Source organism: Gopherus evgoodei, chromosome 1, assembly GCF_007399415.2.
Source record: "Gopherus evgoodei ecotype Sinaloan lineage chromosome 1, rGopEvg1_v1.p, whole genome shotgun sequence".
Classification (NCBI taxonomy): Eukaryota; Metazoa; Chordata; order Testudines; family Testudinidae; genus Gopherus; species Gopherus evgoodei.
This window is the reverse complement of record NC_044322.1, coordinates 177,469,890-177,575,138: the sequence shown is the minus strand read 5'-3', so window position 1 is coordinate 177,575,138 and position 105,249 is coordinate 177,469,890. Positions and strand designations below refer to the sequence as shown.

Genomic DNA, 105,249 nt, shown 5'->3' with positions numbered 1-105,249 from the left:
ATCTGCAGTGGCAAAAGTCAAGTATTCAGGAAAATCACTTGACGCTGCATCATGAGTGCACTTTGCAAGCGGATGGCCATATGGTTTTGATACATTTCTCCAGAGTGGACATAAATCAGTCTACCAATCATAAGATATGATTTAAATGCAGCCTTTAATAGCTATACTGAAACTATATTCATTTTTATTTCCTTTGAAAAGACAAAAATTATAACTATCACTGCAGTATGAAGTCTGAGATGTCAGTGAATCTTTTATATTAAAATTATGCTTAAAATGAAAGTCAAAAATATTATAAAAAACAGGAGCGAATAGATTTTGCTAGTAATAATGCATTTTAGAATCACACAAGAAAACACATATTTTAAGTAACATTGATATATTAAAATCGATATTACTAGAAAATTGCTTTCCCCTGATATGCCATGGTGATACTCTGATGGTGTTAGTATCTTTAAATTCTGTACTTTTAGGCATTTTTAATGACATTAATGTCCATTCTTTTTTATTTTGTCCTTGGTTTCACACCAATTATCTTTGTCCCTTGTAAATATGGTGTTGTCTGTTAATTAGAACCAGAATTTAGAAAAAAAAGTTGGGTCATCTGTTAAATTTTGTTTCTTAAAGCTCAGAGGTAAGTTTTCCATTGACTGCTCTTATGATAAAGAAAAACAAAAAAACCCACAATAACCTCACAATACCTTGCTAGTCCATGCATAAAGACATTCAGACACTTGACATCAGAATTAGCATTATTCTATGGGTTGTGCTTACTTCTTTTTCTTGATAACAACCCTCTTTTACAACTCAGATCAGCATTTCCCTTTCTAGCGTTATTTATACATCCTCCCATCTGCTGATGGTCTTCCCCATCTGCTGGAACCTCTCTCCTGGTTTCACCTTCTCCCCATCCATTACTTGACTTTTCTCTTTAATTATTATAACAAAGAAAGCATAATCCTGCATGACTCAGAGTACATACTTCCTACTTACCTGAAAACCATTGAACCCAGCTAATGCAGAAGAAGAGAGAGATGTCTTTCTTGAGGATGCATGTTGTAAACAATATTTAGAAAGACATCCAAGATTTTAAAGAAAAAACAACTTATTGAAGAAAATGAGGTGGTGATGTTGGGGAATGAAAATTTAATAAGTCCCATATGCTCTCACTACTTTGCATTTCTCTCTGCTTGAAATGACCACTTAAGGACACACCAATATATATTGTGATCAACACAATGTCGGTGACAGAGGAGGCGTTTCCACATGGAGGTTTGGAGAATGCAAGTACCTTTTCCCTTCAAGTTCTTTGTCCCACAGGCTAATGAGTAACGGGGAATGTTGGGCAGTTAGCAGCAGCAATCAATCTGTAAAACTGTGTTGAAGAGGCAAGGAGGAGAGGGAATTAACAGGTGACATTATGCTATGTGAAGGCCTTCAGGCCCCTATATCTCAGAAAAAGGATCCCTTAGATGGTGGACTTAGTGGTAACAGGGATATTTTGTCCCAATAGTCACAATCACTTCACTCACATCAAAGTTTGAATTTGGTACAGAATGCACTGTATGTCTCAGGTACTGTTTCATTAGAAAGAAGAAAAGTAGAGTTGGAATGTGGAAAAAAAGTTCCACTATTAGTTGGAAAAGCTGGAGTTTGTGACTTTGACATTAACAATTTTTTTTTCCAGATCATCTTAATGATTGATTCACAACCAAAGGGGACAGCAATGCCTTGTACTTTAGCAATGATAGGAATAAATTGTTCTTTTAAGCGCATTTTTGGCAACTATTCTCTCACAGAGGTGCACGGATTTATGCTGGTAATGTCTGTTGGTGCTAAAGTTCTGAATTTTCTATTGCTGGGAGAAGAGACTCCTTGCCATTACATTCTTTCATATCATGGTTACAGCAATCCATGGTTTTGGAATCCCAAAAATAGATTACTGCCATGTGCTTGGTTTGAGAGTGCCTTTGAAAAGGATTGTGAAACTTCAACCGGCATGGAAATCTGTGGGTCCACTATTGGGTGAGGTGAGCTGTTATAATGCTACTGCTATGCACTGATTATCTATTTGCTTCTTGGTGCAATTCATAGTATTGGTTATGATCTTTCACAATCATTTTGTCCTGGTTTGGGGATAGGGTAGGATCTACTTGGTCACTCTTGTTGGATCACCTTGTACAGCAAGACACTCCAGAGTGGGCCACAGGGCCTTTTCACTGGAGAGCCCACGCCTCTCACACCTCCCTTTTGTGGTCTGCTAGAATCAAACCAGAATGGCAGCACTTCACACTGGCATAAATGATGACATGAGGCGGGGGCAACAGAGAATCAGGTTGATTGTCTGGCAAGATTCCAGGCACAATATAAAGCCAGATTGAGTAAGGCCTGGCATTACTTCATGTTAATAGCAAGAAGTGTAGGAAAGAGGGATGAAGTCTACAAGACTCTTATTCTGAAGATTTCATTGCCCTTGTTCACAGCTGTATTCAATGATGGAAGGAGCCTAGGCAATGGGCATCATTACATGGGTCTATATAAATAATTACAATTATTTTTGGACTTTAATGTAACACCATGGAATTAATTAGATTTTAATTGTTCTATAGCAGGCACTAAGCAAATGGAACATGCGATATTGTACTAGAATGATTACATCATTAGATACAAACATACATAAATTGTGAGTACACAGTTATTTATGTTTACATTTAGAGATAGTTTTATTTGGAGAACCCAAGAAATTAAAGCAATCAGACTATTTCATATTTTACACAATTGAAGTCCTGTAGTGGGTGATTCACCCTAATTGTTAAAACAAAACAATCCAAAACAAAACAATTCAAAATTCTTTTAAAGTCCTTTGTACTGATGACTGAAAGTAAACATGTAATACACCAAGCAGCAACTAGAGTGGCATGTTTATTTTCCTTGCAAAATTGGCTGAGGATGCTTATTGTTAGATGCTTTTAAGATCATTATAGTTTATAACAGAAGAGTTTGGTTTTTATGTGCACAAGCGTCTATCTATAATTAGATAGTTTAGCAGTAATTTCCAGGATTTTTGCCAGAAATAATAATAATAAAAAGGTACTGTGTTCATTCCTGGTGTAACTTCATTATTTCCAAAACAGTGACACCAGGGAAAAAAATTGGCCCCGGGTCAGTTTATCCATTATAAAGCAGCCAGATTGATTTGCATGCCATTTCCAGGTATAAAATTTATTTCAGAAATGTTTGTAATAGAAACAAAGGAGCTCTCATGGTCTCATAAACAGTTAGGGTACAGCCCTATTTTGATGCAGGGGGATTATTAAACAAAATTCCCTATGCATTGAAATGGGAAGGAATGTTGGGAAGGAAAGCATAAAAACCCTGAAAAACTGTTTACATGTTTGGCCTGGGATTAATAATTTATATAGCTGTTACTCAATAAAGAGCATATCCTTTGCAAATCACAGATCTTACTCCTTCTAAATCATTGTGCAGGGTTCCATAATGTACTGGGCATTAGCATTTTTTTAAAAGCTATGTCTGTAAGATGGATAAATAGTAAAACCACATCTCATATAGCTGTCAATGTAAAGTGGTAAGAACCAGTGGCAAAAGAGACAGCTGCTGTTTTGAAATATTGCTTTCTGACATGACAGAGTTTCTTAATATTTAATGTTTTCCTCTCAAAAGTTTGTTTTTGTCTAAATCTCACTTTGAATGACAGGATTTTATTCAGCTTCTCTTACCAATAGTTCTGAATGCTATGTGGTGTATTATAATCTTGCTTAATATTTGTCTTTACAGTCTATTTTTATTTTTTTGTTTGCTTTTTAAGTCAAGCTAATGTATGAATTGTTTTATCCAGTCCACAAATTGGGTGACTCGAACATACACTCCAGGATGCTGGGGCAATGCACATTGATAGCCAAAGGATGTCACACCTGCCAAAAGCCACCTATTATTATCTTGACTCATCAGGGACCCTCCAGAATCTCCCTGCAATATTGAAATTCAAGAGTTAAAAAATGAACTGCTCTCTATCTTAAAGTAACTTTGGATCTTCAAGCTGCTTTGTCTGTGTGTATCTCAGTTTTGGTGCATATGTTCCCGATGTGCCCAGAAGAAGATCCATATGGAGAAATACTCAAAAGAGAACACTGTTTACTGATTTTTTTTTTAACATAAGGTGTGATCTTAAACTCTTAGACACCTGTCAGTCATGAACGGTATCAGCCATGAAGCCCAGTAGAACCCTTTGCATTAATTGTTTTACTTATCAACTTTAAGTTGTATCCTCTTACCTTGCACAAATCCTGATTAAATGGGCTTTGCACAGGGGACTTCTGAAAAATGTCTGGGGGAAATAAAACCTCTCTCTCAAAGCCTGCAGAGCAGCTGCAGAAGCTCTCTCACTCTGTCAGCAACCTACAGGCTATCTGTGCTTGCGGTATCCTTCCTAATTCATGGTTCTTTGGTCATTGATTACAGCACTGATCTCTTGCACTCTATATAATATTAAGGCCTAGCTCTTCCCTCTTTAGTGGGGAATAAGAGGAAGCAAATAAAAAGCAAAACAGGTAGGGAAAGCCTCACAAACTTAAGGAGTTTAGAGTGGAGCCAACGCAGTATGATCTCCTTTTTTCTGAGAGTCTGCTGTAACTCCCTAAAGGCAACTTCATTTGGTCTAGTCTTGCAGTTATGGGGCACAAGTCAGAAGCAGCATAGGGTAGATCCAGTGAGACCCACATTATGTAGCATGCTTCCATTAGAATGTGATGAAAACAGTCAGCAAAAACACAGAGTTCATGCCGCTAGAAGCAGAACTAAGTAACATTCAGTGCTGTCTGCCTCCCCATAGAGAGGGAGTGCATTGTAGGCTGATCTGGGGTGGACAATGGCTCCTTAGGAAGCTATGCTACTAGAGGGCAGGAAGATCATAAGAGAGCAACAGCGTTATCTTGTCACAGAGAAGGGCAGACCCTCCAAGTTATTGGATTTTCCATTTCTTGAGGATCCATGGAATCTAAATGTTTGAAAGTAATGCCCCCTTACTGTTCTCCATCCATCTATCTGAAGTATTTCTTAGGCTTATGTCAGCTTGGTGTTTAAGCCTGGCACCTCACATTTCCACCCACAAACATCTCTTCCTTTTGAAGAGATTGCAGACCAGAAACTGTGTGAAGTTCAATATGTGGCACTTCCAACACCCCATATTGCCCTCTAGTGGTTTTTTTTATGTCAGAAAAGTCCCTTCTGGCCTTAAAGTCTATGAGGTGCAAAATAGCTTGTAATCTTTAAAGCATGTATCTTGTTACAGTGTGAAATATGTAAGGCTCTGAGTAGAAATTATATTCTGACAGTGAGTGGCTAGTTTTTCATGATCAGAGGACCAACCAGTGAGCTGTTCAGTAATTAGAAGGAATATAATATTAGCAATGCAAATGGGTTGTTTTTACTTACCTGACAGGAGTCGACTCCTCCTTCATCATAGCCTGCACACATCATATTCTCTGTAATATTGTATTCTGGCAGCATTTGTTGGCATTTCTCATTTGTTATAAGAGGGACTTCTGCTTCTTGCAATATGTTTGCAGTGGAACCTTATCAAAATACAGAGTATATACAACCAAACTGATCAAAATGCATAGCATAAACAACAGCCATTATTCTTAGTGATTCAAATATTTCACTCTCATTACATAGCACTATGAAGGGCCTGGGTTGCCATGTCATTACTTCAGTTTATACTCTACTAAAATGTAGCTAGGAACTTATAAGGCCCTGGCTCACTATCATTAATGGATTTTATCCTCTGCGAGGTAGAATATATAAACTCTATTTTATAGATGAGGAACTGAGGCAGAGGGTATATTATGAGAGTTGCCCAAGATCACAAAGAGAAATCAGTCTGAGCTAGGATTTGAATACAGGTCTCCTTAATCCAATCCAGTGTGCTGTGCACGAGGCCCATCCTTCCTCCTCAGTCATTGGAGTTATTCTTGAGTAAACATTAGTGAATGAAATCCTGAGCTTTTATAATAGGGATCACAACTAAATTTTGTTTTTCAAATAACTTAATGAAGGCCATTAAAGTCAGGGCCGCCCAGGGGAGGGGGGCAAGAGGAGCAATTTTCCCCACGAGAATATAGTATTTTATAGTATTGCAACTTTTTTTTTGGAAGGGGCCCCCGAAATTGCTTTGCCCCAGGTCCCCTGAGTCCTCTGAGCAACCCTGATTAAAATAAATGAATATTATTATGCATGGATCTAAGGACTAATTAAAAACATGGCTTCGACTATCCAGATTCTTTGAGTATATTGTATGATTTTCAGTTGGTCATTTTAACCCCTTACACTAATGTATGTTATTAATTATTAACCAAATTTTTACAGTGCAATTGTACTCTGAAAGCAGCTCAGCAAAAATGGCAGAGTTGTTCCATGTTTATTGCTCTGTGACACCAGATCAATATGCTTGATTTACAAAATGAAAATGTAAATTCTCAGCCCTGGAAATTCAGCCTAGGCTCTAACAGTCAAGCTGCATTCTTTCCTCTGTATGCATCTTTACCAGTAATAATAATATCCTATGAGCTACATTCTGCCATCAGATTCCCCTGTGCAACCTCCTTTGTCTCAGGACAGAATTTGGCTCCGTCTGCTATAACAATCTCTGAAAAGTAGAAATCTGCTTTTTGTGAAGCAGAATATAAATACATTTCAGGATGTGTTCATTTTTAAATGGCAATTTTTATTTTGGAGAGGTTTATGTAAGGAACGTAAAAATTGGTTGCGGGCTGAAATGTTGGCAAAAAAAATCTCAGGCAGGAGCAGTTGTTCACTACATTTTAAAATAATCATTTGGGACATTTAAAAATGTTTGCCATTGAAAACATGTACACTAGAATTCTCAGTCATTGATGTGGTTGGATACATTAGGGCATGGCAGCATGTATGTGTCATGACCCACAAGTCATAAACGTGGGTTTCCAGGGTTTTTAGGAACAGCTATACTCCAACCCTTCACCTGGCAGCCTGCTAAGGCTTGCTTACCTGGGATCCAAAAAGCTCAGCCCCAGTTTGAAGCTCTGCCCTTTCAGTACTTTTGGTGGAGTCCCGGAGCAGCTGATTAGCTTTCTGGTCCAGCAGCAGGCACAGGAAGCTATCCAAACAACTGGGCTCCAGCCTGTTCTGGACTGTGTGCCATCCTGCTCCTGTTCCTCTGGCTTGATTTCCTGGCATATGATTCATGGTTCTGACCTCCAGTTTGTCTTTTGACCCTAACTTCTCTCCTGTGACTCTGGCTCTGACTACCAGGTCTGGCTACCTACAGCCTAGCCATGACAATATGGGATCTTTGTTAAGAACAGGCAAACGACCCCAGAAATGTTAACACTAGGCCTGAATTTCAGCCTTTTGTCTAAAATAAGCCTAAATATATTTTTAAATTTTTTTAAAAGTTTAGATAAACAGCCTTCCCTCGCTAAAGTCTCTCAACAGCTGACATCCCCTTTTCTTTCTCTCACTTCTGACGAGCTTGTGGTATGGCATATGAACTGCATGGTGCTCATCAAAACTAAATAATCAGATTTGATGAAAATGGCCTCCCTCTAGAGGTCTGGAACCAACTTCTTGCACCCAAATGCTCCTGAAGGCTGGAATGGTCAAAATCTGGATCTGAATTTTATTTCTCTCTGCATCCTATGTTGCAAGATGAAATGGAGTGAAAGGCAGGATTTCAGCCTTACGTGTGCAGAAACAAAGACATGATGGGCATTTTTTTCCTTATGAAGAGTACTCCATTATAGTGAATGGCAAAGAAACAGTCACAGTACTGTATAGGACCTTTTTTAGAGACTTTTAATGTTACAGAAGGTGGCTGAATGAAGAGAGCACTAGACTAGGACTCAGGAACCTTAGTTCTGGCTGTGGCTTTGCCACTCACCTGCTGGGTGATATTGGGCAAGTCACCTCACCACTCCGTGACTCAGTTTCCTCACTTGCAAAATAATTATAATACTTTTGTAAATCACTTTGACAAATACTGATGAAATTCTATTTAAGAGGCAGGTATTACTATTACATACAAATCCAGCCCACAAATATGTATAGGCAGCTCACATTGACTTCTATTGTGTGCACACAATCAGAAACACGATAATGGAAATCTAACTGGAAATAAGACATACTTTGTTAACAGGGAGGGAAATTAGCCTTTGGAACAACTTCCCAAGCGATACGATAGATTTCCTATTACTTCAAGACTTGAACATGTAAAGTAAAAAATACATCTCTGACATCCAACAAAGAGATTTCCTCATTATTTTTTGTGGTATTTTTAAAAGTGTGGTGACTGACCTTGATTTGTAGTTCTTCCCCAGCCAGCAATAGAGCAATTCATTCCTGGCAAAAACTGTTGACTTGCTTCTGGTAAGCAAATAGGCTGTATGTAATCTGTGAAAGAGAAATAATTATTTTCAACTTGTTTCTAGTATTCTGGTGTTTGTTATGTCAGTTACCAAAATGCACATTGATCCAAACCCTCTTTTCCTTGCTCAGGCAAAATTCCTAACAAGCACAGGACTGAGTCTGCTGATTGGTTTTCCCAAGATTATATCTAATTTATAAGGACAAGTCCAAGTATCGCATTAACTCGTCATTACTGAGTAAAGTCAGGTTGACTAATCCACTTGAAGCTAGCTCAAATTCATTCATACAGAGTAAATAAACGTGTAAGAGAAGATCAACAATCCTACCTGTATAATTCACTTTGAACTGAAGATGCATCATAGCAATGTCACTATCTTTTGTGCGCTTGTTATAATGAGGATTTATGACAATTTGATCGATCTTTTCAATTACTGTTTGAGGATATGTCAGATTCAAAGTGGTATGCAAGCCCAGCACTGCTTTCCACTGAGATGGTATTAAATTCCTCCTAGAGATTGCAAGGAATATTCACAATTATTTATGATCAAATGAAGGACTTGAACAATTTGCCATGTATAATTTGCATTAATCTTTAATTCCCTCAAGAATGAATATGTATATATATATATATATATATATATACACACATACACTTTGTATATTTTTTCAGATTAAGTGGAGTAGCATATTCTCATTTTAAACTGCTTACCATTTTCTGACAGCGCTAGAATTATTAGTTAATTTTTAGTATTAAGCCAAAAATACATTTATACAGAATTGCTTGGACAATAGTGCAGTTATGGAAGAATCATTAATTATTATGACCGTTTAAACCGCTGAAATTAAAAATTCCAATGCAATTAATAATCATCCCTCAGATAGAAAATTATGAGCACGAAATACTTTGAGGATGGTAGACTGAGGGTATGTCTAAACTGCAATAGGGAGGTGTGATTGCAGCACATATAGACATACCCAAACTAGCTTTAATTTAGCTAGCTCGAAGATAGCTCAAGTTACAATAGCAGTGAAATCACTGTAGCAGAGGCAGTGGCTTCTGGAGTATGTACTCAGGATTTGGGGTGGACAAGACTAACCCATGCTGCCTCTAGTTCATGGCTACTGTTACTCAAGCTAGCTAGATCAAAGTTAGCTCGGATATGTCTAGACATGCTGCAATCACACCTCCTGACTGCAGAGTAGACATACCATTAGAAATCTTGTTTTTAATTTTGTTTACCCACAGGTGAAAAAAAGATCTAGAAAATCAAGAGTTAAGACTTGAACATAATAGAAAAAGTATTTAAATGAAAAAAAAAATGACAAGTTTGTTCCTCTACAATCTGTATTGATTGCTAAGCTGTGTAGGATGTACTTTAGTTAGAGACCTGCTTTATAGTTGAAGTTGTTTTGAATCATCAGATGTCTACTGAATTAATTGATTTACAAACAATATAAATACTTATGAGCCTGGTTGAAGCTGAACACCCAGATTTCTATCAGTTCTCTATAGCGACTGAAATGCAACAAACATTGGTGTATGTAAAATAAACAGGTTTCAGAGTTGTAACCATGTTAGTCTGTATCAGCAAAAACAATGAAGAGTCCTTGTGGCACCTTAGAGACTAACAAATTTATTTGAACATAAGCTTTCGTGGGCTAAAAACCACTTCATCAGATGCATGGAGTGAAAAATACAGTAGGCGGGTATATATACACAGTACATGAAAAGATGCGAGTTGCTTTACTAAGTGGAGGGGAGGGTCAGTGCTAACAAGATAATTCAATTAAAGTGGAAGTGGGTTATTCTCAACAGTAGAATACCAAGGGAGGAAAAAACACTTTTGTACTGGTAATGAGGCCAACGTAATCAGGGTGGCCCATTTCAAACAGTGGACAAGAAGGTCTGAGTAACAATAGGTGGAAATTAGCATGGGGAAATTAGTTTTTGTAGTGACCTATCCACTCTCAGTCTTTAATTACTAATTATTAATAACTCCCAGTCCCAAAAGAATAAATTGACTCAAATCAGACGTTAAGAATTATAACTTTCATAAACCAGTCGGAAAACACTTCCATCTCCCTGGACACTCAATAACAGACTTAAAAGTGTCAATTCTTCAACAAAAATACTTCAAAACAGACTCCAATGAGAAAGTGCAGAACTGGAATTAATTTGCAAACTGGACACCATCAAATTAGACCTGAATAAAGACTGGGAGTGGATGGGTCACTACAAAAACTAATTTCCACCTATTGTTACTCACATCTTCTTGTCAACTCTTTGAAATGGGCCACCCTGATTATGTTGGCCTCATTACCAGTACAAAAGTGGTTTTTCCTCCCTTGGTATTCTACTGTTGAGAATAGCCCACTCTCACTTTAACTGAATTATCTCATTAGCACTGACCCTCACCCCCACTCAGTAAAGCAAATCCCATCTTTTCATGTATTGTGTATATATAGTCGCCTACTGTATTTTCCACTCCATGCATCTGATGAAGTGGGTTTTAGCCCACGAAAGCTTATGCCCAAATAAATTTGTTAGTCTCTAAGGTGCCACAAGTACTCCTAGTTGTTTTTGTAAAAAACCAGTTACTAATGAATACGGATTATCTCTGAATATGGTGAAAATGAACTTCATGATTAACAAAAACAAGATGCAAGCAAACACCTCGATTAATGCTCAAGATGTAGAGGTAGTAAATGATTTCTGTTATCTGGGGTCATACATATCCAACCAAGGAGGTTTTTTTGAAGAAATATAGGAATGGTTTGCTCCACAATGACCCCCTAAGAAAAATTTGGAAAAAAAATCTTAAAAAATGTGCAAAGTTTCAACTGGTTAAAAACTTAATTTTCTCAATAGCAACCTACGGATGTGAATTATGGGATGTTAAGGCTGCTGACAAGAAGAAAACTGAAGCCCTTGAAATGTGGTGCTGGCAAAGACTTTTGCATATCTCCTGGATAGAAATGATGAGGAATGTTTATGTTAGGAGCATTGCTGGAGAGAAGCAAACTCTGTTGTCAGAAATCAACAAGCACAAACTCATGTACTTTTGTCACATCAGGCACAGAGATGGAAATAACTTTGAGATAGTTATTACAGAAGGAATGGTGGCAAGTCATTGTAATAGAGTATGATCATTGAGGAGATGAATAGATGCTGTATAGCAGATTACTGGGAAGTCATCTGCTAAGTGTTCATAGGTAGCAATGAATAGAGAAGGCTTTAGTAAATTCTGCCATGTCACCAATATTCAGACATAAATAAATGGATTTTACTCTCTTACAATAGTGATAGTTCTTCCATAATTTTTTAAACACTATGTTTTCCTATTCATGGTCCCCTCTACAGCACTTTAATTGTAGACATAATGGTAACATATTGTAGGAAATATTTTAAAATATACCTCATCTCCTCATATTCTGGGTAGTGCACCATAGAGACTACTTGAGGTGATTAAAACATATATTCAGACAAAATGAGATTTATTCCAATTGTGTAGAGTAGTGTAAATCTTGATCAGTCTCTCATAGTGTACAGCAGAGAGTCATAATTACACATGCAACACTAAATTTACCTTTATGAGATATGATGTCATTCTTTACTCTCACACCATTGGGAAAGCTTTGAGTGAGTAATGAAGACACCAAATTAATTACAGATAAAATGCAAATGCTTGATGAGGTATCATATATTTAATGTATACAACCTTCCATTTTCAAAAAAGTGTCTCTTGATTTAAATGACTCCTTACTGAAGTCATTGAAATGGGGGCTGCTAAGAACTCTGTGAGCTGGACTCCATCTCTTATTAGGTGAATGAATAATTCAGTACATAATAATTAAATGATGAGCTGGGTTATTAACTGTACCTATCACTAATTTCAGGTTTTTCCCTAGTCTGGTGCAGACTTCAGCAGTAATGTCATTTTTATAAAACTGGGTCCCTGCGGTACATGAGTTTCCACCACAACATTGTACATCGGGGGATGGGAGAGAGAGAAAGAGAGATTTAGTGTTTGGAAAATCCTACAGAACTGTCTCAAGCCCCCTAAATTAATTTTTCCCTCATACTTTCTATTGACTCTGGCTATTCTCCATTTGAACAGTTTTGTTATTGGGTATGATTTTCAAGTACCTAATGTAAATAATTTATCTGATGGGCCTTTGGACCACTAAAGAATTATTTTTCAACTTTGAAAATAATTAATTTGACAAAACAACATAACTCTAGCATGAAAAAGTCATTTTACTGAGGCAAAAATAACAGAATATTATTAAAAGCATAATTGTAAGCCTTGATTCTGCAGTCAGATCCATCAGAACATAACAATATAGGATTGGAACATACCTCTTGGGTCAATGAGTTCAGTCCCCTGCTATTGAAGGCAACCATATCTATTCCCTTTCATAGGATCCATAAGGGAAGATCCCTGTGAATATGTGGTTCCCATTGACTTCAATGGGAATCTATGGGTCTGTCCACACTACAATAAAAAACCTGCTGTACCAAGTTGCAGAGCCCATGTCTCAGGGCTCAGGCTGAGAATCTAAAAAATTCAGTGCAGGCTTTCAGCCTTGGGCTGGAGCATGGGATCTGAAGTCTTCTCCCCTTGGGAGGTCTCAGTCTGCGCTACAGCCCAAGGCTGAATACCTACACTGAAATTTTATAGCCCCGCAGCCTGAGCTCTGTGAGCCTAAGTGAGCAGACCAGAGCCACCCATGGCCACACCACAGGTCTTTTATCGCAGTGTAGACATACCCTATGTGGCTAGCAGTGTTGCCCTATGCATATCCGATTGACATATCAAGGCCATTCTGTAACCCAGCTTTATGAACAAACATCTTCCCATCAGGGTACATGTACATTTTGGGAGGTTCATCATGGTCTATGTATTAACTTAAGGAGAAAGTAAACATTACCCATATACACAGTGCGCTGCTGAGACCAGCCATTCATCACTGATGAGGGAAGCTCCACATGTAGGTCTTTCATTAAAAAATAGCGAGACTACCCAAGGCCAAGCTCCTTCTTTGGCATCACTTCCACCTACAATCCTTGCACCGATCTCATAAGTTATTAATCGTTTTCCACAAGCTAGAATTAGAAAGGGGAGGGGAAGTCTGAAATTAATTTATGCCGTATTTCAAGATGTGCCCAAGATACAAAATTCCAGTCTGGTACTGGATCTGATCTTTCCTAAAGTTTGGGGATGGGAGTGTGGTGTGGATAACTTCTTTTTATTTGCACCCATTGTATGTTTAAGTCTGAAAACAACTGAAGATTGTAAATGTTCCTGCTTCATTGTTTATATGAAAGTACAGTTTATATTTCACTGCAAAAATCTTTCAAACAATAGACATGAAGTTTATGGAGCCAACAATTTGATTTTTAAAGTGGAAGTTTCTTATGAAATATTTACTTACGTTTATTGTTGCATTGCAGATGAATCACCAGATTACCGAGACACTGTTTGCTGGAATGAAAGCACAGTTGTTAAAAATACAGGTGTCTGCAGGCCAGGTGACATTACATAAGCATGTTTAAGTGCAGTTTAGCATCATTACAAAACTCCTTCTGTACATCAAGTTTCCTTATTCTAAAGGAAAACCACAGTGTTCATGTGCAGTAATTTGGCTGTAGTACCCAATGCTTAAATGTAAGTTTCAATTATAATATACAATACGGATATTGCATATATATAGTCTCCTTTGTTGGACATTTGATTAAAACCAGCATATTATAGAACTAAAAATAGCCCAATCTGTAGGGGAGAATTGTCACTTGCTAAAATTCTGAATCCAATACAAACTGAATTCAATATGGATTTTTTGCTGCCTTCTTGGGTGTATTCAGGAACTTGCCACTAGATATCAGTGTAACCAAAGAATTTTTATATATATATATATATAAAAGTTTGATATCAGTGTGGCTTTAATGGAGATAACACTGCACTGTAGAATATATATATAGACACACATAAAGGCTTAGGAATTATTTAGAAGAGACATAAAGCCAGAAGCCTGAAGAGCACAAGGCCACAGATCAAAATTACTCAAGCATTTCTGACACCCAGAGGTTTTAAGATTATCTTCATAGCTTGTAATGAATCAGAGCACTGGGGACAGTGCCTGTGCCACCAATTAAATCTGATATATACAAAAACATACCAGGAAAGAATATCAACAGAGAACTAGTTTAATACATAGTTTGTTTTTTTAAATGTATACAGAGTAATATAGCATGATTATAGAAGTGTAGCTATCAATATTTCCCTATTATACAATAATATACACTCTCATATTGTAATCCAGCATCACTGTATAGTTTTCACATTGCAAACATCTATTTTCAGTCTTACATATAACTCCAAGGATGTAGTTTAAACCAATAAAGCCAAATTCTTCAGTCTTTACTCAAAATCCCATTGAAAATGCATAAGCCCATGCAAAGCAGCTGTGCACTGGGCCATCTGGAAGGGAGGATGAATAAGCTGGTACAGAAAGGGGTAAGGCAGGGAACACACTTGCTTCCAGCAGGATTGCACAGTAACTGGGAACTTTTGCAAATGAGCTCCATCTCCACCAAACTGCCTTGTATGGATTCCATGGAGCTGCAGAGGGTGCAGGAACTAATGCTGCCCACTCCTTATGCAGGTTCAGTGGGAGGTGGGATAGAACGTTAGCTCATCTTGACAGGGTCCATGCCTTCTATGATGGTGATACAACATCTAGCATCTCCTACTCTTTAATCTATAACAGGGAGCTATGAGTAGGAGTGGCAACTCACTGAGGTATTTCTTATACTGCTGACACCCCCTGATTGCCATGATCAGAGGGACTTCAAACTGGTGGGCCTCCACCTTTATTTCATGTTGGAGCTGTCAGTCTGGAGATTGTTTCTGGGCTGTTCATCCCTATTTGTCATTCCTATGGCCGCCAGTTGGGTAGCTGAGGAGGATCAATTCCCCTTAGAGTCGGATGAAAATTTTCAGTTGAATAGTTTAGTAGCCAAAACATGCAGTTTGGACCAGCCTAAAAGTATTTCTGAATTTGGAACAAATTTGCCAAATACTTTTGGCCAAAACTATGATTTGGGATTAGGAGTGATTTGCAAAATGGACAGAAAGGAAAGCGGTGCCACCACTCTTATAACTTTTACTCTAAACTTTAGTGTTTAGGGCAGTCAGCTGAATCCAGTTGTTCCCTGTACCTGCTATGGAGAAGAGATTTGAACTTGAGTCTCCCATATTGCAGAAAAGTACCCTAACCATTAGAACAGCTTCAACAGGAGAGAGTAAAACACCCCCCACAACAGCCTACCCTATAGTCCAGAGGCTACAGTACACTCTGCAGTGATGGAGACCTGTGTTCAAATCCCTTTTCTACATCTGGCAGAGGGGAGAATTGAATGTGGGTCTCCTACATCCTGCATGAGCGCCCGAATCACTGGATAAAGATTATAAGATAGGCAGTACTACCTCTTTTCCTTCCCCTCATGCCCACATTTGGTGAATTTAGCCATTAATTTCCTTTGTTATTTATTTTTAAAAGCATCTGGAAAGGAAACAATACATTTTATTTTGAGTCAAATGAAATGTTCTGTTCCACACAAAATGAAACTTCTCTTGACTTTTTCAATTTGCCAATTTTTTTCAGAATTTTTTATTTTGGGTTGATTCGACCCAAAGTTGTTTTTCAATGTTTCAGAGCTGCCAATGAACCAGAAAAATCGATTATTTGCCCAGCTCTAATCTCCCTCCTCTCCCATTGAAATGTCAGGGAGGCTTGGTGCGTGCTGACTGCTTCCCCTGCGTTACCTCAAAGGCCCACTTGTCACACTATATATAGGAGTTGGGCTGGCAGCAACTCCTGTGGTGGTGGTGGTAGATGACTTTGATGTCTGCGTCAATATTATCCTTCCCAGTTGCTCTTTGCAGAAATATTTCTTGCTGTGGACAGTGGCAGATTAGACACTGGGACAACGGGGCCCATTTCCAGGGGCCCTGGCCAGTTGAGAGCCCCTCCAAAAAATAGGTGCCCCAGTGCCCCGACCTAATCCACCTGCCTGGCACGCCTGACAGAGAGTGGGGTCAGGGCGAGGGGGCTTGTACTGCTCCTCTTGCTCTCCCGGTGCTCCATCTGGGCTGTGGGGGAAGCCCCTGCTCCCCACCAGGAGTTCCAGGTGGGGGGGTTGGGTGGGACAAGCCTCCACACCACAACCCCATTTCCCTGGCAGGAGCGCCGGGGGAGACTGCTGGAGAAAGGGAATGGAGGGGGGCCTCCACTTGCTCTGGCCGAGGTCCCCACAAATCCCTAATCTGTCTCTGGCTGTGGAGCCTGCCATGCCACAGAGTTGCTTAGTGCATTGCCCCACCATGCCTCTGGCCCAATGCCAATGTTATCCTTCTGCCAGTAAATAAGTTCCCGGTGTGTCCCAGATATGAACAGTGGTTTCATTTCTGGGTCACATTTTACTATCCTCAATCAGTCAAAACTCCTATGATCTTCAAAGAGAGTTTTGACTGAGTAAGGACTAAATGCAGTGTGGGATCTGGACTTCATGTATTGATTATCAATTGACTTTTATTATTATTAGTTTATTTTACTAAAAGAAAAACACTCTAATCCTCCTCTCATTCTGCAACATTACAACTTCTGTGAAAATACATGAGGGTATAATGGTATCACCATAATAAAGTGATCCTTATCAGGAGTCTAGATGATAAACAGAAAAGAAATCTCTTTTTGCAGTAGGAATGCAGTTAAGATAAATGGTCTTCTTCCTTTTCCTCTCACTCTCCTCATTCTTTAGTGTCTAACTGATAGTAATAGAAGATCCCTTTAAATCATAGGCTGCTCTTTAAGATCTCTCATGGCAATGCTTGTTTAGACGTACATTTTATTAAAAAAAGAAAAATAGCTTTCAATGATCCTCCAGTACTCTAAGATGGTTTTTTCCCACCACCAGTGAGACTGATAAATATTTGGTATTAACAGAATAGAATTAGAACAGAAAATGTATCAGTCAGCTTCCAGCAGGGAAAAAGGAACTCTGTAGCAAATTAAATATTCCCTATAGCTTTACTATTGTGTAATATGGCTCATAAGTGAAGCCTACAAGACTATTGATGCATCTCATCTTCAATCCAGTCTAAGCAACTGAGCAATTATATGGTGATTTTCTGTGTCAGCGCATCTATCAATATTCCGGGAAAATGTAACTGTTAATGTGATAGGACTACTAAGTTTTCTTAGCTCCTTTAAGGCACTGCTTTAACTGAAGTGTAAATTGTCTTGCTAGTCAATGGCAAGCACCTCTCCTTTTACAGGTGTGCCTAAAGCACTGCACCTTGTGAACGTAATTCACACCTTGTGAACATAATTCTTTGCAACTATTAAATTCAGGGTCTATAGTCAAGAAAAGCTCCCAATCATTCCAAACCCATAGGAATCCTTGAAAGTCACATCAGATATAATATAGGGTAAAAGAGATTAGGGGCTAGGATATGGTTCTGAACAGCTCTTTGCTTAATGAGCTGATTTCCGTGAGAAAGATATGGAGACAAAGCCAGAAGAACTATACAGGCCTCATTTTATTTTGGTTACTACCACTTGCCTTAAAACATATGCAATCAGGAAGAGAAGGTCTTTTTTTTTTCTAGCCGGCTATTACATTTGTATTGCTCTCTGTTCTTGCTATAGATTGGTCCCAAACTACCAGTTTTCAGTATTTTCCTAACATTTTATATTTAATATGAGAAGCGGTGTGGGCTACAAGATAGAACACTGGACTGGGACTTAAGAGATCTGGGTTCTTCTATTCTTGCCAATCTGAGTGATGACATTGGCCAAGTCACCTCACTTCTCAGGACCCCTTATTTGCCATCTGTAAAATGGGGTTAATGATACTTAGTGTAAAAACTTTGAGATCTATGGATACAAAATGCTATGCAAGAACAGTACTATTTATTATTGAAATCACAGTAGCACACAGATGCCCTAACCAAGATTGTAAAATTCAAACACATAGAGAAAGTCTCTGACCCAAAAACTTACAATACACAACACATGGCAGGGGAAACAGAGACATGAAATGACTTGCCCAAGGTCACACAGAAAGTGAGTGGCAGAGGTGGAATAGAATCTAGGTCTCCTGGCTCCCAGTGCAGTGCCTTATATACTAGACCACACTGGCTCTCAACTAAAGTAAAGTAGAACAAGGCATTTATTACTATATTTATTTTTATTTACCACTGTCATCAATTTGATCCTTAATATGAGAAAGATCCATTGATGCCTACCTTGGTATAAGTATTAGGCTCTGGTTAGCTGCTTTGGTGATTTTTACAAATGGTCCATTTCCAGTGGATAACATCGCTGATGATGTATTCATATTTCTAGGAGGAAAAAAAGTGAGACATTTTTAAGATACTCATTGTGCTTCTCTGACTGGATAACAGTTTAAAAATGATTGTGTCTGGTAGTACTGGTTCCTAGAATAGTGGGTATTTATTCAAAGATTTTTGAGGTTTGAAATCTAAAGGAAAAAGAACAGAAACACACGCACACACACACACACAAAACAAAAAAACCCCTCCCACAAAAACCAGGTACTACCTTCACTCTGACACACACTTCTTGAAATATTTCATTTAAGATGCCTGAATAGCATTGAAAGGTCAGGATTAATGATTTTAATGACAGTGAGTTATCAGATTTCTGTTTTTCAACGCCACCACTCAAAAGTATTGCACTACCATTTTTAACAGACAGAGAATTAAATTTTATTATGCAGTGTTCAACAATAGTCAATTGAAACTTGTGTAGCACGGTTCTGTACTCTGGGGGGAAATAACAGTATTATATACACTGGACTTTACAGAACAAATAGAGGTAAATTCTCTATACAGAAGAGTTTAAAGTGAAAGGACTTGATGGAGCTATTTGTGAAATAAGATATTACTTAATGTGAAAATGGCTCTAAATTAAGAACGGAAGAGACAACAACCCAGAGGGACAGGAATGGATAAGAACAAGTACAATATGATTACCCAGTTACTTGGGAGGCTAGTGTGTATGTCTTAGTGGTTAGAATTTTTTTTTCTAAAAAAACCTCAGTGTTTTTAAACCTTACTATAGAATAGCATACAAAAACCTAGCCAGCTTGAGAATTTCAGCTGAGCAGAAAAGCGTGAATTTATTCTCCATTGATTTACACTTTGTGTAATTATCACATCTGTGCAATGTCAGGATAATATACTGCCATTCTAATATGAGAGAATCTTACATGCACTTTGCATTGAGGTAAATGGCTACACAAGATGTAAGGCAGTGGTGAAGCAATTCTGCAGTACTTATGCATGCAATTGGGAGAGAACTATAACTCTGGATGCGAAACTCAACTCCTCCAAAACTGATGGTAAATTCTGATCTGAATGTCTGTGTCCTGAGTCAGTTTCTTTAATGAGCTGAACCAGAACCCAGTGGGTGTGATTCTCCACTATCACATCAGTTCCATGCCAGTTGCACTTTATTGAATTTAATGGAGCCAAGCTAGTGTAAAAGTGGACTAGAGCATTGGGCCATAAACATTAACCCCCCTATGTTTGGGAGAAGGTTAACTCTGGATTCAATTCACGATGAAATCTTAGTAACATGGGTCTGTCCCTAGTTACAAGTCCGTTCAAACCAACTTGCTTAAAAAGCAATCTGGAAAGGGAATACACCCTTATTACACATCCAATTTTCAATACAGTAAAGTATCATTGTTTCATATTGTTCTAGTGTAATGACAAATTCATGTACTTGAAAAATTCCATCCTATCAGTTACTTGGCCTCACAGGCATTTGCAGGAACATAATAATGAATTATACCAAAAATACAGTCAGAATTCTGTTCTGATTTACACTCTGTGCAACCTCCCTGACATCTTCAGCTTTCTCAAGGACTGGGGAACTTCTCTAATGGCTAGTAACAGGGGAGGGATAAGCTTGTTCCAGTAGCAAAGATCTTCTGGCAGAAACCTCAATATCATCTCTGTAAGGGTTCGATTAAACTGCCCTACAAACCCATCAGTCTGTGGGTGATAAATTAATTCGTTACAGGTCACAGATCTATTGGAACAGTTGTGAGGTGAAATTGATACCTTAGTCTGACAGGACTTCCTTGGGGAGAGACACCTGGGGAAAGGTTCTAAAGAGCTCTGCAGCCACAGTTTTCACCATGACATTCTGGAGGGGGATTGCCTCCAGGAACTGGGTGGTGTAGTTGAGAATGGTCAGGATATATTGGAACCCCTTGACTTTCTTCAAGAGGGGTCCTACCAGGTCCATTGCGACTCTCTTGAAGGGGGAGTCCATCACCGGCAGGGGGACAAGGGAAACTTTCAGTACCCCTTGCGGGGCTGTGAGTTGACACTCTGGACAGAAGTCACAAAAATCCTTTACCTCCTGGTGTCAGGATCTGGGCTAAGGTCTTCTCATGCTCCAGATGTCCCGTCACGGGAATAGTGTGGGCAAGCTGCAAGATGGCCCATTGGTGGCAATGGAGGATTACCAGCTGGGTCTGGATGTCCTGGGTCCAGGAGTCACGATCGACTCACTAGAGGCAGTTGCCTGTCAACTAGAAGTGGGGATACTGCATTGTCTAGGGGTGGGCGGTGTTCCATGATCTTCCCATCACATGAGTCAACTGCTCATAGGCCTGTCCCAGGGTGAGGTCCTCCCACTAATCACGGTTAAAGTCTGAGCCTAAACCAGGGGGTTTCCCATGAGTGAGAGGCCCACAATCATTCCCTTCATCAAGAAGGTCCTGGTTGGACTTGAGGTATTGCTGGTTGCTTGGGTTGAGGTTCCTGTGTGCCCAGTCTGTCCCTTCCAGGACCTCTCCCTCAACGACACCCTGGGGCTGTTGGGACTCGAGGCTCACGGTGCACAGGACCCCCAAGAAGCTGCTCCACTCTCGACCTAAGATGATGGGCTAGGCTAGACTTGGTGCCAGGCCCACTGTCATCATCCTCATATCCCCTCTCACAGTCAAGGTGATCCAGGCCTGAGGGTAGGGCTTCATATCCCCATGATACACTGCAGCCACGACCAGCTACGGGTCTGGGGGCTTAACAAGGCCCTGACATACCAGAGTCTGTCTACAGCTAGAGCTGACAAGGGTGGAGATCCAAATTCCATCCATGTCTAACAGGGTCGTCACTTCGCCCTGGGGGCTGCTTACATGCCCAAGATTCCCTGGTCCAGACTCAGCTGAAAGTGAGGAAGGCTTCCAGGTCACCTTTGGGACCCATATTTGTCAGGCTCACAGGCACCATGGGGATAGTTGGGGTCACTGCTCCCCCAGGACTGGAGCTGCTGGTGTTGGTACCAACACGACCAACTGCTGCAAGCACTGCCATTCTTTGTGCTAGCGTTGGGTCCCTGGCTCTTGAATCAGCTGCTGTTGCTGATTCCTGAGCTGTTGCAGGCATTGCTGCTGCTGCTCAAGCTGCACTGTATGCCGCTGCTGTTGGCACTTGGTGAGCTTCTTGACCTTCAGCCTTTCTGGTTGGGAGGTTCACTGTTCTATCATCCAACAGATGGCAGGGATTTTATATGCTGCTTCTCCGGGCTTGTCCCCTTGTTTCAGGAGTGGGATGATGCCTGAATTCCCCATCAATTGTAGTGGTCTCTCACTCTTGAGTGGTGAGGGAGGTCAACCTGCCTCACTACAGGAAGACAGTAATCAGTAGTCTATGGGGGAAGCTCTTGCCCTCTTGGAAGCACAAACAGTCTTTAGCCCACTGCCTCCTGGCTGGGGCAGACTGCAAGTAACAGTTTACAAGGGGGCTCTGGTCCTCTGGCCATGGTAGAGCACAGTCTTTGGTGCAGGCCTCTCGGTCTAGAATGAGTTTGCAGCCACCCCAGGTGTGAGATGGCAGAGCCTCATATCATGATCCTTTAATTGAATATACATTTTAAATTTGATTAGTTGAAAGAGATCCTGTAATAGGGCAAAAACCTATGATCCTTTCTAACTCAAGTCAAAGCTCTCACTGACCTCTGACTATCTACTCAGTGCTTTTCTTCTCCTACATTTCTTGCTCTTTTTTCAGCCAAGTTAGAACTGACTATTTCTCCCTCTTGCTCCTCTATTTGACTAGTGCTATGCTGTCTGGATTACTGTTCTGGATTTCTCTGAATTTTCTTCTAGTCTTTGACACCTCCTCAAGATAATAGCTCCCTCACCTCCTGAAAGCAAGTTTAAAGTGCTTCTCTGAGTTAATCCTCAAGTGTTTCTCTTGATTTATCAGATTACAGCAAGTTAGTTGACTACAGGTTTCTTAGATTATTTTGTTGGAACACATAAAACTGTAAATTCCAAAAACATGTACTGGATTCTAATCTGTTGAATGAAATACCACCTCATTAAAAATCAGTGAAATGTCTTCTCTATTCTTTCTTCCTTTTCGGTAAAGATAAAAAGAAATAAAGTGCCTTTATTGGAAAGCTATTATTGTAATAACTTTTATTTCATTCAGTAGAGCCAGGATTTCAGTTATACAGCATCATTATCTCCATTATGCAAGAGAACATACACATGGTGATGCAGGCCGTGTGTGCCCTGAAAGGTTTCAGGCAACTGTTCTGATGAGATTCTTCTATTGTTCTGTCAAGTACTGATCAGCAGTTGGAAACAACAGAGAATAAATATGATTTAAAATGAAGGAAAAAGCCATATGCATTTACAAATATGTCCACTCTTACCTTTGCTAATCCATACTCCTTTCTTGTATGATTTAATTTATTAACGTAAAGGGCTGAATCTTAAAGTCTGGATTGGGGAATTTAATATTGGAACCTAAATTGATGAAAACAATCCATTGGAAGTTTCCCAAACTGTGATTAAATGCTTACAGTTAAAGAAAGGAAGGTCCAGGATCCTTACTGGAATTTGGGAGATCCTGGTACAATGCCCAGTTTTTGCACAGACTTTCTGTGTAACCCTGCAAGTTACCTTAGTTCCCCACCTTTAAAATGGGGAAAATAGCACATACCTATCTCATAGGGCTCCCCAAATTCCCTGCACTTATTAATAGTGGAGACTCTGGCTCAGAAGATATTATCAGGTCCCTAGGGATCTGAATTCTTGCAGTACTGACAGTATCAAGGATTGGGACAGGTGGGAACCTGTGGATGATGGCTTTAGTACCAATGCAGCTGGCACCAAGCACTTGGTATAGGATTCCCTTCGTACCATAGACAGGTGAGCAGTCTTTCTGGTTATTGGTAATGAGTGTTGTTCAGGGATGGGCTTGGTCTTTTCAAGCCTATCTCTGCTGCTCTGGGTATGGGTACCTGAACTTTGTACTGAGTTTGTCTTTGCTATACTGGCCTCACTCAGATCCGACACAGACACCTTTTAGGACCTGAGGTCTCCGTAGTCTTTTTGTGAGCTGGTGACTGATAACTTCTTGGAGATTTCCTCATCACATACTTTTGCTTAGAGGCAGATGTAGATGAGGACTTCGGCACCATAAATGTATTTGGTGTCATGGTACTGCTTACCTCTCTGCTGGTCTCCAGTGACTGAGATATCAATGCGGATGGGGCACTAGCTGTACTGGGAGGTCTATGTACGGGGGGGAGGGCTCTCTCCAAAATCTAAAGTTGGGTGTAAATCTTGCTCCATCATAAGGAGTTTAAACTTAATTTCTCTGTTTTGAGGGGATTTCCCCTTGAAGGAAGTGCAGATCTTGCACTTGCTGGGGGTATGAGACAGAAAAGGTACTGGGAGAGTCTGTCACTTATTGGAATAACCTCACAACAGGAGAGGCACTTCTTGAATCCTGGGAAAATTCTAGGCATTCTCAAGCAAAACTAATGAAAATTTAACCCCTAGAAGGGAAAATCTCCTAGCTATGTAATTATCTCTAAAAATAAAAAGATTTTTTTAAGAAAGAAAAGAAAAATAAAAAGGAACAGTTGTTCTAGCAGTTGACTCTATCTTGGGCCAAAGGAGGTTGAGAAGGAACTGAGGGCTGTTCGCCTATGTGGGGCATGAGGATGTGTGAGGTGCATGAGTGAAACAAATTGGCATGGCTACCAAAAATCTCTGATCAAAGGGACAGGGCACAAGTGCAATGAAGTGGAGCATCTGCAGAGGCGCTATTCGAAGAAGAACTAACATAAGAATCTTAACATAATGGGGTTTGTTTTAAGATAAGTTTGCTGTGAAACTGCATTCCTAATAGGCATATACAGTTATTATATTTGCATGCATCAATCAGGTAATTGTACATGCAAATTGCCATCATGATTTGTACGTGCAAATACCTGATGTGTGCACAAATGCAGTGATTGTTCAGGCAAAAACAACACACATTTCCTAAGCTAATGATGAAAAATAAGACCCTGAATATTTTCCTGAAGGGCTCCTGATTAGGTTGATTTTTGTAGTTTGCTTATTTATCACAAACAAGCTTTAGGACTCTTGTCAGATCTCACAAGCTAAGATTTCACTTAATAGTTAGATGGGTGACATCCACTGAAAACCAGCCTGCTGCAAGAAATAGTGCTGGTTATTCAGTGATGCACCATGATGTCACTGGAATTGCTCCCAGAGTAAATGAGGCTAAAATATGGCACATAAAACTGCACTGTAAATGTTGAAAGCTTAAAAAAGCAATGCCTTCAGGATCTTACCACACAGGGAATCTCACATACGACTGATTTAAGCCATAGGTAATTTTAGAGTCACTGGGCCATAGGTGATAGGCCAAATTTTGTTTGTGCCCCCATTTTATGGCAGCAGCTCTGAACAGATCCTCTCTTGGATGAAATTAAGAAAAGGAGAACATAGGCCATGACTTATGATAGACTGTGGAATAGTGGGGGAATATCCTTTTGTCATAAAACTAGACTGGACAAAGTAATAGAAAATATACTGAAGGGAGCAATCTGGCATAGGCAGGAGGATGGAAAAAATGACCTAATAGGTCTTATACATCTTCAATTTCTTTGATTTTATTATTCAATCTGCCCAGGCCACTTTACTGAAGTATTTGCCCAACCGCAGGACCCACACACAGCTTTGACGGGGAGGTCAGAGCTTACCTGAGTTCAGTTTACTATGCTACAGTAGGTCTCTTTAAAGAGTAAGAATAGAGTTCAGGGAGACCATCTTCTAACTTCTCAAGCAGCAAGGATGACAGAGGAAGTTAATTAAGTCACACATACAGGGATAAGAAAGAGCTCAACTTCTTTTCCCTTGTAAGTTTGATGCCAGACAAAAAGTGTCCTCAGGTCACTATCAAGGGAGTTGAATGTAAGAACATTCAGTCCTCTGACTTACTCCTCTTTGCCACTGTGGGAAAGCCAGACTTTTCTGTTTTCATCAGTGGTTGGTCTTTTTCCTTCAGGCAATAAATTGATGTGGGCAGACACCAAGTTTCCCTGTGGACCTTGATTGCTGAAGCTTACTCTTTTAAAAGATGTTCCTGCTTTAGAAGAGAAGCTGCTGCTGGCTCCTCTCTTCCCTCCCCACTGCGCTATTGAGTTTACATTTTTATATGTCTCCTTCTTTACAATATCCCTTTCAACATTTACAAATAAGTATTTTATTTCCCTACTGACAGCCTTTTTCTATGTAGGAAATTATTCCTCCTCTTTGTCTCTTATTCCCAGTTTTTCTAACATAGCTGAAATTAGCACTGCTTCTCTTGTTCACTTCTGCCAAGCGACAGCTCAAGACAGGTCACATAAACCAGTGGTTCTCAAAGCTGGTCCATCACTTGTTCAGGGAAAGCCCCTGGTGGGCTGGGCCATTTTGTTTACCTGCCATGTCCTCAGGTTCATCTGATGATGGCTCCCACTGGCCACGGTTTGCCAGTGGGAGCCGCAATCGGCTGAACCTGTGGACAGGGGCTGTGGGAAGCGGTGCGGGCTGAGAGATGTGCTGGACACCCTTCCTACAGCCTCCATTGGCCTGGAGCGGCAAACCACGGCCAGTGGGAGCCGCAATCGGCTGAACCTGTGGACGTGGCAGGTAAACAAACCGGCCCGGCCCACCAGGGGCTTTCCTTGAACAAGCAGTGGACTGGCTTTGAGAACCACTGACAAATTAGATTATTGCTGTTTCTGTGGCTGCCCTCATCCTCCCCCGCAAAAAACTTCTCTAGTCAGAGGGTGCATTTTTTTTTAAAGTGCAAAATTAGATATTTCTAGAGCTGGTCAGGTGACAGTACAAGTTTTCATGAAAAATTCTTCACTTTTTCACTACAATTTCCAATTTTGACTTTTTAAACAGTGGCAGAGCAGCTTTGAGAACCACTGTTCTAAAGAGCTACCATTACATATCCAAATAACCATAAAGGATCACAGTAAGATGGGCCATTATTCCACAGAACACTGATATATTACAAATGGACACTGGTGTTATTGAGGTTCTGTGATAGCTCTTGGGAAGTAAGGAGGATGAAGAGCCAATATTTTGATAATGGGGCCTAATATTTTGCCCATCCTTTAGTTGCAGAAGATCAGAGAGGAACCTGCAGAGGTTGGGGACAGGATACAATGGAAGGACCTTCCACCACCTGAAGGCCAGGAAGAGGCCCCCACTCAATGGTAGCTCAAATTTCACCTTACCAAGGCAGAGAGCATGGATTAAGGTTTCTACAGAGAAGAACACAGGTGACTATTACTTGGCATATCTTCATCACTCCTCCTCACTAACTTATTAAGGTTTATTATTCTATTTGAATGAGTCCATAGCATTAAAGGTATATCCCAACAATACTTATCATTTCTTATTATGCTGCCTGTTCTACCATACTAAGGAATAAAGAGACTGAAATGGTCTTTGTCTTCTAAAGCGGACAGAGCTCTCAGAAGTGTGTCTAACAGTTAAGCAGGATGATTGAGAATCATGTAGAGACCTGGGTTCCCAGCTCTGCTACTGGCTTGGTATGTGAGTGTAGGCAAGTCACATAACCTATATTTCTTCCTCTGTAAAATAAGTAAAACAGATGTTTTGTGAGGCTTAGTCAATATTTGCAAAGCACTAAATCAGAGTCACACATTGAAGTCCATAATTATTTTTTATGCATTACTTATATATCGACCCTGTGTGAGCTGAAAGCAGAACTCAGAATTATGCCTAGGAGTCTCAGAATAAAACACAGACCTCTACTAATTGAGCTAAATAAGTGACTTAATTAGCTGACAGCAGTAGCACTTTGTTCAGTCTAGTTCTCCTACTAGTTTTTGAATGTTATGATTCCTGATGTCAGATTTGCGTCCATTTGCTCTTTTACATAGAGACTATCCGGTTTGGCCAAAAGAATAAATGGACACAAATCTGACATCAGGAATCATAACATTCAAAAACCAGTAGGAGAACGCTTCAACCTCTCTGGTCACTCAGTAACAAACTTAAAGGTGGCAATTTTGCAACAGAAAAGCTTCAAAAACAGACTCCAAGGTGAGCTTAAATTAATATGCAAACTAGGTACCATTAATTTGGATTTGAATAGAGATTGGGAGTCGCTGGGTCATTACACATATTGAATCTATTTCCCCATGTTAAGTATCTTCACACCGTCTTGTCAACTGTCTAAAATGGGCCATCTTGATTATCACTACAAAAGATTTTTTTCTTCTGCTGAGGATAGCTCAACTTACTTAATTAGCCTCTTACAGTTGGTATGACTACTTCCACTTTTTCATGTTTTCTGTATGTATTCTATTCATCTGATGAAGTGTGCTATAGCTCACAAAAGCTTATGCTCAAATACATTTGTTAGTCTCTAAGGTGCCACAAGTACTCCTGTTCTTTTTGCGGATACAGACTAACATGGCTGCTACTCTGACACTTTTTTGACAGATGCAATAAAGAAAATTGGAATGATCAAGCCTGAGGAGGTTCATTTCAAGAAAGTACTATATATATAACAGTTAGAGAGTTTTCCATACCACAGAGCTTTGGGTATCATGCTGGAAATCTCATGAAAATAAAGGCTTTCTCATGAGATTTCTGGATTTCCTGGTCTGGGAGAGGTGAGAAACTGACAACATGGAGACAGCCTCTCTGGCAGTATTTCAGTTTTTCCAGTGTTTTATATCTAGCTAAAACCTGGAAATCCAAAAGGTAGTCTTTTTAATATATATTTTCCAAATCTCAAAACAATGTCACTCTCTACAGATATGTGAATGCTTCCTTTTCTGTACAATCCTGAAGTTGTTCAAACCAGCTAGAGAAGCACGTTTCTTATGCAATAGATGTATAAATGAGATGCTGACAAAGACAATAAATAACATTACTTACCCTAGTCCTAGCAGTTGACAAACTTCATTTGAAATCTGTTCACTCCAGTAATCTGCACATGCTATATACCAATTATTCTCAATCCTGAACTGTACCAATCCATTGATGCTTAGAGAACCATTAAACAGATGCACTATGGACAAAAACAGACATATGGATTGGCAGGTAGGCTTATAATACTGGAAATATAACAGACAGAATTACACAGCCTAGCAGAAATGAGGAACCCTCTGTCCCAGAGGTGACACAACCCAACAGGAGGAAGGCATGCTACTGCCACTTCCTCTGGCCAGGGCTGGCACAACCCATTAGGTGACCTAGGTGGTTGCCTAGGGCACTAACATTTGTGGGGCAGCGACCGCGGCATCCAGATCTTCGGCTGTCCTGGTCATTGGTGGTATTTTGGGGGCTCAACCTTCCGCCACCTACGGCACCAAAAAAGCTGGTGGTGCTCCTGCCTCTGGCATTTCTGACATGGGAGAGAGTTTTAATTTACAGCCAGGGGATCTCAGGAATCTTGTCAATGGAAGCTATTAAGTTGATGTGCCGAAGCAGCAAATGCTCCAGCCAGTCTATCCAAGGCCCCTTCCTGGCCAGTATCATCCTCTTTTTCAACCTATTGCACAATGATTTAGTGATCCAATTTTCACTAAAACCAATTGGAGATTAAGTTAAAACCAGAGCTGACTGAAAATTGGAATTTTAATCCTGTGAGAAATTCTGATATTTCAACATTTGCTGTCATCATTAATTGGGACTAAAAGTTGAAATGTCAATTTTTTTCACAGAGCAAAAAAAGTAAAAAAAAAATTCAAATGTTGAAATGCTTCATTTCGGTTTTCTTCAACATTAAACAGCATCTCCATGGCCTGCGGTGGAGGCTCACAGGAGATGTAATCTGATTAAGCAGCCCTGCTTCTAGTGGAGAAGGATAGCATGAAGACTCCAAACCATGACAGTGGTCAGGCACTGCTGAAGCTCAGGCAGATAAAAATTATTGTCAGCTTGACCTGAAATGAACCATTACATTTAAATTTTCCCAATGGAAAAATCAACATTCCCCCCTGCCCGCAACAATTTCCTGTAAAAATTTCTGATTATGTAGAAACCACATTTTCCATTAAAAAAAAATCTGCTGAATATTCCTGACTGGTTGAATCTAAAACAGCACACAGCAGAGCTTTGAGAATATCCTCTTCAATATGCAATTAGTATAAGTATGATCCTTCTGGTATTCATATTGGTGAAATATATCATTACAAGGTAGAGATGATGTATAGTGACTAGTGACTGGCAAACTTAAAACGTCAGGAACGCTTGGATAAGCCCAGAAAACATTAGAGGGATTTGCACTGGGAGAGCTCCCTTTCCCTCTCTTCTGTATCAATTAGATCTTTCTGCCTTCCTTTTGACTCCATTTCTCTCTTCTCCTTGAATATCCCCTTGAAATTCTTTATCTTTCCATGAACTACAATTCCCTTTCCCCCATCTCCAACAAGCCCCTGTAATCCCTGATTCACATATGATTCTTAATAGATTCTCTTATTTTGGTAATGTTGGTAAGGGAAGCAGTGAGTTCTGACACTGGACCCCAAACAACTGCCACTCTCAGTCTTCAATATATTAACAACTTTCTCCAAGTGAGAGAGGGCTTAGAATATGTTGACTTTTCTGTGACCCATGAGAAGCCCCAGGAACTAGAGTATTTGAAGAGGGCAGCTAGTTTAGCTTGATTGTAACAGCTGATGAGATCTTGAAATGGGTTTCAGCAAAATTAGGAGAAATTTTGGGGACTAAATGGGGTCTAATTGACTTTTCACTTCTTTTTGAGGCTTAGACTGAGGTTAAGGCTAGTTCTTGTGGGTTTTTTTGTTTTGTTTTGGTAACAGCTCACTCAGCATTAGATGTCTAACTCAATAGAAGGCATTAAAGCAATCTGTGCCAAAAACATTTCTTTGGGATCAAGTACATAATAACAGAGCAGGAAATGACTGCTTTATCCATCTTTTAAATCTACAATATAAATGGCTGAAAATCTTTTCCAGCTGTTCTTAGCTACATAATTATATTCACAGCTTTTCCTGTAGGTGGAGGCTGCAGGTCAGTTTATTTTAGGAAATTAGGAAAAAAAAAGACAACGACATTCTCACACTCAAAAAGAACACATTGAAATAATGGAAAGAGTCAAATTCTGCTTTTGGATGCATGCACGCAGTTCCAGTTTAAGTCAATGGGAACTGCCAGTAGACGTCTATGGTCATATCTTGGTCCTACAAGTTGTCTTTAAACCAGCCAAAGGCAACAATTTGTATCTGAATCTAAAAGCCTACCCTTAAACGTTCCCATTTGTGATCTACAGAACTTGTCAGAAATAGCAATTTCATTTTTTGCCAGACCCAACATGATTTTAACAGCAGCAAAGAATCCTGTGGCACCTTATAGACTAACAGACGTTTTGGAGCATGAGCTTTCGTGGGTGAATACCCACTTCCTCAGATGCATGTCATGAGGAAGTGGGTATTCACCCACGAAAGCTCATGCTCCAAAACGTCTGTTAGTCTATAAGGTGCCACAGGATTCTTTGCTGCTTTTACAGATCCAGACTAACACGGCTACCCTCTGATACATGATTTTAACAGTTTTTGCATTTAAATTGTCATTTGGGGGCCATTATATCAATTTTACATGAAACTAAACTAGGTACTGTGCATTTAATTTTTATTATCTTCACTGATGGTAGCATGACAGCAGCTGTTGCTCTTGTTGTCATGGTAACCTGCGCACGTGAGCAGCTGTGAAAAGCAGTCATAATGCTGCTCCAACACCTGTATGAGACAGAGCCTAGGCAAGCTCTGTGGGTCAGGTATGGGAGCAGTGGTTTACATGCAGTAAGCATTTTGCAGTAACCAGCAGTCAGACTGGTTTTCTTAGAAGAGAAATCTGCCGGCTTACTGTGGTAGAATTAACTACACAACTGAAAAAGGATATTCTCCTGTCATTTTAAGTAGCCTACATCTTGAAGTGTTGAGGACACTCCCTGCTTTCACAGGCATATTTGCCCGTTTAGATGTAATGTCACAGAATGACTCACTTTGTTCTCTCTCTCTCAGATTTCAAGCCAGATCTTCAGCTTGTGTAAATCAGCACAGCTCCATTGAAGTAAATGGAGCTATGTCAATTTATATCTTCAGAGTTTCTGACTCTTTACATTTGTTCTTTCTTGAATGGTTATTTCCTTTAATAAAAAAGTAATAAAATAAAATAAAATAAAATAAAATAAATGATCATTATTGATACATGTATTGCTCTTTGGGTACGAGGAAAACATAAACACTTACCACACTCTGCTTCATCAGAGCCATCTTTACACTGCCATTGTTTGTCACAAAGATTAGCAAGGGGTATACATTCCCCACTTCCACACTGATAAGCATTGGGTCCACAGGGTTCTGCAGAAAGATGAAGGAAACAAAAGCATAATTACAGAGTACGACTAATTATGCAGATCATCCAACCCAACTGAAGGGACAAAACTGTGACTCTAGTGATAAAATGGGCAGGGGCTCTTCACTGGTATTTTATTGTTATGGAAACACATGGGTTTTTAAAATTAATTTATTCAAAAAAGTTAAATGGAAACAACTATATGCCAGTGGCTGCTATTCTATTGTTAAATACGATACACATCTGAGGGGTGAGAAAGGAACGAAGACTTCGATGGGTTTAAGACTTCACACGGTTTTCAAAAGTGACTAGAGATTTTGGATACTAAGTGCTCTTCACTTTCCATAAATCAGGCCCTTTTTAGGCATCTCAAAATTGGACACCCAAATCTGGATGCACCCCAAATCATGAATCACTTAAAAAAAATCTTGTGTGGGGAGAAATATTGCAGAGGAGCAGAGGAATAGGAAGAAAGGGTGCATGCACCAAGCTAGGTGTATTCTAGTTCAATCAACTGCATACCAGAAGGTTACATTCCTTCAGAATATACAGCTATGTTTGTTTTCTCCAGTTATATATAACTATATATATATATAAAATATATAATATATATATTTTAATTACATTGCTTACAGATTGAATTAGGGAGCAAGGAAATGGAAAAAAATTGCCTATTCTATTGACAAACAAGTTTACTTCAGTTTACTTTGCCTTTCTGGCTACGGTAGCTGAAATTTTATCACTTTGTTTAAGGTGAATCCGTTGTTTTATATTTTGGTAAAATAAGTGATATACTACCAGGTTTAGTGTCATACAAACACATATCTGGCTTTTGACACAATTTTGATTAAAACAATTATACACGTTATACACACAATGGGCCAGGTTTCCAAAACTTCTTTGGATCAGATTTTCAAGTGTTCAGCACCCAAAATTAGGGCCAAATTTTCAAAATAGCTCAGCTGCTGCTCACTGCCAAAATCTTTTGAACCACTTTTGGGAAGAGCAGTTACGTGCCCATTCCCAGTAAAAAAAAGGGACAGAATTTTTAAAGGCATCTTAAAATATAGCTAGGCACCACACAGGATTTTCAAAAGTGCCTAGGCACCTAACTCCCATTGATTTCAATGGAAGTTAGGCACCTAGACACTTTTAAAGTAGGAGTTAGGTGTCTAGACACTTCTGAAAATCTCGTAGTTGCACTGTTACACACCTAAATACCTTTCAAAATCTGGTCCATAATTACTGTGTACACAAATCTGCTTTAATTTATCAGCCCATGATGGACCAAAATGACTCACGAAGCACTATTCTGATTATTGGGCATGAACATAATTAATATGTGTTGGTAACTTTCCATATATTTATTTTTCTAAAAAAAAAAATAACCAAAAAGCCCCCCAAAATAAAATGATAAATATGAAAATACTGAGTCAAATTCTGCCCTAAATTCAGTGGCACTGCACAGAGTTCTAGACAGTTCAGAATTTGGACAAATTTAATATTTTTTTCAAATGATGTTATAGTGACAACAGCTGTCCATGATCAGATAATCCAAAGTTAGGCCGACGTGCTGCATACTACTTTTACCATTCCCAATTTCATATCAATTTTTCTACAATTTTGACTTTGTTAGAGCATAATTGTGTCTGCTTAAATCCAACAGATTGCATACTTTACTCACCAGGCATGCCAAGGTTATAACCAGTAGTGAAATTTGCAAGAAATCCTTTCTGAGTTCCAGATTCGTCAGTAATGAAGAGCACTGTCATCTGGTTAGTGGTAGAGAAGACATCTGGAACAGGGTTTCGTCCTGTATAGACAGCTATTCTCAAGGAAAAGATGAGTACATTGTAATGGTGGGTTAGATGATTTTCATTTAGATGGATTGTCAGATGTTTTTGGATGCCATAGGATGAAAAATATTACTGTTCATATTAAGAGATAGAAACAGCAACATACGGGTAGTAATTATTTCCCAAGCCTCCTACATCCTTGCAGGTGTTTATAACAGGGAAGGTATATACTCCAAACCTGACACATTAATATAGCAACACAAGCCTTGATCCTGTCAATACTTACATGTGCGTTGAGCTACAATGGGAGTGCTCCTGTGTGGAAAGTTAAGCACATGCATAGGTCATGACAGGATCACACAAAGTAAATGTATCCTTATGCCTTCTCATCAAGTCCCAAGTCTCATGAATCATCCCAAAATACAGGTAAAAACAGAGATGACTAATTCCTTTTCCATCATGTTGATCAGAGTGCTAGAATCATGCCTGATGTGGTACTTGCCTAAAAACAAGGAATCTGCTCCTCTTCCATCTCTGATTTCAACTACATCATAGATATTTTCCAGCTCAAAATATAGAAAATGAAGCTGAATGTTTTCCCCTTTTCCAGCATTTAAATACCACACACCTAGAAAACAACACCAATTAAAACAAACAAAAACAAACACCCCACTCCTCACACATGTACTTTATATTTACTATAGTATTTGTATTTTGACAGGCCATGAGGGAAAAGATCTTGGGTAAAATTTTCAAAAGCATTTAAGTGATTATGAATCCTAAATCCTATTTTCATCAGTTACTAAGGGTCATATTTTTAAAGATACTTAGGGGCCTAATTCCAAATGATCTTTCTTGGCACTTAAATCCTGTGCAACTTGGTATCGGCATTATTTAATTAAGAGAATCATATGACATGAGTCTGGCCATTCAAATTATCCTCCTTCTATAGAAAAAAAACCTTTGCAGCTTGGGGTGTATTAAAGGGAAAGATTTGTTTGACAGAAAACAAAGAAAGAAAGATTAGATGTGCTCTTTTCTCCACAAACTGAGAACTCATGTAACCAGAGTTGCCCCAGGACACACATACAGCAACATAAGTAGGATGTAACTGACAATCTTTTTCTGCGCACCATGCAATTCTCAGAATGTCTTGAGTTCCATACTAAGATCCCAATTCAACAAAGTAATTAAGCCCATAACTAACTTTAACCATGGCCTCACTACCAGTGACCTCAATGTGACTACTGCACATGCTTAAGTCAGGCATGTGATTAAGCATCTTGTGGAATTAGTGACTGAAAGTAGGATACCATACCTTATTGTGACAACCCTCGCCCCAAAGATTTGATTTCATTTGGTTAACACACCAGAGAATTCACACAGCTCTCCTACAACAACTGAATAAAATTTAAATTTAATTGAAAAGCAACAACAGTGCTTTCTTCTTCACTTCAAGCATCAGTAGCAAATATTGTACATTATCAAAACATTGTGGGCCTGATTTTCTTCTAATTTATACCAGTTTTACCTTGGTGTAACACCTTTAATTTTGGTGGCGTAACTCCTGATTTACACCGCTGCGAGAAGAGAACCTCCAATCAAAATCACTCACAAAATACACATAAATGTTCTTCCTCATAAATTATTTTAAAATTAATTATTTTATAGGAGGTGTGATTAAAATGCTGCCTGCAGGTCACGTACATCAAGCTGACATAGAGTTCTCCAGTGTGGCCCGTTGCTACCCTTACTGCTTTTAGACAGAAATACAGCCTATAAAAACTACAGCTCCTATATTGCTGTGGTGTGTGCACCAAAACTGAGAGTGGGTGCATTCTTCTTCACAATTTATCAGCTAGCTACCATACAGTACCTCAGCCTCCTGGCAAGTTGCCAACATGACCTCAATTAATAGTCATCCAATTACACAGCAAGGTTTCTTCTCCTTTCTCACAGCACATAGTTCCTATAATCTATTTCCATTTTTATTGTATTAATCCTCCCTGAAGATCTGGGGAGGCGAGACTTACAGGAGGCTTGGTGGGGGTAATTGTTTGGGAAATTTTCAGAGCTGAATGTAGTATTTGGTTCCCACAGTTCAAATGGTCCCCCGCAGTCAGCTGAAAAAGAAAGCATTTCAGAAATATGTCACCTACTGCCTGTTTGTGCAACCAATTGCCCAGAAACACCATGTTCCAGTCAGTAAAATTACAGGTCATACATTTAATGGTCACTTAATGGTATTTCCTTCTGCTTTATAGACCTGGAAAGAACAGCAACATTTTTATAAAGAGAATGAACTGCTTTCAACTTTACAGTAACAGTATAAATGTTCATAGCCAGATAGTGCTATTAATACATGATCCTGAACCATGGGGCAATACATGAACCTGAACCACGGGCAGTGAGGAGTCAATCTACTCCAGTGCAAGCACTAAGTCTCAGGGAAGCAGAATATCTAACAGAGCTCCTAAGGAACACAGCAGCCGCTCCTCTCCTTAGGAAGATATAATATGCACTACTGTCCAGGGCCAGTCAGCTCTACTGGCTGATGCAGAGGTGGACAGTACCATGATTCAATCAAAAGCCTTTTTGTAGATTCTATTGTTTATGTGGTTCTTGTGTGCTGCAAGTGTGACCACTCTTGGTGAAGTCCTCCCCTTGAACTTTGGCAAAGGAAATGGTCATGATCTGTCCCTTATTTGTTGATCAAGGTTTCCTAAGGGCATTACATAAGAGCAAATACATGAAAAGACAGTTTTAAATGTACACTGTCTTGTTTGGCTGTACAATGTTTTAAATGATTGTTATTCAAGAATTACAACAACCCCCCCATAAAAATTAATGTAAAGTTGGAATTTTAGTTAGCAACATCTCTGTCATGTACTCTCTTTCTAAATGTCTTTGTATTTGATTTGCTAGCCTGGGAAAATACTGGATGTTCTTAGACACACCAAAGGTACTTTCCTTTCTTAATCCAATGAATAAATGGTTAATGGAGACCATGTGGAACTAAACTGGAAAAGTGGGCCAGATAATTTGCCATTTAAAAATTTGACAAATATGAATATGACAAATTTTTAATATATATGAAAAATAATGCCAAGAAAAAATTTTGGGAAAAGATTTAATGATTTTTCATTCAACTTTGGCCATAATTAAAACATTAACCTGCCACAATATCTTGCATGATTCCCTATACTTCTGTATTGCACTCCTATTTAAGTACCATAGTAAGATTCTAGGGCTGAGATTTTCAAAGTTGCATAAGGAATTTGGATACCTAATTCCCAAAGGGAATTGAGTTTCTGAATCTTGAAGGCAGCTTTGAATGTCTCAGCCCAAATGTTTGCATCTGAAAATATGGAACCAGTTTTGGTCTTGATAAAAATGGACACAACTCCCATTGTCTTTCAAGGAGACACTCATGCTTACACTAGGTCTGGACATGTCCAACAGTGCTTTATTGTATTTAATTCTTGAGGGATACAAGCTGATTATTAGAAATATAAAATTACAGTGAGCTATTCCAGAGCATCCCTTACCATACTGTACTGCCAATCACTGGTATTACTAGTAAAAAGGAAAAACCTGCCAATCCTTGGTTAAGGCCATGCAAGGGATAGGAACAAGGGATGTAGGCTCTGCAGTGAGCTCCTGATTTCTACTGCCAGCAGAGAGTAGGATAGTTCCAGATGATGATGAGAGGGAGAAGAGAAATGTGCTTTGGAACTCACTTTAGTGCTCATCCAAAAGGATCATTTGCAATCCCCTCTTTTGCAAACTACTAACTGGAGCATGCACCCAAAAAATCAGGGACCTGACTCTACCTCCAAACTGGCGGATCCTGCCCTATGAGACTAGTGTGGCAGCAGGTGCATTAACCAAGCCCTGTGAAAAGCTTAGAATTATTATTAGGAATTATTATAATTGTGTTCAATAAAGCACTAGGAGGGTATCCATCCCTACTCCTGTGCCAATGCATTGGTGGGTGAAAGGAAGAGTTCCTCCCCAGTGAGCCCATGAAACACAGGGAAGAATTTAGCCCAGTGCACTTAATAGTACAAATTTTCTAATCTAACCTTATAGAAAAGGCTTTAGCAATGCTTTCAATAGACTTTCAGAACTTATTTGTGTGTGTGCCTCCCCTCCACAAAGAACATTTCCTCAAGCCATGAGATTTTCTCTCTCCTCTGTTTTCTATGCAGCTGCTTTCCTCAGGGCATGAGAGGGACCTAGCTGTCTTGCTGGCAGTGCATAAAACTAGCCTTGTCCTAATTTTAAGATGAATAATTTAACAGACCACAATTGGATTATGCTCTAAAAAAGAGAGCACTGAAGATGTGCCATTATTATTATTCTTATAGAGCCAAAAGTGTGCATGCCATCTTTGACAGTATGTAGCGCCATTTGCTGATGTGAGCTTTTATTTGTTTTATGACACTGCACTCTCCTTCATTCCTGGACACAGAATTAGAACAGAGGACTCAGGTCAGGAGACTTAGGGTGTAGTCCCAGCCCAATTTCTGCTTCACTGTGTGACCTGGAGCAAATCATTTCACCTCTCTATTTCTCAGTTTACCCATATGTAACATGGAGATGGTAATACTTATCCACCTTTTTAAAACACTTCCAACTTTTTGATGTAAATGGCTATGTACGTGCAGGATATTATTATAGTGTGACTATACTGAACAAGTGTAGGGGTTATGTATAAAGGTTTTTTTAACATAGAGTTTTGAGAGCTCTGCACATGTATCTTAGCCTTTCAAAATATATTTTAATGAAATATGTTAAGGTGAGTAGACAGGACTCCATGCAAATACATCCAGACTTCAGTGGCATTAGTGAGCCTGCCAAAATGGTTAGCACTCGTAGTATTTATACACTAAAAGGAAGAGTTTCAAAAGGGTCATTGCTTTTAAATATTTAAGAGCTACTATTTTAGATAAATTTCACATTAAACAGCTGGCTAGTAAGATATCTTTTATTCTTGGTCTAGCAAGATATATTATGAGCTGTCTAGAGACAAATGATGGTAAGGAATTGGCAGAAGCACTTACAGTATCTGCCATTATAATTATGATGATACCATTTACACTAATGGTGGTCCAGCTATTTAGAAAAGATGGTATGTATTGTGTAACAAAGCAACAAAAGACTTTTATTATACTGGATCTTTAGTATAGAAGTGTTGAGAGTCTCTGGGTTAGGATAAAAGGGGTAAAAACAAGGGTGATGTCGTGTTAGGAATCTACTACAGGCCATGAGGTGGATGAGGCTTTTTTTAAACAACTTTTTGGTGGTGATGCGGGACTTCAGCTATACAGATATATGTTGGGAAAATAACACCGCGGGGCACAGACTATCCAATAAGTTCCTGGACTGCATTGCAGACAACTTTTTATTTCAGAAGGTTGAAAAAGCTACTGGGGGGAAGCTGTTCTAGACTTGATTTTAACAAATAGGGAGGAACTCATTGAGAATTTGAAAGTAGAAGGCAGCTTGAGTGAAAGTGATCATGAAATCATAGAGTTTGCAATTCTAAGGAAGGGTAGAAGGGAGTACAGCAAAATAGAGACAATGGATTTCAGGAAGGCAGATTTTGGTAAGCTCAGAGAGCTGACAGGTAAGTTCCCATGGGAATCAAGACTGAGGGGAAAAACAACTGAGGAGAGTTGGCAGTTTTTCAAAGGGACACTATTAAGGGCCCAAAAGCAAGCTATTCCGATGGGTAGAAAAGATAGAAAATGTGGCAAAAGACCACCTTGGCTTAACCACGACATCTTGCATGACCTACAAAATAAAAAGGTGTCATATAAAAATGGAAACTAGGTCAGATTACAAAGGATGAATATAGGCAAATAACACAGGAATGCAGGGGCAAGATTAGAAAGGCAAAGGCACAAAATGAGGTCAAACTAACTACAAGAATAAAGGGAAACAAGAAGACTTTTTATCAATACATTAGAAGCAAGAGGAAGACCAAGGACAGGGTAGGCCCACTGCTCAGTGAGGAGGGAGAAACAGTAACAGGAAACTTGGAAATGGCAGAGATGCTTAATGACTTCTTTGTTTCGGTCTTCACTGAGAAGTCTGAAGGAATGTCTAACATAGTGAATGCTTATGGGAAGGGGGTAGGTTTAGAAGATAAAATAAAAAAAGAGCAAGTTAAAAATCACTTAGAAAAGTTAGATGCCTGCAAGTCACCAGGGCCTGATGAAATGCCCTAGAAATCCTAGAATACTCAAGGAGTTAATAGAGGAGATATCTGAGCCTCTAGCTATTATTTTTGGAAAGTCATGGGAGAAGGGAGAGATTCCAGAAGACTGGAAAAGGGCAAATATAGTGCCCATCTATAAAAAGGGAAATAAAAACAACCCAGGAAACTACAGACCAGTTAGTTTAACTTCCGTGCCAGGGAAGATAATGGAGCATGTAATTAAAGAAATCATCTGCAAACACTTGGAAGGTGGTAAGATGATAGGGAATAGCCAGCATGGATTTGTAAAGAACAAATCATGTCAAACCAATCTGATAGCTTTCTTTGATAGGATAATGAGTCTTGTGGATAAGGGAGAAGCGGTGGATGTGGTATACCTAGACTTTAGTAAGGCATTTGATACAGTCTCGCATGATATCCTAATCGATAAACTAGGCAAATACAATTTAGTTGGGGCTACTATAAGGTGGGAGCATAACTGGCTGGATAACCGTACTCAGAGAGTAGTTATTAATGGCTCCCAATCCTGCTGGAAAGGTATAACAAGTGGGGTTCCGCAGGGGTCTGTTTTGGGACCGGCTCTGTTCAATATCTTCATCAACGATTTAGATGTTGGCATAGAAAGTACGCTTATTAAGTTTGCAGATGATACCAAACTGGGAGGGATTGCAACTGCTTTGGAGGACAGGGTCAAAATTCAAAATGATCTGGACAAATTGGAGAAATGGTCTGAGGTAAACAGGATGAAGTTCAATAAAGACAAATGCAAAGTGCTCCACTTAGGAAGGAACAATTAGTTTCACTCATACAGAATGGGAAGAGACTGTCTAGGAAGGAGTATAGCAGAAAGAGATCTAGGGGTCATAGTGGACCACAAGCTAAATATAAGTCAATAGTGTGATACTGTTGCAAAAAAAGCAAACGTGATTCTGGGATGAATTAACAGGTGTGTTGTAAACAAGACATGAGAAGTCATTCTTCCGCTCTACTCTGTGCTGGTTAGATCTCAGCTGGAGTATTGTGCCCAGTTCTGGGCACCGCATTTCAAGAAAGATGTGGAGAAATTGGAGACGGTCCAGAGAAGAGCAACAAGAATGATTAAAGGTCTGCAAACATGACCTATGAAGGAAGGCTGAAAGAATTGGGTTTATTTAGTTTGGAAAAGAGAAGACTGAGAGGGGACATGATAGCAGTTTTTACGTATCTAAAAGGGTGTCATCAGGAGGAGGGAGAAAACTTGTTCACCTTAGCCTCTAATGATAGAACAAGAAGCAATGGGCTTAAACTGCAGCAAGGGAGATTTAGGTTGGACATTAGGAAAAAGTTCCTAACTGTCAGGGTAGTTAAACACTGGAGCAAATTGCCTATCTGGAGATATTTAAGAGTAGGTTAGATAAATGTCTAGCAGGGATGGTCTAGACAGTATTTGGTCCTGCCATGAGGGCAGAGGACTGGACTCGATGACCTCTCGAGGTCCCTTCCAGTCCTAGAGTCTATGAGGCTATGAGGCTATACCTGATATGCAGTGTTATTAGATAAAAAGGTCACAACTACAGAACAAGCGTACAATGGGTGATAGTTGAATTTCTCAAACACTTATGTCAGTTACTTTCACTTCATTGGATACCTATCAGATCATTCACATAATCTTTCTAAATGCTAAAACTAGCCATTTGTCTTTTCCATGGAACAATTTTTCTCATGAGTTATGATCTGACAAAAAACCTTTTCTATGTACAAGACATATACTAATTGTGTGTGCGTGTACATGTGTGTAAAGAATTAGAATATTTGAAGTAATTATATGTATAACCCTCTTGGTTGAAACTGGCTGTTTCTCTAATAATGCTATTTTATCTGCACAGGATAAACATTTTAAATCCAGCGGCTTGAACAGAATGCATCATCCTGCACACCAAGAAAAAAACATCCGATGAAAGATTTTGGCTAAAATAAAAAGCTACATTTGTAAATCAGTCACCAATTCTAAGGTTTATGATAAATGCCAATTGACTAAGAAACTTTCATGCCTTAATTTCTTATGGAGATGAGGGATTTGTAACAACAATACATATTGCAATATTCTGCTTGCTTAACAATATCTGATCTTTGCTTGTTTTACAAGATTTTATCTCTACTAACACTCATTGGCCCAAACTTTGTTCTTAGTCACATCCCATACAACACCACTTAAGTCAGTGGGGTTTCTTTTAACTATAGGCAGAAACTGAGTTGCTGTCTTTGAGGATGTGAAACTTACATTGTCAAAACTATAAGGGACCATCAGAAATACTTGGAGGTCATTCTCCACTGGTGACTGGTGCCCCTCCAAAAGTTATTATGTTCATTTCACAGAAGCATCCAAACTTCAGGCATCAAAATACATTTACCTCTTTAGTCTGCAAAACTGAACTAAAAATCTCCTGATAAGAAGCTCTATTAAGTGTAGAAAAAGCCCAGAAGAAAATGGCCTTTATTGGGACATTTCATCATTTCCATTTGACAAACTTTATCTGAAGAACTAAAGATGAGAATGATAATGAAGGAGAGGTAGTAAAACATTTCTAGATTTGGGAGTGGAGGGAAGGCAGTTTTATTTGGACTTTTGGTGGAGTTCCCACAGGCTTATTTATTTATCATTTCTATTCAAAATCTGTACCAGTGTGATTCTGGTGTGTGAATCTTTCTGAGTCATCATGCATTGTATGTAAAAATGTTTTTATGAAAACAGCTTTGGGGATTTTTCCCAGTAATTTTTGGATATTTTATTCTATGATTTGATTCTGTGGATTTTTCTTTTGGGGAATGTCCTTTTGTTTTGTTGTTCAGAAGCAAACCAAACCCCCAGATTTTGTAAATGCACAGTGAGACAATCTCAACAGTCATTAGTATGATTCAGCTAGTGGACAGGAGTCACATGAAGACAAGAGGTGAAATTTTATTGATAGAAAAAATCCTTAAACATTTGATACTCTACTTTTTTTAGGCACAGTGAAAAAGGATGATTTATGTCTGAAATGTATCGTTGCCATATCTTTTAAGTATACCTCATTTTGAGCGATTTTACTTATTTTTGTCCCAGAGTTAACTATCATTAACACAAATTTGGTGTCTCCTCACTTCTATTGTTGACAATTATTTACAAAAATAAAGAACATTGAAATTGAGGTTACAGGAAGAGTCATTTACCCTAAAGGAAGGACTTCCTCTATACTGTAATTTTCTTGCATAGATAATTGTTCTGTGTACCTAATTTTGGTCTCTGCCACTCATCACATTCCACTTTTGGGCCTCAGTGGTTAGAGAGGGATGAGCATTGTAGAAGGGCAAACAGTGAAAGAATGTGATCTTAATTACCTAATATCCAGAGCAATATATTTTTCATTGCAAGTTTAGCAGAATTAAGCAGTAAATTCCTCCATGGCCATTTAGAGACTGTCTGCACAACGGGAAAGTTCCTGCTGAGATTGTCCACAAAATTGTTGCAGAAGGAAGCTCTGGGACATAAGGAATGGCTTAATATTTTCCTTTGATGGCCCCCACTAAATGGGTTCCTATTTGACTATTATTCTCGGCAAGAAATGTCAAAAGCTCTAAAAGAGAAAAAATAGTACCAGTAGTCTCACAACACGTACATTTTATGTAGAAATTATGCAGAGTTAGAAAATATGTCAAGTTAGAATTATGGTTTAAAAGGTTCATAGGGAAGTCTACATTCTATAGATAGGATCAACAACAGTGATGACACTGGCATTCTGCTATGAAACACACACACACAGAGATATTTCAGCTGATCATTGGCTTTCTGAACCAATGTCAGCTGATGGTTTTAGCAGAGCAACAACAACTACCTTAAAATGGTATGGCTTGTTGTTGCTTCGGGCAAAATTTGATCTTGTGAAGTCTGAGCATAAGACTCATTACTCACCGTCCTCTAAGCGCCACTCTGGCAAGGAAATACAGTAGAAAAGTAATTGATTTTACTCATGTCTGGAAAAAATATTGGCAAAATCATTAGTAGTCTTTATAAAAATAGAGTATTATGCAGTTATTTTGGACTTTATGCTTGATGCTCGTTACCAGTAACAAACTGCAATCAACACTCATTTTTTTTTCACTGATGATGACACTACAGCAGACATGCCAAACATGCAAAAAACCCCACAGAAATTGGGCTTGTTTTTGGCTTAATTGGCTTGTGAGTTGCTTGTTGACTAGTTTTTGGCTTGTAACTTGTTATTGCTTGTTGTTTCTTCTTCTTTTTTTTTTAATTGTCTCCCTCCCAGCAAGCAGAGGCAAGGGGGTGAGAGAGTAAGGGTGCACAGCAGGCCCATCATAGTCCCAGATTGGACGCCTGGGTGATCTAGTCACATAGAGTGTTGGGGTTCTTAGGGACTGGCTTGTTTGGGACTTGTTTTGAAATGGGATTAGCTTGAGTTTTGGTTTATTGTGAAAGTCAGGGTGCTTATTTATCGCATGACAGTTGGCAACTTTGCACTACAGGAGAAAGTTTTCTGAGCACTTTTGAAGACAGCTCTATTAATTAATCTATATGGGCCCAGCCCTGAATCCCTTACTCACATAAAGCTCCCTTATGCACTGGCCATAATCATAATCTAGATGGGTACAATCAACTCAGTTGCAAAAAAACTCTTAGTCATTTCCACTCTATTTGTGTGCTGTGCTCAGTGTCAAAACATGATTTGAAAATGAGCATTCACAGATTACAGCAATGAATATTGCAAATAAAAATGTAGAACTGACAGTCTTATGCAAAAAAGCTACAGAAATGCTTGGCATTTCAATAGCGTTTTGTGATACTAAAAAAGACAATGCCACATTTTACTGAAGCATAATGTCTAGCAGAAGAAATTGACTCAACTCAGATTCCTCTCATCTCTTGTTTTCTAACGTGACATTTGTAATGAATTCAGTATCAGTAATAAACTTGCACAAAGTTCATATCTGTAGTGCAATATTACTTTGAAGCACTCAGGACTTTTGACAGCTTAAAGAGTAGATAATTTTTAGTATACCTTAGATACAGGAATGCAACAAGAAAGCAAACAAGATATGCCCATAGTTTTCTACCATCCCGTATCCGCAGAAAGCATACTTTATTTTCACTATGAAGGACAATCAGGGTGCTTATCATCAATTCTGTGCTGAACATATGCATTACATGTTACATGTTGGTCTTGATACTTTAGATAAATGATTTAATATAATATTTCAACTGTGCAGAAATTCAGTTCTTGTGTGATGGCATAGGAAAATGGATAAACCACAGCTTCAGAAATGTAAAAACAACGAGGAGTCCTTGTGGCACCTTGGAGACAATGCCACAAGGACTCCTCGTTATTTCTACTGATACAGACTAAAATGGCCACCCCTCTGAAACCTTCAGAAATGTGTTATAGATTTAAAACCAGGTCAGCACATAGCTGTCAGTGGTAAAACAGAAATCTTATACTGATTCCATCATCCCACAGATGGAACTGCTCAGTGTGTTGGTCATTTATCTACCATTAGAACATCCTTCAATGTTCTTTTGCATTATTTTAAAAACTGGTGGAAGTTTATTCATGTGCTTCAATCTTAAAAACTTTCAATTTCTAATGCTGCTCAAATGGAAAAGTATGTATACGGATTGAAATTAATTAAGATAGCTTCATCACAGTGCTCCATGAACCAAGAACAAACCGTGTTCTCACTCACTGAACACCATATTGCTAGATAATATTATTGAAAACTCACTGAGAATTTTACATAAATGAAGGCCTACAAAGAAAAGAACTAAACTAATTTATTATGGTGATTAATATTAATTTGTTGTCCAAGTTTAACTTTGGACACAGAAACTTTTTTTGAGGTTTCCTTTCCTCTTATATTCATTGCAAGGAAGGTTTAAAATTAATCTTTTATCATATAACCAGAAAGTTTTAGTTTGCTTTCCTTTACTAATGCTTTACATTTAGAGGTGATGGGATTTTTAGTGGAATGTCAATATTAGTAAACAGTACTTTGAGTGATAGGAAACCCAGCCAATAAATTACCCCCATTATTTTAATTTCAGACCATCATTATTTACTCTATGTTGTCAAGTTAGCAACTAGAAGGATTTATAAATGACATTAAATCCAGTATGAAACAAGATTCTTGTGCACTTATTGTTCATTTCAATTATTTCAGACCTTCTGGGCACACATAAAGTGTTTTTTCTTTTAAATTATCAAAATTCTCATGACTTTTCTCCAAAAAAAAGGAAGAAAAAAGCTCTCCAAAATAAAACAAAATAAATTGTCACCATTTTTTGACCAGTTCTACTCATATGTTTACTAAGGCACCTAGAAGGTTCAGTGAATCTAGCCTACAGAGTTAATATCAGATATATTGATTCTACACTGTGTTATATGCATGTTCTAAACACAAAATTATGGTCGCATTTAAGATTATTTAAAAAAAAACTCTCAAACAATATAAATTCCAAAATTTTAAATCTCTGTGGTCTCCACACAATGGCTCCTGTGAACTTTCCAGGAATGGTGTAGACAGAGGAGTATGGTGTACCAGAAAAGAGGTTTACAGCCAATGTTTTTAATGGCTCATGAACTTTAAATTAAAGTGTTGTTCGGGAGGAATGTTTGGCTGGTGCCCCCAAACCTGGGTGGTCCTGCTGTGCTAGTATTTGACTCTAAAACCAGGCATGGAACACTAGAGACTTGCCCATTTGAACAAGGAAGTTATCTACCAAGCACAGAGTTTTCAGCTCTATTAAAATACAGATGTGCATACATACTCAGAGCTCTATGAAATTTTAGCCACATAATCCCTTACTGATGTCAGTGTGTTGCATGGCCAAACCACCTGGTTACTCTGTAATGCTTTCAAAATATAAAGTCTAATATAAACATTAAAATAAAATTCCAGGAAACCTCCCTTTCTACTTATTATTGAGACAGGATTTGAGTTCTTCAATGGACCTTAAAAATTTAGATGATTTGTTCTTTTATACTTTCAAAATCTAGGCCCTGATCCTCAAGAAGATGTAAATCAATGTAGCCTTAAGCATGTCAACAGAACTTTGATGATATATGCCAGCTAAGATTTTGACCCTTGATTTGCAATAACAAACAAAAGCATAAGTAATTAAAGAGTTGAAAATGTTTAAAAACAAATATGTTCACAGAAAATAAACATATACTTTACTTTAAAACTGACTTACTGGGAAGTGAAGGTGGAGTAGTGCTTGTTGGAACCAAAGTTGGTTCTGGATAAATACTTTCCTTACACTGTCCACTTATCAGTCCAATGTCATCCAGGGCAATATCACTTAGACCTGGTTTTTGAAATGCATCAAAAATAACCTGGAATTCATGGAAAACATAAATTTAGAATGTAATGCTAAATTATCTAGCCATCTGTGCCTTCAGAACAGATTTTCCCTTCTTTCATGCATTTTTAATTTCTACCATAATCTCTGGTCTGGAATTCCACTGGTGGGTCACTAATGAGAAGAGATAATTCCCTGCTAGAAAACTCTGTGAAACAGCACTACGCAAGACTAGATTGAGGCTCATGCTTACAAACAGAGAGATCCGCTATATATCAAATGAGTCAGGAAACTGAATATATAATTCTATAATTTCATTATCTATATAATGAAGTTTTCACACACAGAATCTGAAATCATTATGGTTCAAATTCTCTGCTGGCCTTAATTGGCTTAGCTCCTTTGATTTCCAAGGAGCTGCACTAATTTAATCAGAAGAGAATTTACTGTTGTTATTGTGCCCCAAACCTACTGTTACCTACAGCAGGCCTATTACCAAATATTAAGTGCTGGTGATCTGAACAGCCAAATGCAATATTCTTCATGGTGTTATAAGGAAACCTATATTTCCTGGAAAACTGACTATACTCATATTACAAAAGCATTTGTTTGCTCAGATGGTAACTGCAATCTTTAGCATTCTTCTCCTGCAATGGTTTTGCTCAAATGGCTGCTCACCTTCACCACCATAATAAGACTAGTCATCCCTAATACTTATGGAATGGATTTGCTGTCTAATCCAGAATATCTGAAAGAATTACCTAGTGTAGTTCTACTATAGACTAATTCTTTTTGATACAATAGAGTCCTTTTTTTTACCTGACTGGATATAAAAACATTTCCTTTTGAAGCAAAATTCAAATATATAATTATGTAATTAATTGGATGAACTATTTGGGAATCTAAAGTTTCTGATTGAATCTCATTAGGGACAAATGCTTCGTATTTCATTCATTGTCAAGGTATTTCAACTTTCAATCAAATTTGGATACATTCTCAGATTTCCCTTGCTGTGACCAAGAGCTCTCTTTGGATACAAAGCTAGCTGTCCTCAGAAAGCAGCAAGTCTCCCTGTCCTATCATATCATCAACAACAATAATTTAAACTCTAGAAAATACACAGTCCAGTTCTGAAGCCCCAGTTTTCTGCATACTAATAATTATTTGACAGTAAGTGTTAGTAGACAACAAAGGATATTGCTTTTGCAGATGTGGAATACTGCAAATGGTTCCAAAGGTCGTTGGAAAATAAAGTGAAAGAAAGTTAACTTAAAGTAATAAAAAAGATTAATAGCTTAACAAACCTTAAAGTCAGATGTTTCATTTAATGTTACTTGTCCATAATTCCAGTTGTTTCCATAATTTCCTTCTTTTTGGAAAACTGTCTTTTCCATGTTATTGCTATTCACGATGTTTATATTTAAACGGTAAACATTAGTACCATACATATGATACCTGGAGGGGAAATACCAAGATTTTATATTATCCTATCTGACTGGAATTTATCCAGATGAGTGAATAAAAAGAAATATCATACCGAAAATACTCATTTAAGCTTTTCATTGCATAAATAACTTTATGAAGTCAAAGACGGGTCAAAAACTAAAAGGTTTTAATGTATTTTCACTCAATAAATTCTGGGAATTTGTTTCTAATATCCCACACATATTTGTAAATTTTTACAATAAAGGGTATGTAAAGAATATCATATTCAGACTCTGATAACTGATATTCTAAACACATTTTGATTATGACAGCATCCCTCCAATATATGTCACCAGACTTCCAGCATGTGTCATTCTAAAGGACTGGCATCTGAAAGCTCAACAAGCTAGAATGGTATTATAATATGAGGTTTTAAGCCTCATGACTTCATTCATTGGCCACATGCTAAAGGTTGCCAATCCCTGCTATAGGGCCTGATTCAAAGCTATCTGGAGTCAATGAAAGACTCTTATTGACATTTGTGGATTTGGATCAACGTCCACATTGTAATTTCTTATGGAACTGAATAGTTAGAAACTTGGAGTGAAATTCTAGCTGCAAAATTCCCATTGACTACAATAGGGCCAGGATTTCACCAAAGGAATCTCTAGTTTGTCCAAACTCTTTGGAGAACTATGCTTCACTCCTGCCGCATGGTTAAGCCAGGTTGTAGACTTTGAACCAATTGAACAAATAATTTATGACAAAAAATACATTTACATATGATTTCATTCTTAATTAAAGGTGTCAAATATAATTCCCAATTCTGGACCTTAGCGTCCAAAATATGGGTACTAGCATGAATTCCCCTAAGCTTAATTACCAGCTTAGATCTGATAGGCTGCCACCAATCAGGAATTTTTAGGACCTGATACCCTCTGGTCCCCCCAAAACCTTCCCAGGGGACCCCAAGACCCAGATTCCTTGAGTATCACAACAAAGGGAAATAAGCCATTCCCTCCCCCCCCCTTCTTCCTCCCAGCTTCTTCCCGCCCTGGGAACACTAGGAGATTGCCTGATTCAACTTTTTGAATCACCACACCGAGAGGAGTGTTACCTTCCCCCTCACCCAGAGGTAATACAAGCTGCGTGAATATAACACAAAGAGAAAATTTATCCTTCCCTTCTCCCCATCAATTTCCTTGAACCTTAACTAGGAGAAAAAAATTAAACAGGTCTTAAAAGCAAAACTTTTAATAAGAAAGAAAGAAAAAAGTAAAAGGTTTATCTCTGCACATTAGATGGTAAACAGTTACAGGGTCTTTCAATTTATAAACAATAGAAAGAAACTTTCTCCAGCAGAAACACAATTTAAGCTACTTCCAGCAAGTACACATATGCAAATGGAAAAAAAATTAAAAGACTATGACCACCTTTTCTTACTCACAATTCTGAATAGATAAGAGACTGTAGCAGGGAGATTGGCAGAAACCTGGTTGCACCTCTAGTCCCATCCAGGACCCAGAGAGAACAAAGCCAAACCCAAAACCCACAAACAAAGGCTTCCCTCCCATGAGATTTGAAAGTATCTTGTCTTCTGATTGGTCCTCTGGTCAGGTGTTTGGGGTCCCTGTTTGTTAACCCTTTACAGGTAAGAGAGACATTAACCCTTAACTATCTGTTTATGACAAAAGGTTATACTTAGTAATTATGTAACTTGCAGATGCTTTCCAACGTACCAAAAACTTAGACAAAATTGATCTGAAGCGGGAACTAGAGGCAAGCTAAAAAGTCGAACTCTCTGCTGTCTTGCTGAAAGTCCTATGGGTGTTGAAATATAAAATCCTGTAAAACAATAAATATCTTTCATTGGTAATCAAGCTGATGAAGTTTGATGATGACACTAAATTATTATGGTCAAGAAAAAGAATCTGGTTAGTAAAAAATACCAGAAACAGCAGTAACTGCAGCTAGAGCGAAATACACAGAAAGAGTGGGGAGTGTCACCACAGCAGGTGAAAATGTAAGTGTAAAATTATGCATGTTGGTAAGAAATAGCTTTAAAACTTCTTATATATTTTAATGGGCCCTTACCCTGCACAATGACTGAGCAACTACTCAAGGGGTGAGAATCTGTCCCCACTGAAGTTAGTGGGAATTTCACCAGGTGGGGCAGGATTTAACCCAAGGAGTTTATAGTGAATTAATCAAAGTCTGCCCTTATCACAGTTGTACACGCTTTTGGAGGGAGATTATTTCCCACTTCATACCCTCCATACCACATAATGGGATGTGGGGGGAGGCAAAAAAGTTTAGGACAATAATTTGTCATAGATGGAAGCAATATCAACATGAAACATACATTGTTTGGTAATGTGTTTGCTAGAGTTATGTACATTAATTCTTTGAGGCTTGGAGCCCAAACTTTCTTTTGCAATGTGAAAATGCTAAATGGGGTACAATTAAGTGGAGAAACACTCTCATTTCAGATCAGAAAAACAACGTTATCCACAGAGTCCTAAAGGCGAAATTCTGGTTCCAGTGATGTCAACAAGAAAACTTACAGATGCTAGGATTTCACCTCTGTTGTATAGATGCTTCATGTCTGCAAGATTCATTCAAGTACATTAAAGATTGGTTTGTAGAATGAAATCCATATTAGGTCCTTCATTTCTGTATTGATTTAGAGATGCTCATAATCATGGATTTGTAGAATCTAAGTCGACTGTGATCATCTAATCTGACCTCCTAAATAACACAGGGCACAGAACATTCTGCCCCACAAAAAAAATCACTAAAGAATATCTTTTAGAACAACATCTAATCTTGATTTTAAAATTGCCGGCAATGGAGATTCTGCCACAACCCTTGGTAAATTGTTCCAATGGTTAATCACTCTTACTGATAAAAATGTATACCTTATTTCAGGATGGGCAAACTTTTTCGTCTGAGGGCCACACTGGGGTTCTGAAACTATATGGAGGGCAAGTGTAGTGTATTAAATTGCTCCCCATAGGAATGTGCTACTTATGGTGTACTACTTACAGCTACCAGTCCTGGTACTCCTTAAGTAGCATATTTCTACGGGAAGCAATTTAAAACACTACACGCTGCCCAGCAGGCGCTTACAGCCCCGCCACCCAGAGCACTGGTGATATGGTGAGCTGAGGCTACAGAGGAGGGGCCAGGAACTAGCCTCCTTGGCCGGGAGCTCGAGGGCTGGACAGGACGGTCCTGTGGGCCACAGTTTGCCCATCTCTGCCTTATTGACACATTTGTCCAGTTTCAACTTCCAGATATTGGATTGTGTTATATGTTTCTCTGCTGGATGAAGAGCCCACTATTGAATACTTGTTCACCATGTATGTTCTTATAGACTGTAATCAAATCATCCATTAACCTTCTTGTTGTTAAGATAAATAGATTGAGCTCCTTGTGTCTATGAATAGAAACATTTTATAATCCTTTTAATGATTCATGTGGTTCTCCTCTGACCCCTCTACAATTTGTCAACATCTTTCTTGAACTCTGGACATCAGAACTGGACACAATATTCCAGCAGTGGTTGCACCAGTGCCAAATACTCCTACTCAAGATTCCCCTTTTTATGGATCAACAGAACCTTTTAGCCACAGAGCTGCACTGGAAGCTCATGTTCATATGATTATCCACCATGACACCCAAATCTTTTTCAGAGTAACTTCTTCCCAAGATAGAGTCCCCATCCTGTAAGTATGGCATACATTCTTTGTTCCCAGATGTATACATTTACATTTAGCCATATTAAAAATCATTGGCTATTACCCAGGATGGGCAGGGATGGTGTCCCTAGCCTTTGTTTGCCAGAAACTAGGAATGGGTTACAGGGGATGGATCACTTGATAATTACCTGCTCTGTTCACTCTCTCTGGGCCACCTGGCATTGGTGACTGTTGAAGACAGGATACTGGACTAGATGGACCTTTGGTCTGACCCAGCATGGCCATTCTTAAGTTTTTATTGCTTCAACCCAGTTTACAAAGCAATCCAAATTGCTCTGAATCAGTGGAATGACCTGCCATCTTCGTTATTTACCATTCCCCAAGTTTTTGTGTCATCTGCAAATTTTATCAATGATGATTTTATGTAATTTTCCAGGTCATTGATACAAATGTTAAATAGCATTGAGCCAAGAATCAATCCCTACAGGACCCTACTGAGGCACACCCTTTTGTTGATAATTCTCTATTATAATTACATTTTGAGACCTATCAGAGTTAACCAGCTTTTAATACATTGAATGAGGGTCATGTTAATTTTATATCAGTCTAGTTTTTTGTGGCACCAAGTCAAATGCCTTACAGAAGTCTAAATATATTACATCTACACTATTACCTTTATTAAACATACTTGTTAATTTCCCCCAAAAAAGACATGGTTAGCTTGACAGGATATATTTTCCATAAATTCATGTTAAATGGCATTCATCATCATTATCATCATCAATGTTCCTATTACGCCTCTGGCATTTAGGGCAGTGAGGAAGCTCCTCCACGTCTATCTGTTTCTGGCAAGTCTTTCAATGGTTCCCCAGCTGTGCCCCAGGTTTTTCAGCTCGGCTTCCACAGCTCGTTGCCATATTGTTTTCGGACAGCCTTATTTTTGCTTGCCTTCAGGTGTCTATCTTATTGCCACTCTGGTGATGGAATCAGTTTCTAGCTGAAGCACATGACCGATCCGTCTCCAACATCTCCTGGCAATAATGGTTCTCAAAACCTCTTGGCTGCACTGTGTCCACAGATCTTGGTTTGAGATTTTTCTGGGCCAAAAGATACAGAGGACTTTTCTGAGGCAAGTTGTATGGAATGAAGACAATTTGGACATGTCATACTTTCTCATTCCCCAGCATTCTGCACTATAAAATAATGTTGAAAGTACAGAGCTCTGATAAATCTTGAGTTTGGTTTTGGTTTTGTTTATTGATGATTTCCAGACCATATTTATGCTCCTGAAGGTGTTCCTGGCTTTATTGATTTTGTTCTGGGTGTCCTGGCTTGTTCCACCGTTCTGACTGATGGTGCTGCCCAAGTATGTGAATGTTTCTACGTTGCTGAGAACATAATCCTCTATCCGTACTGGTGATGGTGAGGCAATATTAAACGTAATGATATCTGTCTTATTGCGGTTGATTTTTCAGTCCTATTTGCTGGCTGAATGTATTGAGTCGAGTTGTTTTTTCTTGTATATGGTGTTGGGTATGTGATAGGAGAGTGAGATGATCTGCAAAGTCCAGGTTTCAAGGGACAAGAAGAGTGTCCATTTAATGCCTCTTTGCATGTCTTCTGTTATACGCTCCATTACCCAGTCGATGGCAACGTTGAAGAGGATTGCAGACATGAGACACTCCTGACATACTCCTGTTTTGACGTCAAAACTGATCTCACTGTGATCAACACTTCATATAAAGTTGAAATAGAAGCTTTTGATGATGTTGATTATACGGAGAGGGATTTCATATGTGCTGGTCCTGTGAATGCTATCAAAAGTCTTCTCAAAGACTATGCAGTTTATATAGAGTTGCCATTGACATTCTAAGCATTGTTCTATTATGTTTCATAGAGTGAAAGTCTGGTCTGGGCATCCACGTATTTTCCAAAAATCAGCTTGCTCTTTTCTGAGAATGCTATTGACTGCCTCTGATATATGTTGGACTATGATCTTATACAATATTTTGCTTGGCATACATACAAGTGTGATACCATGCCAGTTATTACAATCATGGAGTGTTCCTTTTTTTGGTACCTTCACTATACCCCCATTGGTCCACTCATTCAGCACTTTTTCCCTTTCCCTGACTTGTGTAAATAAAGGGGCCAGAATAGATGCTGCTAACTCAGAATTTACCTTGAACAATTCTGCATTCAAGTTATCCTTGTCAGGAGCTTTCCCATTTTTTAAGGATTTCATGGCTTGAATGGTCTCTTCCTTAGTTGGGGTGTCTGTGTTGATATCAAGATCTTTTTCTGCCTCCTGGATGTTTGCTTCCTCTTTAGGTGGTTCCCTATTCAGCAATTCTTTGAAATGCTCTGTCCAGCACATTTCTGGTTCTTTTTCAGTTGTTAGTAGGTGTCCTTGTTTGTTCCTAATGAGAGAGTTTGTTGGTGTCTGTCATTTACCACTGATAAACAGCGTCATTTTGTAGACAGTTCCTTGTTCACCATGAGCAGCTGCATCCTCTGCTTGTGTTGCCAGATTATGAATATAATGTCTTTTGTCTGGTCTCACAAGGCGGTTGACCTCCCAGTGTGCCAAGCTACACTGCTTGCGGTATTTGTCCTTTAGCTTCTGGGATTTTGTGTCCAAAACTTTTTTCTTCAGGGCTCATCTGGTTTCCCTGACATTCCATATGCTGGGTGTAATCGACTCCTTCCTTCTCTTCTGCCTGTAGCCTAGACAGGCTTCACTGCTCTGTTTATAAATTGCTGTTACTTTGTCCCACTTCTTGTTGATTTCCTCTTCTGCATTCCCTTCCTCTTCATCAAGGTCTGCAAGTGTTTGAAACCTGTTCTTTAACTGCAGAATGAAGGCTTTCTGTATTTCAGGGGACTTTAGCTTGTCAATGTTATAATCTCTATGTCCCTTGTTTCGTGGACCCACACAAGGTGGTGGTGGTCACTGCCAATATCTGCACCTCTTCTCACTTTCACATCTGTCAGTGAGTGTCGCCACTTGCCATTGATCACTATCTGGTCAATCTGGTTCTTATCTCTATCATTTGGAGAACACCATGTCAGTTTGTGAATTTCATGATGTTGAAATAGGGTTCCGCCGATGACTAGGTCATTCATAATACAGAAATCAGCTAGCCTTTCTCCATTTTCATTCATGATGTCACATCCATGTCTTCCCATTGCTCTGTCTTTGTCTGTGTTGTCCTTACCTACCTTGGCATTCAGGTCTCCCATGACTATAGTTTGTCATGGCGTGGTAATCTCTAACTCCACCTGTAGTGTAAGGTAGAATTTGTCCTTTACTTCTTCATCACTGTCATTTGTCAGAGCATAGCACTGAATCAGCGTGATATTATTATGTTTCCCTTTCAGTCTGGCTCTCATAAGTCTGCTGATGGACTTCCATTCAAGCAGGGAATGCTCCACTCCCTTCTTCAAAAGGGTGGCAATACCCTTCCAAAATTGTCCATCATTCCATCCAGAATAGAGCAAAGTTTCTCCTGATGCTGCTGTTAATCTTCCTGATCCCATCCATCTGTTCTCGCTGACACCCAGGATGTGTAAGCTTTAACGTCTCATCTCTGCTGTGACCTGAGCTAGCTTTCCTATTTTGTACATTGTCTGTACATTCCAAAAAACAAGTTTGTTTTTTGTCTTGGTATTCAGCACTTCAGTCTTCATGCCAGTGGCTTCCTTTTGGCTTTCACCACTGGCAGTTATACGGGTCATTGACTCCTGAAGGCCATCAGACACAGTAAAGGTCGATTTCTCTATCGCTGTTTCCATAGCATATTTTGTGTTTTATGAGACAGGGTTGTTAGCACTGTGCCTAACCCCCAACCTGGAGGACTAGGGTATCTGTTTTGTCTGGGCCCTCACTCACAGATCAATCCGGCATGATTGAACCTACCAGGAGCAAAAAACTCCCACCAACACAGACTCCGGGGATCATTAGAGCATGCAAGCTGTCCCGCCACAACAAGGCATGGACACAGAGGACCCTCCTTTAATTATTTATTAATCAAGTCCCATATCAACCATTCCATGATCCTCAACTAAATTGAAAAAGTTGTCTTTAGAAGTAGGTGAATGAGAGATGAAACGGAAACACGTCATACCTATTTTGAAAATGTTTGCAAATATTTCAAGCAATGTACTTCTTTCTGACCTTGATTCATTAATTCTGAATCTGAATCAATTTGGGGAAACTTGTCCAATAATACATATAGTTTTTCTTTGGAGCTTGTGCTGTTTATATGTATTATTATGTAGCATGCATCATTTTGGCATGAGGACTGGCACCGTATAATACAATATGATGTGAAGAAAGTGAGGTGAAGGTTAAATCTAATTTAAGTTGAAAGTAAATCTTTTATAGTGTAGGTTTGAAGTATTATGCTGATTTGGTTCTGAGGCTTGTTGAACGTGTATTATCTCTTTTGCTTTTTCAGAGAGAAGCAAACAAAATTGAACGTTTTTAATATCTGTGTATAATGCAAACTCATATGTTTACATCAGACTGAGGCAGTAGAAATCTGAATGTTGAAATAATGGTAATATTGCATATAAGAATTGTCAGTTTAGATCTAGTGAGATGAAAGAGGAAACATCTAGAATAAATGAAAAATTCAGAGTTGAAAATCACTGCCAAATGTTTTGCTATATGAATTCCATGTTATTTCAACTGATTTGGCTTGCGGAATTTGAGAATGAAAATCAGATACTGTTCTCAAAACTGTTTAGGGAGTGTACATTTATGTATTACAGCCAGATTAATACTTTATACCAAATAACATATTGGGTAATTTTGCCTTTTTTTCTTCAAGTAACATATTTTTGCAGATTACAATTTTTTGTATTTAATTATTCTGAATAATTCTCAGTCTCACAAACAGTTTGTTGCGATGATTGAAAGTGAAATTCAGACTACATTCATTAGAATTGATTGGGCTGACAGATCATATGGGAATATTTTTGTTTTCCCATTGAATAAGCATAAACTTCAGATTTAGTTTTCTAGAATGAGTATTCACAATTACTAATTCCAAATGTGCAGCCCATGAATATTCTCTATTTGTTTAAAATTAACTTTTTTCTTTGGATGTTCCTTTTCTTAAACTCTTTGCTATAATTTGTTCTTACCTGACAAGTTGCCATACGTATGATCATAATCAGGGCCAGACATAAAGGGAAAGGTAGGCCCACTAATTCTCTCCCATTCACTATCATCTTCTAAATCTTGAATCCAGTAACAAAAGCCATCTTCAAAGTTGCAGTTAATTTTTTCATTATCTGTGAATAATATCAGATAAGAGAGTGAGACTGATGATTTCATCAGCATGTCCAACTGTGCATTTTTATGAAAAAAGTGTTTGAATTTTTAAGAGTGCCTGTGAGGATTGCAACACATGGCCATTTTTGATTCACTCCGCTCAGGAGCAAAATTATAAAGTTGAAACAGTGTATATGTTTTCCTAATGAGCCTAAACTCCTTCATGTGCTGCAGTATCCATGGAGTTGACCCTAAGTGCTCAGGCACTTAAGAATTCCTTTGATGCTTGATAGCTCAACAATATCCCATTCTCTTTTCTCCTCCTTTCCTTGTGTTCACTCCAGCATTGTTCCTTTAGAAGGCTTCCACAATTCTTTTTCTTTCCCACACTATCTTGCTCAGTATTCTTCCTCAGTAGGAAGGGGATCTTGTCTTCTGCCCACTACACCTTCTATTGCAGCTCTCACCTTATGCAAGGGTTCCCAGAGCACAGGAATCTTGGCCAGCCAGCTGCCTTGTGTAGCTGTATTCTTCCCCAGGGTCATGCCCTCCTCACCCCCATTACTCAAAAGGCAGCATCCTAGACAGCAATCACCTGTCCAGCCTATGACTAATTTTTTTCCTGACTATCTGGAAACATCTAAGTTTAACTCATGTAGTTGTCCTTCATTTGTCACAAACAGATTGGCTACATTTAAATTTTCTTCCAATATTTGTATTGACTGAAGCTGATATGCTCCTCTATTTCTTTTAACTGTTTTAGGACCATCACCCATTGCAATGAGTTAAGCCACCTGTAACTCCACAGTTCAATTCAACCTCAAGTGAGCAGATACTGAACAAATGGTAATGCCAATGATTTTCAATTGCTCATTCTTAAATATATTTCTTATGACATATCCATGAGCTTTAGTTTTATTAAACCTATAATATAAATAATATTATAATGTCTTGATACTGCAATCAGTTTCACATAGGCAGTTCTTAAGGCTACACAGATTCATGTGGAAGTCAATGGAGCTTTGAAGAAGCAGAAGGGCCCACCAATATGGATCCAGATACTTACTGCTTAGCTCACTGGTATAAAATGCGGTATATGTTGCTTTGAATCCATTATAATTTTCAGAATAATCTGTAATAAACTCTGCTGTAGCCTCATCAGAAAAAATGTAAACTGTTCCAGGATTTGTCCCCCAGAGCGAAGCTAAGAATAAATAAATAAAAAAGCAACGATCAGTTACAGAAGGTAATTCAGTGTCACTTAAAATGAGTGATGCTATTATTAAAAGAGAGTGAGCATGACTATTTCTTTCAATTCTGAATAAATCCCTCTTTACAGAAGTGGTAGCTCTATCTAAAAAAACAAACAAAACAGCATTTTTCTAATTAGCTAAAATATAATTACTTTTGTGAGGTAAAGCTCTGCCCTCAGATCTGCACATCCATCTTTAACTTCAGCACAGATGTCAGCTAGTGAACAAAGTACGTTTTCTAATATAATGACTGTAACTAAGCTATGGTTGTGATTTAATTGTATTTTGCAATATCTAACTATTCACATATTAGCTCTTCAACTTCATACTTATTTCCCTGTAAATATTCTGGAGTTTTTGATACATGTATAAAATCCAAAACTCTAAGACCAGAAGGTCGACTACATGATTTCATTACTTGAGCTTATCCCCATGGTTTGGTAATTAATATTTTTATTTTTAGAATCAAAGAACTTTAAATACACTACCATTACTTTGTAGTTTTATTTTTTAAATAATGTATACATCATAAAACTATGAAAAATATAACAAAATCAATTACAGTGTAGTCAAAAATCATATATGACTGGGAATTCTAAAAATTATTTATGAAACTAAAGGGGTAATGCAATAAGTAACTCAGTCATGTAGTTAGCTTCCTGGTTATGAGCATGAGCCAATACCCAACTGAGGTCAGTGGAAAGACTCAAATTAACTTTAAGAGGGCAAGGATAGCTCAGTGGCTTGAGCACTGGCCTGCTAAACCCAGGAACCTAGACAAATTAGAGGATTGGGCCAAATGAAATCTGATGAGGTTCAATGAGGACTAGTGCAGAGTCCTGCACTTAGGACGGAAGAATCTCATGCACTACTACAGACTAGGGACCAAATGGCTAGGCAGCAGTTCTGCAGAAAATGACCTAGGGGTTACAGTGGACGAGAAGCTGGATATGAGTCAACAGTGTGCCCTTGTTGCCAAGAAGGCTAACGGCATTTTGGGCTGTATAAGTAGGGGCATTGCTAGCAGATCAAGGGACGTGATCGTTCCCATCTATTCAACATTGGTGAGGCCTCATCTGGAGTACTGTGTCCAGTTTTGGGCCCCACACTATAAGAAGGATGTGGAAAAATTGGAAAGAGTCCAGCGAGGGCAACAAAAATGATTAGGGGGCTGAAGCACATGATTTATGAGGAGAGGCTGAGGGAACTGGGATTGTTTAGTCTGCAGAAGACAAGAATGAGTGGGGATTTGAGAGCTGCTTTCAACTACCTGAAAGGGGGTTCCAAAGAGGATGGATCTATACTGTTCTCACTGGTAGCAGATGACAGAACATGGAGTAATGGTCTCAAGTTGCAGTGGGGGAGGTATAGGTTGGATATTAGGAAAAAACTTTTTCACTAGGAGGGTGATAAAGCACTGGAACAGGTTACCTAGGGAGGTGGTGGACTCTCCTTCCTTAGAGGTTTTTAAGGTCAGGCTTGATAAAGCCCTAGCTGGGATGATTTAGTTGGGGATTGGCCCTGCTTTGAGCAGGGGGTTGGACTAGATGACCTCCTGAGGTTCCTTCCAACCCTGATAGTCTATGATTCTATGAAATCTTTAAAAATATGCCAAAATGATAATTTAAAACTAGGGTGAAATAGATATGTATGTACCAAATTATTCCCTTCTACATTTTTTTCCTTCTTAGCAGAACGGAAACTCTGTGTGGAAATCCCTTGTAATTTTTCCTTCATGGGATATGTAGTGCCCCGTGGAAGAGGCCAAGGTTCTATCCCCTGGATCTACAGATCCTGGAGAGAGCTAATGGTGGTAAAGTGCATATGGGTGTCCTATGCCTTTATGCTACCACCAGATCTTTTCCCCAACAATTCCTTCAGCTCCTGGGAAGCATGGCTGCTGCAGAAGCAATACTACCAAGAGATCTCCCAACTGAAGCTTCCTTATCCCCCACAAAGTAACCATGTGTGTATTAGGGTGAGGTGAGATAATGTCACAGAGGCAGAATTGCATCTTTCGTCTCTATATATCCCTTTCTCCATCCAGACACTGTTTGTAGTGCACATTTCCCTTCTCTTACAAAGGCAACAAAGACTATAATGATAAGGAAACCTCCCAACTTTTTCTCTAAATATGTATTTAAACCCCTTATCAAAATATGGAAGTTTTTCTTCGAGTGATTGATCATATCCATTCCAGTTAGGTGTGCGCACAGCGCGTGCACACTCGTAGGAAGATTTTTACCCTAGCAACTCCAGTGGGTCGGCAGGTCGCCCCCTGGAGTGGCGCCGCCATGGCGCTGGATATATACCCCTGCCTACCCGTCTGCTCCTCATTTCCTTCTTACCGCCTGTGTCGGTCATTGGAACAGTGGAGCACAGCTTAACTGTCCTCCACTTCCCTAGCTTCTCTCTGTTCGTCTAATCTCTAGTTGTGAATAGTTGACTTAGTTCTTAGTATCTTAGTTTTATAGTTTACAGTCGTTAGTTAGTTATTGTACATAGTTTAGTGGGGTTGGGGCTTGAGCCCTTCCCTGCACCCGGTGCCGGGCCCATGCCCGGTTCACCAGGGTTTAAACCGTGCTTGGCCTGTAAAAAGCAGATGCCCACAAGCGATCCCCACGACTCTTGCTTAAAGTGCCTCGGGGAATCGCATATCTCCGACAAGCGCCGCATTTGCAAGGCCTTTAAGCCGTGGACTAAAAAGGAGAGGAACTTTCGGTTAAAGACTTTCCTTATGGAGGCAGCCCTTAACCCTCCGTCCTCAGCACCGAGCGCTGACAGCGCTTCTCCGGCACTGGACCGCCCTGGCCCCACCAAGACACCTCGGCACTGGCCTTCTCGGGTGCAGGGACCTGACCCATGGCCTTCAACCTCTTCCATGCTCTCGGTGCAGACTCGCCCGGATCGCCCGGCACCTACCCATGCCGTGACACCGATGCCTGTGGTACCGTCGAGTCCGGTCCTGAGAGGGCCGTCGAGTCCGGTCCAGGAGAGCTCCCCGGTGAGACCCGTGGTTGAGCTGACGGTCCCCTCCACGCCGGAGACATTCTCGTCGGCTAGGGACCTTATTGCCATGACTGAATCAGCCCTGCCTCAACCCCCGGCACTGCCGGTGCGAGTTCTCCAGTCCAGAGGCAAACCTGCCGCTATGAGGCCTCCTTCGATGGAGTCAACGAGCCGGCACCGATCCCGATCTAGGTCTCGGCACCGCTCCAGGTCTCACAGCCAGTCCCGATCTCAACGCCGCTTGCAGTCCTGGCACCGCTCATCCAGGTGGCACCGGTCGTACTAGCGGCGCAGATCCACCTCTCATCCCGGTCGGTATTCTCGGTACTGCTCTGGCTCCAGGCACCGCTCCCGGCACCGAGACTTTCGCAGCCAGTCCTGTCGTAGACGATCGAGATCCAGGTCGACCTCCTGGCACCGCGCTGGTTGCAGGTCCCGGTCTCAGTCTCGGCACCGATACGATTCCTGGTACCGATCCCCGGCACCGAGGAGATCTCCAATGACGGGAGCGAGGGACTCATACTAGCCTCGCTCGGCTCCTCCATGGCCTTCCCGTCAGCCGTCCCTGTCCTCTCAGGTGGATAGTATATATGCCCCGGACACTGACGTGCCCGCTGCCATGTTCAGCGAGCCCCAGCCTCAGGAACATGGTCCGCAGCAGTGGGGGTTCTGGACACCTTGGGCGTACCATCAAGCCCAAGGCCTTCCCCCAGGTCCTCCGCGGTCGATGGCTTCGGAACACAGGGCACTGGAGGCCACGATTACCCGCCCTCCCCCTCCTGCTACGGAGGAAGGGGTGACCCAGCCACAGGACTCCGATCTCCCCACGGAGATGGACACTTTGCTTCAGGCGGAGCCCTCGTCAGACCCACTAGTTCCATGTCTTTCATCTTCGTCCTCTCCTGACGAGGCGGTAGCTGGAACCTTGTCGACCAGCCCTCCTCCAATTGACCTCAGGGCCCACCAGGACCTCCTCAAGCGTGTTGCGCAGAACATGAATTTACAAGCCGAGGAGGTCCCAGAGGTCCAAGATCCAGTGGTGGACATACTGTCATCCAATGCCCCCACTAGAGTGGCTCTCCCATTTATAAAAACCATACAGGCCAATGCCACTATAATATGGCAGTCTCCAGCCTCTGTTCTGCCAGCTACACGAGGAGTAGAGCGCAAGTACATGGTGCCATCAAAGGGCTATGAAAATCTATATGTACATCCTCCTCCTTGCTCCCTCGTTGTCCAGTCGGTTAACGAGAAGGAGCGCCATGGCCAGCAGGCCCCAGCTCCTAAATCGAAGGACGCGAGATGTATGGACTTGCTTGGATGTAAAGTTTACTCTGCGGGAGCTCTCCAGCTCCGGGTGTCCAACCAGCAAGCCCTCCTTAGCAACTATAGCTACAATATCTGGGCAGCAGGGGACAAATTTAAGGAGCTGCTTCCACAGGATGCACGACAGGAGTTCTCAGCGATCCTCGACGAGGGGAAAAAGGTCGTGAGAACTTCCCTCCAAGCTTCCCTGGAAGCTGCGGACTCAGCCACCTGGACTCTGGCCTCTGGCGTGACTATGCACCGTATCTCGTGGCTGCAGGTCTCTGGCCTCCCCCTGGAGCTTCAGCACACAATTCAGGAGCTTCCATTTGAGGGTCAAGGGCTATTTTCGGACAAAACTGACCCTAGGCTGCAGAGCCTAAAAGACAACAGGGTCATTATGCGTTTGTTAGGGATGCACACGCCTGTAACTCAGCGCAGGCTCTTCCGACCCCAACAGCACCGCCCTTACCCTCAATCCCAGCAGAGACAGGACTTTGCCAGACGGGGAGGCAGAAACGGCCACCGGAGACAATCAGGTAACCAAGGGGGCCAGAATCAAAGCTCCTCCAAGCCTCCCCCTGGGCCAAAACCTTCCTTTTGAAGGTGCGCCCGAGGGCATTGTACCAGTTTCTTTAAAGGATCTGTCCCCGCCCTTTTCCAACCGGCTTTCCTTCTTCCTCCCTGCGTGGTCCCAGCTAACATCAGATCGTTGGGTCTTATGCATGTTGGAACTTGGATACCATCTGCAATTTATTTCAAACCCCCCCTTCCACTCTCGTCCCTCATCCCTCTTCAGGGACCCCTCTCACGAGCAACTCCTCCTACAGGAGGTGCAAGCGCTCCTCGCCAAAGGAGCCATAGAGGAGGTACCAGAGCATGAACAGGGCAAAGGGTTTTATTCCCGCTACTTCCTGATCCCCAAGGCAAAGGGAGGTCTCAGACCAATCCTCGATCTGCGGGAACTCAACAAATACATGGTAAAGTTGAAGTTCCGTATGGTATCCCTGGGGACCATTATCCCATCCCTGGATCCTGGAGACTGGTATGCCGCCCTCGACATGCAAGATACCTACTTCCACATAGCTATCTTTCCGCCTCACAGGAGGTTCCTCCGGTTCGTGGTCAACCGGCAGCATTTTCAGTTCGCGGTCCTCCCGTTCGACCTCTCTACAGCTCAAGGGTATTCACCAAATGTATGGCTGTAGTCGCAGCCCACCTTTGCTGCAGTCAGATACAGGTCTTTCTGTATCTAGACGACTGGCTTATCTGCGGGACCTCCGAGATGCGAGTCCTCAGTCACGTCCGCATTGTCAAGAACCTTTTCCTACATCTAGGTCTAATGATCAATGTGGAAAAATTGACTCTAATCCCCACTCAGAGGATAGAGTTTATTGGGGCCACCTTGGACTCGACTCTTGCCAAAGCCTGCCTACCACTGCCGCGGTTCCAGGCTTTCACGGCGATCATCTGAGGCTGCAAGAGGCGCCGTTAACTTCGGTACGCACTTGCCTCGCTCTCTTGGGCCACATGGCAGCCTGCACATTTGTAACGAACTATGCAAGACTGTGCCTACGGCTCCTCCAATCCTGGCTCAACTCGCAATACCGTCCAGCCAGGGATCCTATGGACATGGTCGTCACCATTCCCTCGACCGTGCTGGACTCCTTCCAGTGGTGGCTGGATCCTTCCATGGTGTGTGCGGGGCTCCGATTCCATCCGCCCCAGCCCTCGATGTTCCTGACAACGGATGAATCATCCCTCGGTTGGGGGGATCACCTCGGGCACCTATGCATCCAAGGCCGTTGGTCACCTCACGAGCTGGGTCTCCACATCAACGTCCGAGAGCTGAGAGTGGTCCGCCTCGCTTGTCAGACTTTCCGACAACACTTGCAGGGCCGTTGTGTGTCGGTATTCACCGACAACACAACAGCCATGCACTATATAAACAAACAGGGTGGCACGAGATCTTCTCCCCTGTGCCAGGAAACCTTACAACTATGGGACTTCTGCATAGCCCATTCTATACACCTCGTTGCGTCCTTTCTCCAAGGAGTTCCGAACACGCTGGCAGATCACCTCAGCAGATCCTTCCTGTCCCACGAATGGTTGCTTCGCCCAGACGTTGCCCCTTCCACTCTTCCGGAAGTGGGGGTTTCCCCGGATAGACCTCTTTTCACCCCGAGGGAACAGGAAATGCCAGACGTTCTGCTCCTTTCAAGGTCTCTCACCGGATTCAATGGTGGACGCCTTCCTCGTGCCGTGGACGACGCACCTGCTCTACACCTTTCCACTGTTTCCACTCGTCCACAGGGTCCTACTAAAAGCCCACTTGATCATGATAGCTCCACCGTGGCCTTGGCAGCACTGGTACACCATGCTGCTAGACCTGTCCGTAGCTGACCCTGTTCCCCTGGCTCTTCACCTGGACCTGATTACCCAGGACCACGGCAAGCTCCATCACTCGGACCTCCAGTCGCTCCACCTCACGGTGTGGCTCCTGCGTGGCAGACTCACTCTGAGCTGCGTTGCTCCACCCCGGTGCAGCAGGTACTCCTAGGTAGCAGGAAGTCTTCCACTAGAGCTACATATTTGGCCAAGTGGAAGCGCTTTGCTTGCTGGTGCGTGGAGCGGAACTTCCTTCCCGCCGAGCTATCCATATCTAACATCTTGGATTACCTCTGGTCCCTCAAACAACAGGGCTTGGCGGTATCATCTCTGAGGGTCCACTTGGCGGCCATCTCTACATTCCACCCAGGAGAGGATGGCCGCTAGGTGTTTTCCCATCTGATGGTGTCTAGGTTCCTTAAGGGCCTAGAGCGCCTCTACCCTCAGGTACGCCGTCCTGCACCAACATGGGATCTTAACCTGGTTCTTGCCAGACTCATGTCCCCTCCGTTTGAACCGTTAGCAAGGTTCTCCCTTCTCTACCTCTCCTGGAAAACCACTTTCCTGGTGGCCATCAATTCCGTGAGAAGAGTTTCGGAACTTTGGGCCCTCATGGTGGACCCCCCGTATACGGTGTTCCACAGGGACAAGGTGCAGTTATGGCCACATCCGGCCTTTCTCCCCAAGCTGGTATCGGCCTTCTACGTTAACCAGGAGATCTTCCTCCCTGTCTTCTTCCCAAAACCGCATGCGTCTCGCAGGGAGCAGCAGCTACACTCCCTAGACGTTCATAGAGCGCTTGCGTTTTATACAGAACGAACTAAGCCATTCCGCAGAACCCCCCAACTATTTGTCGCGGTGGCTGAGCGGATTAAAGGGCTTCCTGTCTCCTCACAGCGGATTTCCTCCTGGGTAACATCGTGCATCCACGCCTGTTACGACTTGGCTCACGTCCCATCTGGCCACGTGACTGCGCACTCCACCAGGGCTCAAGCATCATCAGCTGCTTTCCTCGCTCATGTTCCCATTTATGAAATCTGCCGTGCAGCGACCTGGTCCTTGGTCCACACTTTCGCCTCCCACTATGCCCTGGTTCAGCAGTCTAGGGATGACGCAGCCTTCGGCTCCGCCGTATTGCACTCTGCGACATCTCACTCTGACCTCACCGCATAGGTAAGGCTTGGGAATCACCTAACTGGAATGGATATGAGCAATCACTCGAAGAAGAAAGATGGTTACTCACCTTTGTAACTGTTGTTCTTTGAGATATGTTGCTCATATCCATTCCACATTCGCCCTCCTTCCCCACTGTCAGAGTAGCCGGCAAGAAGGAACTGAGGAGCGGACGGGTCGGCCAGGGCATATATCCAGCGCCATGGCGGTGCCACTCCAGGGGGCGACCTGCCGACCCACCGGAATTGCTAGCGTAAAAATCTTCCGACGAGCGCGCACACCTAACTGGAATGGATATGAGCAACACATCTCGAAGAACAACAGTTACAAAGGTGAGTAACCATCTTTTGCTTAAATGGTTTTTTCAGGTAAAATACAGGTGAAATCCCACTTCTTTAAAATAGGACACAGTGGTAAATACTATGCCTTGGTGATCTTCTGATTTATTTAGAATGTAAACCAAATAAAGCATTAAAAAGTGACTCTCTCCTTTGTATCTTAGAAAAAAATTAGCAAATTACTTTATATGAGTAAGCAAATATGTTTAGATCAGAAATCTACAGAGAAAAAGGTAATTTGGACAACTATATACATGCATTTGATTCACCTCAAAATATAATAATGATTGAAAAGTAATCCTGCCTTACCTCTTAAAATCTTGCTTGGTCCTGTACCTTCATAAATATTTAAAACGTCCGCATATTGTTGGGTATCAAAGGAAGTGAAGTTTAGTTTAATGGATAATCCTTGATTTGTACTAAAATAACAAAAAACAAAAGAAAAAAGTAAGATTATATGCTTCAGTAATTTACCTTTTCTGTAGTAAATGAACTGTTCATATGAAGGCTGTTTAATGGATAGTTCAGAAAGGTTATGGGAATTGCATTATCAGCTTTTCTAATCTGTGCTAATCATGGTGAAATTTTAGATGAAGTATGACACTTTGTATAATAGCAAAAGAGAACAGACAGGAACCCTCTTCAACAGTGGAAACTGGAGGAAAGATAGCATACAAAACAAACCTCACTTAAGCAACTGCTTAACTGATTATCCATACCACCTTTTTTAGGGTTCTTTTAATTTTGCTTAACTAGAGAAATGGACTTGAGAGTTGAATTTTAGTTGTATAGATTTTTATTAAATATCCTTACCAGCAGCAACTAATATAATAAGATACAGGGAAACAAAACTAATGTTGGACTATGATTTGGATAACACAAACTAAAAAATTGGTTGATATAACCATTCAGATTTTCAGACTCAAATTAAACAACCACAATAGAAAATAATATTTATCCTCAATTACTATCTTGGGAAGGTGACCTAGTTTAGATATTTGACCAGGAATCGCTCAGAACAAGGCCCTGCAGTTTGGTCAGTTACTTTCATAACAATTCACCAACCTCTCTTTCCCAATGAATCTATAGTAGTCAACTGTTATAACCTACGTTCCAATGAATTATATTAGCCCCAGGATCTAATTAACACTCCTAACCATCTAACAAACTCATACCTTTATGACAAACTGTATAGACTGAGTGTAGTACATGAATCTTGTATACTTGGTCTCATTTTATGTCTGTATACACCTAGAATTTAAAAGGCAGTATGCAACCATTCATTATGGTAGCTGAATGCACTTCTTTTTTACAATCTTAGTTAACAACAAAACTTTTTCGTTTCTAAAGCTACTTTACAATAATCTTGATTGGAACATATTACAAAGCAAGGACACACACTATAACTCTGACACTCTTTAAAGCACATATACAAGCATGTACACTTCCTTACTAAGTAGGTACCTAGTTTCAAGAAGTGGTCAGTTGACTAATTTGGGTCATCATCTAAGAGAAAATCTGTATCACCTGATCTTTGCTTAGTGGTCAGCTTTTTAGCTCAGTTATTATTCACAGTAGGTGTTCACATTGCAAACACAGATGGAGCAAAAGACAGACACAACTATAGTTTCTCCCCAGTGGGCTAGTAGGCAACCAGAATTTCTGGAAAATAGAAACATTCAGTTAAAGACTTCTATCTGAGATAGATTCTTAATGTCAGCAGGAAGAGTCCCTGGTGGCTGGTCCAGGACCTTAGTCCAGATGCCTTTGGTTTTCAGGAACCGATGTACTGAAAGAGACAGGCCCTTTGATCCCATTTCTATTGGGGACAGGCCTTTTGAACCCATTTCTGCGACGTGGTTCAACTTTATCTCTTTTCTTGGAGGTGCTGGAATGGACCAATTAGATGGTGACCCATACGACTTCAGAAGATTTGAAATGACCAACCAAAATAAGAGTTGTCCTTTCTCATCATCCTCTCAGGGAACGAGATATCAGCTTTTGAGTTCTTGCAACCGGGATTGGAATTTTCCAGGCGCTTTATGCAATATGCTTTGTTACACCAGATTGTGTACAGCAAGTTAGGTCATAGCTGTTGATGCAAACATCTTGAGACGTATCTTGAACACTAGCTGGTTTGCTCTGGTCAGCAACTAACCACCAGAAATTGCTTTCTGTGACCCCCTTTGCGGTACATCTTTTGGCCAACTTTGAAGTTATGCTTGCTCAAGTTGCAGCTTCTCCAGCAACTCTCTACTAGTTGCTGAAATCTCCAAAGTTCATATCATTTATACAAAGTCCCTCTGTATTCTTTGATACTCTTTAAACTTGTTATAACAGTCCTTTATACAATGCAAAATCAGTTCAAGAACTGTTGTTTTCCAACGGGCCAAAACAGCTGTATAAATCTTCCATTTCTGTTCTCCTTCTTTCAGCAACAATGGTGAGACCTTGGTATGTATGGCTGAGCTGAGTCCATGCAATATATATAACCAGTTACATTTCTGATTATTCCACTCCTTGCTCAACTGTCCTTATAAACTCACTCTTCAGTTTCAATTTCTTTTATTTATTACCAGCTCTCACTACAGGTGTATTTCATTAGCTTGACAGCATAAGCGTGCTTAATTGCAAACATTAGGCTTATTTTATCACTTAAACTAAAATAGATCAATATAAACACAACCACTTTCTTTCCTGACAATACTGCCCATGAATAAACCCTGTCATTAAAGTCTTCAATATTTTGCCCCAAACTGTATCACCTATAGTTGCCTTTCCTTTTATATACATTTTAATCATAATAATAGATTTAATTAAGTTCCCTATTTCACTACTATATCTGGCACATCATATAATATCAGTGTTTGATACTGAATAAATTTTTAATTAATTTATTCACAGACAGGAAAAAGTGGAAGTCTCTTTAGCTCCATCCATACACTCCTGCAAAAGCCTACAGCAACTCTGATTTTTCTCAAACTGTTGAAGAAACCTAGTTGTTAGACCTTGAGTTTTTATTATCTTTGCCATTTGTTCTATTTTTTCTAAAAGGTTTTAATGCTTGGGTAAATTCTTATATAGTGATAACTCATAACCTTGGTTACTACCAGAGCCTACAGATTCCTTACATACCTAAACGTGTACTTCAGGGTTTGAACCTTCTAATAATTTGGAATCAGAAGTTGAAATGGGTAGCTCTTTTTTGAAACTGGTTGCTAATTTGTGGCCATCTTCTGATACTTGGCTTATGATGAGTATCACCTTAATCCCCAAGTAGCCTCATTTAAGTCAAATGAACTTTTGTGGAGTATTGTGATAATCAACAAGAGTAAAGATTTCAGAATCTGTCACTTAGTCCATGCTACCTTCCTCCTTGTTCCAAAACCACAATTTAAGTTCAGAAGAACCGGTGTTGTTTAACCTATGAGTTGGCTCTATGCCCTCACTTCTAAGCATTGCACAGCAACAGGGCTGCCTGGGGGTGGGGATGGTAAGTGGGACAATTTGCATCGAGCCCCACGATTTGCTCTGGGTTTTCAGTGGTGGGTCCTTCAGTGCAGCAGAAGACTCGGAGCGAGTGAAGGACCTGCAGCTGAACTGCTGCCGAAGCCTCGGAGCACCGCCCGGTAAGTACAAGCGCTGCAAGCAGCAGGGAAAGAAAAAAGAAGCTGCGATTGGTGGCCCTTAGGCTGCTCTACTGCTGCCGCTTCATTCTTTGGCAGCAATTCAGCGGTAAGTCCTTCCCTCTGAGAGGGACCCGCTGCTGAATTGCCACCGAAGACCCGTCCCTTCTCCAGACCCCTTGAATCCTCTGGGTGGTTCTGCACAGCAATCTGTTGCACCAATTCAATATCACAAGTGCTGCATCCTATTCCCCCACATCACATTCTCCATATTTTTTCTAAATGATTCTCTCTGTACTCTCCCCATCAGAAATACATGATGGTCCAAGATCCATAAGTCCACTGCCAAAATCAATTAATCTTTCCAACAGAACTATTAATTTGTTCTTGTCTGTGGTTGATTCCCAGCGGAAGTCCAAATGCAATTTGAAAGCAACAGTCTCAACATGTCTGTCAGAACCAGTTAGGAGATACACATGGAAAAAGGTTTCATGCAGCTTGTACTCCTTTTTATTTTTCTTTTGTGGCTGTGCACAGATAGAAACATAAATAAATATATTTATGAAAATGAAAAAAATGAAGAATGCTGTGAAAAGTAAATGCACTGGGGGAGGACTTGTGTAATTAAATATGATGGAGGGAAATTGACTACACTGTTGGTATCACATTATGTTTATGCTTTTAGTAAAAAAAATGAAATTATGTCTTTGTTAAGGAAACAAATAGAAAAGGAAACACAACTCTCACTGGAGACGGTTCACCACTCCAGGCAATGGGAGTGGAGGGAAGCGGCAGCCGGCACATCCCTTGGCCCAAGCCGTTTCCCGCAGCCCCCATTGGCCTGGAGTGGCGAACTGCTGCCAGTGGGAGTTGCAATTGGCTGAACCTGCGGACGGCGCAGGTAAACAAACCGGCCTGGCCTGCCAGGGGGCTTGCTTTGGTGGGTTGCGTGCCAAAGGTTGCCAGTCTCTGGTGTATAGTATATAGAGCAGTATAAACAAATGACTATCTGTATGAATTTTTTTGTTTTGACTTCACTAGTGCTTTTTATGTAGCCTGCTGTAAAACTAGGCAAATATCTAGAACAGTTGATGTATCCACTGGAAGACCATTGTGTACCCACAGGGGTACATGTACCCCTGGTTGAGAACTACTGCTCTAGGGGCTAGGTAATAGCAGTTCATATTTGGACACATATGCATAATCATAATTCCTCTTGGAGTAATCATAGCTTCTACAGCAACATTTCAAAGAGTGTAGCATATGGTCCCCTCACTAGCCTACCTGGAGGTAGCATAATCCAGACAATTATTCACCATGCTTCAAATTCTAGGAAACATCAGGCTCAGGAGCACAAGTTGTCATGCATCTGAAGATAAAATCTGACCCTTAATATATAGTACCCACTATATCTGATTATTACTGTTTGCCAGAAATTACTAGTGAATGGCACTGCAGATATCAGAAGCTGAAGAGTGGTGAATGTGTTTATAAAAAGGAAAACACAAGACTTAAATGTGCTGCTGACTAGTTGAGATAAATGGGCAAGTTAAGGACCTGCTGTGACAGAACAACCTCAAAGACTGGGACTTTCAAAGGAGCCTGTGTGATTCAAGATCCCAATTGCTATTGAGTTTCAGTAGAATTTGGGTGTCTAACTCCCAAATTAATCACACTCATTGAGTACATGAAGATCACAAGACTGCCATCTTTTACAAAGCCATTACAAGAGCCTTTGCCTCTCAAAGTACTTTTGAGTTTGCCACTTGGCATGGAGTGGGATTTTCAGAAGCAACTAAGGCCCAGATCCTTGAAGATAAGTCCCGTTGAAATCAATGGGAGTTAACTGCCTAAAAACCTTTGAAGAGCTGGCCAAAGTGACTTAGGAACAGAAGTCCCATTGAGTTCCAGCAGAGAATGGTGTCCCTAAGTCACTTAGGCATATCTGAAAATCCCACTCATCAACAATAGCGTTATCTCTTTCAAAACTACTGTTTTGAATGTAATATTTCCAGTAATATTTTATAAAAGACAACATTCTGCACTATGGAGAGTCAATTGAGTGGCAATACACCCAAATTATCCAGAGCAGACATGTACTTCCATATACAGAAATTCAGTACCCAAGGTTTCTCACGCCATCCCTACCACCTTATGCATCAAATATCTTAAGTTAGAAAACTGATGGTATATTTCACTCTTGAAGTTTGTGCCTTTTTTTTTTAAAGAAAGCTGTGTACAGAAATGGAAGAAATTTCTATTGTACATTTTACAGGGACATCTTAACAGAGAATACAAAATACAAGGAATAAGTTCTGATATATAGGAAATGAGAACACCTTACAATCAAATAGATGCTAGGTAACAACATGTTTTGAAGCTACTTACCGTATAATCCACTGACAAATGATGTTTGAATTATAAGGCTTTGGATAATTAATAGAGTGGAAAGATCCAGAGGAGCCAGTCAACATAAATTTTCCATCACAAGTTGTAGCTGTAAAGAAATAATCATTAATATTTGCAATAGAACAATATGAAATTTGAAGGTATTGCCTGAATTAAAACTGGACTCAGAAAAAGGCTTACATCCACAATTTTGAAAATGTATTATAGGGAACAATCCTGCATTGACAGGGTTTGAGCTAAATGACCCAATAGATTTTTCCTATCTCTAACTCCTATACAAGCTTGATTTTTTTTTTGTCTCACTGACATCTTATGGAAAACATTGTACAGTAGTCAGAGACAACACTGCTTATCTAGCCATTCTTTTTTTGTATTCTCTTTTCCTGTTTTATTATTATTAAGTGCATTTGCAGAGAAACAAGATCTTGCCTTTAGAGTTCATATTTCCTACTGCTCATTCATCCTTGAACTCATGAAGGATGTGGTTCACACCTTTTTTTTTAATCACTGAATTTAAGCAAAAACACAAATGCAAAAAGCCCAGTAAGAACTCATGAAAATGGACAAAGTTTTATGTTTACACGTTTTGAATTTCATAAAGTTTTTTTTTTTGCTAAAACAGAGAGATTGTCCAAATCTTATTTTAAATACTCTTCCTGTACCCTCACTGATGTTGATCGTTATGGTAGTCTTATTTTTAAAATAACATAAGTGTTTTCCCCTACGCTTTCTATTTACCATTTAGATATTTTACTTGAAAAATGGACAGTTACTATATTTTAAATGCAATGTGTGACAGACCCAGGCCAGTGGGGTACAGGAGTCTGGTAGAGGGCAAATATACTGGCCACTGAAGAAGCAGGTTTCTGTTCCCTGAGTGACTAGAGCAAGGGCTGCACTAGAGTAATCAGGAACCTGCTAGAACCAATTAAGGCAGACAGGCTGATTAGAACACCTGCAGCCAATCAAGGCAGGCTAATCAGGGCACCTGGGTTTAAAAAGGAGCTCACTCCAGTCAGGTGAGGAGGAGCCAGAGGAGAGGAAGTGCGTATGAGGAGCTGGGAGCAAGAGGCACAAGGAGCTGAGAGTGAGAGGGTGTGCTGCTGGAGGACTAAGGAGTACAAGCGTTATCAGACACCAGAAGTACAAGCATTATCAGACACCAGGAGGAAGGTCCTGTGATGAGGATAAAGAAGGTGTTTGGAGGAGGCCATGGGGAAGTAGCCCAGGGAATTGTAACTGTCATGCAGCTGTTACAAGAGGTACTATAGACAGCTGCAATCCACAGGGCCCTGGGCTGGAACCCAGAGCAGAGGGCAGGCCCGGGTTCCCCCCAAACCTCCCAACTCCTGATCAGACACAGGAGGAGCTGATCCATACTGTGGGGAAGATCACTGAGGTGAGCAAATCTACCAATAAGCACAGGACTCACCAAGGTAGAGGAGGAACTTTGTCACAAATGCCACATATTACTCAGGGTGCAAGAGAAAGTTGGTCATTTTGATACAGACCATAACAAGTTATGTATTGTTAGTAAGAAATTTTTATCTTTACTAATATGGATGTGGCTATTATCCCATTAATAATAATAATAATAATGTGCTAAATTTATAAAGTGCATAAAGATGTGGTATTTTCTTATAGAGGTGTAGCAAAATAGGTGCCAGCCTCGCAGAGTTATCACTCCATCATGACTACGGCAAAGTTTGGCATATGCTTTGTTTGTTCAACAATATCCTTTTGCTCCTCTCCCATCCCCCTTTCCTTTATCTGCTCTCTCTTACTATCTGCCCCTCATCCAACTCTCCCCATCACAGACCTTAGACTGACTGTAAGAGAACTACAAAACACAAGGGCATTAAAGCATAAATGCACCTATCCAATCAGGCGATTTCCCCAACAGTCACAAAGGGTTAGTGTTTAAAGGTACTGGCACAGGGCTAGCTGGAGTTGTCCCTTTTGATTTCCCTAGCCACCTCACTGGTTACTCTGGGCTATTCCAACTACTTCCCTTGCAGAGAAAGGAGGCATCTCTGGTCAGGGCAAGGCAGAGTCTCAGCTGTCATTTTAACTTCTTCTGCCTCATTGCTGGAGCCTCTGAGAAGCTCCAGCTGCTTCCCTTGCTGGGACAGAAAAAGGTTCTTTTGGTCCAATGTGTGGTATCCTGGAGATTGCTCTTGTTGTTTCTCCATCCCAGGAGAATCTGGACAGCTCCAGCCACTTGTCTTGGGGGCTGGGTGCATTTAGGATTTAATTCTGCTCTCATTTAAGTGAATGACAAAACTCCCATTAACGTCAAAAGAGTAGGATCCAGCCTATCTGTTTCATGTGCAGAATCTTTACCTGCCAATGAAGGTTTATTTCTTCACCGCTAACGTAGGTTAATCTCTTTTAGCAAAGTAGCAATGCTTGAAGTAGGTGTATTACGGTAGACAAAAACAGGGTTGTTAGTGCCCATTATGAAAAATAATGCCCCCAAGGGATGAGCCTCCAGATTCCCTTTCCTTAGACTGATGAGCTATACTGCTGCGTTTCCAACAAAACTATTTAATAATATAAACAGTTTAGGCTTTCCCTACTTCTCTGGAGACTCCTTAGCGGCTATTTCTATCTGCCCTTCAGTATTGCCTGTTGATACTGCTGCCCACAGCAGAGCCAGAAGGAAATATTTTATTGATAAAACTAGAAAATGAATGTATTTTTCATCATCTGTTGTCTGAATCTCTGCTTAAAAGCTTATAGATTTCACTACACTTTGTCAAAGGCAGGAAGAAACTGTTAGAATTTCACCTTTCCTGTAATGTATCTATACATCTCTAGCATATGCTAAACTCAGTAACACTAGAGGGAGAAATAAACCGGGGAAGCGTGGGAGGGGGGAAGGAGAAATCAAGTTTAGTTGTTCAAAGGGAAATAGCACTTTTTGTGTGCAAAAGCACTTGCAACAAGAATTATAAATTGGCTATAAATCTCATTGTAAAACTCTGTGGCACTTCTGAAAAGCTAGACAACTTTAGCTATTATATGGCTGTATTAAGTCACTCTGGGGGATGGGACAGGAGTGAAAAATCAAAGAGGTGGAAAACTTGGCAGGTCTCCCAAATGTGCACACGACTTATTGCCATTCTGTACACTGGCTCTGCAAATGTTGCTAAGAAACCTAAATATAAAAGCCTGGAAAAGCTCTTCACTTTTGAGCATAAGATTTAAGAATCAAAATCTAAAATAAGGGTGACAGGCCGAATAACATGTTGTCCTGAAACCAGACTTTTATTTTCCCCCAGGCTGTGAAGAGCAGCTTTCAGTGAAAATGTGAACTGAAAAGAATAGGTTGGATGCTTGATCCACCAGGCACAAATTAAAAGGAAAAGGATACCACCAGTAACTCCCTAGAACAGGCTGTAACTCCTCGATTTTGCTTTGTGAATACTCTATATCAAGCTCCTGTGTGACATAATTGCACATCATCTCTGTCTTAAAGACCCATGCAAGTTTGGACTCATTTTTACATATTCAATGCAATCTAAAGAAATATTGCTATAAGTAAGAAATAATGTTCTAATTTTTCAAAGGAATTGAGCATTCAAAGAGTCCACTGAATTCTCTCTTATTTTACAAGTGTTTCTATTAGTTCTCTACAAAACATAAGTAAAATTTGTGAGCAAAATTGACCTCACAAGCAAACGTGGTCCTGCCTCAGTGCAGAGGGCTGGACTTGATGACTCTCAATGTCCCTTCCAGCCCTGCATTTTATGATGCTATGAAAAAGTGTTATTTATTGTAATGAAAAACATATGCAATTACTGTAAAAAAAAAAGAGAGAGAGAAAAAGATGAGTTTATTTCTTTAATTGTAGCAAGCAGAATACTTTGTATTACCGATAACATGGAACATTTATGTATGGCTTCAGACCACTGTACAAACTTTAGCTAAATCATTGGCAGGAACTATTGCATCAAACATTGTTCTTAGTCAAAGGCCCAATTGCACAAACTACTGAATTCCCTCCAATTCCACTGATTTAATGGGAATTGATGCCTGGAATGAAGCCTATTTGGCTTAGTTTGTAGTCAAGTGCAAGGTTACAAGAGATTTAAGAATGTGTGGTGGCTTTTTGTTGTTTTAAACAGCTTTTTTTCCTCTAGTGTTTTGTTCCAATTGTTAAAGAACTATATTTTTTTCCAAGATGGTCACTAACACAAGTCACAAGTCCCTGAAAGGAGGAAACTCAGGTGTCCAAAACCCTGATGGACCTGCAGAGTGATAAGTAGTGGTTCTCAGAGGGGAGTATAACTTGGTTTTGAGCTAAGTGTGAGGAGAAGAGTGAGATTCCACCCTAAGACAGGTAAGAGCAAGGGATGAGAGAGACCAGAAGGGGGCAGAGATGCAGTTAGCCCATAACAAGAGCAGTCAACATCTTGAAGAAGAGGCTCAGCACCATTTGACATCAGGCCTATACTTAAGATGTTCATGAGTCATTTTTGGTACTATTTGATCAGTTTGTCACAACCCACTGGTCCCCTGGGGAGACAGATCAGCACTGTATGTTGCTAATACTGTTGCAAGCATCACAAGGCATTCTGGGAAGGGTTAAGGGTTAAAGATGTGAGTGTGGAGTGAAAAGTTTCTTTACAGGTGACAAAAGGCTGGAGGAGGAGGAAAGGAGAAAAGAACAGGTTAACTTGATGTTCCAGCTACACCCAAAGATAAGGAACTGACTCCAGCCCAAGGCCATTGCACACATTCTGCTACCTGCCCAGAAGAAGGGGGAGAGTCCACCACCCCCACACCATCTGACCAGCCATGAGACAGGAGAGTGGCTGAACAAATTGCAGGGTCTGAGAAAAGGAGTGAGACAACAAGGTCAATGAGGGAAAAAGTTTGGAGAAAAGCTGAGAAGGCCACAGAAAGCCAGTTTAGACTGATACAAAGAACATCTGGAGCAGAAGTCCCTGTACAAAACACCCCCAAAAGAACCCAGGACTTAAAAGCCCTTCTGAGAGCCAAAGCAAGACAGAGATCACAGTGGACCCTGGATGACCCGTGCATGGGATAAGAACTCCATTCACCTCTCCCTCTTCTTCTTACATTACATGCAGGCTTGGTCAGCCTCGGGTTGTGTGTGTGTGTGAGTATGAAAGTGGGTTAGGGCTGGGGTACTAATGCTTTCTTGCTTCCTCTGTGTGATATGGGAGCAGTTCCAACACTCACTGCTGTTATTTTATTATCTTATTAATAAAGCTTTAAAATTAGACACTTGGTGCTTTCTTCATCTCCTCCCCTAAAGATCCTAAGGCCTCAGCCTGATCACCTGACACCCCAGGCAGATTGGTAACATAAATTTGTCACAAGTTCCATTGCAAACATTCTAGTAAGATGAAAACCAGGTTTGAGATAATAAAGAAAGACCTATAAATTGCCTCAGTTCAGTAGAATCCCCCTGGTCAACAGTATTAAAAGCTAATTAAGAACAGTAAGCACTGGAAGAATATCAGATTGAAGTAGGATACTATTATCAACTGTCACAAGCAGGGGCGGCTCTAGGTATTTTGCCTCCCCAAGCACAGCAGACAGGCTGCCTTCGGCAGCTTGCCTGCGAGAGGTCCCCGGTCTCGTGGATTTGGCAGAATGCCTGCAGGAGATCCGCCAAAGCTGCGGGACCAGCGGACCCTCCGCAAGCATGCCGATGAAGGCAACCTGCCTGCCGCCCTCGCGGCGATTGGCAGAGCGCCCCTCGTGGCTTGCCACCCCAGGCATGTGCTTGGCGTGTTGGTGCCTGGATCCGCCCCTGGTCACAAGAGACATCTTTGTACTGGTTCCACCAAGAAATTAAGATTAATGCATCCTGGAGATGAGGTATGTGGTTCTGCAGCTGCATAGCAACGTAATTTGATAGCACAATGTTGGCTATCGTTGATAAATTATTTGATAACGACTTTTCCATTACATGAATATAACTGGCTTATGCTTATTCAGCATTATACCATACAAATATTCATAAAAATATCAAGTCAATCTGTAGTTTCATACATTTCTTGAAGAGTAAAATATCTTCTTGAATTCTATTTATCATTTCTATTGGGATTGGTTTGGAAGATACTTTTGTTGTTTAATATATTGACAAGTACAAGCAGATATTAAGATTGATTCAGAGCTTTACATTCTTACCACATATTTTTTCAGATTCATCTGAACCATCTGGGCAGTTTGGTACTCCATCACAAAATAAGTCTTTACTTATGCAGTTTATGGCATCAGCACAAGGTTCCTCAGGAGGCAAACACTTCACTGAAATAATAATTGAGATAAGAAAAGGGGAAAAAAAGAAAATTATATTACAAAGGAAAACTGACTTGCCTTTGAGACTCCAGCACAAGCCTGATTACACAACATTTGTGTGAGTTGTATGTCTAACTTGCTTATGATGTTTTTACATGCTCTGAGATAATAAATAATAGCTGAAAAACACATAAGAAAGGTGAATGTTAGTACAGAAGGGTGAATAAGTTCAGAAATATGAAAACTGAATATTCACTTCTTGTTAGAACTATGCTCAAAACTAGGGTGGGTGGAAATCTTTTCTTCATTTTTTTTTTGCAAAATGAAAAAAAAATAATTTTTATTTGACTCAATTGGAAATTCATGTTTTCCTCCTTCAATCATTTCATCAATAATTTAAAATTTGTCATGGAAAAGAATTCCCACATTTTGATCAGCACTAATAAAAAAGCCTTTTTCAGGACAAGTTTTAGTAATATTATAAATCTCTGAGGAAAAAAATCAATGTATGTACAATTTTCTGCCTAGATTCTGCAATCAACTCCCTGGGGGTAGACCCTTAAATCTCTATGAAGTCGCACTAACAGGATTGCCCAACGGTGTAAGCATCCCTCCATATGGATCTAATTGTTGAATCAGGGCCAAAGAGTGCAGTCCTGTCCCCATTTAAGTGAATAAGAATTCTGACAATGGAACAGGATTGAACCATAAAGACATTTTGGATAAGCATCATGGAAGTACATACCTGATGGTATGGAGGTGGGGAGAAGAGAAATCACTCAGTTCTATGTACATTTATTTTTGCTTTTGTTAGTAAATGCATATGAGTGAAGGTGGAAAAGATCTGACTTAAGAAAAAGCTGCAAAATACTTTTAAGGGCATAAGATTGGCCATACTGGATCAGACATATAATCTTTTTATTGTATTTGCAATACAAACTGAAGGTGTAAGAAAGAAAATCTGACATTTTGCACTCAAGCAATAGGCTATACTCTTCATAGCCTTTATATTATAGCCTATTTTATGCAGAATGGGAATGTTGGCCAGGGCACTGCACATTTATAATGAGAGTTCCATTTCCACAGGACTACCACCTAGGATAAGCAGAAGGACCTTAAACGCACCATTCAATATAAAGCACAACACCCCTCTGAAGTATCAGCAAAGAGAATGACCACAAATCTTGGTGAGATGCTTGAACCTAGTAAATTTCTAGACTCAATGAAAAAAAACACCAAAAAACCTACACCAAATACCCAGAGATGTGCTTTGAATGAAATTAATATGCAATAAGAAGGTTGTGTTTACAAAAGATATCTTCAAGTCCATTTTCATTTCTATTAAAAACAAACAAACTGCACTGCTATCTTCTGGGCACAAGAAAACTGATAATTTGTTTGAAAATGCTTCTGTTTTATTTTAAGATTGAAGAAGAAATTACCTCTAAATCACAATCCATAGAGGAGTATAAATTGTTACTGTACATGTAAAAATTACTAATGCTTAGACATATCTGAAATGCATTTGTGTTTCTCATACTTTTCCCTAATTAATGATTCTGGGAAATATTTTCAAAGGTACAAATGGCAGATAGGTACTAAACATCCACTGAAAGCCAGTGAGAATTATGCACCTGAGTGTAATTTGTGTTTTTAAAAATATTCCTATAGTCCACGATTTGCAAAAATAGCTCTATTAATCCAACACGATATACTATAAAACATCCTTTGTGTTTAGGGCCCAATCTTGAAAGGTCTGCTTTGTGCATGGCTCTCCCTTTTCAGTCAATGGAAATTCTATGTATAAAATATTTGTTGGGGCAGGCCCATAATTTGTAAAACTGAATGGATACCAAAGTCTTCTATGTAAAACATCAACCTTTTCACTATATTTAAATTACCAACCTGAAGTTGTTGAAGACTTGCTTGTAGTGAGTGGTTCTGAATCTATGTAAACAAACCTCAAGATTAAAACATCTCAGAAGCACATTTCCTATCGCTTAAAGGCCTAAAAAAGATCTTCCTACTGTTGGAAAAGTGTTAATTGTTGCTTTAAAGAAGCCCATATTTGCTACTCTGCCATTGTCCAGAATCAAGCAGAGTTACCAACTCTCATGAGTCTCAAAACTCCAGCTCCTGCAGTCAAGTGAGAATCTCAGTTTTGATTTTCTAAATAGGTAAGTTTCTGTTGCTCCTGACTTTGTAGAAAAGCTTGAAAATGTTAACTTTAAAAGGTCAAAAAATCTGTAACATAACATAAATAATCCAACATAATTATTTTTAAATCTCATGATTTATTAAGCCAATCTCATCATAGATGTGTGTATGCATGCACGCGCGCACACACACACACACAGAGACTTCAGGTAGATACCAGGTTCTTCCATTAACAAACAATAGCATTATCTTGTATTCTCATGATATGCAAAGTTTCTGACCTGAAGCTGATGGAAAGGGGCTTGTAGTGAGATTCACAGGATCTGCTAGAACAAAACACAGTTGAGATAACCCATAGTTTAGTTTTAATCTATATCTGTAAACACTCTAGCATGTAGATTTACTTTATTGATGGTTCTAAAAAAAAAATCTGAAAAGTTTGGGTGCTTATCTGTTGGTTAACACCTTCCTCTTAACCTTCCTTACAACAGTCTATTTTTTCCTTCTTACTCATGATGCCCCAAAATCTCCCAACTCCTCCTGAAGCACCTTCTTCCTCTATCACAGGCCCTTGGCTGCTGATTAAGGTATTATGTATTATGCTGCCTCTCGGCTCTCTGTGAGCTAAGATCAAGCGTAGTATTATTGTCAAGACCTACTCAAGTGTGATCGTGTCATCTTTATCTAAAAAAGGATGTGTTATCACAGCCAGTGAAGAGCATCTTTCAGCTCAAGAGATAGAGGTTTTGTTTTTGGAGGAACAGCAGACCTGAGTTGCAAATCAGGTGCAAAATGTGTGGTGTAGTTCACAAAAAGGATGCTTGTGTGTACATAGTGATTGATTATTTAGGGTACAACTTTCTCTCATTACAATCGCTTGCAGGGTCCAGTTAGCTTTGAATTACACAAGCTAGTTTTCATTTACAAGAAGTACTGACCTGACAATGTTAGAGGCAGGCCTGTAGTCAGACTTTCAGGAGCTGTTGGAACAAAATCAAGTTAAGTGTAAACTTTCTGTATAAAGTATTTTGGAGTTTCACATTAGCGTAGGAATACTGCAAATATTTTTGAGACTGTTTTTTACTTGAATGTTCCTCTGAGCCATTTGAAATTTTCCAGTTCTCTCTTGGTGAATATCTTACCTTTCTTTCAGCTTTTCCTCCCACTCTGCAAGCTCACCAAGGATTACAACTTCACATCAAGCCTTTCTCCCATTTCTCTCTTTCATGCATTCAGGCTCCTCAATCCCTATTCCTTCTCCTCTTCAAGAAGGATTTTATAAAGAATGTGTGTCTGGGGACTCATGGGGACTCATCTGTGACTGTCACAAGGGACATATCTTTTCAAGCAGCCATCTTGAGTCATATTATCATTTATATTACAGTACTCCTTGAGGCACCTGCATCTCATTAGACAATATTTGGATCAGTTAAATGAGCTGAAATTAAAATGGGTGTGGCAGCAATTTTCCAAAAAAAAAGTTACTTTCTATCACTATGGAAGCTGTAGGATCATAGACAAGTCACTTCACCTCTGTGCCTCAATTTTTTCATCTGTAAAATGGAGATGAGACTTTTCTTGCTATAGTATGTTGAGATTTAGGGAGTTAAAGTGCTATATATAATTATCTTTCTCATTATTAATTGGATGCTCAATTCCTGATATCATATTGTTGCAGTAGTCCTGGAGGAATACACAGTTGTTGTCTCATTTTAAGTCAGACTTGTTACTCCCTCACAGCAAGAAAAGTTTAGCTACTCCGAAGCTCACAAGTAGATATATTGCCCTTAGTTCATAATTTTCTTCTACAGAATTTCTGGGACATAGTGGTCAATCATTGCCCACAATGATGTGCTGTTATATAGAAAAAAAAACTTCTAGATGGTTCAAACAGTCAAGATAAATACTGAGATTAAGGCTCTGAATTTAGTCATTGAATACCTAAAGTATCTAAGCATGAAATGTGCCTTTAGAATATAGAGTATAAGAGACTTTACACACCTGATGTCTCCCTCCCCTTATGAAGGTAATCAGTAGCTACCTATTAGTATCTCCAACAGAAGCTGAAAATGTCAATCAACTTCCACTTCAAGGGATTCAAATTATTTTTTTATCCTCTTCCTCCCTGAGAGCCTGTTCTGAAACTCATTGAAGTCGATGAGAAGATTCCTACTTATTTCACTGGGCTTTGGATCAGGTCTTATCTATTGCTCATACATCTCTTCCCTCTGGTATCGAGGGTTCCAGCACCACTTTTTAATCATATTTATGATGCTTAGAATCACCTCATCCACTTATTGACAAGTCAGAATTTTTCCTTTCGGGTTAAATGCAACTGAATCTTCAAAGCCTTTTAAATTCTCTTCTTAATGTCTGTTTCCACTTACCTGAGATCCCACTTTCAGCAATGAGTAAGATATATCATCCTTGTTTCCCTTATCTTCCCCCACAAGTAAAGCAGAATATCTCACTTTCTAAGAAGACTAGAACTTCTCACTACCCCTGGTCCGAACGTTGGGTAAAATAACTGTATTTACTTATGAAATAGCATTATTGGGCCTTAATTACATTACCTTGAAGGACATTGGTAGGCATCACAAATGATGAACACCATAAATAAAGGATTAATATTATGGAATTTCACTGGGAGTCCACCATTATTTTACTCTCGTTTCCTTTTTTAAGTGTATATATCACACTGACACAGCCTTCTGTGAAGAAGGCTCTACATGGCTCCCCATGTGGTTTGTGAATGCTGCTTCCAGGTTGGCTAAAGGAGATCAGTTGTGAACAGCTCACAGGCTGTTGGTCAAGATTTTCAAAAGTATTTAGGTACCTAACTCCCACTGAGGATTTGGGCCTTCTTCCCTACAGCTTCTGATTATGTAGCCTCTGTTGTGCCAGCTGGTAAAGGCATCTCCTGTAATGGAATTTTCATGGGTGGACTTGTATATCTGCACACATGCCATTGAAGGATTGATCATCAACATCTGCAATTGAGTTATATGTTAAGGTTTCAAAGAAAGCAAATAATTTTCATAGTTACCTGTGATTTCTATGCTGTTCACATCAATGTTAATAGTCTGCAAAAGGGTAGTTTTATTTGCTTCAATACCTAAAACCAGTTCATTCTTTGCTTTCTCATTAGATACCCACTGTGCAAAGTATAGGTTGAATATTACGATAATGCTGCCATTTCTGCCAAACAGAAAACATCACAGAAAAAAAAAAAACAAGTTAATCACATAAAATACCAACTGAATGAAATATATGACATTTTTTAAAATCAAGATTAGATTTTTTTTCCTAAAAGATATTCTCTGTTTCAAACAAGAATTATTTTGGTGAAATTCTGTTGCCAGTGTTTATATAGGAGATCAGACAAGATGGTCAGGTTGGTCAGGTTATTCCGATGGTTAGGAAAGATAGAAAATGTGGCAAAAGACCACCTTGGCTTACCCTTGAGATCTTGCGTGACCTACAAAATAAAAAGGCGTCATATAAAAAATGGAAACTAGGTCAGATCACAAAGGATGAATATAGGCAAATAACACAGGAATGCAGAGGCAAGATTAGAAAAGCAAAGGCACAAAATGAACTCAAACTAGCTATGGGAATAAAGGGAAACAAGAAGACTTTTTATCAATACATTAGAAGCAAGAGGAAGACTAAGGACAGGGTAGGCCCACTGCTCAATGAGGAGGGGGTAATAGTAACGGGAGACTTGGAAATGGCAGAGATGCTTAATGACTTCTTTGTTTCGGTCTTCACTGAGAAGTCTGAAGGAATGTCTAGTATAGTGAATGCTTATGGGAAGAGGGTAGGTTTAGAAGAGAAAATAAGGAAAGAGCAAGTAAAAAATCACTTAGAAAAGTTAGATGCCTGCAAGTCACCAGGGCCTGATGGAATGCATCCTAGAATACTCAAGGAGTTAATGGAAGAGGTATCTGAGCCTCTAGCTATTATCTTTGGGAAATCATGGGAGACGGGGGAGATTCCAGAAGACTGGAAGGGGGCAAATATAGTTCCCATCTATAAAAAGGGAAATAAAAACAACCCAGGAAACTACAGACCAGTTAGTTTAACTTCTGTGCCAGGGAAGATAATGGAGCCGGTAATCAAAGAAATCATCTGCAAACACTTGGAAGGTGGTAAGGTGATAGGGAATAGCCAGCATGGATTTGTAAAGAACAAATCGTGTCAAACTAATCTGATAACGTTCTTTGATAGGATAACGAGCCTTGTGGATAAGGGAGAAGCGGTGGATGTGATATACCTAGACTTTAGTAAGGCATTTGATACAGTTTCACATGATATTCTTATAGATAAGCTAGGAAAGTACAATTTAGATGGGGCTACTATAAGGTGGGTGCATAACTGGCTGGATAACCGTACTCAGAGAGTAGTTGTTAATGGCTCCCAATCCTGCTGGAAAGGTATAACTAGTGGGGTTCCGCAGGGGTCTGTTTTGGGACCGGTTCTGTTCAATACCTTCATCAACGATTTAGATGTTGGCATAGAAAGTACGCTTATTAAGTTTGCGGACGATACCAAACTGGGAGGGATTGCAACTGCTTTGGAGGACAGGGTCAAAATTCAAAATGATCTGGACAAATTGGAGAAATGGTCTGAGGTAAACAGGATGAAGTTCAATAATGATAAATGCAAAGTGCTCCACTTAGGAAGGAACAATCAGTTTCACACATACAGAATGGGAAGAGACTGTCTAGGAAGGATTATGGCAGAAAGAGATCTAGGGGTCATAGTGGACCACAAGCTTAATATGAGTCAACAGTGTGATACTGTTGCAAAAAAAGCAAACGTGATTCTGGGATGCATTAACAGGTGTGTTGTAAACAAGAGACGAGAAGTCATTCTTCCGCTTTACTCTGCGCTGGTTAGGCCTCAACTGGAGTATTGTGTCCAGTTCTGGCCACCGCATTTCAAGAAAGATGTGGAGAAATTGGAGAGGGTCCAGAGAAGAGCAACAAGAATGATTAAAGGTCTTGAGAACATGACCTATGAAGGAAGGCTGAAGGAATTGGGTTTGTTTAGTTTGGAAAAGAGAAGACTGAGAGGGGACATGATAGCAGTTTTCAGGTATCTAAAAGGGTGTCATCAGGAGGAGGGAGAAAACTTGTTCACCTTAGCCTCCAATGACAGAACAAGAAGCAATGGGCTTAAATTGCAGCAAGGGAGATTTAGGTTGGACATTAGGAAAAAGTTCCTAACTGTCAGGGTAGTTAAACACTGGAATAGATTGCCTAGGGAAGTTGTGGAATCTCCATCGCTGGAGATATTTAAGAGTAGGTTAGATAAATGTCTATCAGGGATGGTCTAGACAGTATTTGGTCCTGCCATGAGGGCAGGGGACTGGACTCGATGACCTCTCGAGGTCCCTTCCAGTCCTAGAGTCTATGAGTCTATGAGTCTATGAGTCCCTTCTGACTACAGAATATATGAATCTAATGAGGATCTCGTTCTAATTACCAGGGCATCACTTTAAATGAAAGCCTGGTTCCATCCACTAAACTCAAACTGTCAGGGTATAATGGACGGGCAACTAGAGATATGGCAAAAGGGACTAATTTTTAAAAAGAACTGACCATCTTAGAAACTTGTGGTCTGACTATCCTTTCACTTACATTGCTGTAAATCAAAAGTAACTCCATTTATGTCAAAGGAGTGAATGGTGTTATATTGGTGTAAATGAAAGGAGAATCAGGACCTGTGTTTTGCTAAACCCACACTGAGTCTTGATTAGGTCTCATATTTTAGGCTTTATAACAATGATAGCCTTGAAATATCCACATGATAAAACATCATGTAAAGTACTCATTTTTGTGACCCCAAAGTTAAGTATGTTTGTGTCACAGGTGGATTCCATAAGCACTGGGACTGCTCGCATGAAACAATACAGGGTGAAATCGTGGTTTCACTGAAGTCAATGGCAAAATTTCCATTCATTTCTTTGGGGACAGGCTTTCATTTAAAGTGATGCCCTGGTAATTAGAGCAGGGCAAGATTTTCTGCAGAAATGTTATTTCACTAATAAACACAGATTTGTGAGACCAAAACATGTGGTGAATTTTTCTGGACTTTGGCAAGTTGTCTCACTTGAAAAAAAACAAATGCAAAATTTGAAAATGAATCATTTTGACATGTCCAAACTGAAATAGTTTGATTTTGGGCATTAGATTCACAAGGGGACTTAGGTGCCGTTCCCATAAGTGAGAAGGTAGTGGTGCTATCCCCTTAAGCCCACTAGAATTCACAATCAACTGGACCGTGGGAAACCCACGTTCAAATCCCCACTCTGAACAAGGACGGCTCCAGGCCCCAGAACGCCAAGCGTGTGCTTGGGGCGGCATGCCTTGGGGGGTGCTCTGTCGGTTGCCTGGAGGGCGGCAGGAGGCTCCGGTGGAATGGAGCTCTGCCACGGGGGACACTCTGCCGCTCGCTGGTCCTGCGGCTTCGGTGGAGCATCTTCAGGCACACATGCGGAGATCCACCGGAGCTGCGGGACCGGTGAGCGGCAGAGCACCCCCTGCGGAGTGCCATCGTGCTTGGGGCAGTGAAATGGCTAGAGTCAGCCCTGACCAAGGTCTCTCATACCCCAGATGGCTGTCTTTATCACCAAGATATCAGGTCTTTCCCATTGAAGCTGTCCCACTTTCTATAAGTAATTAAATATTAATTGGAACTGGAACCTGGGTGTGCCCCTTCCCAGGTGAATGCTCTAATCACCAAGATATAGAGTTGCTTGCTCTCTCTTTGGCCCAGTGAATATTTCACTATTGAATACAAAGTGGAACAGCTTCAACAGGCAAAACTGAAAGAATACCAAATACCCAGGTGTTCACCTGGTATATAGGAGATCGGGGTTCAAGTTCCTGCTCCAGAGTGGAGATATGAACCCAGGTTTCCCATATTCCAGGTAAATGCCCTTGATATAAAAGAGGACAGCACCCCATCCTCCTCCTGTTTTGTGAATGGCCTTAAGTCCCTTACATTTTTTTTGCTGTTATTAAGAAACATTTAAAGTTGTCTACAATTGAGAAAAAAAAACAAAAACATGTCGTTTAACTTGCAACAATTTTTCTGACTTTTTGATTCACCAAAAATTGCCCCAAAATTCAGTTCTGAGTCAGCCCCAAAACATTTCCTCCTGATTTTTTAGAACTGCCATCAAACTGAAAAAGTATCTAGTCACCCGGTTCTATTGGTGACCCCTGTTATTCAGATCTATACTTATAGCAACATCTTGGTTGAGCTGAATATATAATTTTGCTGACTGGAGAAAAAGACATTTTCTCTCCTTGCTGGAAAACAGCAGTGACCATCCTTATTGCAAAGTATCTGTGCTAGCAGAGTGCCACTGATTCAACAGCGCTCTTTGATATGAGGTGATTAATCCTATCATTGCACTGAGCACAGTTAGCAATATATTAATAGACTAATTTCTTAAATGATTCTGATAACCTTTAGGCCATGCTGAGTAAACAAAAGTTATCTTTGTGACTCAGCTGAGTTCCAAGGGTGAAACAATAACCAGATTGCCCAAAAGGGTAAACAATTTTTCATGAAAAGAGTCAACTAGAAAACGATTGCTGAGTCAAAGTAATAATTTAAGTATTTTCACCATGGATAGGAATAGAGATTATTCCAAAGAATTTAGGGGACTGATACAAATTGAAATCAATGGACTCTTACTGTGACTTCACAGGGGTTTGGCTCTCACTTTAGCTGCACAAAAGGAAAAGAAAAGGAAAACAAACTATTTTGCCATAAAATGTCTAGAGGGCATAAATGAACAGGAATGTATTGGGGGATGGGAAGAGGGAGCCTCAAATCTCAGGAAAATCAACCCACTTAGGGTAAATCTACACTGCTGCTGGGGGTATCATTTCTGTCTCGGGTAAATGTACCTGTGCTAGCTATGATTGAGCCAGCATGCGAAAAATAATAGCCTAGGCATCGTTAGTGACAGCAACAATAATCCCACTTGTCCCCCCGGTGCTTGAGTGTCTAGCGCAAGCCACTGTGTATGTCGCAGCAGCCATGTCTCCACAGCAACGTCGTTATTTTTAGTACACTAGATCAACCAGAGCTAGTGTGAGTATGTCTATCTAACCTGGAAATTGCTCCCCAGCTGCAGTGTAAGTCAACCCTAAGATGAGGCATTTTTTCTAAAATCTGAATGCTTGTCAGGTGCATAAATATTAATTAAAATCTATTGGGGAAGGGAGGGGTGAAAATGAAACACCTCTACATGTTATTTTGAAGCTCACAAAAATAGAAATAATATTAAATATGTAATCATCTATGATTAGGAAAATGACTGTGGGAGAATATTTCATGCTCACTAACACTTCACTAACATTTCCTCCTGTATGCTTATAAATGGAGAAAACAGCTCTTTACAGATATATGAACACCCTACACTTTTAAATACATATTAATAGGGCTGCTCTGGGATCCTCTCTCTCTCTCTCTCTGTCTCTGTTTCTCTCATTTCAGTCTCTTACAGTTGTATTAAAAGGAATGAAAATGCAGTGTTGGGTTACCATGTCTCTTCTCTTTTCTCTACTGAAAGCCTGATTCTCTGTAGTCATTTATGCCAAGTCAGAGTCAGCTATGCCAATGCAGGGTTTACAATACTACTAGATCAGAAAAGCAATGTTTTACACGCATTCTGCAATGGAGAAACGGAGAATCAGATGTTTTATTTTATTATTTTGGAAGATTTTGTGGGGGGAAAGTATTGTTAGGGGCATAGTAATTACATATTCTTCTGTCTGTTTGATACAATCCTTGAATGTATGGTACATCAACAGACATTGCTCAAGAGCATTAGTTTCTGCTTCAGTAGAACTGATGTCTCCTGCCCTTTTACAAGTTAACATTGTCTGATGACCTGATTTTGAGCCATTTTTGAACTCTCAGGCCCTGATTCAGTGATCCATGCCTAAGCCTGAAGTCAAGTGCTCTGCTCTATGCCTTTGAAGCTACATTGAGCATGTCCTGAAGTTGTTAGTGAATAGGGATGGTCCTGAGCATATGCTCTGCCGAATCAGGGCTGCACTGAAACATGAGCGGACTGGACTGAACTCAAGTTGTGGCATAACTGGCATGAGGGATATTGGAAAATAAAGCTAACCATCCTTTAATACGACAGAGTATACCCCATGTTTTAGATTGTACAAAATACATGAAGTGTGGGTCTGTCTGGGTTATAATATTAGCCTAATCACTACCACCAAGAAGAGCTGATCCTAAACTGTTGTAGCTCCATTGGTGTAGCTCCATGGGTGCTAGGTCAGTTTAAATCAGCTAAGGATCTGTCCCTCAGTCTTGAACTTGTCCATTGTTCTCTCAGCCACCAAGGCCTGGGAGCACCGTGGATGAAGCACACTCAGTAGAGCTTGAAAAAAGGCAAACACATTTCCGGTGAAAATTTTTACAGATTTTGCCTTTTTTTTGGCTTGGGAAGAGAAGCACTGTATATTACTTGACACTCTTTGGCCAAGGCTTGGCTTTGCATCACTAGGTTCTGAGAAGAGGCTGTATCCAGAGGAATATAACTATACCGTGCCTTCCACAACAGTGTTCATCAAAGGAAGGAGAGAGATGAAACGTCCCAACAGACCCCTTTGAGAGAATCTTTTTCATGCACTGTTGACATTCATAACCTAATGAGGATTTTTAAACTTAAAAATTATGAACTATAGTATATACCCACTTGAACTGCAAAACTTCAGAGTTCTTATATTCATTCTTCAGCTCACTTGCTTGATAGATTTCATTTATCTGTACAAAAAATATGAAAAATTTTGAAGAACTACAATAGTTAGAAATATACACAATTACACATTACAATTATGATTTTAACACTGCACATGTTTTTCTTCCTAAATGAAATATGCTCCTTGAGGTGACTGAAATTGACATTTTTGTCAGTTTCACTGCTGCTAGTCAAATAACAGTGGTTAAAGGGACAAGAATCATGTCAATTTCAGTCACCAGCCACTAGAGCTCCTAGATTGCCAGGCTATGGCATTGAGGACAGGGACCAAGGGATATCAGGGTATGTCTACACTACCCGCCAGATCGCAGGGCAGCGATCGATCCAGCATGGATCGATTTATCACATCCAGTCTAGACCTGATAAATTGACCCCCGAGCACTCTCCTGTCAACTCCTGTACTCCAGTGCCATGAGAGGCACAGGCAGAGTCGATGGGGGAGCAGCAGCAATCGACTCACCGCAGTGAAGACACCTCAATAAGTCGATCTAAGTACATTGACTTCAGCTACATAAATAACGTAGCTGAAGTTGGGTAACTTAGATTGACACCTCCCCACCCCCAGTGTAGACCAGGGCTCAGTGTCCTGTGGTCCTGTGCCAGCTGAATCCCCAGGCAGGTTTCTGATGGAACCATCTCATATTTGATTAATCTGCATTTTCCAAAAATGTTTTGTCAGAAATTTCATAACCAGTTATAACCAATATTAGATGTCTTTAAAGAATCAATACAGTTAATGACATGTTATCTGCTATATCCTCTTGAATTAAGCATAGATTCTTACCAATTGTTGAACATCAAAGGCAAGAGCCTTGAAGTCAGCTGATGAGTTGTCTTGTAAACCAGGGCTGAATGATACTCCTGACAGTATTTTAAATGTTCCTGTGGGTGCATGACTGTTTCCATATACTTCAGCTGGATTATTTAAAGAAAAACAAAACAGTGGGAGTTTTGAACTATGCAGAAATGTAAGTAAGAAGTTGCATTTGACTTTTCCAGTAAAGATCATAATAAAATATTGCTACTCTCTCCTTTCACATTCTATTCAGAGCTTTTCTTTGCATTGTACTGATTTCAAAAGAAAAGTCAGATTCTTTTCAGCTGCTTAAAGGACACTATTTCACAACGCTAGCAACTTTAAATCCATGCTATTTCTTTCAAATCCCATTACTTTCAATTATATCTTCATTTCAGAGCTTTCTGGAACCACTATATTACCCACTGAAAGAGGCAATGACTGGTCAGTTTCCTCCAGCTAGAGCAACTGACTGATACAAGTGAAGCATGGGGCAATGAGCTATTAAAAGTTTGTCAGTTCTTGGACTGCAGGCACCAAGATCTCACACTGTTGGCTTTCTACAATTAAAAGTTCTGTGAACTTCTAAATACACGCACATCCCTTTGAGATGCAGCTTTGAAAATATTACTTTCGCTGAACTAATTATTATACGGTATGTCTGACTGACCTTTTCTACCAGTATGTACATGATTGTGTGGATGAATTTATAAAAAAACAAGTTCAAACAGGAATTAATTCAAGGAAAATCCTATGGCCTGTGGCATACTGAAGGTCAGATTAAAAGATCACAGTGGTCCCTTGTGACTTTATAATCTATGGAAAAAAAGGTGAAAGTAGGTAGTACAGGCTAGATCCAGAAAAGGACAGACATCTCACTGCCACTTTAGACACCTAAGTCCAACATTTAGGCACCAGTACAGTTCTCAACCCCTCTGTTCAGCTGCTGCCCAACTCTGTAGGCATCTAAAGTCTCTAGAGCAGCTAAATTTCTGCCGTTAAAGTCCCTATGGTGCCTAAAAATCTGCTAGTGAGCATGCACACAGCTGCCTCAGTCTAGGCACCCAGGTGCCTATCTCACACCTAAGTCCCAGCAGGATCTTCAGACTAGATGTTTCCTCACCTATCTCACTTGCCAGGATCCAGTCTGGTAGTACCAAAAAAAAAAAAAAAAAGAGGTTCACTGCCATATGCCCCATATAATGATTTTGCAAAAAGTATTTTAAAAAGAAATAAGAAAGTTAAAAGGATTCATGTCTGCACTTTCCCATTAAAAATGTCATTGACATTGAAACATTCCTGTGACAGGTTTTGATTTTAGTGAAACTGCATTTTCCTATGGAAAATTTAATTATTTTTTTTTTTACTAGCACTGACGGTGACTGTAGCCTACCTTGACTATTGAGGGCTTGTGCAATGTGCCAAGAACCTACAACTACCAGGTGAGTGCTCTCACATCTCACTGTCCACAAGGTTGGGAGAGGAAGGCATTGCAAATTAAAATATTACATAAACTAGTAACATTGTCTGTCTCTTAAAAAAATGTGATCCCAAGATATGCTGAGAATCTGCAACATTACATGGAAGCAGGACCGGCACTACGGTTTCTCGCTCCCTAGGCGCACGGCCATTTCGCCTCCCCCTGCGCTGATCCCGCGGCTCTGGTGGAGCTGCCACAGTCATTCCTGCGGAGGGTCCGCTGGTCCGTGGCTCTGGTGGAGCTGCCGCAGGCATGCCTGTGGGAGGTCTACCAGAGCCGCGCGAGCAGCCGACCGTCGCATGCATGACTGCAGCAGCTTCACCAGAGCTGCGGACCAACGGACCCTCTGCAGGCATGCCTGCAGCAGGTCAACTGGAGCCACCCTCCGAATAATCCTGGCGCCCTAGGCGATTGCCTAGGCTGCCTAAATGGTAGCGCCGGCCCTGCATGGAAGTCAGTGCTTCACAGGATCAAGCCAGAAGCTTGTAAAATAAAATGGTATTCCGATAAAGGACATTTACAAAAATGATACAGCCTACTTTAATGAAAAACAAAAACAAAAACAAAAATACCCCAACCAGTGCTTTTAATTTTTCCTCTGACACATCTGATCAAATATCATAATCTTTACTATTTAGATTAAAGTCCAGGGGCCTGGCCAAAGCCCACTGAAGTCAGTAAGTGTCTTCCCATCAACTTCAATGAACTTTAGATCAGGCCTGAAGTGCTTAAATTTTTGCTTAACTTGTTTGTACCAATTATCAGTGGGAAAATATGGTAATGAATCTTTTTAAAGCAACAGGGTAACAGCAGAGCATGAAACATAAAAAATAATTACAATGACAACAACAGTTGGCTTCCATGTCTGAACACTTACCAGAGAGCTCCTTTAAAGGTTAAATCTTGACTACTTACCTTGTTGTGACTCCTTGATTAGTATCCAAGAAAGTGTAATTAATCCAGCACAAACACACACAAAAATTGCAAGCAGAGCTGCAAGCCAGATTTCAAAGTCACTAAGAGGCATACTTCTCTTAGATAATGATTTTTTCAGATTCATTTCCAGCTAGGAAGTTTATATCAATTAAGAACTGTCACAAGAAACATATAAGCATAACAAAGAGGGCAGCGAGCTACAAGAACAGATATTTATAGGAGACATTTGTAAATTAATTGCACCATTAATCTTCATTTACTCTCAGTCAGTATGATGTAGTTTTTATATCATTCCTGAATGGTTATATCAATGTACAGTATATGCTGATATAAACAGAAAATAAAATTCTCATTAAGGAAGGTGATAATGTCTAAGATAAAAAATATGTATGCAAACAGCTACCCAAAGTTGTAAATGTTAATCATCAGCTTTATAATTATCTGTCTTTTGCCAATTTTAAATTTAAAATAAATGTTATGACTACAGTTTATTGCAGTTTGGTTTACTATTTTAAGAGTAAATATGTGGCCTGGTCACATGTCTTTGCATACCTTGCTGAGTCATAGCAGCCATTACTTACAGGCTATGTGGAACATTTAAGGGAAGGTTAAGTTCTTCCAGGGTCCATTGTCTGGCTTCTTCATTGTTGTACCTGAAAGGCTTGTTGGGTGAGTGCCACCCAGAGTAAGCACATTTGAAATACAGATATATAGTCAATATTCCTAACTTTAGAAATAAAAATGATACACTCATACAAATAGGATAATCATATTCAGCAAATCATAACTTTTCCAGTGACACCTCACATGACCTGTCTAGTACAAAATGCATCATAATTATACCATAATAATATTATAATAATATCACAGTGAAGAATATGGTCACATCCTTCATCTGGCAACTCTTCTATCAAAGCCATCAAGAGTTCTCTGCATAAAGTTTAAGTGAATATTGAGTGAGGACTTCTGGATTTCTAGCTATATAAATATTTGCACCACATCCATTTCGCACATTTGAACAAGAATAAACAGTTGGAGACTTTTCCTGAATTTTGAATATATGCCTACACAGTGAACTGATGGACTCATTATATGAGAAGTAGCAGAAGAGACTGCAGTAATCCACAGCTCAGCTGCTTTATGTTTTATGATGCATGGCATACACAGTCAAGCTATGCATATGCTTGGATTTACTCAACTTTGGCCAAGGGCATAAACTTGAAGAGATGTCTCCAATTCTGATCATATTGAAAAAGAATAATGAGATAACCAATGCTTTTTTCTCAGTTTCAGTTAGAAATTTTAAAGACTTTGGAGATAGACATATTATGACAATGTTTAATTAGTGGTGGTATCATACCAGTTGAATGCCTTCTTGTACAGTGTCCAAGCATGTCCCCCTACTAAGATGTTTTTGCAAGCACTCACCCAGTTCATTACTAGAGAGAAAGCACTTAAAAAATCCCTTCAAGCATCCATTTAACAATATGATAATTCACAATTAAAATAGTGAATGAAGCCCTTTTGCCTGCCAAGCAAATAGTATTACTGCATCAGTTCTTTTCTCCATGAAATCTCTTGGATGATTATAATCAAATAAAGAGCCAAATTAGAAAGCCTGGGGAAAGCTTAGTAAAGCACATAAATTAATCTTTTAACTGAAGTTGGAAGAGCGCAATCTCATTGTGACATTGGCAGACCAGGTGCCAGCTCTTGCTAAGGCTTTAGGCCTCAGTTGAGCAATGGCAAATTCATTGTTGGAAACCAGTCTGTTTCACCTCTGTGTTAGTATGGTTAACATGGGTATTGAACAAATAACAATGTGTTCAGACATTATGAAACGCTTGTAAGTGCTGCATGAATTATTCTCACTTTAATATATTTATCACCGGCTATAAGGTAATATTTAGGTTTTTGTTTTGTAACTTTAAAAAAACGTTTGCTCTGAAACTGTGAACCCAGCTGGAGGGATCATCTCTTGCCCATCAAGACGGGCTTTCAAAACTAAATGGGCCATAAATACCAGTTCTGTGCATTTTCCAAATTGCAATCATTTATAATTCATCATCAACCTAATTATTTACTGAAGAAATTAATGGGTAATTTAGAATAATAAGGGAAAATGTTCTAATCTATTGGTAAACAATTTGCAACCAGAAAAAAGGTGAAATGAATCAAATTATTAGTTACAAATTATTTGCTAAACTGTAGTTCGGTGAATGAATACAGATGTCATGATTGAGTTTTTTTGTTCACTAACGATGTCAGAAAAAATAATTTTGGGTCGACTGGAAACCAAAATTCTTCAGAATTTTCCTCTTCCTCCTTGGTTTCTTTGAATGATAACTCAAAGTCAACATTTGAAAGTCACAATGTTTTATTTTGGAAAATATGAACTGCATCTTTTCTGATCTTTTTTTCCTCTTTTCTTTGACTGAAATAATTCAGTGAAACCAACACAAGTTAACAATATGTTTAGGTTGTCCTGGATCTGCATTTTTAATCAAAAACAGTTTCAGCAGACCAATTTCACCCAGTTTGAGCTATGAACAACATTTTTTAAAATATTATAATTTCAAAGAGTACAATATTTAACTGTTATATGGGCAAATGTTGTACCTGTCCCTGTGTTCAAAAGTAGAGAAGAATGGACAACTTTTTCTAAAAAATGACTTCGTGTTATTACATATAAGTATTGTTTGACTGATAGCTGCTTTTCATTATCAACTCCATAGTCTCAGTAACCAAATTCTCGTTCAGGTCATTTCCTAAGAAATATATTAGAGTGAAATCCCAGCAGATTGACAGTACAATCACTTTAAATTGTGCCAACATCATTTGCAGACCAAGCAAAATTTACAGTCTCATTGTGATGATTTTATTTTCTTTTTTAATCACACTATTGCACAGGCAAAGAGGTTGCTGACACAGAAAGAGGGGAAATGTTGTATTCAGATAATTCCTCTAATACTCAGTCTATGACAAACACACCCAAAGCCTGACATTCTGTGAATCTGTCTATGGGAAAATGATTTGGTTATATTCACAGGAATGCCCTCCATTAACAAGATGAAGTGAGACTCAGCTTTCTTGTGGCAGGTGTTTTCAGTTATGGGAGTGCATTTTGCTGTGCAGGCTGCTGTGGAAAGCGCTGGAAAACTGCATCAATACATCTACGATGAAAACCTAGTAACAGACCGTTAACTTATTTTTGCTGATGCTTATGAACTAGCATTTTAAAACAGAACTCAGGCATATATATGGCTTCCTAGGTTTGTTATACTGGTAAATTCTAGCAATTGCAACTTTAAGAAACACGGACTTAAATCACTTGCCATCAAGCTTTACAATTGCAGAACTTAATGAGATTCTAAATGAGGACAGTGGCATATTTATTGTCAAACCTCACATGTGGGAGAAAAAAGGCTCACATGATTCTTAACTCCATCCACAGCATGAGTTACCTTCCTTGTTTTTGGTAACTTAAAGGACTATGTGACTCCTTATTTGTGTCTCTCTCTTGTGCAACCTGTTCTCTCCACCGTGGCACAGCTCGCTTGGGCTCGGTATTGCCTGCATGGCAATGACATAGCACACATTACTAGCATTCTATAAAATTCTCTTGCCGATACAATTTCTTTTCTTGAGGCTGGGTTTTCCAACTTGAAAGCAATCCAGCAGAGGAATTACATAATTGTTGGCCTGTGTGTGATATAATACGTCATATTTTTGGAAAACATTTGTCAATAATCCATTGTGGAACAACTGCTGTGTTCCTAGTCTTTTAGGAAACAAACTTCCATCAAATCATTTATCTGATATTATGAGTTTCTCAGCACCAATTTAAGTACAACTGAGTCTGATATTTTACTCTTGTGATAGTGTACCAAGGAGCAGTGCATGTGTTTGCTGGTCAGAACTAGCATCTTGGACCAAGAATGTAGGAAACCTCATGTCTAGCTATTGATTAAACTTTGAGAGATAAGATCCATGGGTCTGCTCATGTTGGGAGAGCCACAGGGAATGGAAAGACCCACTCATGGGCATACCCAAGAGGAGTATGCTTTAAGGTATTGTCCTAGAACTTTCACACACAAGATTACTAAATAATAGAAGGTTTTTTAGGGGCACTGGCTGAACAGATGCACAAAATCATACTTTTATGGGTAACTGAATGCAATGAAGTAACTGATACATTTACTTTATAAAGAGGAGAATGCCAAGGAGCTAAAGAATGGGGTTTGAGTATATTCAGATTCATATCACATAAGCCAATAACTGAGCTGTGCCATGTTTGTGCATTCACAATTTAATTAAAATCTGGTTTTCAATAACCCTATGATAAAAAATATAGTCTAAACCCCCTGAAGACATCATACATTTTCGAAGAGGGTTCAGAAATAGGATCTGAATTAAGTACCAGTGAAATCATCCAAATGGATTGCTGGGAACTAATCTGTCGCAATGTGAATTGATCCATATCAGGGAAATAATTAAAAACACACTGCTGTCTTAAGCATCTGTAAGTCTTAGACAACTCAGGTGAAAATAAAATCTGCACATAAAGCAAAAGTGGAGACATTGCTGAAAGACAATAAAAAAGTAGCATCCTTAACTCTCCATGGTCAACGGAGGCCAGCAGGATCTTGCCAGCCTGGGTTGAAGTGCATTGCCAGACCTGAATGCGGAAATTTTCATTACACCTGGCCACACTTTGCCCAGATCTAGGCATTCATTTTCTCTAGTACTAGTTCCAAACTTGTGCTCCAACACATACAGCACTAGATAGAAGTGTCCCAAAAAAGGGCCACAATCAGAGACCCTTCCTCACATGGAATAATACCTTGCTCTGTGATGAATTCCACTGACTTCAGGAGCACTACTTGTGGAGCTAAGTGCTTCTCACTGTAAATAAGGCTGTCAGAATTTAACCCCAAATATTTCCATTCATGGCTCTGTGGGTTTTTTTTTAATATTTGTTTCTGAGTGCTGTGTTTGGTGACATGAAAGGTGGGAGAGAATGTGTGGGTCATGGGAGAAATTGAAATATAAAGCCCAAGTGAATGACAAAAATGACACATGGTGCAAGAAAAACAGTAGGAGAAACGGCATGAACCATGGACTAGTGAACAAAAAGTACATATGAGCCCAAAGTTCTTACTGTCAAAGATAAATAATACCAAAGGGAAGGGGCAGATAAGACAAATTAAGGAGGAATCAGCCTCTTATCTCCACTGATAATGTTAACAGCAAAACAAGAAGGCAAAAGAGAAAGGTCAAGAGGGAGTAAAAACATCACTGGAGCTCAGATTAAATTGGTATAAAAGCCAGTGAGTTAATAATATATCAATGACTGGAAAACAGCAGTAAGTCCAAGGACAATATAACGGGGTACAGGGGTAGCATGCAATTTTAAAATATTTTATGTATGTAGATCTCCTTCTTGGAGACAAATATGGAAATCCTGAAAAGAAAATCTAGATGGATGGTATATGGGTCTCTGTCCCACTCCCCACTCTCCGCTCTGTGCTTTTGAAAGAATGAAATTATACTATCTGCTGGTTGTGCAGAAGCACTGCTCACCTGTCAGCATGGATTCACCTGAGCCTTTAAGCGGCTTTTTGAACAAAGAGTACATTGTCCAGGTAGAAATATCTCTACAGTGATGATACTAAGGGATCACCAAGAGATGGAAAAGGAAAAGAGGATAGGACTGAAAGAAGGATTTAAGCCACAAGCCGGAATCATCTATTATCTATTAAAGCTATCTGTACTAGGAGATTTATAAAAAGGTGGGGAGATCACTGGTTTTAACTATATATAGATGCACTCTCTTTTTCTTTACAATCTCAGGCATCTCCTTTACATTTCTGATATGCCTATTCGTTGGCCAGTTCAAATTGATGAACTATTCTTCAGGACACATTAAAAAAGGGATGACTTAATACAATGTTCAGATACAAAGGTTGGATGCTCACATTGCTATTTAAACACTTAAAATGAGAAATGCTGAAATGCCTATTTGAGCATCTGCATCTGGATTTAAGGAGTACATATAGAATACATTTGCTATACATTTGGAGATCTACAGTAAATAAAGTTATGTATATAAAAACTTTATTTACTGTAGATCTCAAAATGTATTACAAACATAGGTAAGCGTTATCATCCCCATTTTGGGGGAAGGGATAACTGAAACCTATAGATGGTAAATCAAAATAAATCACACAGTGAGCCTCTAGGAGAGGTTGTACTCGAACCTTCTGACTCCCAGTTCTGTACATCACTCAAGTCTTTGGTCAATCTACTATGCTTCAGCTCTTTGGAAAACCTACTCTAGAACCATGTTTGAAACTGAGCTCTACCTCTACAGATCGGAAAAAAACAAAAATAAAAAACAAAATTCAAGATGCAAATGACTGCATTGGAGAAGTTGGATGAAATGATTACCAAGTAGCTTTCATTGCCCTCTTCTGCCTTTGATAATAGGCTATATGTGGTGGGTACCATAAAGACTGGAATACTTTGTCCATGAGTCTTGTTTGCCACATTGCTCTCAACCAATTGCTTAAGCAAAGTGGAAGAATATGGAAAATCCACAGGACTCTTCAGGTTTCTTTTTTAAATATTTATTTTTATTATCATTGAGGATACAATAGAAAATAAAAAATAAAATATTCTGGAGACGATTCCAAGTGGGATTTGTACGTGGTCTAATAGCTATGCTATTTCTAAAATACTCCTCATTGAAACTAAGAGTAACCAAACTGATGTGCAAAACATGTCTGAGAAGAATCTCATTGTAATCTCTATAATGGTGAAATAATTCAAAATCACAATAATTTCTGCCCCTTCCCCCATCACTAAGCTATTGTACATATATACAATAAGCTATGAGTCTTGAAAACACTCTGCAATGATTAACAACCACCTTCCTGTGTGACAACATGAAATCAGCCAGTTTGATTCCTTTAACACTGTTAGTCCTTCAAAGAGAATTTGACCATGTACAAAGGGAAGTAGGTGGGGAAATAAATGATAAGCATATAATTCCAAACTTTATAGTTAAAAGTGACTTTGTGCCCTTCCAAATCTCAATGCCTCTTTGTTACAACTGGTCAAAAATGAAAAAAAAAAAACCATGAAAATTAAAGGAAAAAAATTAATTATTTGTTTTTGTTCTGTAGGATTTGAAAAATGACTTTTTTATTGTATTTTTTGGAAACATTTTTATCAAACAAATCTGGGTTTTATTTGTTTTGTTTTGTTTTTCCCAAATTTTCCCTTGCTCTCTCGCCTTTACTCTCTCCTATTTTTCTTTTTCCCACTTTGCTACTATGGAGTGGGGAAAGAAGAAAGGGGAAGAAAAACAAAAACAAATCCTGAAATAACAAAAAAAAAGGAAAAAGGTGGCTACATTTTTTCAGAAAAAAATGGACATTTTTGAAAAAAATTGTGCTCACATTTTCCAATTAAAAAGGGCTATTTTTCAAATAAAAGCTTTTTTCTTTCCCAAACTTCTCTCCAGTTCTATTAATCATAGTGTTCCTTATATCAAATTCAAAAATTGTATATATTTTATAAAAGAAACTGATTGCTGATCATCAACGGGACATGATTTCTAAAAGTAGAGGGGGTTCAACAAATGACAAAAAGAGAGGAAAAAGAGGGAAGATCTGAGCACTCAGCACAAAATTAAGATGTTGAGAAGAAGATTAATCAAGGAACCAAAGAACACGAAGACAAGAAATTATTGAATTGTCTATATACAAATGCTAGGAACCTAGACAGCAAACAAGAGAAATTGGAGTTGCTCATTTATTGGCATAAATTCTGTCTAGTAGGTATCACAGGAACCTGGTAGGATGAGTCACAGAACTGGAATGCTAAAATCATTGATTATAACCTATTTAAGAAGGATAACATGACATGATACTCAAACCCTGAGTTTGTGAGATGAATGTGTCTAGTTTCTTGAGATTGAAGATGAGAGCACTAGTAAAGAATTCTGAGAGGTTTCTCCACTAACTAGTTGTACCATTCTAGATTAATGCATACATTGTAGTCCATTAAAATTACTATAGAATATTCTGAATACTAATATTTAGTTAACATTTTAAAATTCACAATTATTTTTAACTTTTTAATTTTGTACAAGAAATTTTAAACATAGTAAAATAAAGGAAACAACGGTACCATTAAATTTGCATTCAAGGTGTAAATCCTTACTCTGCTGAATCAATGGCAAAACTCTAATTGACTTCAGTGGGGCTAGGATTTCACCAAGAATATTTATGCATTATTTTTGCCAATGTATAATTTAATTGTTTCAGTATTATTATTATTTATTATTATTTTGCTGGTTACTTTTGATACTTACCCTTTTGAGATCAAGTCTGCATGTGAGAAAAAGGGAGCCTTAAATTATACATTTAAATCACTTTCTATCTACAGTTCTACATGGTTATTAAACAATATGTGCTGTCTGAAAGTACCATAATTTAGAAGAGCAATGGTTTATACTAAGTTCATGCAGCTGAATAGTCAAATAGAACACAAAGGGCAAAGATAATGGAGTGAAGTAGGCTAATTAAAGCACCTATGAAAGAGTATAGGACATTTGCCCTTTTTTGCAACCATAATGATTATAGAATTAATAGATATATAGTATAAAACTTATATGAATGATATGGAATTGATGCTTTATGGAAAACTGCTGCATAATGTTAAATGTTTGATTTTTGAATGGGGATTATGTGAAGCAAATTATGGTAATTAGACACACAAATGAAATCTAAGCATTTTCCCACTTACTGTTCCTAGAATTTTATTCTGAAAATAATTTCTATTCTATAAAACATAAAAACAAGAGAAACAATATCTGAAATAAATAGCCAGAGTGTGTGTCATAAACAGATAAGTAAGAGTTAATAGAACAAAAGTGCTTCATATCTCTTTTGCCTGGAAAGGGTTAACAAGAACAGTGAGCCTGGCTGTCACCTGACCAGAGAACCAATCAGAGGACAGGATACTTTCAAATCTTGAGGGAGGAAAGTTTGTGTGTGTGCTGTTAGAATTTGGTTGTTGTTCACTCTGGGGGCTCAGAGGGACCAGACGTGCAACCAGGTTTCTCTCCAACCTCCCTGATACAGGTTCTTATAGATTCAAAATAGTGAGTACTAGGTAGATAAAGCGAGTTAGGCTTATGTTTGTTTTCTTTCTTTGCAAATGTGTATTTGGCTGAAAAGATTTTAATTTGTACTTGAATACTTAGGCTGGGAGGGTATTCCCAGTGTCTACAGCTGAAAGACCCTGTACCTTTTCCATTTTAAATTTACAAAGATAATTTTTACTGTTTTTCTTTCTTTAATTAAAAGCTTTTCTTGTTTAAGAACCCGATTGTTTTTTTTATTCTGGTGAGACCCCAGGGGACTGGGTCTGGATTCACCAGGGAATTGGTGGGGAGAAAGGAGGGAAGGGGGAGAGAAAGGTTAATTTCTCTCTGTGTTAGGATTACTTTCTCTCTCAGGGAGAGTCTGGGAGCGGGAGAGAGAAGGAGTGGGGGGAAGGTGGATTTTCCTCTCTGTTTAAAGATTCAAGGAGTTTGAATCACAGTGATCTTCCAGGGTAACCCAGGGAGAGGCAACGGTGAGGGAAAGGGTTTACTTTCCTTGTGTTAAGATCCAGAGGGTCTGGGTCTTGGGGGTCCCCGGGCAAGGTTTGGGGGGGACTAGAGTGAACCAGGCACTGGAATTCCTGGTTGGTGGCAGCGCTACAAGTACTAAGCTGGTAATTGAGCTTAGAGGAATTCATGCTGGTACCCCATCTTTTGGACGCTAAGGTTCAGAGTGGGGAATTATACCATGACAGTGTGATATTCAGAAGCACGCAGAAACTCTGGTTCAGAGAAAATCAATGGGATTTTTCCATCTGTTCAGAGACAATTCATAAACAGAAAAAAATAGATTAAATTTGTCAATGAAGTATTCACTATGAATTTTCACCCAGTTTTAACAAACAATACTCCTGGGAATGGACCATTGTCTACCTGAAGAATAAAAATAGGGAGAATCAGGATGAACATGAAATTAATCAAAAGGAGACTGAGGATCAATAGACAAGTTGTCTGGTAAAGAAATTAAAGAAAGAGAACATCTTAAAGGCAGGTGTGAAAGCCTCAAAAAGGCTAGAGTAGTGAGTTTATAACTCTTCTGGAGAAATTAGAGAATTACTAGAGAAGTACAAAAGACTTTGTAAAAGAAAATTATACAAATAATATATTTAAAAAGTGCATTCAGAAACATTAAAGTGAAAGGCTTAAATATATAATATGAGAAAAATG

General features: G+C 39.7%; 1 protein-coding gene across 1 annotated transcript; it reads right to left on the bottom strand.

Moving 5' to 3' along the window:
- Positions 1–3,834: 3,834 nt before the first annotated feature.
- Positions 3,835–95,031, bottom strand: TMPRSS15 (transmembrane serine protease 15). Its single transcript, XM_030548476.1, has 25 exons — positions 94,887–95,031; positions 92,480–92,610; positions 91,633–91,700; positions 84,918–85,088; positions 81,844–81,977; positions 79,623–79,742; positions 73,434–73,542; positions 67,729–67,838; positions 59,020–59,157; positions 57,824–57,973; positions 50,711–50,816; positions 48,851–49,001; positions 47,439–47,580; positions 36,021–36,110; positions 34,490–34,615; positions 33,876–34,016; positions 32,086–32,196; positions 28,748–28,880; positions 18,738–18,833; positions 13,861–13,910; positions 13,357–13,531; positions 8,751–8,932; positions 8,353–8,448; positions 5,455–5,594; positions 3,835–3,990 (listed from the first exon to the last, which is right to left on the bottom strand). Exons 1-25 carry the CDS (start codon positions 95,029–95,031, stop codon positions 3,835–3,837), a joined length of 3,171 nt encoding a protein of 1,056 aa, XP_030404336.1.
- Between the last annotated feature and the right edge of the window lie 10,218 nt (positions 95,032–105,249).

Excerpts from the sequence above, each read along its gene's own strand:
- TMPRSS15 (XM_030548476.1), bottom strand. The coding sequence starts at position 95,031 with ATGAATCTGAAAAAATCATTATCTAAGAGAAGTATGCCTCTTAGTGAC. Across the intron at positions 85,089-91,632 it reads TCTGAAGTTTTGCAGTTCAA|AAATGGCAGCATTATCGTAA; the intron begins GTGGGTATATAC and ends TCTGTTTGGCAG. Across the intron at positions 18,834-28,747 it reads TGTCAACTGCTAGGACTAGG|AAATATGAATACATCATCAG; the intron begins GTAAGTAATGTT and ends TTTTCCTCCTAG.